Source organism: Anolis carolinensis, chromosome 4 (genome assembly GCF_035594765.1).
Source record: "Anolis carolinensis isolate JA03-04 chromosome 4, rAnoCar3.1.pri, whole genome shotgun sequence".
NCBI classification, from domain to species: Eukaryota; Metazoa; Chordata; class Lepidosauria; order Squamata; family Dactyloidae; genus Anolis; species Anolis carolinensis.
In genome coordinates, this window is record NC_085844.1 from 17986932 (window position 1) to 18131110 (window position 144179).

The 144179-nt window shown below is 39.8% G+C and overlaps 1 protein-coding gene across 2 annotated transcripts; it reads left to right on the plus strand.

The window, feature by feature from the left end:
- The first annotated feature begins 60654 nt into the window (after positions 1–60654).
- has2 (hyaluronan synthase 2) lies at positions 60655–106610 on the plus strand. Of its 2 annotated transcripts, none has more exons than XM_008116919.3 (4): positions 60655–61538; positions 88076–88702; positions 99780–99881; positions 100859–106610. In XM_008116919.3, exons 2-4 carry the CDS (start codon positions 88076–88078, stop codon positions 101786–101788), a joined length of 1659 nt encoding a protein of 552 aa, XP_008115126.1. In that variant the 5' UTR covers positions 60655–61538; the 3' UTR covers positions 101789–106610. The 2 variants fall into 2 exon arrangements, with proteins under 2 accessions (XP_008115126.1, XP_062836122.1); XM_062980052.1 differs by lacking the exon at positions 60655–61538 and adding an exon at positions 61652–61941.
- Positions 106611–144179: the final 37569 nt, after the last annotated feature.

The following is a 144179-nucleotide window of genomic DNA, read 5'->3' on the forward strand; positions in this document are numbered from 1 at the left end:
CCAACCCATAGCACAGGAAGAGAGAACAGTAGAAAGCATACAGAAAGTACAGGAAATCATAAAAAATAGTGTTCATAGAACAATTGCGTTTCATAAACTGAAACAGATTTTGTGGGTGATGACCTTCCTAGAAGTATAGTACTATTCACAACTGCAGGCTAATTATTAAAATAATGGATCCTTCCAGGCAACTTCAGTGGAGTATACAAAGTTGAAAGAGAGGTATATCACTATAGAAAATCAAGGCGATCACCATGACAAAAATTAATGATGATAGAGCATTCACTGGAAGTGAGCTACCTTGAAGCTATTATGAGTGCAAGTGTCATTGCTCAGCATTGTAGCAGCTGGCCAATACTATATTAGTAGGGCAGCAATGCATTCTGGGATTTGATCTAAAATTCAAATGTGTTAACCTAAAGGGCTAAACCCAATTCTTAGACATGGTGCAGCAACTGGGATAGCTCCCTTAAAATGTGAACTAAAACCTGGAGTGGATTCCCACCAGCTGCCATTGGCTCAGCTCTTGGTAGGCGATATTGTTGATTTATTGTTGTAAACCTGTGTTTTTTGTTTTGTTTTTATATTGTGATGTTTGGGCAAGGCCCCATGTGAGCCGCCCCGAGTCCCTTCGGGGAGATGGGGCGGGGTACAAGAATAAAATTATTATTATTATTATATAGGCATTGCTATGGATCTGTGCCTTCAAGTTACTTGTTGATTTATAGATATCCCAAGCATTTTCATAGGGCTTTCTTTGGCTAGGAGTACCCAGAGATGGTTTTACCAGTTCCTTCCTCTGAAATATAATCTACAGCAATTTGCTATTTGTACAGAGATTAACCTATATAATATTGCACCAATTGTACTACTCAGTAATCATTTTTAGGACAGCAGTTGGAAACTACTGTGAGAGGCTAGGGATAGCATTAGCTCCAAAGAGACCTTGGAGAGGTGACTGCCTTCTTCATTCCTCACAAATCAATGTTTTGATTCCAAATATCATCTGGGAACATGAGATTCCCCCCCCCCCCCCATATTTCCATCTGAGCCTAAAATGGAACATTGGGTAAAAACATGGCAAAATGCCCCCTACACTTTATGGAGCATTTTGTGACAAATGTTATTTTTTAATACTGGGGTTGACTGGTGGTTTGCATGTGACCTATAAGCCATACATTGTCCATCCCTTTTCAAGGATCTACTTGAGATACCTTGATGAATCTATAGACTCCACATATTGCTTGAAATAAGATATTCCCACTCACAGAGGTTATTCCAAAAATATAACACTAAAGGTTGCCACATTTGCAATTGCAGCCCAAAAGATCAGAGCTAAAGTAGCAAAATCCAGACTTGAGGACAGAAATGGAAATGGTGATGGTTTGGGATGATACAAATCAGACACTGTCATTGTTATGTTGCTGCTATCATAATTTTAAAGAGCTAGTTTTAAATTTTTTAACAAGTTTTAATGTTTATATTGGAAAGTGCTTATAAAGGTTGTACATTACTGATGTCATGGCCTATGGCTAGTACAATAAACTATTCATCACTCACAGAGGTCTGATAGGTAACCCCAAAATTTGTCTTGCTCCTTGTTGGTGTTTTACACATATGTAGGTTCTTTACACATGAGATTTTATTGGGAATGGGACATAGCATGAGAATTTTTGCTATATGAACACTTGGGTCGATGTCAGGACCCAGGCTGCAGAACACCAATAACCATGCGCAGAGGCCAGACTCTATCTAATATCTTTATTAATGAAATATATAAAAACAATAAAAACAAGTGAAGAATATAGTTCAGAAGCAGACCTTTCAGATAAGGCCAAATATAGTCCAGAAAAGTATTGTCCAATATAAGATATTAGAGTTCAAAGTTATAATCCACTTGACCGAAACACACACTTTGCCAAGCAATAGTGTGGGGAAATGACAAGGTCTTTATAGTCCATTGAAGCTTGACAACCAGGCTGGAAATAAACTTGATACTTGACTTGACCCAAGACTTAAACGAGGCAAACTTGAAGCATGAACAAAGTCCGTGGTAAAACGTGAGACAAGGCAAGACTTGAAACTTGATCCGGGAAGCAGGGAACAGGGATTACGAAGTCCACACACGATCTCTCTCCTCAAGCTGATCAATTGACTCCGCAAAGTTTCCCTTGCGACAAACACCTATATTGGGTCTCGTTTTCCTGCCAACAGAACTCTTTCCCTAGAGAACGAGAAGCGAAACCCAACTCTGTCCAGATGCATGACTCCTTAGAATTTCCCAAGGGAAGCAGACCTAATCAGTCAGTTGTTTGGCAGCGATTTTCAGACTCCGGCAATTAGCCTCTCTCACTCCCCTTTCCTTAGTATAATTGTCCCTTCGGGAAAACGGGGGGGGGGGAGTTCTGCCCAAGGCCTGTTTGGCTGAATTCTTGAGGGCAAACATCCTCCAGGTGGAGAGGCTCCGGCTCTGACTGAACCGGCAAAAATCCCATGTTTTCCTCTTCGTCTGTCACAATAGTACTAGGAACAGGACTACAAGGCCCATGAGTCATCACAGTCGAGCCATTTAGGCTCATACTCACAGTAGGATCAAACTTGAATCAGAGCATCATTGTTTGAAAACAGAACTCTTTGTAAGTATAAGCACAATATCTTTTCAATATATATTATTTGATTTTTAATTACACTGTGTTTAATGTATTAGAAAACAACTTGTTAGCCACTGTATGTTTCCTATAGGTTCCACATTATCTATGAAAGATTCCACAGATAACTGACCACATTCTTCAATTGTTTGAACTAAATTATAAGAGTAAGTGTCAAATAAATAATTTCATGTATGAGCTGGGGAGGATGAAACCCCTTAATTATTATGACCACAATATTATTATTTATTATTATTATTTATTGCATTTCTATACCACTTTTCTCCCCCCTGGGGGGGGGGGGACTCAAAGTGGTGTAAAACATAATAAGTGGCAAAATTCAATGCCTTACATCCATATAAATAACTACATGACAAGCATGCTTGCTGCAGATTCTGCAATGATTTGGGTTTTTTTTAATATGTATATAAATTGCCTGCTTGCAACATGATTTCAAACAAGTCTCTTCTGGACCCCAGAAGGATGGTGTTAATCACTAAGAATCTATATTTTGCATGACTAGCACGCTTGAAAGATCCAAGTATTATAGCAGGAAATTTTGGCTACAGGCCTCTGTTTCAAAACAGCTGAAGAAAGCAGATATTTGCCATAATATCTGAATATTCTGACTATGTTTGGTGGAAATTGAGAATGATTAGATTAAGGAGTTTCATGGCTGGAGCCCATCCATCCATCCCCCTATCTCCGAAGCTGGAACCCAAGGCAATTTGCAAAAAGTCAGAGAACAGTAAAGTACACATATAGTGGGGTTTTTTATTTGTAATTTTCTCACTTTCATAGGGCTCCTAACCCAAACAGATGTGGAGGGCCTCCCAATGTAAAAAAAAGCATACAAAATAAAGATTAAAACAGTATTACGTAACAACAACATTAAACCAATTAAAGTCGTACATTAAAACATATTAAAAACAGTACCACTCCATTAGATTCCTCCTCTTGTTACAATTTGTTTCCAAAAGCTAGCTGGAAAAGAGAGATCTGAATTTGCTACTGAAAAAAAGAGCCAAGAAGAACTCATTTTAACTTCCTTGGGTAAGCAAGTAAAAGCTGCATGAAAAATTACAATGAAATGTTTGACAAACATTTTTTCAGCTCTTATGCTCTGTCATTGTGATGATTTTTTATTAAGGTTTTTAATCCTCCTTGGCCCAGGCTATTGAAAGAAAGTCACTACCGTATGGTGGAAACTACATTTATTCAACAGTGTAGATTCACCATCTGTCTACTTCTGTATAAGGAAGAAAAAACAGGCAGTTCCCGAGTTACAAACATCCGATTTACAAATTACTTCTAGCTACAAATGGGGGTGAGACAACAGGAAGTGAGAGAAATCTGCTCCCAGGAAAGGAAATTCACTCCTGAAAGAGTTATCATAGGGAAAAGGTATCTCCACTGAAGATTTATCTCGAATCCTTGTTTCCACAAGCCCAATTTTTCAAAGCCAAATTACCACAGCGACAGAAAGTTTGATGAAACCTTCTGAATAGATGCACAGACAGAAAAACAAAAGCAAAAACACCACAGGTGTACCTGTTCCGACTTACATACAAATTCAACTTATGAGCAAGCTTACAGAACCTATCTTGTTCATAACTTGGGAACTGTCTGTATATGAAAATTGACTATAATACTCAATGCATCTGGGGAAAAGGATTATAATCCATTAAAGCACGTGCTAAAACAAATCTGAAAAATCATGCAACAAAAAACTGAAAAAGACTATATTGCTGTTGTTGTTCCAATTATATCTTGCCTTATTCTCAAAACTGGAACTTAATGCAGCTTACAAATATTCACTGATAATCTACACCCACGATTTGGTTACATCTGTATAATTTAGTAATGCCTCATAGCCTAATCTTTCCCAGCTCATCTTAAAAGCCAGCTGCTGCAATACCTAAAGGCAGTCTGTCCAGGTTCCGATGGGGAGGGATGTGAGTCAGACTTGCAATAGGGATCCTAATTCTGATCGTCAAATCTTTGCTTACTTGTCAGAATAAGGCAAATATGTCATCTTCCTTGAGCCCCTATTGGACTGACTGCTAGATGTTAAGGTAGGATGGGTTGGCATTTATATAGTTTTATTGTAGTAGCCTTACTGATTGGAGACCATTTATGGATCCATAAGTCTAGGCTAGCTGTCATAGTGAATGCCAGTTACTAAAACAAGTAATGATCAAAGTAAAATAATACCAAAAACCAGTGTGCTGGAGTAGTTTGAGCACTAGACTATGCATCTGGAGACCAGCATTCAAATCCCTGCACAGCCTTGATGTCCATTGGGTGACCTTGGTCAAGTTATACTCTCTCAGCACTTAGAGGATGAAATTTTGCCAAGAAAACCATAGTCATCCTCTAGTGCTGAGAGAGTATAACTTGACCAAGGTCACCCAATGGACATCAAGGCTGTGCAGGGATTTGAATGCTGGTCTCCAGATGCATAGTCTAGTGCTCAAACTACTCCAGCACACTGGTTTTTGGTATTATTTTACTTTGATCATTACTTGTTTTAGTAACTGGCATTCACTATGACAGCTAGCTGATGATTTTGGTCATCATAGATTAGAAATGACTTGAAGTCACATAATATCAACAAGATCATATTAAAAAGAAGTCATTGCATGTGATTAAATTATTCATAGAATTAAAACCATTTAAACTAGTACAACTATCTCTAATAATATCCTACTTATTCGAATCTAATGCGCCATTGAATCTAATGTGCACCTCAATTTTCAAAACCCTGAAACCAAAAAAAGTATTTACCATATTATGCAAATCTAATGTGCACCCTAATTTTAGGACGGTAATGTAGTCAAAAAAGGTGAGCATTAGATTCGAGTAAATATGGAATTTTACATAGTAACAGGAGGGGAAAGGGTGGGAATCAGTAAGGAAAAATGTGATAGATGAATAAGAAGGAAACCCCTATTCATGTTTATTTATTTCTATCATTTTGTCTTGGCTTTTGAGATTTATTCATTTTTTGATGGTGGGAGTCTTCCAACCTTTGTAAAAGCAGCAAAGCTAGAAGACTGGGCTTTCTGCATGTCAGGAAAAGGTTTATAATATCCCTGTGTGAAACATGTTTTCTGCTAAGGACATCTATCTTTGATACTTACTATGGTTTGATCTGGTGGTGAGGAGGCCAGTATCCCCTTTTTGGAAGAACCAGACAGGAAGTGAAATGGACATAAATCTGTGGTCACGGTGACAGAGGGTTTCCTTAGGAGGCTGTGCCATGTGAAAATGATCAGAAGAATGCCTTTTTCTTTTTCTTGTGAGCTCATAGAGAGCTGATTGTATTCACATACATAGATGCTTCACTCCTAAATTCATTTCTCTAACATTTTTCAGATAAAAAGAGGGCATGTGTAGCCAAACACATAAGAGTGCAGTCAAAATGTCAAAATGAGGGAGAATGCACAAGCTAGGAGAGTGTGAAACAATATGCCTTTGCCTGAGCCTACTGGGAAGGACAATATTCCACCACATCTTTCCTTTCCTTCTGCTAAGTTATTTTTAACTACTTTTAAATTTTGAACTCTGGGTGCATCTTCACCACAGTATTTACCATGGCTGAATGCTATGTAATCATGGGAGTTTTCCAAGGTCTTTAACCTTCTCTGCCAAAGACTACTGGTTCCTTACCAAACTACAAATCCCAGGATTCCATAGCATCAAGGCATGGCAGATAAATTGCTGTCAAACGGCATTGGATCAGGCATATATATTAAGGTTGTGCATTTGTACGAAATTACTTACTGTTTCTGGTTGTTCCATTTGTATGGCCCCATTTCCGTTTCTGTCTGCTGCTCATGGAAATGGGCGTCTATACAAATGGGCCAACCCCTCCCCAAAATATTTCAGGCCTTGGGTGGCAGAGCGCCAGCTGGGCCTGCGAGCCATCAAGTACTCAATGGCTCGTAGGACCTACCATCAAGCACTCGACTGTAGGCCCAGCAGCCAGGGCCGACATTCGAGTGCTTGATGCTCGTAGGCCTGGCTCGCAGGCTCGGCACTCAAGTGTAGGCCCTGTGAGCCGGGCCAACGAGCATTGAACACTCGATGTATCCTAGGTCTGGCTTGCAGGACCTACAGGTGAGCCGGGCCTATGAGCATCAAGCGTTCGGTGCTCGTCTGTAGGCCCTGAGCGCCTGGCACTTGGCTGAAGGCTCTGCGAGCCAGTGTCTAAAGCCAAGCAACAGAAATCAGCCAACCAAACGGCTACTGTTTTATAAATTTTGTTTCATTGTTTCTTTTGTTCACGTGGGGTTGTACCATTCCTTGTAATCTGAATGGACAAAACGGTACAAAACCATGAATGAAACAGATGAAACAGAATTTGATCCCAATATATATTCTATTTTATCTGAATGCTAGCATTGATCATGCTAACTACCATAGTTGTGTACCTTAAAGTCATTTCAGACCAGTGGAGACCCTAAGGTGACCCTATTACAGGTTCATGTTGGTATCTTCTATTTTATTGGAAAGACCAGAGCTGAGGAGTCATTAAAATATTGAGTGTCATTTAACAACTATGGCTCTCTGGTCGTAAAAGACCTTTTTGGTACCTTGACAGAATCTGAGGAAATTCTATGAGGAATGGGAGTGTTCTCTCTTTGGGTCCCTCCATCACCAGTCTTACGGCCATGAATCATTCATTGCTCATCCCTTCTACACTCAGTATGAAGCATTTCCCTGTCTTTCTTTCTTTCTGAAAATATCTACCCTCTGGCAGATAACGTCTATAATCAGGTGTCCGAGGAATGGAAAGACTTTGCAATACATCTCCTTTGTTACATTGACAACAACCAGGTTGCTGTGGAAACTGTTTGAGATCTGAAGATGTATATGCATACCTGGGCAGGGTTCCTATGACAAATCAATATTATTTCACTTGCCACAATTCCCTTCAGGACAGCAATATTCTTGACTAGGTTGCTCAGGTGGAGGAATTTGTGACTCATGGCTGTATCTGCACTATAGTTACTGGAGTTTGATATCATTTTAACCGCCATGGCTCTGGACTGTGGGATCCTGGGCTTTGAAACTTGGTGCTTGGTTACGTAGAATTACAGTCCAGGGGAGAATTCAAACTATCTCATCAACTATCTCAAAGTAATCTGTAGGACAGAGCCAAGACAACTGATGTGGCATTTACTGCTATAACCGGGTATAGTAGGTATACTCTTCATGGTTTCTTGTGGGTTATAGCATGATGATTCAATCCTATGGAATCCTGGAGTTTGTTGTTTAGAGAAGAGCATCTAGAATTACCAGCCATAGGATAATACTTCCTCATGAAACTATAAACCCAAACATTTCATAAGATGCCGCTGAAGTAATTGAAGTACAATCATAATGCTATAATTGTATAATGTGAAAGGCCCCCTAGATCTTCATGGTTATTTGGAGCTCCAACCACCATAGTACCTCACTATTTTTGGCTGTCTGGACTGCAGAAACAGAGCTTGAAAAAATGGTGGACTATGACTGAAACCCTGTTATCTACATATAGGGTTGCCATGTTAGTAGCATCGCAAGCCCCAGGATTTTGGGGTCAAAACCTCAGAGTTAAGGAGGGATCCCCACTGATTTCACACGATACATTAAGCACAGTTTCTCAGAGTATAACATTCAATTTTTTAAAAAAAATCCAAGAAGTTCAACGAAGCACAATAAACATATTTTAAGTCAGTCTCTCACTCTGATAATCCTTCTTCGTGTCCTGAAGACTGGAGGAGAAGAGCTGAACTCTGCATTTCAGGGCCAGGACTTGAAATCTGGCAACTATAGTTGACGCACAGGTTTGTACATATGGCTTAAATGTGTATATTCATTTTTGGATAAGGCACAAGGAGATATTTTGTAACTCTTTGTACTCTATCCCCCTGGCACCTTTTAAACTCTGGTGGAGTGCCTGCTAATGCTTATCAGTGGAAAAGGGATCAAGAGAGGATTTCATTCTGATAAAGAAGATTCAGATGGTCTGTTCTCTCATTGATGGTTTAGGAAAGGACATTTGATTTGTGAGCATGCATTGTTTATCTTTCTGACCAGAGATCGGACCAGATGCATTTTGGTCATCCAGATTGTTCCCATCTTTGTCCCCTCCCAATAGTAAGCTGCAGTTTTCAGAGCATTTGGGTGGCAACCCATTATCCTCCCCAGTTTGTGTTGGCCCAACAGTACACCTAGCAAGGTGGGTTTGGCAAATACTTAAGGCACAGGTGTTTGAGCCTTGCTTGTATCATACCAACAATGGGATCCACTGCCACAAAAGGTGTTGATGGCCACATGTTATTGTGCCTCCATATGGACATCTGCCAGTACTATATATAAAAGGCACGGCAAACTTTTTTTTCTTGGCAAATTTTGGCCATAAGCCTACGTCAGGGCTATGTAGCATAAGTCTTCATTTGTAAAGTAACATTAATTGTGCTATGCAACGTTTATATTGAAGATGCCAAACATACCAGAAAATACACAAGTAAATGTGTGTCCATACATGTGCTTGCATGCACAATGTGCATCTATGGGAAATGGCCATGCAAGAGCAATTCTGACTCCTCAACTTTGAAATGAATGTTACTATTCTGCCATGGGGCCTTTCCACACTGCCCCTCTATACCAGGATCTGATCCCAGATTATCTGTTTATCTCAGGTTATCTGGAAGTAGGAACTCATATATTCTAATTTAAAACAGATAATCTGAGATCAGATCCTGGGATAAAGGGCAGTGTGGAAGGGCCCTTGGACAAACAGGAAGGAGTAGCAATAGTTCATCTACTTTTGTTGGGGCATTTATGAATCTGTAATGCAACAACAGGATTCCAGTCTTCTTTTCCTCCTTTTTGTTTTATACATGGAGACAAAACAATGTGGAAATGCAGAGGCTTAGTAATGGTAGGTCATAGCATTTGAATCCTCTGGAATTTCTTGTTTCAGGCAAAGCAATTACACAACCATCCAGAAACACTCAGAGATGCATTAAATTATCATTAAACAAAATATTAGTGGATATGCTTGATAATGGCTGCTCATCATGATGGTCATATTGTCCAGGATCAGAGTTAGCTTGTTTCTGAACATCAATAGCTGGGAAGCAGGAGCAAATGGTTTCCTAGGACAAGAGGTTGAAATTGCCCGTATGTCCTGCTTGTAGGCATCTGCTTATAAAATCTGGTTTGATCCAGCAAGCAGCTCCTTATGTTCCTCATCAGACTGGTCAACATCAACAGATATCATGTGCATGCTGTCTGCATTTGTATGGGGTGTGGGAGTGGGAGTTTTCTTCCAAAGGTGAAGCTGAGCACCTAGCATCAAGGGGCACCAAAGCATTAGCTATAGCCTTGGGGCAGGGATCTGAAGGAGACTCTTCTCAAGGTGGTTGAGTCAGAAGGTATATTTCTTCAGACCAAGGACTTTATGACACGAGGCAGGCAAACTCGTATTGCAGTAGCTATCACACAACACCACGTGCATCCTGCTGCCAGTCTACATATCCCACCCCTATGATTCTTCCATCCCTAGTAATTAAATGGTAAAACTCATCAATGCCTCCCAATCCCACAATGTTCCCATCACTTATCTTACTGCAATAGGTCTCTTTCACTTCTGTGCCAGCATGCTGGCAGTAAAGCAACACCAGAGAGTGAAATTCTCCGTTTTTCACCCTGCCTGACTGTTTTCCTTTTATTTTATATTTTATTTTGCTTTTTTCAAAATAAAAAAATGCTAGAATTGCACAATTGTACTTAAAAAAAGGAACAGTAGTAGTGCAGGAAGGTGGGTTTACAGAAGTATAAACGTAGAACCACGAATTGGCAAATTGGTGCAATTGTTCTAATGAAGAAAAATGTGATATTGAGGGTGTTCATCACAGTATGCAATTATTATTAATGATAACACAACTGTAGTGGAATTAACAGGAGAGTGTCTCTTGTAGAAAACACAGCCAAGGCTAATGGCTCCCGGCTGGACTGCCAAGTGCCAACAAAAGAATGCTTGGGAATAAGGATGTCCACATGAGCCTTTTTCTGAGGTGGGCTTTTGACTACAGGTGAGCGTTAAGTGAATACCTGAGGGGTTTTCTTTATAAATCTCAGTTCTGTGCAAGGGACACTGTGGAAATTGGCCAATTGTATAAACACACACACACACACACACACACACACTATGCAGGACAGTACCCAATATAGTCCATAATATGAATTAAACAGATTACTGCAAAATACCAATATTTCTCCATTATTCTGTTTATTCATTGAATTTATTTTCTCCCAGGATGGAGCCAAGGGAACTTCAATTCAATTCAATTATTGGATTTTCTTCTCTCTGTTCCAAGGTGTCACCCCATTGCATGCCAATCAACCCCTGATTGTGTGAAGAAATCTGGAAAAGTTGAGTTTTAAAAGTAAACAAAAGTAAACAACATGCATAATATTTTCTAATGCTAGAACCCTAATTTTGGTCTCTGAAGCAAAATTCAGGGAATCAGTGGCATGTACTCCTAAAATGGTCAATGCATTAAATCTGAAAGGTATTAAGGTTAATGGAATACAATAGTCAAAGTCTTTGCAGGCTCTGATTGATCAAAATAGTTCAATGGCCTGATTAGATCTGGCATAGTAAGATGAAATGGGATACACTGTTTGTTAGAGGAAACAATGGAATCACTAATTACGTCAGGGTTGTTAAAGAGATAACAGTAAGAGCCAAAGGATTACTGTAAGGATTACTGGGATACTAATATGTAAATCCCAAAGTAAAATATCTTCTCCCTATCTCACCAGTGGGTGTTTCCTCTAGTTATTCTTTCCATGCAATAGCAGGGAGGGAGACCCGGAACAATTTGTTACAAAAAGAAGATAGAATGAGCTAGATTCACACAAAAAAAAAACCCAGAGCTCTGAGGCCGTAAAATCTGGAATTGATTCTTCAGTCCAGTTCAGGAAGTGGCAGATATTTTGAAGGACTAAAACACACACACACACACAAACAATCCTGGAGCTGATCTGCAATAGCCTATACTGCATTGGCTACTGGATTATACTAATTATCGTAATTATGAATTTAAGTAAACTAGCTTCATCTTCAATATGATATCCTTTCAAGTTTTTAAGCATGTTTATCATGTTCATTTTCAACCTTCTCTTCTCCAAGCTAAACATACCCAGCTCCCTAAGCCACTTCTCATAAGGCCTTTGATTATTTGGTCACCTTTCTTTGGACACGTTCCAGTGTAGGGTGTCCAGAACTGAGTGGAACTATAACTTCCCTCAATCTAGACACTATACTCCTATTGATGCAGTCTAGAATTGCATTTACTTTTTTAGCTGTTGCATCACACTGTTGACTATTCAGCTTGTGGTTTCCTGAGACTCCTTGATCCTTTTCACATATAGTGCTTTCAAGTCAGGTGTTATCCATGCTATGTCTGTGCATTTTGTTTTTTCTGCTAAAGTGGAGTACTGTACATTTTTCTCTGCTGAGGTATATTTTGTCAGTTTTTGCCTAGCTCTATAATCTGTTAATCTGTCATTTGATCCTGCCCTCTGGGGCATTAGTTATCCCTCCCAATTTGGTGCCATCTTTCTGAAGATTTGATAAGAGTGCCTTCTATGCTATCATCCATTGATAAAGATATTGAATAGCACTGAGCCCATGACAGATCCTTGTGGCACCCCACTGTTCATTTCTCTTCAGGATGAGCAGGAGCCATTGGTCAGCATCATGTGGGTTTGGCCAGTAAACCAATTCCCAATCCACCTAACAGCAGTATTGTCTAGCCCACATTTTATAACTTGTGGAAATGTCATGCGGAACCTGCCAAAGGCCTTACTGAAATCAAGATATATTATATCCACATTATTCCCTTCATCAACCAAGCTTGCAACTCTATAGGAAAAAAAGATAATATTAATCTGGCATAACTTGTTTTTGAGAAATACATGCTGATTGTTACTAAGCATGAGATTCCTTTTTGAGTGCTTACAGATGGTTTGTTTATTGATCTGCTCTAGAATCTTTCCTGGTATTGTGATCGAGGTGACCACCCTCCCCCCCAGGACTTTGTAAAAGATAGTTCAAAAATCAAGACTTTATGTTCTATATTCCATATATTTATAGTAGAAGGTGATTGAGACTTTTTACTGGAGTTTACTGTGGATTATCCCTGCACTCTGAGGCAAGAGATAACAACTTCATGAATTGTAAAATCATGCTGCTAAAACTCCACTTTTATGAATTTCCATATTGGGTTCCCCAGATGTTATGAACTTCGTTCTTATCAAATATTTTCAATTGTTTATATCATTCATGATTCCCCTTTATGCAATGTAACTCCCTTTTATGGATTCTCCCTTATTTCCATGAAATCTATCTGTCTGCTATATGTATTTGTACTCTTTGGGATCCCCAGAAAATATGTATTTTTCCCAGCAGGGTTTATATACCAACTTTATTTTATTTTTCATTTTATTTCATATAATTGTCAAGTCATGAAATCAAATAGGAAATGTTTTGAACTCAACCTGAACCCCAGAACCTATCCCATTTCCTATGACCCAGGCTTCCCTTCCCAAAAACAAAAGGATAATCTGCCACCGCTTAACCCAATCAAATTCAGATTGCATGGACAATATAGGGCTTGAGTCGCCGAATTCGGAGTGTTGTCCTAAAGGTGATTCGCCCCAAGGCAAACATTGTCATATCTCACCCAAAGGAAAATCCAGGACACCTCAGGAAGGCGCCCTGCAGAGCCTGTCAATATGGCTCATAATCACCCATCTTTACTTCCACCTCTGACACCCCAAGGCATATCTAAAATCTGTATACGTGACAGAAACCCGGACACCCATGATTGCTGCCATTAATCCCTTTAGAAATCGGTCTAGCAGGAATTAATCCGATATTTCCTGCCCTGTCACTTCATTGTTTCAGTAACTCCCGCCTTCTCCTTCCTGATTGGCTTGAGTGGGGACAAAAAGCAGCTCCCTATTGGGCCAACAGAGCAAGGCGGGAAATGAAAGCCCGCCTCGTTCAACCTTCTAGCCTATCAGCGATCAGATGGGCGGGGGAGCGGGGCGGGAAATTCAAAGGGCTGTCAGACTGAAATTTTGTATAAATATGGCTTTATTTTGATTATGTGGTACCCTAGTAGACTGAATGATCACTACTAGAGTCCTTTTCAGCTGAATCGCTCAATAAAGACTCCTTGGCGGATTTTCCTTCAACTTTGGCGGACCTTCTTCATTTCGGCTTCAGGTTGTATTGCGGCTCATATTTTCCTATTGGCTCCGCCAAGGTCCGTTCTCTCAGGACCGGATCGGCTCTCTCCTTAAGGGCCCGATCCCCTAAAACGCGGTCGACAACAGTATTGATGTCAGGCTGACTGGATGATAATTGTTTTTGAAGACAGGAACAATATTTGCACTCCTCCAGTCTGCTGGGACTTCTCCTGTACTCCATTGTCAAAGATGATTGCCAGTGGTTCTAAAATGGCTTCTGCCCGTTATTTTAATACCCTTGGATATACAGGCAGTCCCCAAGTTATGAACAAGATAAGCTTTGTAGGTTTGTTCTTAAGTTGAATTTGTATGCAAGTTGGAACAAGTACATTTTAAGTGTAACTCCAATCAGATATATATACACCCCACTTGCCTCACTAGCACAAGAACCTCTGAAGATGCCAGCCACAGATGCATGGGAAACATTTGGAGAGAATCCTACTGGAACATGGCCACACGGCCCAAGAAGCTCACAGCAATCCAGTGATTCTGGCCATGAAAGCCTTCAAAAATGCATTAAATAGGAATAGTTGGCCTAGACCAGAGTCTTTCTTTGACTATGCCAAAATTTGTATGGAAATGATGAGATGGGGTGTCACCATACTATTTTCATCTGGGAAGCCTTGTTGAAAAGTAAGGTGAATCACCAAAATACACAAGTAGTGTCCCTGAACAGGTTTAGGACACTGTTTATAATACTCCACAGCCCTTCATATGCCCAAAGGTTTCTTAAGAGTATCAAATTCATGTGCACATAGAAAGAGTCCGAAAGTAACTACAGATACATTTTCCCAGTAAAAAGGCATTTACAGGGACACTTGGTGGTTCCCACCTCCATGGTGTGGTGAATATGCTTTTGGATTTTGGTTTATACCTTAAAAGTAATATCCAAGATCAAGAACCTAGTGTGAAGAGCCAGTGGAGTTTAAAAAGTCTGCATAATGTATTTTATGCTTTGGAGTGCCTCCCCCCCAAGAATTATTGCTTGTAGATTTAGTATTTTGCTGTATTTTGCCCCATTGACAACATGGCTACTCCTGAATATTTTTATTCCCAATCCATACAGTACCCACTGGGTCCAGCAAACCAACACTATTGTCCTGAACAGAGTTTCTGTCAGTGCAATTTGAAAAGTGAAGCTTGTTGGCCATGAGCTCTATCATGTGAGGGTTTGACGGCAAATGTTTTTTTAAACATCTGGTAATAAATCATGGTTCCCTTCTGAAGAAGTCCCTGAGAGGTTAAAGGCTAATGATATCAAAAACCCAAGGCTGTCTGGTTTATTGTAAGCGTGTTTGCTTTAGATCAAGCTCATTGATATGAACAAAATGCCTACCCCTTTTGGGAAAGGAAATGTCTTCATTTGAAAGTGAATTAGCCATTTAAGGCTTCCAGAAACAATTGGGGAAGGGATACCACAGGGAGGTAAGGTTTCTGAGCTTTGCTATCTCACTTGCATGGTTTAGTGCATGTTGCCATTATTTTATCAGGCTCTTGGAAGTGAAGGTAGGATCCCATGAGATGTTTGGGTGAGATGGTTTGTAGAGGAAAAGAAAACATAGGAGAGGACATGAGAGAAAAGGCAGGATATAATACATTTAGTAAATAAAAATAAAAATAAATAAATAAATACACACAAGGTCAGATTCAGAGCTTAGGAAAGTTTGTTTATGGTCAGGAATTCTGGAACTAGTAGTCCCAAAAATAATATTTTGTGCTTTAAGGTCAAGTAATATGTAAATCAATGGTGGCAGGATCTGTAACCTCCAGGGCTTCCTTGTATTTTTGGTAGAACCCCAAGATCCAATAATCAGCTTGAAGGCTGAAGTTGTGGCACATTTCAACTCTAGGAATGTATTTTGCTTTGAGTACCAGACCTGAATGCAGCTCTCAGACCCTGTCTTAAAAATGGCAAAATTCATGGGTTGCTGTGAGTTTTCCAGGCTCTATGGCCATGTACAAGAAGCATTATCTCCTGATGTTTCACCCACATCTATAAAAGGCATCCTCAGAGGTTGTGAGGTCTGTTGGAAACTAGGCAATCAGAGTTTATATATCTGTGGAAGGTCCAGGGTGGGAGAAAGAACTTTTGTCTGTTTGAGGAAAATGTGAATGTTGCAACTGGCCACCTTGATTAGCACTGAATAGCCTTGCACCTTCAAGGTCTGGCTTCTTCCTGTCTGGGTGAATCCTTTGTTAGCTGGTGTTAGCTGGCCTTCATAGTTACATGCAAGGAATTCCCCTGTTTTCTGAGTGTTGTTTTTTTAATTTAATATTGCAAGCCAGATTGTATTCATTTTCATGGTTTCCTCCTTTCTTTTGAAATTGTCCACATGCTTGTGGATTTCTATGGCTTCTCTGTGTAGTCTGACATGGTGGTTGTTAGAGTGGACCAGCATTTCTGTGTTCTCAAATAATGTGCTGTGTCCTGGTTGGTTCATCAAGTGCTTAGCTATGGCTTATTTCTCTAGTTTAATTAGTCTGCAGTGTCATTCGTGTTCCTTGATTCGTGTTTGGGCAATGCTGCGTTTGGTGGTCCCTATGTAGACAGGAAGCAGCCAGGCTTTGAAACCGAAAGGCAATTCAATGCTAACCAAAGTGGCCAATTGCCTCAAACAGACAAGAGTTCTTTTTCCCACCCTGGACATTCCACAGATATATAAACCCCACTTGCCTAGTTTCCGACACCTCACACTTTGAGGAAGCCTGCTATAGATGTGGGTAAAATGTCAGGAGAGAATGCTTCTAGAACATGGCCATACAGCCCGGAAAACTCACAGCAACCAAGTGATTCCGGCCATGAATATCTTCACCAACACAGCAAAAGTAATGTTTGTGGTAAGGTAAAGGTAAAGGTTTTCCCCTGACATTAAGTCTAGTCGTGTCCAACTCTGGGGGTTGGTGCTCATCTCCATTTCTAAGTTGAAGAGCCGGCATTGTTCATAGACATCTCCAAAGTCATGGGCAAGAATGACTGCGTTCATTCTAGAATGAGTGCCGTTTCCTTCCTGCCAGAGCAGTACCTATTGATTTACTCACGTTTGCATGTTTTGGAACTGCTAGACTGGCAGAAGCTGAGGCTAACAGTGGTGGCCAAGATGTGGCCCTGAGGACAAAGGGGGGACACTTTAAAAGCAGTTGAAAAAGTGTCTCCCTAATGAAACAGCACAGTTGGAAGATGTGTGCAAGAACCACTTAACCCAATTTTCCTAGCATAGAGGAATTTATAATTATAGCATTCTGAAAGCAAACCAACCTTTAAAAAAGATCCCCAGAGAAAAAAATCTGCATACACTTGAAAGGGAGATGTTTATATTTTTTCATATATGATTAAAAATATCCCTTACAGAGGAATATAATGATTCCCACATAGCTTTTAGGGTGCAGCCAGAACTTCTACACACTTAATTAGGTCTGACACCTCATGAACTAACAGATGGGTTATAAAAGGTAATGATTCTGTTATCATGATTTAGATCTCTCTCACAAACACATGCACATACATACAGGTCAGGTACTGTCCACTACCTACTCTAATTGTCCAGAACAGATTAAACGGAGGTTGGATCAAAAAGGATTGTCCCCCTAGCATTTAATATCCCTGCACAGAGTGGAGAAACTTGAGAAAGAGAAGGGAAGACGAGAGCGGTGGGAAGAAAAACAGTCCCTCTGTTGTGCAATGGGCTGAGTCGCTCTAATGAATCCCCTTTGAAAACCACACTTAGTAATAAATGAGGACATAATATATTGCAGATGGATCAACAAGCGCATATAGGCAGCTCTCTGGATCCGACGCATGAGGGGTGGAATTGATATTTTCTTGAAGGTCAGGAGCTAAAGCGTGAGGTAAGTCCTGAGAACTTCCTGTAAGGTGCCTCAATGAACAGATGCATGGGGGTAAATGCTGGTACTATTTCATTCATTTCTTTTAAGGGTCTATTGTTGATTGCCAGAATCCTATATGACCTGTTATGCTATGTAACTCTATGTATATGGTTGACTCTCCATATCCATGGATTCTGCATCTAAAGATGCCACAATCCATGGCTTGAAAATATTTTTTTAATTCCCAAAAGAAACTTTGATTTTGCCACTTTATATAAGGAGCACCATTTTGCTACATCATAGTATGAATGGGGCAGTCATCCATGGATTTTCATATACATGGGAATCCCATGAATCCCAGTGGATACCATGGGCCCCATGTATCTAGTTAAGTAGCAGAAGTGCTAAAAAGCTCTATAACTGAATTGTGAAGATGCATAGAAGGACACTTGCAAGAGAGTTCAATGAACCTTGAGGATTATGTACGTGGAAACTGATGTGTTGCACATTCTGTTGCGCATCTGTTTCACTGTGCCATTGCAATGGGTCACCTTTGCCATTCTGCTACATAGTAATATAACAGAAAGGCCCAATTCTAAATCCTGCAGGCATAAATCAATGCATGAAGACAAAAGACCCCAATAAGACTTCCTTCTCCTTCTCCGCCATTGCCCACCTGATAAGACTTCCCAACCCCACCATGAAATTCTCAGATTCCAATTTTTTTCCATTGCAGTGACTTACAAATTCAGCTGAGCAACTAGAAATATATATGGCTTAGGCATCCAAAGTAAAGCAACAGACAAAGTGGCCAAGGGGATGCCAAAACTGCAAGTAGAGTTCCAGGTATGAATAATTTTGAGTGCCTCTCTGGCCCATATACACTAACCATTTAATGGAGTTGAAAGCTAGCTTCAAACTGCAGACAACAAACTCCCACAAAAGCATGGAAAGAAAGCCCCTAATGCATATCAGTACTCTGTGGTTTGTGTAATCATTCAGAGCTCACATTGGTTCCAGGATTTCCTATATAATCTGCACATTTTCTACAATACCTGTTTGAAACTGTGTTAAATGGCCAGTGTAGACAGGCCTTTATTCTCTGCAATGCTAGAAATTTGGGGGTTGAATGGAGAAGGCTTTCATGGCCGGGATCACAGGGTTGTTGTATGTTTTCCGGGCTGCATGGCCATGTTCCAGAAGTATTCTCTCCTGACGTTTCACCCACATTTGTGGCAGGCCTCCTCAGAGGTTGTACCTCACAACCTCTGAGGATGCCTGCCACAGATGTGTGTGAAACGTCAGGAGAGAATACTTCTGGAACATGGCCATACAGCCCGGAAAACATACAACAACCCGGTTGAATGGAGCTTTCATGGGGAAAGGAAATTCCTGTTTTGCACCCTTGTAGTTACACTGAGTAGGGGCTGATGGGAGTTGTTATCCAACAGTTATGGGGATGCTAATATAAAGGCTTGCAGCCTAAGTTACTTCCCCTCCCATATCTCAACTTAGTATGGGAGCTCTAAAACAGTTTCTACTATAACCATAACAGAACATAAGCTTTACTGAAAGAAAGAAAGAAAAGCAGAGGAAGTGGTTTACATCCTGCCACTTGGTACTGAAAGGGGAAAAGGAAGAAAGGGTCTGTTAAGAAGGGATAGAATATGAAACCAGAGGGTCACTACAGGTTAGTTTCCAGGAAAACTGACAGAGAAATTAATGCCTGCCCTGAAACAGTTCCACTAATATAAGCTTCCTTCGAGCCTTGTGCAAAATCAAGCAGATAGCCTAGTGTCTCATTTCTACTGAAATGTGTTTCTAATTTAACTGTTCTTTTCTTTTCTCTCCACCAGCCCCCTCCTCTCCTCCCCTCTACTTCGAAACATCCGAAAAGAGGCCAAACGTTATTCTGACAAAATGTCCCTACATAAGTTTGTGGGTAATGAAACACAGACTAAGAAAGATCTGTCCGTCGGGGAAGAGTAATATGGTTTAAAAAAAACCCAAACCCAACATGAACAAGGACAAGGAAGCCGAGGATTGAAAGGGACCACTTGGAAAAGCAAAACAAACCCCAGAGATAGCAGGGTGAAGATTGTGGGTGAATCAGGGTGGAACCGGTGCATGCCACTGCCAGGGCAACACCCATGTTGCCATTGCAATGCATGGGGGGAAGGTGCGTGCAGCACGCATGCTCATGCTTTCTCCCATCTGATCACCCTCAGCTGGAACTGGGTGATGCTGGACATGGGGCATCGGGTTCCCTATGTCCCTTTATGAAGAGAAACACATCTGGCAGCTGTCCAATGAGGTAGAAGGTTGCAAAGCCAGGTACAACAAAGTCTCAATTTACACCAGAAAGAGAAAGTAGAGGTACTATAGAATAATACTAGATAACACTAGTACCCACAGGGGACATGTTCCCAGACTTTGCATAGATATACAAAACCATAGATAGTAGCAAACCCTACTGAAATCCAGGCCCAGGAATACTACAGAGTAATGCTGAATGACCTAGAGAATGTCTAGAGATAATATATTTGTCAGATGTGGATAAACGAAACTGCAGGTACAGCTCTTGTTGATACAAGGTCGTACTGCATAGAGCAGAAAGAGTAGCAGATTGAGAACAGTAGTGTACAGAAGGGATTCAAGTTTTAGTCCAGAATGCTAGATGACCAGGGTTCAAATCCCACCCAGCCATGGAAATCCATTTGAGCCCCTTGGTGAGTCGAACATAACTTCCATTAGTTCATAAAAGAAAACTCAGACATGTGTCACCAAGCGCCATCTGAGTGTAGTCAGGATGGCAAACATTATTAATGAGGAAAAACATATAAAGCCAGGAGAATACTATAAGATAATAGGAGCCTCTGGTGGCCTAGGGGATAAAAGCCTCGTGACTTGAAGGTTGAAGACTTGAAGCTGCCAGGTTCGAATCCCACCCGGGGAGAGCGTGGATGAGCTCCCTCTATCAGCTCCAGCTCCATGCAGGGACATGAGAGAAGCCTCCCACAAGGATAGTAAAACATCAAAACATCCGGGCGTCCCCTGGCCAACGTCCTTGCAGACGGCCAATTCTCTCACTCCAGAAGCAACCCCGGTTGCTCCTGACACGAAAAAAAAAAACTTTTAAGATAAAGGATTTTGTGCAGTAAGTCTTCTGGCTGATTTTTCTCATATGTATTTACACATTTTGCTACACATGTTGTCAGTCGACATAAATAAGAGTATGATGAAACAAAAAGTTGTGAGGGTCATGGTTGTGCGCTATGCCACAACCTACCTAGGCTATTGACAGTTTTGCTCTCAATAGCAAAGGCTTTGTTGCATGGAGTTGGAAAACTGGCAATGTCTTTCTCATGGTGTCCTGCTTCTATGCCAGTTTGCCATTTCTGTGCAATAAAGTCTCAAGCACCTCGGAAATCAATAAGATTTTCCTCTATAACTACCTCACATGGATGCAAGATCATTTGTGACACCCAGGTCTACTTGAAGTGAGGATAACTTTTAAAAATCCCAATGGGTTTGGAAAATAAATTACTTCTTGGAATAAATTCCCTGTGATGCATCAGATTAAAATCAAAATTGAGGAAAGGGGAGAGCAAAATCCAAACAAATATATGGCCTCTTTTCTTCTTTGTGGCCCGTGGGAAACTTTGGTAATGTAGACTTTGAAAGGATACTTGGATCTGGCTGCTTATAGAAAGCCCCCATAGGCCCTACTAGTGCTGTGCCTGCCAAAAAGCCATGAGTGTGATGAAGTATTACTACTTGACACACCTAAAAGAAGCGCTGTATTATGACACCATTAAAATGCCATTACAGGCCAGCTGCCTTATATCGGACAGTGCCAAGAAACACAGACATGGCCTTGATGAATTATTCCCTTTAATGATACTCCCCAACTCCTTCTCTTTCTGTTTTTAATAAAAAAAGATTACCAAAACACACACTCACAATTTAATAGAAATTAGTAACAGTACCCAAATTCACTTGGGTTGAAATAACACTTCCTTTGAAACACTGGCATCTTCGAGCAAAGTTGCACAGCTGCCATAGTTGGAGAAAATTGTCAAAAATTTCCAATGGCTTTACATTAGAAGAACCAAGAGTTACTATATTCTGAAATTGTCCTCATTTGTCAGGGAACGATCTAATTAATCCTTTCTTGTTTCATTTCTTAATCTGCTTTTGGGACACCTGCATCTCTGTCTTCCTCCCACTTTCCAAGTCTATCTTCAAATGGCTTCTGTTAGTGAAAACTCAAAGCAAAAAAGGAGTTTGGACTTAATTTAACTCAGAGTACATCTACACTGTAGAATTAGTGCAGTTTGATTTCACTGTAACTGCCATGGCTCAATGCTGTGGAATTTTGGAGCTGAAGTTAGTTTGGTGAAGTACCAATACTTTTGAATGAACAGTAATAGGAATTTCTTGACAACAAGAGCTGTTTGGCATTGACACCAATTGCCTAGGTGATGGAGTCTCCTTCTTTAAAGTTTTTTCTCTGGACACTACCTGCTGAGGATGTTCAAACTGGAGACCCTGCACGGATTGGACTTGAGGGCCCACAGGGCCCCTTTCAACTCTACATTTCTAATTAAATATATGTCTGTTGTGTCCCCTTAGTACGTATGCCAATTTTCAGGTATCCAAGTTTTGTAGGGTGAACCTGAGAGCACTAGGAGGCCCAAGGCTGAAAGTTACTGAACTTTGGTGCCCATAGACGAACTCATGTTAGCAAGAGAGGAGTGGTAAGAAGTTTTGATAATGAGGCCTCAAGGGACTTGGCACTTTCACATGTGTCACACTAATATGGAATATGATTGCCTTGGCATCCGTCCAGTTGCTAACTAGCGTCGAGGTCATTTTTCATGTGGTTTCAGCTGCACCGTAGCAGGGAAGCCTCCTCACCTGTGCGGAAGGAAAGACTCTTTGATTGGCACCTCATGGATCACCATGGCTCAAGCCCTTAATTCATAAAAATGCTTCTCTTCAATTGCAGCCCATTAAGTCTTTACTAGGAAATAATTGAGCCTTGTTGCTGTTTTTGTCTGGAAGGAGTTTTCTTTGATCAGTAACTCGGCTCTGTGGCCTCCTTGATTTAAGCTTTTTTCATGGGTCTGAGGGATGGATAATGTGAGCTTCCTTGTTGCTGTCAGGAACATGTCCCAGGCAGTGAGTTGCGCCTGCAAGTTGTTAACCCTCCCGGTGATGACTCTCACTTTGTTGCAGGGACAGATCTTTGGCAGGTTGCCTGACAATGTTAGAGAGACTGCTGTTTCCAGGGAGTATGGAGATCAGCAATCGAAACAAGGGAGTCCATTGAGGGAACTACACCCAGCCTTTCTGCTGAGGAATGGAGGGAGGTTTTGGGGTCCCACAACAAATCAGCAAGGTAGGAAAGAGATGAGTTAGATGAGACTTATGACCTATGGATGAGCCTGGTTTCTGCTTTGGAGGCTTGCAGGCTCCAACAGTGTTCTTCCATCATTCTCCTTGCTGTGAGCAGAACTGGTCATGGACTACCAAACAGCAGAGAAAGTACGACTTTCTAAAGCAACTCCTGAAATGGCAGAATTAGACCACAAAAGCTCCTATGTAGCTAAGCCTCCTTGGGCATTATAATTCAGCCGTGTACTAAATGATCAAGGATAGAGAAATATTAAGACAATAGCTGTTATTAAGCCCTCCCAGGAGTAATAAAAGTTGCTTACAGATATTCCCTCCCACCCATGAATTAACCAGAGCTGGCCCTGCTTAGCTTCCAAGATCAAAGGAAATCTGAGGCCTTTAGGATTGCCTGCTGGTATACAATCATTTTTAATAAATTAAAACTGATATTGATTTTATATAGTACTTCGGTCCTCTACATGCTTACTTAGAAGTAAGGACACTAAGTTGAGTGGGACTTGACTCCAAGGTTAATATAAGATTGCAACATACATGTTCTTTATTAGGTGACAGACCAAATAATTCTGTTACCAAGGAAAGGTAAGATGTTAATAAATACAACAATTTAATTGTGGTGTTTTATTTGATTGGCCATTTCACCCATAGGGTTGGATCTAGTATTTATCACACTGAAACCATGCTCACTGAAATCAACAGGAGCTCAGTACTTAAGAGTAGTTTCATCCAAATCAATGGAATTTAAGTTAGTCAATAGGACTATACCTTCCATTTGATTTAAGTGGGCCTATCCTACTGTATTATGGGTGTGTCTACATCAGCAAGAGAAAGTTGATTGATTCAAATAAATTACTGGCTGTCACCATAACATTTTCTGACTTCTGGTGATTATTGTTATTATTGGATTTTCATGCTCTACTCCAGCTTTGCTCCATTTTTAGCAAAATTAGGGGATAATCGGCACTTGTTGGAAACTCTGCAGTATTCCAAAAATGGGCAGCAGATTGAACAGATAGATTGTCAATATGGACACTATGCCATCACACTTTTCTTATGCTGAATAGCACAGGGGAAGAAGATGGCTCTTCCCAAGTTGTCATCATTGTCTCACTCAGCCAGGGAGCTCTGTCCAAGCTCCTGGCCATGGCACCTCTTATTGTATCATGGCCAGCAAAAAGGAAAGTGAGATGATGATCCAATGCGGCCACTGCAGTCTCAGCCAGACAAGTCTGGATGCCAATGCAATGTTACAACTGGTTAATCTGGATGCACCTGGGGCCAGTCCAGAACACAAATGCTCTGGTCTCAACTCAGCAGTGTACACTTGCCCTGAGTCTAATGCAATCACCCATAGTGCATAGATGGAGAATGTGTTGACCTTCAAATATTGTTGGTCTGTAAATCCCATCATCTCTTGCCATTAGCAATACTGTATTGTCCAGGATAGATTGAAGCTGCAGTTGAACATATTCTTGAGGGCCACCTATGTGGATGATTGCTTTCAAGTTACCTATTGACATACAATGACTCCATGAAGTTCATCATGTTTTATTAGGCAAGGAATATTCAGTTGTAGTTTTGAAGTTCCTGCTTGTGAAAGACAGCTTACAGTACTATGTATTTGTTGATAATATCCTACCTAAGTATTAACTAGAGATGAAATCACATAGCTTCCAAGATCAGACAGGATCTGGTGCCATTTGGGTATTTAGGCCCATATAGCCATCCATTCCTCAGTCTTAATGTACTGAAAAGTTGAATGAAACTTACAGTTCCGCTGTTGTCATGTGCTTTAATGTACATCAGCCAGATGTGGCTACAGCCCTAGTGCTGATGTTGTCCAGACATCCGATTCCCATGGAAACAAAATGGCATTTGAATAAACACAACCTGCATTTACTCCAAGATGCAATCCGGATTTGAAATCCAATACAATAACAGGATAATTATGAATTTTGTAAAAACATAATTCCCCTAACCTTAAGGCATGCCACTTTATCTGGGATTTGTAGCATCAACTTGCCTAATATGTTGCAGAATGTGAAATGTATCCTTGTATTTCTTATGAAAAGCTTTCCCCCAACATTGAGCCTATCCCCCTGGTATCTTTGACAACAACTCTCATTAGCTCCATGCTGGCTGGGGATAATGAAGGTGGCAGTCCCAAAACATCTGGAGGACAACAGGTTATGAAAGGCAGATGAATTACATTTTTTCTCAATTTCTCTGCTATACGGTCCCCAAAGCAGTCTATAACCCATCAACTTTCCAGCAACAGCAGGGGTAGGAATTTTCTAGTCCTCCGGATATTGTTGGATTGGGATTCTCAGTTTCTCTCACCATTAGCTATGCTGTCCTGAAGTTTCAGTTCAACAATATCTGTATGGCTGCACATTCACAATTCCCTTCTCTTTTGACTATAGAAGACACAGCTGTACTGCAAACAAGATTTTTTTTCTGAGCATAATTCAAAATATTGATGCAGGTTGAGCATCCCTTATCTGAACATTCTGAAATTTGAAATACTTCAAAATTGTCGATATGAGTGGTTAAGATAGTGACATCCTTGTTTTCTGGTTGCTGATTGTACACAAACCTTTCATCATAGTACACAAAAAACTAGGCAATGCTCTTCCATGTAGGGTAAACAAAGTGAAGTAATGTCTAACATGTCAAATTCTCTAAAAAAAATTAAATCTTTAGGTCCTCGAGCATTTCTGGAGGAAGGTGATCATAGAGTCCAAATGGAGGACCTTGAAATTCCTAGAGAGAATATTTTATAATTAAATCCATGAATAATCAAATCCACAAAAGTCAAAACTGCAAATGTAGAGGAACCTCTGTACTTTAGTTTTATTTTAATTATGCTGCAGAGAGTTTAGCTACAAAGCAAGGTGCATAGAGGTGTTTCTCAGTTTTGCAATAGATTTCCGTCATATGACTTTTGCAACATATTCTGGTTTTCCCTAAGAGCAGGCAGACTTTCTTAGAAAGTAAATAAATAAAGGAAATGAAATGTTCATTTCAGTATAACAGAGTCGAGGTCTAGAGATTCTAACTACAATCTCTAGCTGTAACTAAACTGTCACAACAAGATTTCAATTCCTTGATTTCTTTTATCGTGTCAGAAGCGACTTGAGAACATACTGCAAATTGCTTTTGGTGTGAGAGAATTGGCTGTCTACAGAGATATTGCCCAGGTGACGCCTAGATGTGCTACTTTCCTGCTAGGAAGCTTCTCTCATATCCCCGCAAACTAGAACTGACAGATGGGAGCTCACCTTGTTTCACGGATTTCAGATGGCAACCTTCAGGTCAACAGTTCGGCTGCCACAAGGGTTTAACCGATTGCGCCACTGTGACTCATTCCCAGATGATCCTATCTACAAATCTTAATTGAATGCATGATTCCCAAAATCAGTTGCCTAAAGCACTCACCCTAGGCTGCGTACCGACAAGGATGACTCTGGTGAAGATTAGTCCCAGTGGACAGCCATGGTTCTCAATAGAATGAGAACAACAGTCACAGCCAAGTTTTGTGCCTCCTCTATTATTCCCAAATAAAAAGAACTGAGTGTGGTACAGAAAGTCATGTAATTTAGCCACATCAGCTCACCAACCCAGGTGGCTAGGGATGAACTTTGCCTTTCATACTTTGATTCAGTGCCAGGATTTCTAAAATAAGAGGCACTGGGGCTCATCTGCCTGGAAGTCAACCTGAAAAATACACATCTGTATTAACACAGCTGTGGAAGCAGTGAGGGACGTTATTCATTATTGGTGAAGTGGCTGTATTATTCTACAATTCTGTGCAAGAGCAGGGGGAAAACTCACCAAGGGAGGTACTGGGATCAGAAGTTAGCTTTCTGAGAACCCTAGCATTCATTTTGCAGCTATAGAGTAGAAAGTAGAATCCTAGAGCATGTTGACACAATGACCACTTAATGTGGATTGAAGACACTTCTAAAACGTGGTGTTTAAATGACACACAGCACAAATGGGCACAGAATGCAGATTAGAGGACTTAAACCAGGAAAAGCAAAATCGGGGATCTTCCAAAATAGGACCTGGAAACTGCATCAGCACACATAAGTTTAAACTACATTGTATGGTGAAATCAATTGACGGATGAGAGCTCCAGTATTCCACGTATGCACATTTGGTGCATTTGAAGCCTTTGGTGGCACAGAGGATTAAACCACTGAGCTGCTGAACTTGCTGACCAAAAGGTTGGCAGTTCGAATCTGGGGAGTGGGGTGAGCCAGCTTCTGCCAACCTAGCAGTTCGAAAACATGCAAATGTGAGTAGATCAATAGGTACCACTCTGGTGGGAAGGTAACAGTGCTCCATGCAGTTATACTGGCCACATGACTTTGGAGGTGTCTACGGACAACGCCGGATCTTTGGCTTAGAAATGGAGATAAGCACCAACCCCCAGAGTTGGACACGACTAGACTTAACATCAGGGGAAACCTTTACCTTTAACATTCGGTGGAAAAAAGCCCAAACCCTCTTTGGCAGTGAAACCAGAGATACTGTAGATTCTAGAACCAGGTCAGAACCAACCTGTTTAGAGAGTATAAGCACTGCCGAGACCCCAGCCTTGTTCCTGAGTTTGGTGTGTGGTCTGCTCAACCTTCAGATCACTTCCTCCTCTTCCACGTCCATTGTGCATTAAGTGGCTAGTGCAGATGTGCCTTTAGAGCTCTTTCAGACCAGTCCTTGCTGAATTTCAGAATACACAGAACAGAACTGACATCCCTGGCTGGTGGCTATATTTGTTATTTTGTTGTTACCCTTTATTTATGTATTTGTTTATCTATTTCTATCATTTCTACCCCACCCTTCTCACTTGAGGGGACTCAGGGCGGATTACAAAAATAGCAATTAATGACAATACACCAATATACAATAAAAATAACATTAAAACAGTTAAAACATTTAAATAGTATCATAATATACAATAAACAAAATTAAAACAGTGCAAAATGCTTGTGCCATTCATCCGCCAGACCTTGTACAAAAACCTTAATCCAGACCGCGTCGAAGCAACGAAAACTTATTCTTTAAACACTGTTTATTTATTTTCACATATTCATGTATACGTTTAAAAAATGTTAAAAAAATCAACCCAAACATCTGGGGTGACTTATCCACAGGTCAATGTAAGTACTGTATATTAACTCTTATCCAAAAAAGAACCATCCCCTTATATAAGTACAGCGGCCAAAGGCAAACGCACCCCAGGAGAACCTAAAAGAAGTACCAACCTTCTCTATTCCCTTTGCTGTGATGTTGCTTCTGAATTCTTTTGAATGACCAGGAAGGGAAATTATGGTGGTGGGGCTAGTCTCCCCTGAGTTTGCACTGGTGTTTTCCCAACTTATCCAGAGGTCATATCAAAATCCATAATTTTGGCCTCAAAACCTGTCCTGAGATTATACATGGGTATATATACTACCATTAGGAGTTTAGGTCTCTAAAGAAAATGGGGCAGGTGTTCTCACACAACACTGCTATAGCATTATTATTGCACTTCAACTGCCATAGCAACATTCTGTAGACTTCTGGGATTTGTAGTTTAGTGAGAAACAGTGGCTCTCTGGTTGAGAAATCTAAATGCCTTTCCCTTAACTGCAAATCCCAGGATTCCATATGACGTTGCAGTGACAGCAAAAGTGGACCAATAGTGCTGTAACAGTGTAGTGTAATAGGACTCCAAGGGAATGCAAACACAGCAAATAGAAGAGTTTTAGGAGTGAACGATTTTCAATGTTTCACTGCCCGTGATTCAATAGCTTGGGAGATGGAAAGAAAATTTCACAGGGGGAGGATTCTTACGGGGGTCGAAATGCTCTCACTTTGCTCATTTGTATCTTTAAGAACCAGTATTTCTAAATACTACTGGAACACTCTCAAGGGTTTCTGCTGGCTACCTTCCCTCCATTCTTTCTGATGCCAAAACCCACCTCAACCGCAGAGCAGCCAGTCAAATTACATTGTATTAAAATTCCGAGAACTTTAATACTGATGGAACATGATCATTATTCCTCCTTTGTTCCCCTTCCCCTTCCCCCCATTTTCTCACCTCACAGTCTGGGTTGACCTATCCCTTGGTGGATTCCCTTCTCGGAATATTGTTCCAGTTGTAAAACAGTGCTTGGCTTCCATGCGCTTTCCACATAGCTTCCTTCTTTCAGTGTCACTGTGATGTTTAGTTGCTTGGATGCTAAAGTTTCTTCTTCTAGCACTCTCCAGAGGATTCAGAACTCCAAAAAGTTGCTTTTGAGGATTACTTATTTTTATTTATTGGATAATTTATATCCCACATTTCTCTCAAAGTGAGATCCAAGACTATAGCTCTTAGGCTGGATCTACACTACAATGCAATTTGGAAATGCATTATATGGTCAGTGTAGACCCATATAATGCAGTTAAGTGTAGATCCATTCGCAGAATCCCCAAGTCAGTTTAACCATAGTAATCTTTGCTGGCTCCAAGAGAAAAAGCAAGTTGAGGATATAAGCTATACAGCTTGGTCCCTACACTTGCTGGGGTCAAGGGCACAAGTGGGTAAATGTTCATTAAAAGTATTATTTTTATTTGAAAGTATATCCCTCTAGAAGGAGCCCCGGTGGCAAAGTGTGTTAAAGCGCTGAGCTGCTGAACTTGCCCACTGAAAGGTCCCAGGTTCAAACCCCTTGAGCGGCCGCTGTTAGCTCAGCTCCTGCCAACCTAGCAGTTCGAAAACATGCCAATGTGAGTAGATCAATAGGTACCGCTCTGGCGGGAAGGTAACTGCGCTCCATGCAGTCATGCCGGCCACATGACCTTGGAGGTGTCTACGGACAACACCGGTTCTTCGGCTTAGAAATGGAAATAAGCACCAACCCCCAGAATCAGACATGACTGGACTTAACTTCAGGGGAAACCTTTAGCTTTACCTTTACTTATATCCCTCTAGGTTCTCTAGTGAGATTCTGTGGTCAGCGTCCACTTGGTCATAAAGTCACACTTAAGGACCTAGAGATGCCAAGATAGACCATATTAAGTAAAACTGTGAATAATCAAATCATAAAAATAAATGTGGAGGGCCGAATCCTATATGACCTGTTATGTTATGTGACTTTATGTATATCTATCTAGGTAGCAAAGGGTTCAACAAACCAATTTACTGAATTCCAAAAATAACAGGATGCCAGCTATCAGAGGGTGATGTGTACAAATGTGCAGTATACATTGACATGTATCATGCACTGATTTTTTTCACGTCAGGAGTGACTTGAGAAACTGCAAGTCACTTCTGGTGTGAGAGAATTGACCGTCTGCAATGACGTTGCCCAAGAGATGCCCAGATGCCCTATGGGAGGCTTCTCTCATGTCCCCGCATGAGGAGCTAGAGCTGACAGAGGGAGCTTAACCTGCTCATCTTGGATTCGAACTACTGACCTGTTAGTCAGCAATCCTGCCGGCACAAGAGCTTAACCCATTGCACCACCAGGAGCTCCATGCACTGATCTGTATTGCATACTTTGCATTTAATTATTTCCATCCCAGTATAGAGAACTGATTAAATTAGAACCAATTTGGGAAGGTAAAGAGCTATATGGATTAATTTTCCAATTGGTGGCCATACTGCCAAGTTGAAGAAAGAATAAGGAAGAGTTTTCCAACGAGTTCACACTGGAGGACTTAGAGATTCCAAGAGAGAATGTATCCATCACATTTGTGAATAATCAAATCTACAAAAGTAAAACGTGCAAATATGGAGGGCAAACTATCTGATAACAGGAACTAAATAATTACATAAATCCAGTTTTAAAAGTTCTGATCAAAATGGCAACTTATACAAATTCAAAAGGGCAGCTTAAATGAATTCTTTATTACAATTGATTGAATTAAATTAGACTAAGTTAAGCATTAACTTAATTTCAGGATCTTTAAATGGAAAGATCCAACAGTTTTCATATTTACCAGCTGGTTCTCATCCAAATTGCAATTCATTTGGGGTTTGTTTTGTTTTCACAAAACTGGTTCCTTTTGGTTAGTTCCTGAAGCTTGGGGGAAATGCGATGTTTACATCACATGAGTCAAACTCCTCCAAACACAAATGGAGAGAGAGGGAAATTTGTTTATTTTTGTTTGTCAGCAGAGCACAATTTGTTGCCTTTATTTGCCCTTAAATGGACTTCAACATATGGCAATGCTGTGAATTTCAAACTGTCCTATTCAAGTAAAGGATTGTGCCACAGGAAAGGGTTTTTACCAACAAGCAGTGAAAACAGCTGGGAAGAAGGGTGGTCTTCTGGGCACTGAAGTCTTATTTTACACCAGACACATCCATGCTTATACTCGAGTATAAGCCAACCCGAATATAAGCCGAGTCACCTAATTTTACCACAAAAAATGGGACAACTTATTAAATCGAGTATAAGATGAGGGTGGGGAGAAAATTAAAACTACATTCATTGAGGCATCAGTAGATTAAATGTCTTTGAATATTTACATAAACCTGTAATTTAAGATAATAATAAGACTCTAATAAGAAAAGACTGCCCAACTCTGATTACCTATATACTCAAGTATAAGCCAGGACCCTCAGTCGGGTATAAGCCAAGTGGGGCTTTTTCAGCACTGAAAACTCAGGGCTGAAAACTCAACTTATACTTGAGTATATACAGTATATACGGTATTTGGTCTGACACGTATAAATGAAACTGTGGATACTGCTCCAGTAGATAAAGGGCTGAAAACTCATCTTATATTAGAGTATATTGGTAATCAGAGTTGGGGAGTCAAGTATTTGGTCTGACATGTATAAATGAAACTGTGGATACTCCTCCAGTAGATTCAGGAGTCATACTATAAATTGTAAATTGCTTTGATTGTTTAATTGCTTTTTAAAAGTAACTGTTACATATCTTTTTACTGGCACTCTTGAATGTTTTTAATCTGACCTGATTCTGCAAGCCACCTCAACTGCCCATATTGGAGAAATCTAGAATATTAATTAATAAAATGATAATACTGTAATATAAAGATTCATAGATCTTTGCAAAAATGATTTCCTGCAGTTGGGAAAACCAGGAGCACACCCCCTTTTTTTTAAAAAAAAGCAGCCAAGTGTTTTAAACAAAGGATGGGGATATCCTCATATTGTCCTTATTTATAATGCCTTGTTTCCTGAAAAGCCATTTTCCAATTAGCATGAAAGCCTTTTTTTAATATTCAAAAGGTTACTGTGTGTGTGTGTGTGTGTGTGTGTGTGTGTGTGTGTGAGAGAGAGAGAGAGAGAGAGAGAGAGAGAGAGAGAGAGAGAGAGAGAGAGAGAGAGAGAGATTTTTGGACTAATGCCCTTTTGCACTGCTGGTTTTGTGCAATCTGTGTGTGCGTGTGCGTGCACGCACGAAAGTGAAATTAATATCCTCTGTTTAGTCTGTGTGCATTTGGCCTGTTGCCTAAACTGACAAAAGAAAGAAAACTGCAGCTTTTAAGGCATAGAAAACTTCACAAACCTTGGCAAAAGGAACAACATGAAAGGCGGAAAAGAGGGAAGCTGAAAAGCTGAGAGTCAAAAGGGACAAATAGCAGGAGGAAATGAAACTAAACTACAGCAATCCCATTACACTTATTGGGGAATACTTTCCATTGAACTTAAAGCCAAATTAGACATTACATATCGACTCTCGGTGACTTTCTTTTACAGTATTTAATGGACCGCTCAGTTGAAATTAATTTGGTTTGCTGAAGATTTTCATGTTTCATCCTGGTTGGTTTTAGTCTAGTGGCTGGTTCTTTCAGAGTTGTCAATATAACTTTACATTATGTTTCACTGGTGTTTTAGTGTTTTTGCAAACATAGAGTCATATAATCAATGATTTATAAATATATAAGGCATAGTGTGGACTGCTACAGTATCTCTTATTAGCTGTAGCATCCCTAGAGCAAAATCAGGTCCGAACTCTCCCTAGAAGCCACAATGAGTAAACTCGGGCCATTGTATCATGGCCAACTCTTGACATGACTCACTAGAAAAGACAATAACGCTTGTGAAATAGAAGGCAGCAGGAAAAGAGGAAGACCACTTTGCAGATGGATAGATTCAATCAAAGAAACCATTATCCTGGGTCCACAAGACCTGAGCAGGGCTGTTGAGGATAAAAAAAGTTGGGGACCTCCCATTCATAGATCACTTTAAATCAAAGTCAACTTGAAGACAGTTAACATACAATGAAGAGATGATGTGCTTATTCTGCTGTAGCTGCAGAACAGGGACAATCCAAAACAGGAGAAAAATATGATCAAGTCCCCTTGTTTGGATCCAGATATTCACTTCCTTTTTCAGCTACAATTCTCTACAAGAGGAGGAAAAATACTATTTTAAATAAAGGAAAAAGACAATCAAAAATACAGTTTGCATCCAAGGTTCATCCAGAGCTCCAAAGCTCAGAATAGCCCAAAAATGACTTTGTGACAATACCTTGCATGAGCTAGGCCCTTGATAACAGAAGGCCAACTTATCCAGCTTCTGCAAGTCATCTAAGTAGAAAACATAATCTCAGTGTCTAAAAATTTCCCTTTACATATTGGATAGGAAGATATCTTCGGATGTTCTTGATCTTCCTTGAGGTGTTTGCTGAGCAACCATTGCACCTAGGAGGCTATTGAATGGTGCTGGACTTCCCTTCAACTCCTGTACCATAAGCATTGGTTGTTGGTGAAGGTATGATATGTAGCAGTACCACAGGTGATTGTGGTTTGATCCAAATTTCAAAGGAGCAATTCATGTTGTTGGTCCCCAAATAGAGTTCCATACCTTGAATAGAACCTTTAAAGTATGGATTATAAACTTAGACTGCATTAACCAGTCCATTGATCTGAGATCCACCGATTACTACTGACATGCATCAAAACAATTTTAAATGAAAAGACCTCTTCCAAAAAAGACATCCAAATATAATTTGAGTTAGGCTGGTGGTAGTGAGAAGATGATACAACCAAACAAGTGATGTGTTTGGACTCCAGGGTGGGCAGAGTTTGGCTTTTGAAGCTGTCTTGGTCTCCATGAAGTTTGTTTATCCTCAGCTTTCATCTACTTTCCTTTATTTAAGAAGGCAGCACAGAGCAAAAACAAACAGTAATTATGTTCAGGTATCATTAAGGGCCTGCTTTGAATCCACAAACACCAACCAGTCTCTCTCTCTTTCTTCCCTTTTCTTTTTTCCCCTAAAACGTTGTCCTTAAGTTATTTGTTTGAGGAACGTGACAAACATAGTTTGCTGAAAATCATCTCCATTGCCCAGAAGACAAATCATTACACGTAAAACTATTTCATTTTAACAACTGCCAATGCAAACAGTTGCATTTGTGAAATGCATAAGAAGCCACTAAGTTTGAACTTCAGCAAGCTTTTCCCGATGCCCCTGTGGATTTCAAACCAAATCACTCTTTTGCTTTGCAGTTAATACCTTGGGAGATTTCTAAGAAGCGGATAATAAAAGCATCTTCCAGATAAACAGTCTTAATTCTTCAGTTCTAAAGCCAGATAAGGAGCTGTTCTCCCAGGTGTTAGCAGTTCAAAGGAAAGAGGCTTAGGTGAGTTTATGTTAACTAAATAAGTGCAATTTGCATAGGTACAATAGAGGGAGCAAGCATTACTTCTTTTCTTTCTTTTTTTTTGGCTTCACAGGAAGTCAAGGGGATTACATCAAAGGGTGCTAAAAGGTGCCTGGTAAGTTCACAAAGTAAAAGAGACTTTTAGACCAACTATCTGGGCAAGAAATCTCCTGGGAAAAGTGCTTTCTCACAGCATTTCCCGTAATTTCTTAATTCCATTTGGATCAGAAACACACAAGGGCCATGTTATTTCAGTTCCGCCGGTCAAACTCAGGCTGTAATTGCATGACCATTTTAATCCAGAGATATTTTTTAAACAAAATGCTGTTGTTTGCAACACACTGATCCCGGAAATCTGCAGATTTCCAATTCAGAACACAGCATAACTGCTCTTTTTCTGAGTTCAGTGGTGGATCAGGAATCCAGTGCTTGTCAAGACAGCCTCAGAGCAGCTTTTTCCTTCTCTTTGGGCAGCAAGTGAATACAGAATCTGTGGTTATGAAAGGCAGATTGTATGTTGTCGTTGATCACAGATTTGCAGATGAACAATCGGAAAAGTCACACATTACGTGAATAGCAAGTGGCTAGGACAAAGTCTGAAATGTCTAAAGAAATCCAAAAGAAACAAAGGAGAGAAGGTGGTAGCCAATTCTCTGTACTCAACATATAATTATTATAAACAAGAGCTGAAGATTCAAAAATAAATAGCTAGACTTACGCTGGTGCCTATTTCTGTCAACAAAGCTGTAATAATGGCCCATGGTGAGGGAACGTCTAAATCTTCCAAAGAACGTCTTTCTAACCTAATCAAGACTTGCATGACATAAACCCATTGTTTTAGGCTAACATCTCTGTGCCATTCTGACTCTGAACTATTATCCACTCTCACATAACCTACGATCCTAGGTTACATTCAATCAAGTATATTTTTAAACAATTGAGGAAGGACTTTCTTCTGTTCTCAAGACAATAGTGAGTTTAATTGCAATTGACAGACCAATCAACATAGTATGGATATGCTTTTGCTACTTCCCTCTCCCTCACAGTTAAATTAGGGTTAAATAAGAATTATTTACTTCTATAACAATGAAACAAGGAAGGGAGAAAGGAGGAATCTAGGAGAAATGTTCATACTGATTTATTTCAGTATCAATTTCGGTAGATATCAATCCACTTCTGAAAAAGAACTGTATTTAAATCCAAAAAAATCATACTAAAATAAATCAGTTACCTCTTCCTCCACCTTCTTTTTTATACCCTCCACCTGCAATCCAAATGACAGGATCCAAAAACAGGTGTCCCACCTTAACAGCTATTGGTGGTTTTTCCTGAGCTTTGATTCCAAGGCTGGCATATGGCAATGTTTAGCTGCCAGGTTAATTTTTTAAAAAACAGAAAGTTAACAAATAGATATAGAAGTGACACAAAAACTGGAATGCAGAGCCTCAAGATACTCTTCTTGCAACCTGTAATGTATGTTAACAGATCATAGGGATAATTTTAGTCACATGTCTGCCCTGAAGCTGAATTAATCTCTGTTTAGAAAACATTATACATTCTTCAAATTATGATCCAGCAAAAATGTGTTGAGGAGAGAATGTATCTGGGAAACCCAAACAGGAACAATTCGTAACACTGGTAAAATGCCTCATTGCTTAAATCCATAAATAAGCTATTTATGAACCCAGACCTGATGAAAGGTTTCTCTTTGCAAAGAAATGTTTCATTGTTTGATCATAATAAAGATCTCTTTGGGGAAGAGAGGCAACTCTGTATCCAACATGATGAAAACTGTTACTCCCTCTTTTCCCAATGACATCAAACATACTGAAAGACATTTGATATCACCTTGATACCACACCTTCCTTTATTTATACATGCAAACATATTCATTTATACATACATACAAAAACATATATCATTCATTTCTAGTGTTTACATACCACTCTGAACAGTTAATGGTCAAGTTTTATTGATGGTAAATGATGGAGCAGATGATTCACAGTAGAGGAGCATTCCAGCCAATTCACCTATAAGGTCCCACATTTACCAATAGCAAATGGTAGTATTGGCCCTCCAAACTAATTCTACTGACATATCCTTCAGCTGGCAATCAAATCAAATTCCCATCACTTGAACCTTTGTTGGGATGCCCTCCCTTTCCTCAGCCAAGGCTAATAGGTTCCCCAAGGGCTATGCAGTAAAGAAATAAAGAAAATCCTAATGTGTAAGCATGACCCATTTCCTCCTTCCTTAGTTATTACTAATATGTGCAAACAGGTTAAGGACAGAGAAAATTTCACTCCCCTGCTTTTAGCCTTCATATCTGTTTTCAGCATCAAGCTGCAAAGTGAATGCAAAAATTACCCAGCAACAAGAGGTGCATCTACAGTGTAGAATTATAGCACTCTGATGCCACTTTAGCTGCCATGACTCAATGCTATGTAATCCTGGGATTTGTAGTTTGGTGAAGCACCAGCACTCTTTAGGAAAGAAGGGTACAGATCTTTAACACTACAACTTCCGACTCAATGCCAGGGCAGTTAAAATGGTGTCAAGCTGTATTAATTCTACAATGTAGATACATCCAAGTTCAGTAATACAAGATATATGAACCACTCTTATAAGGGTTGGAAGGAATCTGGTGCATCTTCTCCATCCCTTGCAATTTCTTTTCATGATAGTTTTGGTAGCAGAGAGTCGACCAAATAGAAAGGTAGACACTGGCACTGTGCAGAACAACACATGGACTTTAGTGTAACATGAGTAAAGTAAAGGTAAAGGTTTCCCCTGATGTTAAGTCCAGTCGTGACCGACTCTGGGGGTTGGTGCTCATCTCCATTTCTAAGCCGAAGAACCAGCATTGTCCATAGACATCTCCAAGGTCATGTGGCCGGCGTGACTGCATGAAGCGCGGTTACCTTCCCGCCAGAGCGGTACCTATTGATTTACTCACATTTGCATGTTTTCGAACTTCTAGGTTGGCAGGAGCTGGGGCTAACAGCGGTCGCTTACTCCGCTCCTGGGATTTGAACCTGGGACCTTTTGGTCCGCAAGTTCAGCAGCTCAGCGCTTTAACACACTGTGCCACCAGGGGCCCCACGTAACGTGAGTAGAATCTATTAAAGTTAAAATACACTACATCTTAAAAGTTCAGCGAGTATTATGCTGGAACAGACCAACATTTCTCAGAAGTGTATTTGTGTATCCCTTCAAGTTGCCTGTCCATTCATGGTGAACTCATGAATTACATAGGATTTTCTTAGGCAATGAAGATAGCTTATATGCTAAAAGATATGATGTCAATGATGGGGGCCCTTGGCTGATGTGTTGAGGAGGAAGGTGTGGAGTGGGGAGTAAGCCTTCATTTTAATTCCTGTATCCTCACTGTTGCCTCTCCTTCGATGCTTTTAAGAGAATTTGTGCAGACATTTGCCTTTACATCATTTGGAGATTTTAAGGAAGAAAAGAAAGAGCAGTCAAGAGCAACCCCATGATGTGTGTGTGGGTTGTAGAGAGTAGGAAAGCTATGAGTTGGGAAGTAAGCCTAAATACCCTCAAGGCACGAGATCCTGTCTGATCTTGGAAGTTAAGCAGGGTCAGTTCTGTAGTTACATGGGAGGCCACCAATGAATACCAGGTGTTGCGGGCTGTATTTCAGAGGAAGGAAATAGCAAAACCACATCTGAGTATTCCTTGCTTAAGAAAACCCTATGAAACTCATAGGGGTGTCATAAGTCAACAGGCAACTTGAAGACATGCATATAGTTCCCCATCCAAGTACTGACAAGGGATTACCCTTCTTACTTTCCAAGAGCAAATGGCATCTGGTGCCCTCAAATGCTTTCTTATGAAGGAGAGAAAAATAAAAGGCCCAAGAGAAATGAATGAATAAATCTTTAAAAATTAACATCCATGTTCAACACTCTAGCATCTCCACATGTGCAGTCTTTTAAAAGCTTTTTTCCAATGCAGATGTGTTAGACTACAAACCCCAACATCCCGTGCAAGCATAAACATATCTGCAGTGTGACTCATCATGAAGAATAGATGTGTTGGAATAATTACTTTTCCTTCAGAATTTATTGTCTACACAAAGGGTAATTTGCTAGACTGGAAGGTTACCAATTGCACAAACATGTTGTTGGTCAATAAATCTACATTTCACAATAGAACCCTAAGCAAACATGAACCATACTGATCACTTCCTGGCAGAACTCTAATGTTTGCCTAGAGCATTTTATGAATGATAATGTCTCCACTTCCACCTATAAGTTTTATCTTTAAAAAAAATACTGCTTTAATCAGTGATTAATCAAGGCAGCCATTTGGTTCATCAACCAGCTTCACTTCAGACTCCAGAAGGAACTCAGTCTCCACCAATGGCAATGGGGTCAAAGTGTATCAATCTCACCGTCTGGGATGGACCTATGAATTATGCAAGCTAGCTCTTTGAAAGTAATGGGAAGACATGTGGGAGTCTGGTTGCACAATGGTGATTTGAGGATTTTGGAATTAAAGGGTCATAAGAAAAGGAAGCATATTGCATGCAATAAGCAGTGATGCAAAGTTTGGGAAACTTTGGGGTAGGGTGGGGAGACAACTGACTTCCGAACTCCCAGACAGTGAAGTGATGTGATAATTATCAGCACCATCTTTGACAAATTCCAGCAGCTGGGATTAAGATAATGATATAATGAAGGGGGAAAGTCTGTAACTTCCTGCAGAGAATCGTGAAGGGTGTGTACCTATGAAAGAATGTAAATTGCCAATATATTTTGAAGGAATAAAATGGTCTATCAAGTTGTCACCTAATCAGCTGAATTCCCAGAAGCCTGGTCTGGCAAAGACACGAGAGTCTTTGGAGGGGTCTGGCAAAGACCCCTCCAGTTTAGTTAAAATAAGGACTACAACTGCCTGCCCTTGGTTTATTGCAGTGGTTCCCAACCTGTGGTCCACAAGAACTGAAATATGGTCCAAGGCCTCATCTTTACTACTATGGATATGACGCAGCCAACCCCCAAAAAATTTCTTGTTGTCTTCGTTTTTAGGCCTGTTCCTGGGGTTATTTGGGGTACTGACTCAGAAAATTGCATTGGATAGACCACATAAGCTCTAGATTATTAAATATGGATATCTGTGGGTGAGCAGATGGTGACTACTGGATGGCATATGTCCTGTATCAGAAACTAGAGTTGATGCGGTCTATATAATGCAATTTTCTGAATCACCACCCAAATAACCAAACTGAATCTAAAGTTGACCAAAACCTTATTCATAACCCTTGTCAAAGTGATCCCTGGTCAAAAAAAGTTGGGAACCACTGGTTTATATAAATTCTGCCTTAAAGCAAGGGATAGGTATATACTGTGCAAACCGAGGTTCCCCAGTCTGTCTATGAAAGAGAAGGTTGAATAGGGTCCAGAAGGGAGGATTAGAACCATATACCCCCCCCCCCCCACACACACACAAAGTTTCACAGATGAGAAAGAGGTGGACAACATCAAAGTGTCTCTCCATCTCAATTGCCACTGCCCTGGCTTTGGAGAGAGAGAAGAAGAGGTATGCACAACTTGATTATGGCTAAGCTCAGAAGCAGATCATATTGTCCTCTATCCATCCCAGCTGCCACTGCTTTGTCCTTATCAATCAATCAATCAATCAATCAATCAATCAATCAATATAGCTTTATTTAAATACAACTTCTCCTTGAAAGGAGAAGGAAAGGTACAGTCACGGCTGCATCATGCCTAAGCCCTGAAACAGTACTTGGATGGTGGATACCCAGTGAATACCAGGGACTGTGAGTTATATTTTAGCAGAAATAGCTCAACAGCCACTCTTCTGGCATTGGAGGGAGAGAAGAGAAGGAAATACCTGCTGGACTTCATTCCCTCCCATATTGCCATTCCCTCTCCCTCTTGTATCATGTCTTAATTAGTCTGCAAACTCAAGAGCAGGGAATTGTTTTGCGGTTCTTTTACTTGCAAAGTGCCATGTATAGTGATGGTGCTATAATGATGCTGATGCTGTTTGACTTATGGCAACCCTATCAATTTCATGGGGTTTTCTTAGGCAAGGAATACTCACAGGGTTTTCCCAGTTCTTTCTGCTTAAATCTAACTCACAGTCCCTGGTTTACATTGGGAATCCACCATCCAAGTACTAGACAGGGCTGACTCTGCTTAGTTTCCTAGATCAAAGCAGGTAATTCTTTCAGTTGCTTAAAGTGAACTTTGTGAGGTCCATGAGTGCATCCAGCTGTAATTTAGCTGAGGAAAAAAGAATCTTGGGAAATTCTGCTTCTCAGAAACCACTTTGTTTCCTGGTCATTGACTCAGAATATTCAAGGAATCGTACCAGGTATTGTGTCCTTTCTAATTCCTGTCTATCAGTTTCTTGCTCTGTGTGGGAAATGTAAGACAGTGCGTTCCAGATTCAACACAGTGAAAGTGAACATTGGTCTTTATGGCACAAAACCTCACACCCTGAAAGTAGAAGAAGGGAAGGGAGGGAATGATATAAGATATATTAACACACGTCCAGAAAAAACTACTTTCTCTCCTTTAAAAAATAACAATTTTGATTAAAATATTTTGCTTGGATTTTTTTTAAAGAGGAAGGTATAATTTTCTTTGACCACTGGCCACAGCTGCAACCCACATGAAACAATTTGAAGGAGATGTTTAAGAGCTGGAACTGCTGATCGCAGTTTTGTTAAGTCATTTTAGACGATACAACCCACAGATTTGGATGTGGTCTCAGAAAGCAAGTCCACAACCCTGTTAAGCTGAAATGTTTGAATCTTAGTTAACCCCCTTTTTGTTGAATTTAACAGAGATATAGAAGCTTAAACACATTTCCACCAGCTTAAATGGGTCATGGATCAGGTGGCTTGTATTAAGCCGAATTCACATCTTGGAAAACCGAGACTGCCATTTTTGGGAGGGAGGCTGTTTCAGATGTGGCCCGCTTATTGCTTTTATAACTCAGCTCCATTTATTTACTAGACTTGTGTGAACGGAAATTGGAGGTTTGCTGAATAAATCGCAGTCATTTGAGGTTATAAAATGGGTCATCTAATCTGGTATTATTCCGTAAATACACCAAAGTGGCATACACACAGACGGATTTGTGGTCCCACTCAGATAGCTTGTGTTCTCTCCTCAGTATGTTTAATACGATTAGCAATTGTACAAATTACATATTTCTACTTGAAAATCTTTGGTTTACCAGAAACTGCAGCAATTATTGTAAAAAAAAAAACCTGGACACATTTTAGGGACCAATGCATAGTCTGTGTGTTTGTGGGTCTTGGTGCCAGTAAAATAGGCTGAAGTTGTCTTGTTTTCCCGGTTAGGTTTAGCATTATATTAAATATGCCACACAGTAGAGCCCTTGCCAAATGGTTTCTGTTCTGTTTCTGTCATCGGGTAGTTGTGTGGCATCTATCCCATTTCCTCTCAGCTCTGACCTTCTTTCAAATTTGCCAGCAATACAGAAAATGTTGGTTGTTCCCATTGGCAGGTTGTTGATCTGTTGGAAAAATTACAACTCTGACCAGGAGGTATATGCTATTGTGAGAAATGCATGATCAGGGAGGGGGAAACATCCATATTTAGAACAGCATGGGAAAATTGGATTGACTCATAACACAGGAGAAAGAACAGAAAATAGCTATTAAAATGATCAGCAGAAAGGAACATCATCTTGGTAAAGGGCATGATTCAGCTAAAAGTAAACTCTGTTAAGTCCATTTTATTTCATTGGGTGTCATTTAAGCTTTTCTTAATTGCTTTTTAAAAAACTGGATAAAAATAAAAAAAAGGTTCATGCAATAGGAAAAGTGCCCTAAATGCAAATTCTTCTAGATATAAAGCATTGTGCAAAATCAGACAAAAGTTTAAGGGAGTGATCCTATATGACTACATAAATTTGGGAAAAAAACTAAATTAGTGAATCATCATAGTTTCATACGCTAATGTTTCCGTTGTGAACACATATTATAAAATATGGGCATCATTCTAGAGTTCTAGAAAGGTATTTCTCCACCCAGCAATAATATTTCTAAAACCACAAGAGCTAGAAACCTAAGACATGATGCAGCTGAGTTCATATAAAGTTCCAGTTGAGATTTTAAACTAGATTTAAAACCCACCAACTGAAGCCAGATTGATTTTAAATTACTTCACTTTAGTTGTATTGTGCCTTTGATTTGCTTTGTTTTGGAAATTTAAAACCTGTACTTGGAATTAGGCAAACATGATTTTTTTATGACAATGAATAACTTCTGCTTGCTACATCTGTAGAGAACTATGGAGTAGACAATTCGTCTCTAGATCCAAAACTTCTGGCATAGTCGAATCAATAAGGAAGGAGTTTTGGGCACAACAGAAGGAGAGACCACTGGGCTAAGGTTCATTAAAACATTCCAGTAATTTGAACTGAGCAAATTGTTTGTTATGACACAATACCCTAATTAGTAACTACTATAGGTTTAGTTTGAAATAAAGTGGACCAACAGTATTCAGTAGGTCTAGTCTTTATCACAAAAGGCCACTAAAGCATAAATACAGCAGGATAAAAGCACCTATTGATAGGCTGTGTTTGCACAATGTCATGGTTGTCCTGTAATCACATTTCCCTGGATTTGTGATTGGTTCATCTCCTTTCATTGACAGGGAAAAACCGTGAACAAACCTAATGTTACTGTTGTTCTGTCACTCTTCCTTGTGCAGCCATTTTCTTCTGTTACGGTCTCAGTGTTGTACAAGAAAACTCTCACAAGCACGCTGAATGCACAATTGCACAATTGTAGCAAAAGCAGGCAACATGAAGAAAATCAGGGGAAGTGTGCATTTGCTGGTAGGGCAAACATAGATAGAAAGTAAGGCGTTTCAGAAATTCACATCAACAACATTCCAGTATCAAACAATTGTGCCAAGATGTGAGAGAGATTTTGCTAATAATGGTTTTCATTTACATAAGAACATGATTGTGATGTTCTGGTGTGATAGGCAGGTGTGATAAAGTTCTAACTGGAAGTACAGTAGAGTCTCACTTATCCAACATAAACGGGCCGGCAGAATGTTGGATAGGCAAATACGTTGGATAATAAGGAGGCATTAAGGAAAAGCCTATTAAACATCAAATCAGGTTATGATTTTACAAATTAAGCACCAAAACATCAGGTTATACAACAAATTTGACAGAAAAAGTAGTTCAATATGCAGTAATGTTATGTTGTAATTACTATATTTACGAATTTAGCACCAAAATATCACAATGTATTGAAAACATTGACTACAAAAATGCATTGGATAATCCAGAACGTTGGATAAGCGAGTGTTGGATAAATGAGACTCTACTATAATTCATTCATTGGTTTTTACTCACATTGGGCTTGATTTGCTCTAACACCTATTCATTTTTCTTTTTAGATGTTCATGTCATCACAATTTGCAGTTGTTTATATTCTTTCTTTCAGTGGTCTTCACGGTCTGTCTTTCACAACTCTAATAAAAATGTATACACACCACATACATAGAAACTGCTCTTCTAGAAGTCAACTGTTCATTTGTGACTGCCTTTTAAGCATGCCCAATCATGTACTTTTCAATTGTCACCTTTGACTTTTTGATAAGACAATCCAAAATGTATGTGACTGAGAGTGCATCTACACTATAGAGAATGAATGCAGTTTGACACCACTTTAACTGCTATGGAGTCATGGGAGTTGTAGTTTTACATGGTCTTCTCAACCAAAGAATGCTGCTACTTCACCAAACTACACAGTCCTATAGAACTGACCCATGGCAGTTAAAGTAGTGTCACTCTACAGTGTAGATGCACCTGGGTATGCTTAAAGTACAGCCAGAAATAAACAATTGGACTTAAAAGAGCTTTCCCCATTTGTCTGACTTGACAGTCCTTACCAACACTATTACTTAAAACGAAAGCAGGAAGTGCATTTTGCCTTTATCAGAATGCAATATTCTTTTATCCCTGGTAGCGGTATGCTATAGCATGTTGTGGCATGCAGACTCTTACTTGGCAGAATAGGATTTGGCTTTTGCATACATTTGCAAGGGATTGCACTGCATACAAGCAGTGTGTTTATGTTGAATGTGTAAGGCACTGGAAAGGGGGGAGGGGAGGACAAGCGGAAACCATCATCTTTCAGAGGCTCCGGAGGGATCTTCTCTACCTCCCAAGTGGACTTTTAAATCAAAGGGGACATTGTGATTAGATTAAGGCCTCCGAGTGACACAAGCTCTCCTTGGGTTTTGCTTTGAACTTTGGAGAGCTCCCAGGCTGAAGTGCTGTTCAAAGACACTTCCTTCAGATGAATAAATATGGGGGAGGGTCACATTACCAGCTCATCTCGCCTGCATCCTCCTCTTCGCCATCTAGCCCCACGGCTCAGGTTTCAGCCATTTCTCCTTTCCCCTGCAACAAAGGGGATGGGAAAATGACAAGAATCAACAACCTGCAAAGACTGAAGAGGAGAGGCCTTTTTTCCTAAAAGAAGAGAAAAAAAGGAACCCAATAAACATTTACCCAACATTACGTATTTGCCATTAATTGTCCCACCAAAAGTGGCACAAGTTAATCAAAACTAATTACAAGCCCCGTTGCCGTCTCCTATAGCTTGTTTTAGAACCAGTATCTAATAGAATCATAAAATCACGGGGTGCATGAATGCAGTTTGGGAGCTGTACTTTGACATAGTCTTTAGCCTTCTCTGCCAAAGAGTGGTGGTGCTGAAAGGACACAAGATCTGAGCCTCAACAGTGCTTCACTAAATTACAAAATCCATGATTCCACAGCAAAGTCATGTTGAACTGAATTAATTCTACAGTGTAGTTCAGACATGGGAAAACTTGGGCCCTCCTACCAGCTGTTAGGAATTGTGGAAGTTGAAATCCAAAACACCTGGAGGGCCCAAGTTTGCTCGTGCCTGGTGTAGATGCAGCTCTATAGAGTTGGACGGGAACTAAAAGATAATGTAGTCCAGCCCCTTGCCTAACTAAAACATTCCTGAATTGTTATTTACCACTCTGTAATGCAGTGAGAAAATCTTAAATTGCTCATTTATTCATTTTAATATTAGCCCTTTATAACGGTTGCCAGTAACAAATGCATTAAAAGAAGCATTCAAACCTGTGTAAAAGAGATAGTAAGTGCCCCTTTGGAACAATGTTATCAATATGCAAAGTACTAGAAAAAAAAGATCCCAAATATTGTAGAGTCAATCAAAAAAATCTGTTTGGCTGAATCAGATAAATTGACAAAACTAACACTAAAGAAAACACTATGCAATCTTATCTTAAAATCTGGCAACCCATTACAAACTATGTGCAGAAAGAAAAAAAGGGTCATTGTAAGTATAAAGAAGAAAAATCTTTTCTTTATTTGAAGGAAAGATAGTAAGCAGATGTCGTTTAGACAGGAGATATGTTGTGTGTAAGTTAGCATATTGCAGTTAGGCAAGAGCGGAAAGTCAATTTTAATAGGTGGTGAGAAGTGGAGCAAAGTACTGTTTATTCTCTTGTGCGTGTAATACATCTGTATTATCTGTCTTTTGTTTCTTATAACTTAAGTTTTGTGATATTAAAATGTATTAATATTTGTTTATAAAAAGCATTGACCTCAGTAGGGTTGGTGTAGCCCAATGCAGTAACTCATGGGCTGATCCTCCCATACCAGACCATACTGCAATAGCTACAGCAGAGAAAATGTCAGAAAACTTTATACAATCAGTGACTATATAAAAAAACTAGCAGCAAACAAAACAGTAGCATGTGTTTATGCATGTGCAAACAAAAACGAACGATTTGAGGCATTATTTTAATTTATTTACTTATCATGTCAGAAGCGAACTGAGGGTACATTTATAAGGTATTACAAAACACAAAGTCAAAAAGTTGACATTATACAAGATTTCCTTTGACCAGAAGCTGGGCACTTGGAGTGCCTCCGGTGTCACTGTGAGAAGGTCCTCCATTGTGCATGTGGCAGGGCTCAGGCCTGTAGCAAGTGGTCTGTGGTCTGCTCCTCTCCACACTTGCATGTTGTGGACTCCACTTTGTTGCCCCATTTATTAAGTTTAGATCTGTATATTTGTGGTGCCAGAACACAGTCTGCTCAACGCCTTCCAAGTTGTCCAGTCTTCTGTGTGCCCAGGAGGGAGTTTCTCATCTGGTATCAGCCACTGATTGAGGTTCTGGGTTTTAACCTGCCACTTTTGGACTCTCGCTTGCTGAAGTGTCCTGTGAGTGTCTCTGTAGATCTTAGGAAGCTATGACTTGATTTAAGGCACTGGCTTGCTTGGCTGATATTCGAACAGAGGATGGGCCGGAAATGTCAATGCCTTGGTCCTTTCATTACAGGCTGCTACTTCTTGGTGGATGTCAGGTGGTGCAATACCAGCTAAACAGTATAATTTCTCCAGCAGTGTAGGGTGTAGACATCCTGTGATAATGCAGCATGTCTCATTAAGAGCCACATTCACTGTTTTAACGTGGTGAGATGTATTCCACACTGGGCATGCGTATTCAGCAGCAGAGTAGCAAGGCGCAAGGGCAGATGTCTTCACTGTGTCTGGTAGTAACCCCCAGGTTGTGTCAGGCAGCTTTTGTATGATATTATTTCTAGTACCCACTTATTGCTTCATATTCAATTATTTTTATTGGGAAATTATTTTAATTGGGAAATAATGACGGCTGTGATTGGGGTGCATAATTAGAAAGTTAAAAAGGTGAATTAACACTGAGTTTTAGCTTTGTACCTATACTTGTAAGCTGGACCCTTGTGCTTATATCTAACTACAAGCAGAATATATATATATATACACACACACACACACACACACACACACATACATACACACACACATACATACACACACACATACATAAACACACACACACACACACACACACTCTCAGACACACAAATTATGCTGAAACTGCACAATGTCTTTTGATAAATGACCAGGAGATATGACTACGATCAATAAAACTAGACAATTGAGTAAAGGATAATTGATCGGTAAGGTAAGGGTATTGATAGGGAAGTAGTTTGTAAACTTGGAGAGAGGGGGATAGATGAGATAAAAGCAAGATTTTAAATTATGATTTATTGCTAGACTGTAAAATTGTATACAATGTGAAAAATTAATAAAAATCAAATTAGAAGAAAAAACTGCATGACATTTTATAGAAAGTTCTTTTGGTGTCGCCTGGCTTCTTTGCATCCCCTACACTTTCCTAATGATGCCACTGCTTTTAAGATGAGCTTGCTATGATTTCTGACAAAGCTTGGAATATCATCATCATTCCAGTTTTGATTGACATTCAAAGTATATCACAACATTTAAAAACAATGGAAGAGTTACTCTTTTGAAGGAGGAAGAGAATTGTTCACCAGTATTCTCCGTCAGCTGTATGATAACATCTCCAGGCACTAATGGTTGTTTTACAGATTTCTAACACATTCCTCAGTGGGAACTATAATGTTTAAAATTAATTCCCAGGAACTCCTCTCAACCTCAGAAAAGAAATAAATTGCTTATTTAAAAAACTGTAGGGATTTGCAGGTAGTTTATATGAGGTAATTTCCTCTATTGTGATTACAGTGATATTCTAATGCTTTTCAGTCCATAAGCAAAAGCTTTCTTTGGCTTGGCTTGCTTGAGCCTGTCTGGAGTGCCTTGAGCCCATCACATTCATTTAGGACCAGCCACATAGTTGCAGAACAAAGTGCACCATTCAGATAAAAAACATCAGGTCTCACATATGAAGGAAATAGGTTTGCGCATATCTTTCAAGACAGTGCTCTTACTCTGAGATTCCTCCCTATCTCCCTGAAAACAGGAGTCTCAGACTCACTTTCTGACATCTAGGAATATTATGGAAAGCTCCTTCGAAGTTCAGACTAAAATTTGAAGGAGTTCCACTGCCCTATTCGAATAACAGTTTTAAAAAGTGCATAATAACACAATCTGTAAATAGGCAATTGACCTCTATTGCGTATACACATTGTAAGTAATTGATTATTTCTACATTATCGAGTCATCTCTTTTACAAAGTTATTCTTTTCACGTTTTTCCTATCCGCCCCTTCTCTCCCCCCCATACCCCTACCATATTTTCATCTATATCTTTATCTTTAATCATGAACACCATTTTCTTAATCTTTGTACAATAGCTATATTGGCTTCACCATTTTCTATCCATATTAGAATAATAGAGTTGGAAGAAACCACAAAGCCATCTAGTCTAACATCAAAGCCACAGGAACTAATTTGCTAATTTCTTTTGTTGGTGTGTTGAAGTGGTAATGAGGATTTTCTTTCTTCCTGCTCCCAGTCTAAACATAGATGCAGTGCTATAATGCAGTATCCAATATGCCAATGATAACGTAGTCTGTGCGCATTCAGAAGAAGACCTACAAGCCACTCTAAACACCTTTGCAGAAGCATACGAGAAGCTCAGCCTGTCATTGAACTTTGAGAAAACCAAAGTGCTCTTCTAGCAGTCACCAGCCAATCCATCTGCAATGCCAGAAATACAGCTTAATGGTGTAATGTTCGTCTGAATGAAACAGAGAGTTTGAGGATTTGGACATCTGTAGGGATACCAAGGTGCTTGTTTATAAAGCTATTGTCCTCCCAACCTTGTTATACACCAGCAAAATGTGGACTGTCTACAGACATCACATTTAACTCCTGGAATGATTCCACCAGTGTTGCCTCCAAAAAATCCTGCAAATCTCTTGGGAAGACAGGCGGACAAATATCAGCGTGCTGGAAGAAGCAAAGACCACCAGCATTGAATCAATGCTCCTACATCATCAACTCCGCTGGACTGGCCACGTTGTCCAAATGCCCGATCACCATCTCCCAAAGCAGCTACTCTACTCCGAACTCAAGAACGGGAAACGTAATGTTGGTGGGCAGGAAAAGTGAGGACTTAAAGCCAACCTTTAAAACTGTTGCATAGCTACCAAGAACTGGGAAACCCTGGCCCTGAGCACTCTAGCTGGAGGTCAGCTGTGACCAGCAGTGCTGTGGAATTTGAAGAGGCACGAATGGAGGGTGACAGGGAGAAACATGCCAAGAGGAAGGTGTGTCAAGCCAATCCTAACCAGGACCACCTGGAAACCGATGTCCTCACTGTGGAAGAACATGTGGTTCAACAACAGGGCTCTGCAGTCACCTATGGACCCACTGCTGAGACACTACACTTGAAAGGCCATCATAGCTGGACAACGAGGGATCACCTAAGTAAGTAAGCAAGCAAGCTATAATGTATCAGTATATCAGTGAAATGGAATATTTGCAGTATAAGCTCACGGCCTCTTATATTTCCTAGAAAAGAAAGGGACATATAAGACCAACGAATATTAGTATATGACCAAGATGACCTAGGTCATTGATGCGAAAAAACAGGTAAACCAGGAAATATTGCAGCAGTTTGCTTTTTCCTATGTTTATGGAGAAAGGCAATTTTCTGTGCCTTTGACTCCTCTCTCTATTTCTAAATTAATAAGATTGAGGGCAAACTAGTTTTGTACTTTGAACACAGTGAGCAGCAATTGAAATAAGCTGAAAATAAAGGAAGAAGTTGGAAGAGAAGCAGGAAAGTGGAGTGACAGAGAACTAATTGGAACTTGCTAGGACAGTTGAAGGATATGTCACTTAAAAGCCTCCAAAGAAGAAGCCGCCGCCGCCACACTCCAGGGCAGAGAGTTCCACTGCTCAACAGCTCGCAGAGTTAGGAAGTTCTTCTTAATGTTCAAGTGGAATCTCCTTTCTCCTGCTTAAAAATCAGGAGAAAAAATGCTTTTCAAACCACAGGATCACCTCAACAAACCAGGCTCCTGTTTTTGTGTTGTTGTTTTGTTGTTTTTAAAGGAAAACAAACATCCATCCAGAAGATTGGAATGAGGATATGCAGAGGCAAAAAGAGTTGGCAAACCCAACAAATCCAAATGGCTTTTGTCTCAAGGACTTATATATTTTTAAGAACAATTTGCAAAAGCCCACGATAAATTTTCAAACTCCTACAGCTCTTGGAGACGACTGCTATCCCTACCGCTAGTATCCCTCTGATATCCGACTGCACATTAACACTGTGTATAGGATTTCCATTTGGTTTGCAAGGTTAATAGGTAATCCTTTATTGTTTTGAGATACTATTCTTTTCCCTCCAACCCGTGATCAGGAACTAACAGAAAGAGATAGTGCTTGGGTATAATCAATATCCTTGCCAAGGAATGTGATGATTGTGGTTTGATTTGCATCTCCTTTGGATGGCTTCCAACTATTTGTAAGTTAATTCTCCTGTGTTTACTCACTGATTCTTCTTCTTCTTCCTTTCTGCAGGAAATCCATCAAAGAGGAACAGATAAAGGATGGGATGCAAAGTATCCTCTAATAGTCCAAGTGTTGAACCCTCATTCACAATGCTGCTGCTTCAATCAGTTTCACGACTTTATAGGCATTTTACATTTTGTAAAACTAATTGAAAAGTTAGGAGAGGCTGTAGAAGCTTGCTATCTCAGCCCACTAGAAAGAACAAGATTTCTCCCTCAGCCCTCTGCTGAGTTAAATTAATGCAGGCTACTTTTGCATTTCCAGCTCAGTTTGCAGCAATTAAAGGAAGCTGTGAAAGGGTGAAGGAGGAGAGCGGAGCAGTGGCATTTTAAAGATAGTTGAAAGAGTGAGATGGTGGAGGATTAATGGGGATTGCCCCTGCCAGATTGATACATCTAGATAATATGGGATTTTTGGAGTTGTTGTCCAAAGAAGATTTTCTCCTGTTTGTCTTAGAAAAACGAAACAGAAGCCAAACTCTGTCCCATATTAACAAACTCTGCTCCAAACTGACCAAGTCAAATTGCCTGGAATGTTATACTAGGAGAAAGATAAGGTATAAATTAGGAAGGTGTTCAGAGAAAGGCAACTAAAATGATCAAGGGTCTGGAGAACAAGCCCTATGAGGAGCGGCTCAAAGAGCTGGGCATTTTTAGCTTGCAGAAGAGAAGGCTGAGAGGAGACATGATAGCCATGTATAAATACGTGAGAGGAAATCATAGGGAGGAGGGAGCAGGCTTGTTTTCTGCTGCCCTGCAGACTAGGACGTGGAGCAATGGCTTCAAACTACAGCAAAGGAGATTCCACCTGAACATTAGGAAGAACTTCCTCACTGTGTGAGCTGTTTAGCAGTGGAACTCTCTGCCCTGGAGTGTGCTGGAGACTCCTTCTTTGGAGGCTTTAAAGCAGAGCCTGGATGGCCATCTGTCGGGGGTGCTTTGAATGTGATTTTCCTGCTTCTTGGCAGGGGGTTGGACTGGATAGCCCACGAGGTCTCTTCCAACTCTATGATTCTATAATTAGATAAAGACATAGATGGGGGGGGGGAGTAATAAATTCTATCTATCTATCTATCTATCTATCTATCTATCTATCTATCTATATATATATATATAAAATATTCTGCTCCAAATTAGTTTTTCCGGAAAATCCCCCCTCTGAAATGCCCACTTGGTCAAATTTTGTTCAAGTAATTTTCTTTTCCAACTGTAACCGAGTGGTATTTACAGATCAATTAGCAACTCCTTTACAGTTTTACCTCTCTCAGTCCATCGAGGGACAAATAACAAAGTGACTAAAAAAATCAAGGGCAATTTCCAGGGAACTGATAAGGCTGAAAAGGCTTCTTGGCAGAGATGCATCTTTCCCCTCCCCTGGCCAGCTCCAGAGGCCCACACTGAAATCTAAGGAAGAAGAGAAACTCTTTTGAGGGTGGGCTGAGGAGGAAAGGACAACATCAATCAAAACTTATGTCTGGAGAGACTTGGTGGGTCAGGACCTAGGGTCCAAAAAGGGGGGGAATTATCTGGAAAAGTAACTTCTATTGTAAAATCACATCCTTTCCTTGCAAAGGATGGGTCAGTTTTAGACACCGTGGAGAGCCAAGAATTGAAGCCACTCCTCATTGGCTCTGACAACGTCACCAGCTATAGTTTATTTTTATAAGTTCTGCCAGTTATAACTTTTATGGTATGGGGTAACATAAAACAAGATAAAGAAATACATTTGGAAGTGTATTTTTGGGCCAATTGGAAAAATGCATATGTAACTATTGTAATAATTAGGCTTGGATTTGCTATGTGATCATGCAACACCATTCTGCACTAAGGAATAAGAATGACTGCTGTGTTTCTGGTACATGACCTGACCAATGCTAAATCTTTTTGAAAATCAAAAATACTGCTGTTCAGACAGTTTGGATTTGTGATTAAGAAGCATTGTGATTAAGAAGCACAAGCCCCCCCCCCCCATGAGTCTACACTGCAGAAACAATGCAGTTCGATCCCACTTTAACTACCATAGCTCAATGTTATGGAATCTTGGGAGTTGTGGTTAGGAGAGGGCAAAGAACGCTAAAGACCTAGTAACATTATAGCTTCCATGATTCCATACCATGGAGTCATGGCCAGCCAATTGGTGTCCAATTGGGTTTTTTCCCTCCTCTACTGAAACAGCTGGTGATTCTACTTCAGCCAGAAGGCTTTTTTGGTCCCAGTTTTTTTTAAAAAAAAAATATCCAAGGTCCTAAATGTATTCCAAAAAGATTTGACAACTTGGATAGCTTCTTTGCAGTTCAGGCTGGACTTTGGAGTGGATTCACCGACCCATGGATATGGAGGTGACCAACCATCACAGCTCATCTCTTCAATGCAAGGAACAGATTTGTATTGTGGAATCTGGGCATCTTTATGATAAATTGCTGTAAAGATAATACTTCCCTAAGGTAGGTAAAGGTTTTCCTCTGACATTAAGTCTAATAGTGTCCAATTGTGGGGGTTGGTGCATTTATTTATTTCCAACATTTATATCTCGCCCTTTTCGAAGGGACTCAGGGTGGCTTACAACAATGGCAGTAATTCGATGCCGACACAAAATCAAAATTACACAGTACATAAAATCAATTAAAACTATTAAATACAATATTAAAAACTATTATATTATATTATATATTATATTATAAAAACTATTAAATACAATATAAATACAATATAAAAATACAGGGCGGATCACAATGTACATATACATGGAAAACATTTAATGCTGTTAGACATACAGAGACAGAGACACAAAGGCAATTTAACATTTTCCAGCTTTCTGCTTCATGAGGGTATGCTCGATTCTGGCCACAGGGGGAGCTGCTGCTTCATCATCCACTGTGACACCGAGTCCTTGATGGATTACTTCCTCATTCCTATCCGCACGCTGCTGGATGATTTTTATGGTGTTGTAAATTAGTTAAATTAATAAGCAGTACCTAAATTTCCTACTTGGGAGATGCAACTATCTTTCGGGTTGCTTAGGTCATCAACAAGCTGGACTATTTTAATGGTCAGAAGTTTGAAATATAATTAAAATATCAATGAAATCAAGAGTAGTTAAAAGCACATTAAAAGCATGGTCATTATATTGCTATTGTATTTTAATCTTTGTACCATGTATTTCAATATGTGCATTTTATTGTGTGTATTTTATGGTGATATGTTTTAACTGTATTGTGCCCACTTTGAGTTGTGAAGAGAGATAGATAACAAAAGGAAATGATTATTTTGATTTTTTTTGTGTGTGTGTCAGGAGCAACCAGAGTTGCTTCTGGAGTGAGAGAATTGGCCGTCTGCCCAGGGGACGCCCGGATGTTTTTAATGTTTTTAATTAAAAAGAAGACATCAAACATAAGAAGCACCATACATTCTGAAGAGCCAGTGTGGTATAGTGGTTTGAGTGCTGTTTAGGGCTCAGGAAGCAGGGTTCAAATCCCCACTCAGCCATAGAAACCCACAGGGTGACCTTGGACAAGTCACCCTGTCTCCGTCTCAGAGGAGAGTGTGGGCAGCCTCCCTCTGAACAAAGCAGGCCAAGCAAACACTGTGATAGTTTCACATTACAGTTGCCATAAGTAAAAAAAATGACTTAGAGGCACAAGACAACAATATATTGTATATCCATAAATCTACAACTGTAATATTTTTCCATGAGCCCAAGATCTCCTAGAGATCTCCTGGGTACTTTTAAGTTTTCTGAACTTTAGCCATTTCCAACAAATCTCAAACTAGCCAATTAAGTCTGGTTAGCGAGATTAAATCCACTGTTTGGAGGGCTGTTGACTGCAGCTGTTGGAAAGAGCCTGACCTTTCCCAATCTCTTTCTGGCTATCTCCTTTCCTCTTGGCACCTTGGATGGCCTTAATCGATTTAACAGCATTTTAAATAGCTTAGCTTGTCACTTCCTGAGCAACTTAACTAAACTGGTCCCAGAAGGTGAGATAAGACCCATGCATGCAATAACTGCTCCAGTATCTAAAGCAGAACAGAGCAGTGGGCTGACCATTGGTAACAACTAGGTGTTCAGTGTGGCACAAAACTCTTGGGCGAAAGTACAGCCTGGGTGCATCTACCCAGAATGGATGCAGTTTGACACCATGGCTCAATACAATCTGAAATACTCCAAAATCATCCATTGGAAGAGTGACACCTTTGCTTTCCGGGGGTTCAAAGACTGGCATGGTGGTGTCTCCTTCTCTAGAGATATTGCAGGGATTGAATGGTCATCTGTTGGGAGAACTTTAATTGTGTTTTCTTGCATGGCAGAATTTGGTTGGACTGGGTGGCCCTCGTGGTCTCTCCCAGCTCTATAATTCTATGACAAACTTTGTTTCATGCACAAAAATATGTATAACATTGTGTATAAAATTGCCTTCAGGCAATGTGCATTAGGTGCAGACAAATCATACATGATTTTTGTATACACAAATAAAGGTATTCCAAAAATCAGGGGGGAAAAACCCCAAATTTAAAATACTTCTCATCCCAATTATTTTGAGTAAGGAATACACAAGTTGTACTAACTTTTGTATGAGGATCAACACAGTTGCCTTTGGAGGCATGGCTAGGAAGTTAAAAAAATTACTATTACATCACTGGGTACAAAATCCATGCACTATGTTCTGTCTTACCGGAGATGTCAGGGAATGAACACACAAGTTTGTGTACAGAAGACATATATTCTACAACCTGCTTGTGGCCCTTCTATCTAGCAGATGGAAATTGCACTGTTGTGCCCCTTATTGGTCGTTCCTGTCCCTTCTGCCAAGAGTAGTTGAAAATTCCTCTGTGAATGTTTCCACTGTCTAAACCCAGAAAAACTGTACCAATGTGATTTTCTGACGAGTGATGGCATCCTGTCACGTATACAAGCCCAAATGGCAGCACTAAAAACTTCCTGTGAAAAGGCCAAGATAAAGCAGTTGTAATGGCTTTTACAGAAAGGAGAAAGGCAACAAGCAAACAAGGAAGTAAAGCTACAGTATTGTTCTTTTCTGCTCCTCTGGAGAAGAAAACATCCTCTTCTTTCAAATGCTGGCATTTGGGATTAAAAGACATAGCAGAGCCAGGGGAAATTTAATATTTCAGCTACAGATTCTCTTAGCAAGCAGGGCCAGTGGGGATTCTGGTAGGTTGTGGCCCAAAAAGAAATTTCCTCTGATTTTGGCCCCATCTACACTGACCATCTAATGCACTGACTATACTGTTTAGTGAGGCACCAGCAATATTTGGCAGAGAAAGCTAAATAACTTATTAAACTGAAACTCCCAAGATTATATAGCATTTAACCTTGGCAGTTAAAGTGGCATCAAACTGCAATAATTCTACAGTGTAGATGCACCCTAGGATTCTGGAAGACCCACACCCAAATCCTTGTTCAGCCATGGAAACTCATTTGGTCAAGATGACTCTGATTCATGGCGCATTTGTTATAGAGTATATTTGACAACATGTATACAAAAGAGGCTTACCATTGCCTTCCTTCTCAACCCAAGAGGAAGGCAATGGTAAGCCTCTTTTGAATAAATGTTGTCAAATATACTCTATAACAGGTGAGTCAACTTGACAGAAACAAATAGAAGGGATAGAATTTTTACAACAGCTTCTACCTTAGGTGAGGAAGACATCACCTCCAAATGTTTTAGACCAAAACTCCCATCATCAGCTGCAGCCCAGTTGAGGTGAAGATGGGAATTGCAGTCCAAAAGCTCACGCGGGGCCATACACTCTTTTTTCCCCCTACTGTCACAATTTGATCATGATCTTGCAGCCTTCAAAGGACAATTGGAGACTTGGAAATGAATTTTGCATACTGCTTCCATTCTTTGAAGATGTCTGGTAGCCCTCATTTGACTTATCTTTCTGGATATCCAGCAGATGTCCAGGGAACAAGCATACGGCTTGCTCCGGAGTCTTTCTCAAGCAGATTGTGAAGAGTTTGCCCATTTTACTAATAAGAGGAAATGTCAGGGAAGAGATTCACGCATACTGGAGAGAGATCCAGATGCTAAATAAATGTGAACAACTGTTAGGAGAAGGAATGATGACGCACTGCAGGCAGTTGGAATTTTTTGCCATGGATCAGGCTCAAGGGAGGCCGATTGATACAGGCTTTTCGCTCAGGATTTCCATGTGCATATATTAGCAAGAATATCAGAAGCTGTATATAATCTTCGGCTAGACTGGAACGTCATGTTTCATTATTTTCTAAACAGTGCCACCTCGTGGGGAGTTTTCTTCAAAATGGTTGGGCCTCTCCCCAGTGTGAAAAAAGTACCATGGAGGAGAAGGTGTTTCACAATAGTTCTTTGGAGATAAAAGGGATAACAAAATTGACAACAATGGGTTCAGATTCTTATGGTTAATGTTATAGCCACATAAAGCAAAATCCTGCACAGGTACATTTATCTGATTTTCTATACATTTTATATACTGCTTTAGGCAGCCTTGTGTGGAAAATCAGGATATAAATGTAAACAATGGCCAATTGAAATATTCACATCCGCCTCAAACAGACAAGAGTTCTTTCTCCCACTCTGAAGTTTCCACAGATATATGAACCCCAATTGCTCTATTTCCAACATACCTCAAAACTTCTGAGGATGCCTGCCACAGATGCAGGTGAAACATCAGGAGAAAATGCCTCTGGAACATGGCCAGAAAACTCACAGAGCATTTATAGGTTGAGGTGTTGTAATGCTGGAGAGCAGAAAGGAATGCTAAGTCCAATGCCAATGATGCCAGTCAGTGAAGGCAGCCTGAATTCAGGCTGGGAAAATGATGAGAAAGATATCAGCTGCATCTCTCTTTCTCTCCCCATCCTCATTCCTTTTCTTCCTTTTGTATCAAGTCCATGAGATTGGGAGCCTGCCAGCAGAAAGGCTGGCTGCCAGCTCAAAAGGCTGGCTGGCTGGCTGGCTTTCTTTTCCTCAGTTCCCTTTTTGCATCCTGTCTAATATTGTATCAGATCATGCATCAGGCTGTGAGTTTGCAGGAAGGGATGGAATCTTAATATCCCTATTAATGAAAAAAAAACATGAAAAAATGTAAGGTAAAGGTTTCCCCTGACGTTAAGTCCAGTTGTGTCCGACTCTGGGGGTTGGTGCTCATCTCCATTTCTAAGCCGAAGAGCTGGCGTTGTCCGTAGACACCTCTAAGGTCATGTGGTTGGCATGACTGCATGGAGTGCCGTTACCTTCCCGCCGGGGAGGTACCTATTGATCTACTCACATTTGCATATTTTTGAACTGCTAGGTTGGCAGCAGCTGGAGCTAACAGCGGGCGCGCACTCAGCTCCCCAGATTCGAACCTGTGACCTTTCGGTCTGCAAGTTCAGAAGCTCAGCGCTTTAACATGATGTTTGGCTGGAACTGGGGAGTGTCCAGACACAAGTGTGTATGCTTTACTGATTACATCAGTTTAGTTCTGTTCTGCTGTCTGCTGAGAAGTCAAGTCCTGTGTCCATTGTCTGCAAGTCTGTTTGTATTGTACAGTAAAACTTTGTATATAGTTTTACCATCATCTCTGATGTCTCTTCGTTCTTCATTCCACTGACTCCATTCAACTGCTGCTGTGCTGCGTAATTACTCTGACATAACACACAATATTGACAATAATGATGATGACAAACTTTTGGGCTTGATTTTCTTCCGCATAGGTGATCAAGTGCCAGAACTAATAGGTTCAGATGGATATATATACCACTGATCTTTTTAAAGATGTCTGTATGTTAATGAGACTGCAGGTATGGATGGATGTGTTGGAAAATCTGAGTTGTTAGGCTCAAAAAGAACCCTCTGTTGGGGCAACTCCCCCCAAAATATAGCACAGTACCAGGAGTAAACTCCATAACCAGTGGAAACTTATGTGTGGTGCAAAGAGATAGGCTTCTATTCCTTAGGATGGCTCAGGATTGTAGAGTCAGAAATTTGGTTCAAAAATATTTATTGAAGGAAAAGAAATACATTTTTGATAGAAAAGGTCTTGGAGCTAACTAGGTTACTAAGTCTCATCTTCTAAAGAAGGTAAAAGGTAAACATATCCATGCAGTTACATTTTGCCTAGAGAGAGGCAAAATGTGCATCCTCACAGGGAGAAAGGAAAAATAGAAAGTATCCTAAATTGGTGGAGACTGCATGGTCAACCCAGGGGAATTTAAACTTAAGAGGAAGTTTCCTCACAGAATTCTATTACTATGTCATCAAAGGGGGAAGAGACAGTGGCTAGCAGTAAAGAGGAAAGACAAAGCCCTTTTTGGGAAATATGCATAGGAATGTGGGGGAAAAAAATCCCACAGCTCGGCTCTGTGTCTAGTCTAGTTATTCATTGAGGTGGCGAAGAGCCGGGATGGCGCAATGGGTTAAACCCTTGTGCCGGCTGAACTACTGTCCTGAAGGTTGCTGGTTCAAATCCATGAGACATGGTGAACTCCCATCTGTCAGCTCTAGCTTGTGGGGATATGAGAGAAGCCTCCCAGCAGGATGGCAACACATCTGGACGTCCCCTGGGCAATGTTTCTGTAGATGGCCAATTCTCTCACATCAGAAGCAACTTGCAGTATGTTCTCAAGTCGCTTCTGACACGATTTTCTAAAAACTCATTGAGGACTAGAAACTTGTTGACATAAAAACTTGTGCGGTCCAGGGATGAAACCCAACAATATGGCAAAATATGTGTAGTCCCCATATTTGTTGTTGTTTATTCATTCAGTTGCTTCCGACTCTTTGTGACCCCATGGACCAGCCCGCGCCAGAGCTCCCTGTTGGCCGTGGCCACCCTCAGCTCCATACCAGATGAGACAAGTGTATTCATAGGCTTTTTTAACACACATGTGTAGAAGCAAAAATGTTTTTGCAGAGCACTCTCTTTTGCTGGACCCTCAGAACCAAGAGCGTTCAGCACGTCTGAAAAGGGAAATTCTTGACTTCCAGAATGTTTATTTCTGCTTTCCTTTCTCTTCTCAATACACACTGATCACCCAGCTGCTCCCTCCAAATCAGGCTTGGAAGTCCTTTCTCTTTCCCAACTGCCTGGAACCCAGATCCCTTGAACATTATCTTTAAAGCTCTTGTGGATCAAGTGAGCAAAGCCAACCTGATGTAAAGTGATTCTGATAAATTAAGAAATCACCAGCCCCCGGCTCCCAACCCCAAATCCCTTTTTCCTTAGGAGAGAGAACATGAAACCTACTGGATTTTCCAAGAAGTATAAAATCCTTAAATAGGCAAATCTACACTATAATTGTGTGTGTATGGAGGGGGGGGGGTGTTCAAAAGCCAGGCTCCCCCCACCCTTACAGGCCCGTTTTCCTCTACATAAAGAGGAAATCAGGTGGTTTTAACATGTGTGTATTGCCTTTCTCTCCAAATGTTTGCAATTAAACTTAATTGAATTCACTCGAGTTTGAACTGGTCCTGGAGCCAAGCGCACACTGAATGGGGCAGTTCTACCTCTCTCTCTCCATCTCTCTCTCTCTCTCTCTCTTATTCTCGCCTTTCCCCTCCCTTTTACAGGAGTTGCCTCCTCCCTTCCCTCCTTCCCCCTTTCTCCTTCTCCCCCCTTCCTTCTCCACCCTATTAAAACAACCTCCAAGTCTCACTTGTTAAAAAGCCCCCACAGAGGCAGAGAAACCCAAGAGCCCAGGGAGGAGGAAGGGGAAAAAAAGAGAGAGGGAGACAGAAGAAGGATTCCCAAGAAGAAAGACAAGGAGGAGAGAAGAAGACAATTTCTTTCAGAGAGATTAATAGCAATCAAAGAAGGAGGCAAGAGGCGCCTGGAAAATATTCCCCAGCCAGCCAGCCAGCCACCGCTGCTGCTGCAACTGCTGAAGCTGGAAAGCTCCAGATAGAAGCTCCATTCAGCTCGGACCAAAGAGAGAGCTCAGTCTTTCCCTTGACGGATGCTGCTCCTGTTGCTGCCTCCTGCTCAACTTTCTTCCAACTTCGATGCCCGGCGCCTGGAAGACTCTGCGGGCGGCAGGAAGGGGCCCGACACTGAAGAAGCCCCTTTGGGGCGGGAAAGCCCCTTGTTTTAAGGCGAGGAAAAGGAGGAGAGGAAGAGCCAAGGGACCCTGAAACCCACCGGGGACCCAGGTGGAGGCAGAGAGGAAGGAGGCGCGCCAAGGCAGCCGAGCACCCCAACCGCGCGTCTTCTTCGCCCGACTTTCCTTTTTTCCCATGCTTTGGAGGCGAGGGGTCCCCAAACCTCTCCGAAAGCTCTCCCGCCCCCTCCCCACCGAAGCCCCCTCGGGTTGGTGGTAGACCGTGGATGCGCTCGAGGCGAGCAAGGCGGCAAGGTGAGTGGAGGGAAGGCGAGGCAATGAATGAAATGCCATTGACGGCTCTCTCTCTCTCTCTCCATATTGGGTGGTTTGTCTTCCTTTCTGAGGACAGGCAAGGGCGCGCGTCTGGTGGGCTGGCAGGAGGGGATTGGCAAGAAAGATCTGCCCCGTGGAAGGAAGCAAAGCCAGGGCTAGGGCGACCCAAAGGGTTAAAGTTCTGGAAGCCAAGCTCAATGAGGAGCTGGGTAGGAGGAGGAGGACAGAAGGTACAGAGGGGACATTAGAGCCATGTTTCAGCATTTTGAAAGGATGTCTTGTTGAGGAGGGAGAGAGCTTGTTTCCTTCTGCTCCAGAGACAAGGACAAGGGGAAATGGGTTCAAGTTGCAGGAGAAGAGCATTAGGAAGCACTTCCTGATGGTAAGCATTGGATGGAATCTCCTTCTGGGGAGGTTTTGCATGCAGGGGCTGGATGGCCATCTGTGGGGAGTGGTGATGGTATATTCATGCGTGGCAGAAAGAGGTTGGACTGGATGGCCCTTGGGATCTCTTCCAGGATTCTATGATGGGGAGGATCTCTACTAAGGAGGCATGATTTTTTTGGTTCCTGATTCCTGTGGTTGCATTAAAGCTGTGGTTCTCAACCTTTTTTTGACTAGGGATTTGACCAGGGACCACTTGACCGGGGACTCCATGAATAGCTATAACTTTGACCAGGGACAACTTGACCAAGAACCACTTTGACCAGGGACCACTCTCCACCAACATTAGTTCCAAAGGGGTCACAAATCGGTTTTTGGTCAATTTTAGATTCAGTTTGGTTATTTGAGGTGCTGATCCAGAAAATTGCATTGGATAGACTACATCGGCTCTAGTTTCTGATACAGAACCTATGCCATCCAGTAGTTGACATCTGCTCACTCACAGAAAACCATATTTAGTCATCTAGAGCTGACATGGTCTATCCAATGCAATTTTCTGAATCAGCACTTCAAATAATCCCAGGAACAGGCCTAAAAATGAAGACATCAAGAATTTTATCTTTTTTTGAAGTTGGGCTGTGTTATTATCTGCAGTAGTAACAGTGAGGGCATGAACCATATTTTAGTTCTTGTGGACCACTGGTGGTCCATGAACCATAGGTTGAGAACCACTGCATTAAAGAAAAGGTGGGATGGAGGCAGATCTTGAGGATTCCCTTCCTAAACCTTCTACCTGTATAACCTTTCCGGGTTAAAGGGCCAGGGAATTCGCACCCCCACATTACCGAAGGCTGAGATCCTGTGTGTTTTTACACACAAGTAAGTTTACCCCTGGGGAGCATCTCCACTGAAGCCTGAATGCAGTTTGACCCCACCTTCACTGCCATGGCTCAGTGCTATCCAATCATGGGATTGGAAGTTGCACAAGGCCTTCTCTGCCAAAGGGAATGGTGCCAACTCCCAGGATTTCATAGCACTTGAGCCATGGCAGCTAAAGTTTTATGAAACTGCATTCAATCTATACTGTAGACGTGCCTTGAGCAAGCATGGCATTGGATGCCTTCTGCTACCTTTCTGGTACAGTGAAAAGGCACTTAATGCAAAGGGGGATGCTCTTTTTGGGCAGATCGTGCCCATTTTTCTCTCTTTTCCCATCTGTGTTCAGCCCCATCAGGCTCCAGGGAGAGAGACCTTTGCAAGAAGCCATGCAACCCAGGGCGTGCCTCCTTCCTTCTTGTGAACCCACTGGGACCCTTAGAGAAGCATATTGCGTGGGAACTTGAGGGGGAGTCCATTTCCCTCTCCTGCCTCCTTCTGATTTGACTGAGAGATATACAGTATATGATCTATTTTTTAGAGTTCGTAAGTGTTTGAGTCCTGCATGGTAGGGAGTTGGACTAGTTGACCCATGTGATCTCTTCCAACTCTATGGATATTTCTTTTAGGCAATTAATTTTTAAAGCTTTTTTGCAATTTTTTTTTTTTGAAAAAAGAGCTCTTGATTAGATTGTGTAACTCTTGATTAAATGGGTTGCTGTGAGTTTTCCAGGCTGTATGGCCATATTCCAGAAGAATTCTCTCCTGACATTTCATCCACATCTATGGCAGGCATCCTTAAGAAGTTGTGAGGTATATTGGAAGCTAGGTCAGTGAGGTTTATATATCTGTGAAATGTCCAGGGTGGGAGAAAGAACTATTGTCTGTTGGAGGCAAGTGTGAATGTTGCAATTGGTCGCTTTGATTAGCATTGCAGTTTCAAAGCCTGGCTGCTTCCTGCCTGGGGGAGTCCTTTGTTGGGAGGTGTTAGTTGGCTCTGATTGTTTCCTGTCTGGAATTCCTCTGTTTTCAGAGTGTTATTTACTTATTGTTTTCAAGATTGGGTTGTTGAGAGTTTTCCAGGCTGTATGGCTATGTTCCAGAAGCATTCTCTCCTGATGTTTTGCCCGCATCTATGGCAGGCATCCTCAGAGGTTGTGATGTATATTACTGTTTTCATGATTTTCATGAATTCTAGACATAAACAGTTAACGCATCCCAATAAAGGATTCCCCTCCCAGGCAGGAATCAGCCAGACCCTGAAGCTGCAAGGCTTTTTCACTGCTAATCAAGGTGATTAATTGCAAAATTCACACTTGCTTCCAATAGACAAGAGTTCTTTCTCCTACAATGGACCTTCCATTGGTATATAAACCCCACTTGCCTAGTTTCCAACAGATCTCACAAACTCTGAGGATGCCTGCCATAGATGTAGGTGAAACGTCAGGAGAGAATACTTCTGGAACTTGGCCACACAGCTTGGAAAACTCACAGCAACCCATTGATTCTGGCCATGAAAGCCTTCGACAACACTCTCGATAAAATCGTGATGAGCACATTCATCCTGCAATCAAAATGCCTTGGCTTAGCCTTCCAATACTCACCAGAGCTGCTACTAAACTATGAAAGGATGCATACAATTTTGGGAGGACGTCCTGAACACATACATGAATACATATATGAAAAGCCTGTGTGTGTGTGTGTATATATATATATATATGAGTATGTGTGTGTATATATATATGTGTGTGTATATAAATGTGTGTATGTATATATATGTGGGTATGTGTATATATAAATGTGTGTGTATATATAAATATATATGAGTATGTGTGTGTATATATATGTGGGTGTGCGTGTATATATATATGTGTATGTATATATATGTTTGTGTGCATATATATGTGGGTATGTGTGTATATATATGTGGGTGTGCGTGTATATATATGTGTGGGTGTATATATATCTGGATATGTGTGTGAGTATGTGTATGTGTATAAATAAATGTGTGTGTATATATGTGGGTGTGCATATATATGCATATATATGGGTATGTGGAGTCCTGTACACACACACATATATGAAAAGCCTGTGTGTATACACAAACACACATACCTCTATATATATATATATATATATATATATATATATATATATATATACACACACACACACACACACACACACACACATACACATTTATATATACATGCACATACATATTTATTTATTTATTTGGGGGGAGTCCTGTACACACACACACAAGCACATATATATGAAAAGCCTGTGTGTGTGTGTGTATATATATATATATATAGGCAGACAGACAGACAGGCTTTTCATATATATGTGTGTACAGGACGTCCTCCCAAAAGTGTATGCATCCTTTCATAGATACGTAGCAGCTTTGGTGATGCAGGCATCCTCCCAGGTCATGAAGGCGCCTTAGAGAGATGAAGGCATTGATCTGTTTCCAAATTTGAGGCGGGAGGAGGATCCCGGAAGCCGGGGAGAAGGAAGGAGAAGGGCTGCGAACACTGCCGCTATTAAGGCTCCTGGAGGGACATGAAACGTGACTGTACACTACTCCACCCGCCTCCCTTCTTGCCCATTGCAGGGGGAGGAGTCGGGGGCGTGGCCGGGGGCGTGGCCAAGGAGCCAGCGTTCCATATATACCGAGTCAGGCGCGGGAAAGAGATGGCTCAGTCAAAGTTGGCTTTTTTTTCCCCCTCCATTCGACGCATGCGCAGTACCGCTGTCTCCCCTCCTGGCCTCTATGAATGGAGCTTCCATGCGCCTGGCAGTGTAGCAGCGCTGGATATTCATTCTTCGGGGGAACGGGATCGGAGCCCCAGTCAATGTCTTACAGGGTTTCCAAACCCACGTGGCAGGGAATGCCGCCGATGAGGTCATCCCTCCCTCCCACAAGGGCCCGCCCCCTTTTCGTGACGTGGCGCCGCACCCGCTCCGGATTGGCTCCCACGCCTCGGCAAGGGCTTCCCCGGCAAAAACGGCACCAAGAGCCTGGGAGAAGCAGAGTCGCTTGGACGGGGGCTTCTTTTTGCGCATGCGCGAAGTCTGGCTCAAGAGGAAAGGGGGAGATCAGGGGAAAGGTGCATCTACATTGCAGTTTGAGACCACTTTATTTACTTATTTGCTACATTTATATGCCGCCTTTCTCACGCCGAAGGGGACTCAGAGCGGCTTACTAATTAAATTTACATGCAATATTATATTATTATCATAGTACAATACTGGTAATAAATTACTATATTGTACTGTATCAATATATTGTAATATTATTAGTAATTTTACATGTAAAATATAATATATAATTAATATTATTATATTGTATTATTAGTATTATATTGTATTACAATATAATATTTTGAATATTAACTGCCGTGGCTCAATAATGTGGAACTGTGGGACTTGTAACCTTATAGTCTCCTCAGAGGACAACTCCCAGGATTCTATAGCATTAAACCAGGGAAGTTAAACTGCATTAATTCAACAGTGTAGATGCTGCTGGAAGCATCCTCAGAGGATTTGTGCATCCAGACTGTAGAAACCACTTTAATCACTATGGAATCCTGGGAGTTGTAGTTTCACAAGGTCTTTGGGCTTTTCTGCCAAGAGTCTGAAAGTACGAAACACAGATCCAGCCAAGATACAGTAGACATAAGATAAACGGGCTGGCAGAATGTTGGATAAGCAAATATGTTGGATAATAAGGAGGGATTAAGGAAAAGCCTATTAAACATCAAATTAGGTTATGATTTTACAAATTAAGCACCAAAACATCATGTTATACAACAAATTTGATGGAAAAGGTAGTTCAATACGCAGTAATGCTATGTAGTAATCACTGTATTTACGAATTTACCACCAAAATATCATGATGTATTGAAAACATTGACTACAAAAATGTGTTGGATAATCCAGAACGTTGAATAGGTGGGTGTTGGATAAATGAGATTCTACTGCATAACATATTTTTAAATCTAATTGGTTCCTGCTCCCATTTGGGTAAAAGGCCTTCCTGGGCTCCTTCCACACAGCTGAATAAAATCCCACATTATCTGCTTTGAACTGCGATATATGGCAATGTGGACTCAGATAACCCAAAGTAGATATTTCTGCATTGATATTCTGGGTTACATGGCTGTGTGGAAGGGCCCTGAACATCTCAGGGTTAAATCTCATTGAATTCCACTAGACTTGCTGCTGAACGAAGTTGCTCAGGTTTGTCCTTGGTTTACAAATTCAAGGTTTATATTCTGAGATTTCAGGATTTATTTTCCTTTAAAAACCCATTTGCTGAAAACTGACTGACTAAAGGTAACCTCAGACTGATTAATGAGACTAATGAGAAGTGCTGCGTCCACAGTGCAGAATTAATGCAGTTTGATACCACTTTAACTGCCATGGTTAAATGCTATAGAATCCTAGTGAGGCACCCGCACTCTTTGACAGGGAAGGTTAGAGGCTTTCTAAAAACTACAACTCCCATGATTCTATAGCATTGAGCCATGACAATTAAAGTGGAGCCAAACTGCATCAATTCTACAGTGCAGGTACTCCCTAGGACATGGTGTATCCACAGTTCCGATTACAGATTGAAGAATCAGAAGAAACTGTTTGAGCACAAATAATATGGGCACAGCATATTATTTGAGAATACAGAAATGACCACTCTAACAACTACCATATATCAGACTACACAGAGAAGCCACTGAAATGCTCTAGCATGTAGGCAATTTCCAGCAAAGGAGGAAAACATGAAAATAAACAAAATCTGGCTACCAATATTTTAAAAACCTCTAAAATCTGGACAGTAAACAAAGATCAACACTCTGAAAACAGGGGAATTCGAGACATGAAACAATCAGGGCCAGCTAACACCTCCTAACAAAGGATTTCCCCCAGGAAGGAATCTGCCGGGCCTTGAAGCTACAAGGCTTTTCAATGATAATCAAGGTGATTAATTGCAATGTTCACACTTGCCTCCAACAGACAAGAGTTCTTTCTCCCATCCTGGACCTTCCACAGATATATAAACCCCATTTGCCTAGCTTCCAACAAATCTCACAACCTCTGAGGATGCCTGCCATAGATGTGAGTGAAACATCAGGAGAGAATGATTCTGGAACATAGCCATACAGCCTGGAAAACTCACAGCAACCTTGTGATTCCAGCTATGAAAGCCTTTGATAACATAAGGATACTTATAGTTGAGCAGTCAGCTCACAACAAGCAGAGTGTGAAGTGTTGTGGCTGAAAAAGAATTCGGAGTTTAGGAAGCAAAGATGCAGAGTTCAATCTTAAAAGTTAGGTTTTATTTACAAAAATAGTAACTATATTTCCGAATAGTAAAGAACTGGGTCTGAGATAGTCTAACTCCATCTCTTCTAGGGTTCAAAAGAGAGAGGGAAAAATCTCCCAAGCACTACATCTCTCTTGAAACATACAAGCAGAGAGAGCTCTCAGTACACTAAGGTAAAGAGCAGAAGTCTGAAACAAAGTATCAGTTCTATATAAACAATCAGGATGAGAGCAGACAGAAATAAGAGAGCAAATAGATACATTCCTACTGTCATTCAGGAGTCAGGGGGTAAGGGATTCCCTCAGCCTGTTCCTAAGATAACTAACGGTTCCTCATTGAGGACTGCAGACTTGAGCAGTGTGGGGTTGAATTCCAACAATGGTAACCTCGAGGTGATTTTAAATAATTTATTCATTTATGTATTTACTCTGCGGGCTGTGGCGCAGGTGGGAGAGCAAGCCAGCTGCAATTAACTGCAATGAATCACTCTGACCAGGAGGTCATGAGTTCGAGGCCGGCTCAGAGCCTATATTTGTTTGTCTTTGTTCTATGTTAAAAGGCATTTAATGTTTGCCTATATATGTAATGTGATCCGCCCTGAGTCCCCTTCGGGGTGAGAAGGGCGGAATATAATTGCTGTAAATAAATAAATAAATACTTATACTCCACCCTTTTCACCCCTGAAGGGGGACTCAGGGCAGCTTACAAACTGTAGCAATAATTCAATGCTAGATTCAGACAACAATATTAGTTTTAAAAATTATAAAACTGTAAAAAATATACATCTCAATTAAAATAGTATTTTTAAAACGATTAAAACAGAGCAAACATATCAAAAGTATCAAAGGTCTAGCACCATCTGAGTTTTGTAAACATTGAACCAATTGGGTTTCCATGGCTGAGGTGGGATTTGAACTGTGGTCTCCAGAGTCATCTATAGAAGGCGTGGGCAAACTCTGGTCCTCCAGGAGGTTTGGATTTCAACTCCCACTATTTCTAACAGCCTCAGATCCCATCCTTTTCCCCCTCAGCCACTTAAGTGACTGAGGGGGAAAAGGATGGGGCCTGAGGCTGTTAGAAATTGTGGGAGTTGAAGTCCAAAACTCCTGGAGAGCCAGAGTTTGCCCATGCCTGATCTATAGTCACAATATAGATATACTCCTATTAAACTTTTATTATATGAACTACCCAGAGACCCCCTAATAGACCTTCCTTACAATATGTGAATGTGCAGATGGTTTCATGTTTATAATGGCCTGCTTTCTTTTTGTAAAGTTTTGAGCTGTTATTAAAGGCTGGGTTCTCCTGTTCTTTAATTTGCACTTAAAACAGAGACCTGACGTTGGCTCTGTCAGGACCCTGCAGTGAAGATCAATGGCTTCTACAATCTGGAAATGATAAATAGCAGGAGATGAAGGCAACCGTGCTGCAGCGGTTAAAGCCCTACAGATGTAACATAACTGCTCAGTTTCCCTTCCATTGGCTGTGAAACGGGAAAGGGAGGGAATGCTGACAGCGATTTTATGTTCGTAATGAACCAATGCTGGGAATCATTTGTACTTCAAAGATGGTTTTACTTACTCTCCTGCCAAACTTACTCTCTGTCAGCTTCCCAGAAATGGGGGTTGGTTGTGAATTTTTAAAGCGATTTGCTAACAGTTCATCTGTAGTGTAAGTGTAATACAATCAATGAGAAAATCAATATCCATCTTTAAGAGCTAGAGCTCAGAATTGTAACTTTTATAACTCTCAAGAGGAGTATGGGAGCTGTAGTCCAAAATGTTTCTTTCCCAAACTTTCCCTGAAACCCAACATAGAACAACCAAGACTAAATCTGTGTAAAGCAAGCAGATTGCATTCTAGGAAGAATACAATCTGTATACAAATAGCAAAATATATAAAACAAGTCCTGCTGGGTCAACTCAAAGAACGAAGGGCATACTAACCAGCCCTTTGGGCAATCCACAAGCAGAGCATATGTGAAATAGTTCTTCCCCTCTTGTGTTCCCTAGCAACTGGTATTTGGAAGCATACTTCCTCTGACACTGGATTTAATAAATAGATATCCTGACTAGCAGCTACTGATAGCCTTATCCTCTGTTTCCCAAGTGTGGGTCCTGATTTAGCCAAAAATAGCAGCAAACTTTAAATAACCCCAAGAGTGGTCGGATTGTGTCAGGGACAAAACCTTAATCACAAATGCTTAACGAGGACCCAGCGTGTTCTGGAAAATGGTAGTAGGAGAGGAGTAATTCAGAATGGAATATTATTGAAAATTGCACTGATGTCTGGCTGAAATCCTTAACAGGTGACATGCACTTCACATTGCAGTACAGGTTGAACATCCCTTCCCCGGAAATATTCCAAATTCCAACATTGTCCACATGAATGGCTGACACATTGGCACCATTGCTTTCTGTTAGTTCAATGTACCACTTGATTCATGCACAAAATTATTACAAATATTGGATGAAAATTTTTAGACTATTCTATCTATCTATCTATCTATCTATCTATCTATCTATCTATCTATCTATCTATCTATATCAAATGCTATGTTTGGACTCAGGCCCCATCTCCAAAATATCTCATTATGTATCTACATGGAGATGTAGCAACATGGAAAAAAATCCAACATGCTGAATACTTATTCCAAGATATCTCAGAAAAGGGATCATTAACCTGTATTTTGCTGCAGGGCATATTTTCCTCAACACAACAGCAGTTGGTGTCCTCAGTATTAGTAGGTCAGTGAATCCACTCTGGATCTTAGCACCTTTGATAAACTTTAGGTTGGAGTTTATCCAAGGTGTGGTGCCAGGTTTGGGGATAGGGTGTAGCTAGCTACTGTTATATGCCTTAAATTCATTTGTGTTTTATGGCGACTCAAAGGTGACCCTGTTAAAGGGTTTTCTTGGCAAGATTTGTTCAGAGGGAGTTTGCCTTTGTCCCCTTTGGAACTGAGAGCATGGCTTGTCAAAGTCATGTGGGGGATTTTCCATGGTCAAGTGGGGATTTGCACCTTGATCTGGAGTCCTAATCCAACATTAAGCCATTATGTCCCATTGGTTCTTGGAGGTGCTGCTCCCTTAAAGTTCAGACTAAATGCCACTGACATTACAGCCAACGGCAACCATTAGCCTTAGCAATAACTTAAGCAGATAAGAAGAAGGCAAGGGAAGAACAAAAGAGTCAAGTCTAATGCAGGGAAGAAGGTATGCATGGTTATATAAAAATATGGAAGCAGATTGTAGCATCTTTGAGACTAACTGAAACATAGTGGCAGATCAAATCTGATGCAATATACTGAGTCCACAAAATCTTGTGTCACAGACTTCTGCCAGTCTCAAAGATGTAACAGACATTGCAAAACAAGGAGATATGCTGATTTTCACCTGGAAAACAGCATTTTTGCATTAAAAATACATACCTGTGGGGGAGTGTGAATTATTTTTATTATTGTCAAAATTCCACAGTTCCCATGCAAAAACATCCATATATTTCTAAGCATGATATTTTTTGTGTGAGTGCTAGCGAATATTCTTTCAGTTCCTAGTTTAGACAAATGTTTCTCAAACTCTGCTCCTTCGGATGTTTTGGACTCCAGCTCTCAGAAATCCCAGCCAGCTTATCAGATGTTTTGTGGGAGCTGAAGTCCAAAACATCTGGAGGAGCACAGTTTGAGAAACTCTGGTTTAGACTATGTAATAGTTCTCATCAGGTCTTCTCAGCTAGACTTCCCAATAGTCATAGGGTTGGGACTGATGGGAATTATAAACCTGTGTATTTGGAAGGAACATCTATTTCAGTGCTTCTTAAACTTTTTCTACTCATGCCCCCTTTTCACCTGAGAAATATTTACACGGCCCCAGGTATATAGGAATATAAAATAGATATAACAACCAAACATTTTCTGATAATAAATTTGCAAGTCTTGCTAAACAGACTGATTATCCTTTTTGTGGATTACAGCAGAAGCATTTTCTTCAGAGCCCACCTTGAAGTGCTGTACATTGTTGCTAACAGATTTGTGTAAATGGGTGGCACTCAGAAACATATTACTGTTACTACCAAATACTCTATTTGGGGTCAGGACCCACAGTATAAGAAGCAGTGCTCGAGTTGAAGAAAACTGGTGTATAAGAACTGTATTTTATTTTATTACTAAATCCAGATTATTGTTCTTTCATCTGCTCAAGGACTTCTCCATTCTTTTCTCCATATTCCCTTCCACTATTCTTACTTTGCATACTGTGAAACACTTTTGAAACAGGAAAAGGCCAGAACGTATTACTGATATTGGATCAGAGAACTACAACTCCCGGGATGCCATAGCCAACATAACTGTGGAACTGTAGTCCCAGAAAGTCACTCCAGTTATGCCCTCCAACTGTCTCGATTTGCCAGGGACAGTCAGAATCAACCCTCTGCCATCCTATTTTTTCAGCTGCTTTTAAAACATCCCAGTTTTCTTAATTCAGTTGCTGCAAACTAGTTCCAAGTACAGTTGTAGTTTGTACAGAACTCAGCATGGAGGACAGGAGAGTTAAGGTTGGAACCTTTCTACTTCCAATAGGCTTAGGCAAATGCAAACTGCTCTAGCCTCTCCTAGCTTGTGTCCTTTCTTCTCATGAATAACTTTTGCCATTTTATACACACTCTGATTATGCTTGGCCACACGTGTCCCATTCTGTTTCTATGAAATGTTGGGTCAAACAAAACCACCCCAGAATCTTCTGGTTGCCAGTTTGTTGGCGTTTCGATCTTTAATTGGCTAGACTAGTGAATAAGGAATTCCCTGGCTGAGTCTATTTTTGACCTCCACTGCTATTTCTTTGCTGCTTGGACCTGTTCCAGCTATTGGGGCTTTTCCTTTTGTGGGCTTATCAAATTTGTAACACGCAGATTGGGAGCTGGAAAAGTGCCCAGCAGCAGCAACTCTGCACTGGTGGTTAAGTACCAAACTCTGGTATCACATAGCAAATGCCAGCTGCCCATTTACTATGTGTCTGGTGATGTCAGTCTTCACTTCTTTCATTCTCACATGCAAGAATAGAAAAGTCTTCAGAGGTTTTCTCACGACTCGCAAAGTCACATTTTTGCACAGTTTTGGTATGATTTTCATTCAGCATTTGGGGTTGTTTTTCACCAGAAATTCAATGGGGATACACAAAAGTATTGCTTTTAGCTGACAATAATAGTTTGTAGCAGAACCCACTGCAGTTGTGGAAGTATAATTTTTGCATAGATGCAATATTCTCTCCATTAGAAAAAACATTGTGAACATGTTGCCAAAAAGTCCCAAAATAAAATCAATAAACAAATGATCTTATAGTAGCTGATTTCTCTCTGCAGTAGATTATTTCAATGTATTGAAAAACCCTTCTTGTTAAAAAATGAGAAAGTTTGACAACATTTTTACACATTCACTTACTTATTTTTACATGATTCACATATTAAGGCAAACTTTTTGTATGTGTTAAGTTCAAGGTATATGTTATCACAACCCAGTTTGATAAAGGTGGTAATTCTTTATCAACCATGCAACAACCAAAATCTTCCCAATCCCACCTTTTAAACAATGCAGACCCCCAACATGGCTGTTTCTTGAGTGGTACCTTAAGAGACCTCTCTAGTATTTCTAGGTCCTCCAGCTCAGCTCTGTGGTCAACCTCTGGTTCAAGCATTTGTGTATTTGGGTATTTGTGCCAAATTCGGTCCAGTGAATGAAAATAAATCTTGCATAGCAGATATTTACATTATGATTCATAATAGTAGCAAAATTACAATTATGAAGTAGCCACAGAAATATTTTTATGGTTGGGAGGTCACTACAACATAAGGAACTGTATTAAGGGGTCACGGCATTAGGAAGATTGAGAACTATTGACCTAGAGAGAACTTGTGGGTATGTGAAATCACAGATACTGGGCCCATAGATAAGGGGGTCATATGGTAGTTTATTTTTGCACTTTGAGTTCAGTTTGCAGCCATTGAAGGAGGCTGAGGACAAAGGGAGAAAGAAGAGAAAAAACTGGGACATTTTAAAAATATCTGAAAACATTGGATGATCAAAAATTATTCAGAACTGAGTCAAACTGAGATGGTTGGAGTGTATGTAATCTTACTATTGGTGGGGCAGGCTGTGGTTGGTAGGAACTCACAACGTGGAGAGCCACAGACTCCCAACTCCTAGGATAGATACAAAGAACTCAGCTATACTAGCAAAGCTTGGAAGAGTTCCTTGTTTCACTGCAATTCTTCAAATCTCCCAAGAGATTGTATATAATAATCCAAAAAGTAACATTCCAAGGTCTTCATCAGTTTCTTCATCAGTTTAACCCAATCTGACATTGGGTTAAGTTAAAGCACGATCAAATGGAGGAACATGAGAATGCTTTTTGAAAATTAATTTGTATTAGCAACCTAAATGTATCATTTTCCCCACAGACCTTTATGCGCCTTACATTTAAAATGTTCTACAAGATGGTTACAACACAACCAGCCACAAGCAGAAAGAATGTCTTAATTATCACATAGTTGAGAAGTCTACCGGCTTTGGCTCACTCTATGCACATATCACATCCCAGGCTTCGAAGTGCTTGATGGAAAAATGACTGAAGTCAAAAAATTCCCACAGACGGCTGCTCTGCTTTAAGTAAGTGGCAAAGCTCCCACTGAGTTCAAGGCAGCCAAAATTACATCTGTCAGGCTGGTTTGATTCATTTGAGACTATGGGCTTAATCGGCTACACCCAAGGCCTTTTTCACATGGCCATTTGGCTCGGGCTAATAAACTTTTAGCTCACACAGTCTTTGAATGCCACTCCTCCCTTGTTGCTCTCATATGCAGCCTCCAACATTTACTATGCTCTGAAAGATTAAATAACATACCTTCATGCGAATAGCGCTGCACTGAAAACAAATGGGTTAAGGCTGGAATAAAGGAAAAGCTAGGGAATTGTCTTGTTGCTTGGTCATATTGCTGGAACAGGCCTTAAAGGGAAAGGAAAGCCCTTCAGATATTGTTGGAGAATTCTTTGCTTTTGTGATAATTGTGAATGGGAGTTGCAATTCCAGAGCATCCAGAATTGCAGACAATATCTTAATCTTAATCCAAAACATTTTTTCCCACTCCAACTCCAGGTTTGTCCTGTTTATTCTTGGATGCAAATTAATTTCCACATTCTGTTTCTAGTAACTACCCTTTGCTTATAGGGATTGAATTGGAGAAGGCTATTGCTTGCCTTCCCTGCCATTTGGAAAAGTGAGGCAGGCTCCTTAGGCAGCCAATTCGGGATGCTCTAGCAAGTTGTTGTTGTTATTATGTTTTTACAGTCATGAAAGGAAATAGGAAAGGGAGAGGGACTTAAGGGGTGTTCTGTCTTATTCCCAAATAATTTAACTATGGTGCCGATTTAGGTGGATAGATGTGTTGTGGAATTTGCTGTTCCTTCCTTGGACAGTAAAATTTCTTTACTTGGCCAAGAATAGCACCCAATGGAATACATCAGCATTGTTTTCTGAGGCTGAATGAGCTCCAGAAAAGTGCCCTCAGATTGTAAAGATCTAATAGCCATTCATAATCTTTTCCACATAATCCTATTTGCTCACAGATACAAATTATTATTTCCTGAGGCTGGCATGATGCAGTTTATCTGGAACAACAGATCCCATATTTTGGGGTGTGGTCCCATATAAAGACAGAAAATGTGTACATCATTTAATTAAAAATGCGGACAATATGTTAATTTTACAAAGAAACATGTGGTTAACTTAACTGAAATAGGGGGGATGCTGCGCATGCGTCAGATAAGATAGACGTGCCTAAGAGAGCTCCCTAACTGCAAAAGAAATAAAGCTTATTTTTAAAGCCCAGGAAGATCATAAATCTCTCTCTCCAACCTGGACCCGGTCGTGAAAAAAGAGGAAGCAAAGCAGATCGCAGTTTGAGCGTCTGAAACTTGAAACCTCAGAAAATAAATCAGAAGACCGGGTGAAGGAAAGAACTGAACGTGAGTGCCATAATGGCGGAGGGAGTGGAATGGGGGCGGAAGCTGGACCAAATATTACAAACATTGAATGAACTAAAGATAAGCTCTGATAGCTTAAAGAAGGGGAATGATGAATTAAAAGAACAAGTTGAAATGATTAACACCCGGCTGGGATCAATGGAGTCAAAGGTGCAACAGTATGAAGGTAAATTTATGGAGATGCAAGAGGAGACTAGAAAACAGAAAGAGGAAATAGCCAACTTAAAAAAACATTTAGAAAGTGCAAACCAAAAACTCCTAAACAAGATTGCTGACCAGGAAGATCGGTCACGAAGAGCAAATATACGCCTGAGAACAGCAGGGCAGGATTTTCAGATGAGTGACAATTTAAAACAAAATATTGTCAGTTGGCTACAGACTTTGATGGAAATCTCACCGGACGATATAGAACGATCGCATTGGGCTTATAGAGGTAGAAAAAAACCCAGAGACATTTTGATCCGTTTTTCAAGGGAGGCAACGAAGGAAAAGGTGTATAATCAGCTTCGGAAAATAAAAGACCTTACCTTGGCAGGTAAAAAGGTCTGGCCTCTCCTGGATCTTTCATCAGAGACACTGGATAAAAGAGCACAGATGAAAGAAATTACAAAAGTCCTGGAGGGGAAGAACCAGCGATATACTTGGGCTTTTCCTGCCACCCTGATCGTCTATAGAGATGGTAAATTATATAAAGCTACTGATTTGGCTAGTGGAAAGACCATGCTTAGACTTCTGAGATTTTGTACAGAAGGGGGAGTATCGGATGAGACGGAGGAGTCAGATAATGAAGAGGTCCATAGAAGCTTCAAAAGAAAGAAGGGGAGTAAGAAGGCCAAGGACACTCTTCAGGCAGCTGGACAGATAAGATCAACAGAGCTGGAAGCTGCAGACAGAGGCGGGCAAATAGAATCATGCTCGACTCAGAGTATATCTGTTATTGGAGACTTGATGAATAGGGAAGGAGAGCATGGTCAAGATTTACAAGAGACTATAGACTTAAGAAATTTGAAGCAAATGGACTTAGACCAAATACGAACTTTGGAAAAACAATTGAGAGAACTAAAAAAGCAAAAGCTGAAAGAGGAAACAAGGAGAATGGAAACAAGATCCAAGATGTAAAAAACCACTTTGATAAACTGGGTTAAAATAATTTGCAGGTGTGGGAACTGGCGAAGGGCAATGCAGCCGCCAAGTGGAGTCTGGGAAGGGAAGAGAATAGAACTCTTTCGAGTCCTTCTCTGATGGGAGAAGGGAAAGGACTGGACTCTGAGGGGAAAGGGGCACAATGGGGATCCAGGGAGGGGGGCAAAAAGGGGGAGAGGAGAAGAAAAGAAACTGAAGAGACAAGGGGGAGAGATAAAAATGGAATTATACAAAACAAATGGGTGATTTAACTATATTGGCACTGAATATAAATGGAATGGCAGATCTTAAGATTTATAGGATGTTGAAAATGGCAAAGGAATGTAGGATAAATGTGATAATGTTATCGGAAACTCATAAAAAGAGGGGGAGGGATAAATTGATTAAAGATAAAACATGGAATAGAATTTATGAATCTCGAGGGACAGGGAACTCACGAGGGGTAGCAATTCTAATCAATGAAAATGTTCCATTTCAGGAGCTTGATGTTCAAAGAGATAGGGAAGGAAGAACAGTTTTTGTGAAAGGCAAGATAAATCAGGTTAAAATAACATTAGCTGTGATATATGCACCGAACAGAAACACAAAACAGTATATATTGAATACTAAAAAGAAGCTGGATAATTATGCGGAAGGGACATTGATTTGGGCAGGCGATTTCAATTTGGACTTAACTAAAAAAAATAAAAAAGCAATAAATGTAAATAAGCTTAATATGGTGGATGCACACGCAAATCAAAGTATTAGGGATACTTTTTATTCAGCAAGACACAATAAATTTAGCTGTATAGATTATATCTTACTAAATAAAGCAAGCAAAGCCCAAATAAAGAAGGTAGAAAGGAAACCAATATTTTTGTCAGACCACAGTCCTCTGATTGCAACCTTGGGATTGAGTAATGAGATTAGTCAAAGAATTTGGAGATATAATTCGGTGGTAACAGAAAAAGATGAATATAAATTGAAGCTTCAGGAGGAGATAAAAGAATATTATAGAATAAATGATAATGGAGAGTTATCTAAAACTGTGGTGTGGGACTCATTTAAAAGTGTATTAAGAGGTCAGTGTTTTAGTATTGAGTCCTACATAAGGAAAAGTTGGAGAGAGAAAAGAGAAAAATGTATAAAAGAAATTGAATCAATACAAGAACAATTGAGAATAACGAGGAGAAGAAATATAAATAGTATATTAAGGCAGAAAAAGAAAGAATTGGAATTAATGGATGAGGTGCAATGGAACAAAATGAGACAGAGTGTGAGGCAACGAATTAATGGATGGGGTACAAAATCAATGAAACAAATGGTGAGATATTTAAAGAGGAGAAAGGAAAAGTCATGTATAACAAAACTTAAAGATAAAAATGGATTGGTGAAAGATGGAAGAAAGGAACTCGAAGAAATAATGAGAGATTTTTACAGGGAGTTGTACCAAAAAGAACAGGTGAATAATGAAGAAATAAAAATTGGGAATAAAGTAAATGAGGAGGATAAAATTATGCTAAATGATGAAATAACACAGGAAGAAGTAATTCAGGTAATTAAAGGACTGAAACAATATAAGGCACCTGGTATAGATGGATATACAGCAGAATTTTATAAGACCTTTATGCATGAGTTGGTACCATATATGGCTGAAATGTTTAATGAGGTATATATGAGAGGTATTGTCCCGGAAACATGGAAACTTTCTGAAATTATTCCAGTTCTGAAGCCAGATAGACAACCGGAGCTCCCAGAATCATATCGTCCGATCAGTTTAGTAAACCAAGATTATAAGATATTCATGAAAATCATAGCAAATAGATTGGAAATTATTCTACCAAAGATTATAGGAGAAGACCAATATGGATTTGTTAAAGGGCGGAGTATCAGTGAACCAATAAGAAATGTTGTTAATGTGATTTGTCATGCGACAAAAACAAAAAGAAAATTGTCAATTCTAAAGTTAGATGTGTATAAAGCTTTCGACAAAGTAAACCATGAATATCTGTATAGATTATGTAAAGAACTAAATTTGGGGAATAATTTCTGTGAAATGATTAAAAATGTATATAGGGAGAATACGGCTTGTATTAGAGTGAATGGACAAAGAACGGAAAACATTCAAATTGAGAACGGGACCAAACAAGGTTGTCCATTATCCCCAATGTTATTTGCTCTGGTAATAGAACCCCTAGCATATAAAATAAGGATGGATGAAACATGGGAAGGGTATAAGATTGGGAGGAAGGAGGAGTTGAGATTGAACCTGTATGCGGACGATGCAATAATTTTAACACAGAGACCAAGGGAAATGATTAAATCAATGAAAATAATATTGAGGGAGTTTAAAAAAGTATCAGGGCTATCAGTAAATATGGAGAAATCAGAGATATTATTTATTAATACGCCACCGAAGGAACAATTAGAGATAAGGAAGGAATCAGGTTTAAAATTGGGTATTAAAAAGATGAAGTATTTGGGAATTTGGATATTTAAGACACTTGATAAAATAATAGATGGAAATTATAGAATGGCATGGAAGAGAATGTTAAAACAAATGAGTAGGTGGAAGAATAAAAATTTGAGACAGATGTCTAGGATAAGGGCATTGAAAATATTGATAATTCCAAAAATGATGTATTTATTTCAGGCTCTCCCAGGAATTCCTCCCATGGCAAAATTAAAGGAATGGGATAGGAAACTAAATTATTGGGTTGAAGGAGGGAAAAGACCAAGAGTAAGGAAAAAATTGATAATTGCAAAAGAAATGAAAGGGGGATGGGGCTGTCCATGCCTAGAGCTATATAGTGATGCCTTCCAAATTGAAAGAGCAATAGAATTACAAGTGACAAATAAAAAATGGGTGAGATTTGAAAAGGAAATGAATGGAGTTAATTGTGAAGAAATAATCTTTAGAAAATGGGATAAGAGAAATATAGATAAATTAATAGGACCAATGAAAGGAACAATGCAAGTGTGGAAGAAATGGCAAGGGAGAATAAGTAGCTTAAAATCTAAAATGTCAACAGTATGGATAATCAATAAGGATAAGGAATCAAATATGAATAGAAATATTCAAACATTGAAGGAAAAAGGAATAGAGAGACTAGAACAACTATATGACAGAGAGGGAACGGTAAGAGAAAATAAAATTAAACAATGGCTTGGAGAAGAAAATTGGTTACAGATAAGAGCAATCTGTGCATATTGCAAAATAAAAGAAAATATTAATATGGTTAAGAGAGAAGATAACGCCTTTGAAAAGATAATAAGAGAAAAGGGGGAAGGAAAGAAGGCACAGGCCAGCAAAATATATACAATGCTCATAGAGGCTGATGGATGTATAATACGGGATCTGAAAAGTATGTGGGAAACGGAGCTGCAAATCACAGAACAAGAGATGAGAAATGTGGTAGAGACAATAGGGATGAAAAGGAATACCAGAGTACGAGAAATGAGGAGGAAAATATTGCACAAATGGTATCGTACACCCTGCCAATTAGCATACTACTATAAAAAGGGGAGTAGTCACTGCTGGCATGGATGTCATCAGAAAGGGCGGTTTATGCACATGATGTGGGAATGTGAACATGTACAATATTTTTGGCAGACTATACAAAATGAGTCAAATCAAATACTAGGAAATGAGTGGGTCATAACAAAGGAAATAGCGGTATTAGGGAAAAGAGAGGAAATGGGAAATAAAAGGGAAATAAAAGAAGCAATAATTGAATGTGCACAAGCAGTAATAGTATTAGGGTGGAAAGATAAATCAAAATGGACAGTAAATAAATGGTACCAATATATGGTGGAGCAAATGGAATTTGAAATTATGAATGTGAAACTAAATGTTGTAAAAACTAATGAAAATAGAACAAGAGAAATGGAAGAAAGATGGACAATGGTAAAGAACTATATCATGAATCAATCTGGAGATCAAGCCATAAGAAATAAGATACAAATGTTATATAGTATATAGGTTGGAAATGGATTAAGATAAAGATATAAAAATTGTCTCATAAAGAAATGAATATGTAAAAAGAAAACAATCCTCGTGTTGGTGGTGGGAATTGTAAATGTTTTGTATGTCTACGGTATGTATTTTTTGTGTTTTAAAAAATAAAAATTTATTAAAAAAAAAAACTTAACTGAAATAAATGCTTTCATTTGATATCTAGATAGGACATGAATTTGTTAACAACTAGGTCCTGATGTCATGAATTTGACTCTCACATTTCTGTTTTGAAAACCTGGCAACGCTAAGTGTTACTCAACAATCTCTTGTGGTTTTATAGCCTATTCAGGTCACATAAAGTCTGAAGGCATCTTCTCCCCAGGTTCTCATTGACACAACCAACAGCTCTCCATAACGTGGCAGTAGCACCAATAGTATATACTTTCTCAGTCATGTAAATACTTGCAGAAGGAAAAATTCTCTAAAATTACAGAGATTACCTAGGGCCAAGCTAGACAGGATGGTGACAAATGTGTGTGCAGAATCACAGCTGCCGCTAAATCTGTATAAAACAGTGAGCTAACCGGGTGATGTAAAGGAAAATGTTTGGAGAAGACAGTAGTGGATTCAGGCCTTCTTTTAAACATGTTCGTGACAATTACTGCCAAAGGCATGTTCATATATATATATATATATATATATATATATATATATACTCCCAGTAGAACTATTTGGCCAGACATAACTTCTACAAAGAGAAAAAAGAAATGGTTTTAGCAAGAGTGGAGTGGGGGAACATGGGTGGATTTCAGCTTTATCTGTCTGTCAGATTGTCTATCCCTTCATCTATTCATTTAGAAACTGTGGTTGATACTAAGGACTTCAACATATTGATGAGCCCTAGCATTGCAATTCTCCAGCCTCTGTGGCGAATCGGTGATATCACCAAGGGCCATTTCTACGTCTCCGGTTATGGCCTAAAACCTCAGGACCTGTGACAATTCCGAACTGGCAACTCTGATTTGGACTGAATTCTGCAGTCCGTTCTTAATGAGAGCTTGAAAAAAAAAATCATATTTGTACACTACATCCACCAAATCCCCCAGATCTCATGGACATGACTATGTGGAGTAGAATATTTTGTGAACTTTTCTAAATTCCAGTAACAATCAGCATTAAGATAATACAAAGGAATTCTTGAACCTACACTTCTGTGTGGATTGCAATGTGTGAATTAACTATCGCAGATCACATAACACCCAAAGAAAACTTTAATTATCACTTTAGCTCAGACGGCTGCTTTTCATTGTATGTAGTTGACACATTCAGTTTAAGGTTCCCAGCAGCAAACACAAATGGATAAGGAACAGCATTAATACTGCAAACTCTTGGCTGAAATGTAGGGTGTGACCCTGTTGATCTTGCCAGACGTACACTCAGACATCTCCAATATTTTTTCCATTGCAGATTTTGGAATAAGTCCCCTCAGTATATATGCACAGCCATACATTTTCAAAAGTTTACATGTCCTGGTTTTACATTATCTGAAAACTGTCTCCCTTTTAAGAATTCTATGATCTTCTGGATGACTATTTCCCTACATGGGTGGGCAGAGTTAGATTTTTCCCCTGTTTATTTCCAATTTTATTTTTTAAAAAACTGTGCCTCCCCTTGAAGAACACTAGTTTCCAGACAGAAATGTAAACAGACTGATGTGATCTGTATGGTCATAAGTAGCAACTCCCCCCTGCCCTTGCTGGACTTTCAAAGGGATGGTCTTCAACCATGTATGATGTCAGAGGGTGTAGTTCCAAAATCAGACGTGGCCAACAGATGCTTGCACCGACTTTCAGGCAATGATAAATGTAAGTAAAATATGGATAACAAAAACAGGAGTTGAGAAACAAAGACAGGCAGAATGAAACCAATTTGGCTGTACTACCAAGGAAGTCCCTACTATATTTTGATATTATGTACTGTGTCCACAGATCATCAAAGCATGGGATATCCATCATATAAATCACAATACAAAATATAAACAGAGAACCTCCTGTCATCATAACGGAACAACCAATCAAAGCACCCCCGATAGATAGCCATCTAGCCACAGCATAAAACAGTGGTTCTCAACCTGGAGTCACCAGATGTTTTGGCCTACAACTCCCAGAAATCCTAGCCAGTTTACCAGCTGTTAGAAAACATCTGGAGACCCCAGGTTGAGAACCACGGCTTAAAAGCCTCTAGAGAAGGAGACTCCACCATGCTCTGATGCAACGTATTGCACTACTGAACAACTCTGACTGCCAGGAAATTCCTCCTACTATTCAGGTAGAATTTCTTTTCTAGTCTCTAGAGCATCAGAAAACAAACTTGCTCCCTCCTCAATGTCACGTCATTTCAAGTATTTAAACATGGCTATCATGTCCCCTCTCAGCCTTCTTTTCTCCAAGCTAAATATACCCAGTTCTCTAAGCTGCATGGTGTCCAAATATTTGATCATTTTGGTCACCCTTCTCTGGGTACTCTCTAGCTTGTCGATATCCTTGCATTGTGGTGCCCAGAACTGGACCGTATGAGCAAACAACATCAGAGTGACATTAAGATGGCAGAAGATATTAATGATGAAGCACACACAAGTTAGCAGAAACTGCAGCAGTATGCTTTGGCCAGCGCTTACTGGGAAAGGCAAGATCACACTCTTTCTTCTCCCTGCACTGGAGTTAATTGAGTGCAAACATGTTTTTCACTTTGAATTCAGTTAGGTAAAGTGAGGTGGCTGTTTTGTAGCTGTTATGAAAGGACATTCAATTGTTAATGTATTCATGATTGTACTTTCACTCCTATGGTGAAGGCCTTCTTGGATTTCCTAGCTAACACGTCAAAATAAAATTGACCATTTATGGGTACTATGTTCCTGTGGTGATGGATAGTTACTTCCATATCATAAGGCCAGTGAATCAGTTCCAGATTTTAGTTTGAACTTTGAAGAACCTTACCCTCATTAGTTGAGCACCTTGGATAACTCAAAGTCAGACTAAAACTTGGAATAGATTAATCACTGAGACTAAAACTTGGAGCAGCCACTATTGCCTGTACTTCTGCAAGATGGTGTTGGGAGAGGCACTATTCGTTGTTTAGTTTCAAGGAGAAAAATATCTTGATCATGGTTGTAACTATCAATGATGTCTGCTCAGGAATACATTTAAGGCTTGCAATTGTTTGTTTGACGAATGTCCCCAAGTTCTATGCTTAGCATATCCTAAAACGTGTGGCTGTATTCTTTTAACTTAATCTGCATTTTTAAATTCTGATATTAGAGAGCAAGAGTGTATATGCTGCAAATATTCATCTCTGACATTTGTTTACATACACACATAGTTACACAGTATGGTGCCATATCTCATTCACTTGTTAGATCTTGCATTTTTCTTAGATCATGAATAATGCAGAGTTTAGCATTATGGAGACTCTGATGACAGGCAACCTAAGAATGCCAAAAGTTGTCTGATTGTGACTATACATAGTCTGCCATTAAAAAAACCCTCAAAATTAAAGACTTTCTAATATTGGCCAAAGCAACACAGAGTAACATGACTGATGAAGTTGCTCTACCCATCAAGCTTTCTCCAGCAAGTTCAGGCTTGAGGTTGGAACCAGCTGTATATTTCCCTCTAGTTTGTACAAGAACAAGGGGGAATAAGGAAGAAATGGCATTTGAGGGTTTCTGCTCATATTGTTCACACAATATAAGGTCACTTTTGTGCGGTGTGGGGATTTATAACATAATGCAAAAATTTTAATACATAAAAATAAAGGCTTTAATTGCAAATGTAGTTCTGGTAGTATCTAATATAACATCTATCTGGTGTTTTTCTATTTAGAGGGCTGAGAGCAACATCTACAGCAACATATGGAAGACAGTTTTGCATACCATTCAATTCTACTTATTTAGCAGGGACAGTCCTGATTCATTCTGTGTCATTGAAGTATTTTAACAGTTTTAAAAATATCCCCATTTCTCTGTCACCTTACTTTTCCCCTTTATCCTCTGCTTACTTCAGTCACTAAAAACTGAATTCAAAGTGCAAAAGTACAGAACTGGTATCTACAATCCTTTCATGTTTAACTGAGGCACCTTCTACACTGCTTTATAATCCAGATTATCAAATCAGATAATCCACATTGTCTGCTTTGAACTGGATTATCTGAGTCTACACTGCCTCATAATTCAGTTCAAAACAAATAATCTGGATTTTATACAGCTGTGTAGAAGGGGCCAAAATATGTCTTCTCTCTTCAAGTCCTCCACTTCAACTATGGTATTCTTGGGGCAGAAATCCTTCATTTCAATACGGTTCACTGTTATTCTTAGTTATGTATATCCATGCAAAATCTGGGATCATATCCTCTGTGGATATGGGGATCACGTTGTAGTTTGCATTCAACAAGCTCCACATGGGTTGGAATCTTTCCTTTCCCAGTAGGTTCAGGCAAGAGGAAAGTGCCACAGATTCTTCTAGTTTGTGTGCTCCTATTCGTTACTAATTCTGGCCATCTTGAAGTCATTCTTGTCCACATGTGTTTCATTTTTCATTTGTAAAGTATTGGAGGGCATGAATGTGGAAATTGGCAAATATTACCTTCTTACCCCATTTGTGTGGTGAAGAATCTCCACTGGATATAAGTGCTTTTTGACTTTCTGCCTATGCATGCAAAAGCAACTATGAATGCTTCCTGGGCACAGCTCGGTCATACTGATTGTAAGGTTGTACTTTATGGAGGTCCCTAGGTAGTGGGAGAAGGAACAGTCTCTGCTCTCAGCATAATATTATTTTTCTCCCCTGGTGATCAAGGACAATTGAATGTCCTGGTGGGTCTATACAACTGGTCGGTGCGTCAGGAAGAGGAAGGTACATCTGGGAATGTTGCAGCAGCTGCTGCTGCATACCTGGGAGAAAGAAGCTTTTTCAGAAGAAAGTACTAATTCTTTCGAAATTCCCCCAAAAGTGGTGCCAGTAGATGTACCAATAGGATTCTAGCTTTCATAGACAGCTGAATTACTTGTGACTAGGTACTTTCAAGCAATGTTTCCACATTCAGTGTCTGAAAGCTCCTTATCAGAGTGGGGGTGAAGAGCACTGAGGTGTTCAGGGCTCACAATTCTGGCACCAAATTTTCTTCAGTAGGAATATTATTATGGGCAGATGTTTGGGGAGTAGAGTAGGTCACAACGCAGACTTCAAAAGCAGGCAATGCCATTATAGCGAATTGAGATACATGAGATATTATGCTATTGTTATTTTTGAAACATCAGTTGTGTCATCGCATGACAGGTCTATTGTTTATATACAAAATATAGAGGCACAACTTATCTCTATCCTGAACAAACGTCAGTATTCATATAGATTCCAAATGGGAGACATCAATCTCATCTAAATAAACACAACAGTCCAATACATTGACGGAATATCTCTGATGATTTTAAAAGTCACTTATAGATATCTTGAAGTGGCATCCGAGATTGTGGTTGTGCCAGAGAAGATATAGAGATAAGTTGTACCTCTCTATTTTGTATATAAACAATAGACCTGTCGTGTGATAACACAATTGATGTTTCAAAAATAACAATAACATAATACCTCATGTATCTTAGTTATAGATATCTGTGTTCCAAATATATTATAACAAATTGAAACATTGCCATTATTATTGTTCTTGTTCTTCTTGTTCTTGTTCTTCTTCTTCTTCTAATTATTATTATTATTATTATTATTATTATTATTATTATGTTTCTGAGATTTTGGATTTTGATTTGTGAAAAGCAAAATGTATTTCTCAAATGGAATTTTAACATATAACCACCCTGAAGAAACCAAGCAGCATCAAGCTTAGTTTGCTAGAGTCATCTCTGCAACTGCTTTTAATTGTCAAGCAACTACTTGACTCGGGCTATGCTGACCCAAGAAAACAATGCAGTGCAGGGATGATCAGTTGGAACATCTAGCACACATTCTGTTTATACCTGTAAAGTATTTTAGGGACATATTACTGGGACCTGGGCTTGCAATGGTCTCTTCTTATATGTTTGCATACAGACTTGTATAGAGGTGTAGCCATATTGTTGTTATATGCCTTCAAGTCATTTCTAACTTATGGTGACCCTATGGCAAAGATTTTCTTGGAAAGTTTTATTCAGAGGAGAGTTTTCTTTGCCTTCCTTTGAGGCAGAGAGATTGTGACTTGCATAAGTTCACCCAGTGGGCTTTCATGGTGGAGCAGGGATTCAAACCCTGATATCTAGAGCCGTAGTCCAATGCTCAAACCACTATGCCATGTTGATTCTATTTAGTTTTACATATTCCAAGTACTTAATGATTTGCGTGCTTGGTCTTGTGCCTGTTTCACAAACAGAATGTGCTTACAGACATCATACTGAAAGATTTGTTTTGCATGAAACCCCATGATAGGGTTGCCATAAGTCAGAAATATATTGAAGGCACGCTTTTTTGTTGTGTGCCTTCAAGGCATTTTTTACTTACGGCAATGCTATCATGGGGTTTCATGTAAAACTTGTCTTCCTCACTGTTTTCCAGTCATATATCCTTTCAACTCCCTTGACCACAGTTTCAAAGCTATAGTTTGTAACTTGCAGTCAGCCAAATGTTAGTTAGCAGCCACTCCCACATCTTGGTCAGCATCCCCAATGATGAGGATTGATGGGAGTTGTGTTGTCAGATCCTTCCTTATTCCAACCAGATTACCCTTCTACCCTGAAGCAGTGTGTAAATTGACCATGATCTTTCTTGATCTGTTTGCAGATGCATTGCGAGAGGTTTATATGTATCTTGAGAATACTTGGAACCACGCTGTTTGGAGTATCTCTCCTCCTTGGAATCTCAGCTGCTTACATTGTGGGCTACCAGTTTATCCAAACAGACAACTATTATTTTTCCTTTGGACTCTACGGTGCTATTCTGGCATCTCACCTCATCATCCAAAGCCTGTTTGCCTTTCTTGAACACAGGAAAATGAAGCGATCTCTTGAGACCCCCATCAAGCTTAACAAAACTGTTGCCCTTTGCATTGCTGCCTACCAAGAGGATCCTGACTACTTAAGGAAATGTTTACTTTCAGTGAAAAGACTCACCTACCCCGGAATTAAAGTGATTATGGTAATCGATGGGAATTCGGAAGATGATGTTTACATGATGGACATTTTTACTGAGATCATGGGCAGGGATAGATCTGCAACTTACATCTGGCGGAATAATTTTCATCAGAGAGGCCCCGACGAGAGTGACGAGTCCCATAAAGAGAGCATGCAACACGTTACACAGCTGGTCCTGTCCAACAAAAGTGTCTGCATCATGCAGAAATGGGGCGGGAAAAGAGAAGTAATGTACACAGCATTCAAAGCGCTGGGGCGAAGTGTGGATTATGTACAGGTAGGTATGGCAAGCCTTGCCAAGTAAAACATGCCTCCCAAAGAAAGCTGGTCTTGTACATTTTGTGCCGGAAGCAGCATGGCCCATCCTAGTCCTTCTGCGAACACTGTGCTCCTTTCAGTCTCTTTTGGAAAGAGTAGGTTTGCCGGCAAAGGTCGAGCTTCCTAAATAGGGAAGACGGTTAGAGAGGCTTTGTGAATTCCTGGTCCAGTCAGTAATGAATATTGTGAATGAAATCTACAATGGCTTAGATTTTAGTGCATTTCTAACTTTCTGATGACATATAGAAAAGATCTTGTCAATTAGATATTGGGTTTAACCCACCCTATGCTTTCCTCTGAAGGAGCGATGAGAGATCTGGACAGAGTTTTTTTGTTTGCCTTGTCTAATTGCGTCAGAAGTATAGCAGTTTGACCTCACATTGAGTGCCATGGCTTATTGCTATGGAATCGTGCGATGTAGTTTTGTGAGATATTTGCCCTTCTTTGTCATAGAGCTCTGGTGCCATAGGTTAGAGCCATGGTTGTTAAAGTGGTGTCAGTTTATCATTCTGCAGTGTGGATGGCCTGGCTGTCAAAAGAGAATGTTTGCAGTGTCCTTTTGGAGAAGTGGTGGGATAAAAATGAAGTCAATTAAATTCTGAGCATGGATTCCAATTTAATGTGGTAGATTACAACTCCTGTGGCTTATGAGTTGATGGAAGCTATAATCCAACACCCCGATATTTGTGGGATCAATACCTAAAGATTCACCTATTCCTCTCTAGGAATTTGCTAAGTCTTCCAATGTGACCGTGATAATCTCTGATGAAAGCATACTGCAGAATCATCTGGAGTATCTAGAAAATTCATAGAGGGGTTATATTTTTTCGAATGTAGGTAAGTGAAAATGTGGGTTCTGCTGCTGCAGATATAGGGATTGTTCTGCATTGTAAAACATCCTCTACTGCTGTGTGGGCAGTTGTGCCAACCTCCAGATATTACTGAATTGTAATTCCTTACCGCTGGTTGCAGAGAGTTGCACAGCAAGAGTAGAGAACGACTCTATTCCTTCCACTGGATATCCAAATTTCATAATCAAAAGATAAGAATAACAAAAAGTTAAAAGTAAGAGCCTTGCATCAATTAATTTCTGGTGAGCAGAGTGAAATGCCTTTTGGACTGAACATAAGTCCCCTGGTTTTGGGGTGTTGTGTGGTTTCCAGGCTGTATGGCTGTACTCTAGCAGCATTTTCTCCTGACATTTTGCCTGCATCTGTGGTTGGCGTCTTCAGAGAATTCCCTGGTTTATTTTTATTTCTCTAAGCTTTCAGTCATTTGCTTACTTACACTGCCAACACAGCTCCCCCTTCAACCCAAGCCAAGGGATAGTAGAATTGCTGTTTTGCTTCATTCATGTCACATTTGAGTAAAAAAAAAAATCAAATTATTTTTGACAAATTTATGAATGAAGTTCCACATTTTTAAAAAGTTATCAAACTTGAATTTTAAAAAAATCCAATTACTGATAACCTGACAAAATCGAGCAGTGGAACTAAACCCCAGCAGTTACCAAGGGCTCCCAATATATAGACCGGCTAAGGAGCATTTGTAAGTCTAAACAAGAAATCACAATGCCATGTAAATTATTAAAAGCTAGCGCTTTTAAACTAAAGACCCCCAAAACTGGAGGCTCAGCATCCTCATCTCCCACTCCGCAATGACCCACGAGAAATGGAGATTTGGAAGCAGGCAACCCTAAAGTGGCAGCAAGCAGATTGCAGAAAGAATTTAGCAGTAATTGACTTGTCTCCCCATGTTTATGGCCACATTTATGTAGGATTAGATGCCACTGTATTCCCAACCATTTAACCCTGAACTTGCGGACCGAATGGTTGCAGGTTCAAATCCCGGGAGCGGAGTGAGCGACCGCTGTTAGCTCCAGCTTCTTCCAACCTAGCAGTTTGAAAACATGCCAATGTGAGTAGATCAATAGGTACTGCTCCGGTGGGAAGGTAACGGCGCTCCATGCAGTCATGCTGGCCACATGACCTTGGAGGTGTCTACGGACAACGCCGGTTCTTCGGCTTAGAAATGAAGATGAGCACCAACCCCCAGAGTCAGACATGACTGGACTTAACGTCAGGGGAAACCTTTACCTTTTACTTATCACTTTCTATTTATTTTTTTAAAACTGTCTTTTTTGTCCTTACTTTTTAAAAATCCCCTAAAAGCTTCCCAATTTGCCGGATGTATGATGGGATTCAAGGCCATGATTCATCCAGCGAGGAACTGGGAGGCCCCGTAAGGCCATAATGCAAACATATGCTCCTGCTGCTCAGAAGAGTATCTCAGAGGATTGGCAGAGTTCACAAAAATAGAGAGATTTTAAAGCTCTATAAAAACTTGTTAAGAAGCAGGGGAGGGAAAGGGGTCTGGGTGGAGAGGAGAGAAGGGAGGAGGGCAGGGGGAGTTTAGAAATACAAACAAGAGCGATCCCTCAGCCAAGCAGTGTTGGCTTCAGCATATACAGCTGCATTACCTCACTCAAGGCAAAAGCTTGGCCTTTAAAGCCGCTGTGACACCGTTCACTTAAAAACGAATTAGGCAGGGCCCATTCCCCTATTTCCAAAGTACAAGCTGCAGGCAGGGATTATTCACCAGCTGTGATGTATCTGGCAGAAATTTTTTCACCCTCTCCCTTCTACTGAAAAACGAAGCGCTTACACAAAGAACCACTATTCACTCCAGCAAGCTACTTAAATTAATCACATTTTGTACCCCAACTTTCCTTCTATCAGTTTTGTGTATCTATACAGGTTGAGTATCCTTTATCCAAAATGCTTGGGACTTGAAATGTTTTGGATTTCAAATTTTGAAATTCCTTTATTTGCATATATGTACATAATATTGGAGATGAGTACAAGTCGAAACATGAAATTAATTTGTGTTTCATAGGTAAAGGTAAAGGTTTTCCCTTGACATTAAGTCTAGTTATGTCCCACTCTGAGGGGTGTTGCTCATCTCCATTTCTAAGCCGAAGAGCCGGCATTGTCCATAGATGCCTCCAAGGCCATGTGGTTGGCATGACTGCATGGAACACTGTTACCTTCCCACTAAAGCAGTACCTATTGATCTACTCACATTTGCATGTTTTTGAACTGCTAGTTTGGCAGAGGGGCCCCTGGTGGCACAGTGTGTTAAAGCGCTAAGCTGCTGAACTTGTGGACCAAAAGGTGCCAGGTTCAAATCCCGGGAGCGGAATGAGCGCCCGCTGTTAGCCCCGGCTCCTGCCAACCTAGCAGTTCGAAAACATGCAAATGTGAGTAGATCAATAGGTACCGCTCCAGCAGGAAGGTAACGGTGCTCCATGCAGTCATGCCAGCCACATGACCTTGGAGGTGTCTACGGACAACGCCGGCTCTTCAGCTTAGAAATGGAGATGAGCACCAACCCCCAGAGTCGGTCACGACTGGACTTAACGTCAGGGGAAAACCTTTACCTTACTAGTTTGGCAGAAGCTGGGGCTAACAGTGGGAGCTCATCCCACTCCCCTGATTCAAACCGCCGGCCCTTCGGTCAATAAGTTCAGCAGCTCAGCAGTTTAATCCGCTGCGTCACCAAGGGCATATATGCTTTATATACGCTTTATATGGATAACATAAAGGTAATTGCATATAAGATTTGTAATAATTTTATGCATGTAATCAAGGTTGTGGGCACCAAACAATTAAAAAGCAATAATGTCCCTATCTCAGCCACCCATGTGGATAATTTCAGATGTTTTTGGATAATGGATGTTCAACCTGTACATAACTATGGTTCTTATATCTCAAAGCTTGGCTTTGAGTCTTGTTTTCATGGATTATCTCCAAATTCTCCAGTTTTGATGAGTTCACCTTTCAACAAGAGGAAAGGGCTGCATGTTAATCTCCAATTCAGTTAGTAGAGAAGCAGTTTGATACATGTTTCGAGACTTAATTGATGTATTGCTTTAACTTGCAAAGGATTTATAGGGCTCTTTGTATTTACTCTCTCAGCGTTCTCCTTCCCTCCCAGCCATTGTAGTGCCAGGGCTTCTCTTCCACTGTGCTCTGCATCCACATTCTGGCTAAATTAGCACGTAGGCTAGGTTCAAATGTCAAGAAAAGTGATTTCACCTAAACATTAGGAAAAATTTCCTGGTGGTAAAAGCTGTTTGACAAGTGGAATACATTACCTTAGTGTGTGGTGGAATCTCTTTCTCTGGAGGTTTATAAAAGTTTTAGAGCACAAACATTAATTAATGCCCAAGTAGCACATCTACAAAACATATCTATGATTGATTTGTGGAATATATATTTTCTTTATTACTACAAAAATGGGCTGGAATCTTGTTGGGTGGTGAGTCAACATGCAAGTAAACACAAGAAATGGAAAAATCATAGGTTTCAGGTCACTGTTCCCCTACCTACCTGCAAGTTCTCTTCATAAGCTTGTGAAAAGGGTTATTAGATAGTGGTTCTCAGCTTTTGCCTTTCCAGATTTTTATGGACTTCATTTTCCAGAAACCCTGGTCATTGGCCGTCCTGGTTGGGGCTTCTGGATGTTGAAGTCCAAAACATCTCAAGAACGTAAAGTTAGGAACCACTGGAAGAAGAAACCAAAATTAATCAAAAGTCAATCAGTGAGCTCTATGGCTGAAAATAACTTTCATCCCAAGCCTCCCTTATTTAAATCCAAAGTATTCCAAAAATGGTATATATATATATATATATATATATATATATATATATATATATATATATATTCCTGAATGTCGAGAAGCCCAGTTGAGAAGAATTCTGGCCTAGTAGGAAAATTCATTTTGGCACTTATTTGGCATAAAATTCACATGTGGTCATTTGTGCAGAAAATAACATACATATATAGGGAATATATATATATTCTCTGCATATAAAATACTGGTTTCTGCACAGAAAATGTGTGTAAAAAACCACGTGTGAATTTTGCACAGGATGAGTGCAAAAAATCATTGAAAGCTGCTTGGTTCTTGAAGACTTTCTCACAGCTTCCTTTGGGAAAAAAAGTATTAAATGGGAATTACATCCGAAAGAACTACATCCCTAAAATCTAGTGGCCAGATTTTCACACTGGCTCTGTTATCATGTTTCAGTTAATAAAAAAGCCTTGTCCAATTTATCCTTCTGGCCTCTCTTGATTTCCCACACTCTTGGCAGGGATGGAGTTTCTCTCATGTATGGATTCTCATGATATTTAATGCTCTAGACATTTTCCCATACCTCTGGAGTGAGCAAATGAGTCTTCCTACCTACTTATTACAAATGTATCTTTTCTCTGATGCTCGTCCCATTTCTACAGCCATTTATCAATTAACTTTTGGTAGGGATTTTATGGTGTGTGTGTGTGTGTGTGTGTGTGTGTGTATTCTAAAAGCACCAGATCCCATCTGATCTGGAAAGCTATGCAGGGTAAGCTGTTGTTAGTACCTGGATGGGAGAACACCAACAAATACCAGGTGCTGTAGATGTATTTCAGAGGAAGAATCTGGCAAAACCACCTCTTGAGTGTTTCTTAACTTAGAAACCTGTGAAATTAATGGGGCCTTCATAAGTCAACTGGCAACATAGCAAAGGGTTGTATGACAAAGCCCACCAGTGGCACTTTCCCACATCAGACAAAATATGTCTTATCTAGGAATTTTCTGTGTCCTTCCGCCATCTTTATGATATGCTTCCACAGGAAACCCGCTCAGAATTTGGTAGGTTCTCCAGAATGACTCTATGGTACCTTCTGGTGGAAACTGTTCATTTCAGTAAAGTTCATTGTTACATTTTCCTGTTTCCACAGCAAGTTCATAAGATACAGGGACTGTACTGTATTTAAAAGATATGGTCTAATGTTCTTAGTTAAAGAAAAAAGGATATGTTTCCTCACCTTTTGAGGACTTAACTTATTTTAGCTGAGTTCAAAGAAATCAAGCCCAAGACCAGATGTCTCAATGTAGGCATGATAAGCTGGCAAGAATGTCATGCCTCTGTGAGAAATCTCATCTCCAGATGAAGTGTGAGATGCCAAGGAGTTTTCTCTCTATTATGTCCTCTGCAATTTGAGCAAAAATGTCTTTTTTCCTTTGTAAAACTAACAACAGTATACGTCACACACCACGTCAGAAGGGAAAGGTTGATTGCTCACAAAAATACTATTAGCCCATCCATTACATTTATTTTTCTAAAGGCAATACAACAAGGCAGCAGTTATCGTAGTTTCAAACTTTGCACATTTGCAAAAATGCACAAAAATGGGACTCGTAAAGGAGCAAATATCCTCAGAGGCCAACAGCAACTGTTAAAATCTTGCCATCGCACAGCAAAGAGAAACAAAAATATTTGCACTTTCTTATTTAGATCTAAGCACAAACTGGGCTGCAATTTACATTGCTAATTTTAGCACGCTTATATGTACGTATGTGTGCATGCATGGAACTTAAGAATGGCCACTGTACTTGCTTTTTGAAGGGAACACTTTCCGATTTGACCTTTTAAAATGTTTTATTTATTATAATGCTTTTCTTTATTAGTTATTCTTAATGGCATTTTTTGCCATTCAGAGTACAATGTAGAAGTAGGACTAGATCTGATGGTTTGACATTCAAGGAGAGGAGATTTTGATTGAAGGAACTTCCTGACATATTAGGAAGTGGAACCGATTGCCTAGAGAGGTTGTTGGGTCTCCTTCAATTGTACTATTGGAACGCCTTCTTCATGGGGCTACCCTCTAAAATATTTAGAGGTTAAACAAAATGCAAAGAGTGCTTGCCACACTGTTCTGCTCTCCGGCATGCTCTTCAGAGACCACATATTCATACCCTTCAACTGTCCCCATTTGGCATGTTCAGTCTCAGTTATTTATTCCTTTTTCTTCAGCTTCTTTAAAAAGTCTCAGGGTGCATAATGCAATCTGACACCAATTTTACTACCGTGGCTCAATGCTATGGAATCATGGGAGTTGTAGTTTTACAAGATCTGTAGGCTTTTCTGCCAAAGAGTGTTGGTGCCTCACCGAATGATAACTCCCAGGATCTCATAGCATTGTGACATGGTAACTAAAGTGGTTTCAAACTGCATTCATTCTACAGCATGGACACACCCTCAGTTTCTTTCCTCCTCTAACTTTCAATATACAGTAGAGTCTCACTTATCCAACATAAACGGGCCGGCAGAACGTTGGATAAGTGAATACGTTGGATAATAAGGAGGAATTAAAGAAAAGCCTATTAAACTTCAAATTAGGTTATGATTTTACAAATTAAGCACCAAAACATCATGTCATACAACAAATTTGACAGAAAAAGTAGTTCAATACGCAGTAATGCTATGTAGTAATTACTGTATTTATGAATTTAGCACCAAAATATCACAATGTTTTAAAAACATTGACTACAAAAATGCGTTGGATAATCCAGAACGTTGGATAAGTGAGACTCTACTGTACTTCCATTCTCACAAAGTGAGTTCAAAGAACAAAAATAACTTGCCCTCAATTATCCCAGAAGAGAGGAGAGGAGGGGGAGTAATCCCAACAGACTTAGGCAAAAGCAAGCTAGTGCAGCATTTTCCTATTTGAGTATTCTTCAACATTGACAACATTTGCAATTTGAGCTGCACATCTGTTCATCTACGAAATGTTGTAAGATGTGTTATACCTTGTAGTCAGCTAACCTTAGGGCTTGGAAGGGTCTTGAACCCTGATCTGATTCCAACACTTGCTCTTAAAGTGAGACAGTAAGTTTTTGCCTTTAGGGACTTTATCCCACGGGTTTATGGTTCTATTTCCACATAATTCAGAAATAGAGTCCCATGGGAGTCCCACAGAGGCCAGCATATGATGTAAGGGCCCTTTCGATGGGAGTATGTGGGACTCCATTTCCACAGCACATGAAAAGGAAATCCTAAACAAATCTTCAGGGGTCAGGTAATACCCAACTCCAAATGAAGAAAAGTGGGAGAAAGTGGGGGAAAGATGGGCATCAACACGGTAAGGACATAGGCCATCCCAGAAGACAGGGAAAGATGGGAGGGAATGGGTTAAGATGGTTCCCATTCCTTTTCTCCTGCTCATGGGATGAAGTCCTAGGTCACACTCAGCCTACCTCTACCCCTACCCTCAATGCCACACATGTAATCTCTAGATCCACTCCAACCCCATTTTTTTTAGTCCCCAAATGGAGAATCACATGTCCTTAAATTCCAAGGGACTGTGAGTCTATTAAGCTTATTTCCCTCATGAACTTTTTTTTAAAGAAAAGGCTTTTTTAACATGCTTTACCTGTTTTGAAAAAATGGATATGTCTGTCCTCTAAAGACAGGAAATGGAAGCCCTGACCTGTCTTCAGCTGCCCACCTTTGAGAAAGTGGTAACTCCAGGTAATATCCATTGAGCATTTTCTCTCACCTAAATGAGAAACCCTCCTCTTATGCCTCACTAAACATGCATAGCTTCCCTTGGGTTGTCTTCAAGACTACAGCTGCTCATTAACACTTGACTCATATTTACAATAATTATTGGAAGTTTTTCCCCCAAAAAAGAAGAAAGCAAGTGCCAACACAGTCCTTTAAAACAATATGAGCATATAACACAGCATATGTAATAACAGACTGAACAAAATTAAATGCTAAGAAAAGGAGTAAGTGATTATGAGAAACAGTTCTGGATGAGTGCTTTTGATCACAGAAATTCATGAAAAACAAGTTCAAAGGGATCCGGATGGCAGAATAAACTTGGGATCTAATCTCACTGTCTTGCATGAATGGGTATACCTTCTTGGAGTAATAAAGTACTATCATATTTCTTCCTAGGTCCTCTGCCAAGTTGTATATGTGTCTGTAGGTTTGCTCCCCTCCCTGTTAGGATAGAAGAAAATGTTTGAACTGGGGACATAACATATCCATCCATTTTTCTTTTGTCATGCGGATGAAGGGAAAGAGTAGAACATCATAATTTTCAATTTATGGCAATGCTAAGGTGAACCTATAATGGGGCTTTCTGGGGTTGGGAGTGTGCGGCTTGCCCAAACTTACTGGGTTTCCATGACTAAGCGGGAAATTGAACCTTGGGCTCCTGGGTCCAATTCTCAAACCACTACCCCATGCTGGCTCATTTCTCCCCATACATATACTCTATGCCCCATTTTTCTTAATTAAAACAAAATAAATATTCCTGATTCTGGGATCAAATGTTTTTCCAATTATTTAAATAAATAAGATGAAACCATAGTCAAGCATCTTGTAGCCTGTCATATATTGCTGAAATGCAATTCCCATTAAACCTACCCAGCAAAGCCAAATGTGAGGATTAGGGGAGTCAACACCTAACAATATTTGGAAGTCACACCTTGCCCAATCTTTCTTTGTAACCATGGTAGCTACTTTACTATTTCATTAACATGAAATTACACTTCTTTGGTTCAATTATGGTTCAGTTAGGAAAGAGTTTCTGGGGCCACTTCTACACTGATTGACCATTTAATGGAGTTTGAAGCTAGCTGCTAACTGGGGTGGCCAGGCAACAAACGTCTACCAAGACACATGAAAGAAAGACCTCAATCTGCCATTCGGATCCCTTTGAATTTGCATTTCATGAATCTCTGTGATCAAAGACTGATTCCATCTGTGATCTGCGGTTTATGTAATCACAACTTGGGCCTCAAGCTGGTTCCAGGATTTCCTGTGTAAACAATTTTCTTCAATACCAGTTTGAAACTGCATTATATAGTCAATGTAGATGGGACTTAGGAGGTAACTTTGCTAGTTACTTTAAAAGTACTAATACAGTAGAGTCTAGTAATACAGTAGAGTACTAATACAGTAGAGATTAAGGAAAAGCCTATTAAACATCAAATTAGGTTATGATTTTAAAATTAAGCACCAAAACATCATGTTTAACAACAAATTTGACAGAAAATGTAGTTTAATACGCAGTAATGCTATGTAGTAATTACTGTATTTACGAATTTAGAACCAAAATATCACGATGTATTGAAAACATTGACTACAAAAATGTGTTGGATAATCCAGAACGTTGGATAAGTGAGACTCTACTGTATCAAAATTTCACAGATAGTGTTTTTTACAATAAGTTGACTAAAATGTGGGATAGTGACAGAACTCTGAAAGAGTGGGTTTGACTCCTATGAAAATGTGTGTCTTTTGAATTCTTGTCATTTGGAATTCAAGTACAGTAGAGTCTCACTTATCCAAGCCTCACTTATCCAAGCCTCTGGATAATCCAAGCCATTTTTGTAGTCAATGTTTTCAATATATCATGATATTTTGGTGCTAAATTAATAAATATAGTAATTACAACACAACATTACTGCGTATTGAACAACTTTTTCTGTCAAATTTGTTGTATAACATGAAGTTTTGGTGCTTAATTTGTAAAATCATAACCTAATTTGATGTTTAATAGGCTTTTCCTTAATCCCTCCTTATTATCCAAGATATTCGATTATCCAAGCTTCTGTCGGTCCGTTTAGCTTGAATAAGTGAGACTCTACTGTATTGCCATGCACAGGGTTTCTATGAAGTGTTCCATCCTTGGGAGCTTGAAATCCAATTCCTTCTTTGGACCACACAGAATTTTTCAGATCCCATATTATTTGATTTGTTGATCAACCCTTGAGTGTTTGGTAAGCAGCAAAACAGTTTTACAACCTCATCATATGTGGCAAATTTTGGCAGCAATTCCAGTTGTGCTGCAGCTTTGCCATGGAGCCCGCAGGTGCCCACTATATATGGGAGAAATACTTCCGGGGCGCCTCCAGGGCAAAACTCTGGCAGATCTGCTACAATTCCAGTGGCTCATGTATAAGGTAGTTATTTACCAAGTTTTGTTTATCTGTCTGCTGGGAACATGGTTTGCAAATATGGGGGGCAGCTGTATTTTTATATAGTTGGCCTTCCACATTGTGGGAGTGGAGGGTGAAACTTTGCTTTTGAAAAATCAGCAGTAGACCATATTCAGTTGCTTCTAGATTTTCTTGTAACAGACCTAAGACTGATATCTATATTAACTCTATGTTTCTTTCTTGTGGACAGGTATGCGATTCTGATACGATGCTTGATCCAGCTTCATCAGTGGAAATGGTAAAGGTTTTAGAAGAAGATCCAATGGTTGGAGGTGTTGGGGGAGATGTTCAGGTGAATACAAACAACTTTTCTGATGTCTCAAACTTTGCATCATTTCTTCCATTTATGGACACTTTTCAACTTTTGCAAAGGTTTATCTCCATGTGGGGAAGTGGCCCATTTTATTTACTTGTTTAACTGGATTTCTATTCCACAAACAGAAGCTGGGGCATCTTACAATAAGGGAACACCATAAAGTGAATAAAAACACATACAACTTAAAAGAAGGACAAATAAAAGAAACATATGTATTTCTATTTATTAATATATTAATTCGTACACAAGAGTTTTTTCTTATTTTTCCCTGCCTTTGAAACCTATCCAGTGTCAGGCACATAGGTATGTAAACCAGTTGGAGAAACTCTTTAAAGCATAATATATCTAGTTTCTTAAATATGGGCATCATGATTTTCTATGGCGAGAAGATGAAGACTGATACATGGCATATGTTCTGTATCTCAAAAACTAGAGCTGATAGGAAAAACTGCTGCTATTTTTGGAATCAGCTTAATTTGCAGTTCTCAGTATCTCTGTGGATGCCTTATTGTAGAAGGGAAACATGTTGAGTACAAAGAATAGATGTAGGTTGATGCACAATTTCTGAATTACTGCTGCATATGAACAATTTCACAAATATATGTGATATTAAAAGGCAAAGGTTTCCCCCTGACATTAAGTCCAGTTGTGTCCAACTCTGGGGGTTGTGCTCATCTCCATTTCTAAGCTGAAGAGCCAGTGTTGTCCGTAGACACCTCCAAGGTCATGTGGCCGGCATCACTTCATGGATAGCTGTGATATTATTATTACACATATGCAAAGCAAAATAAAGTACATGAAAATATATGGAGAATAAGAGGACAAACTATTTAAAATAATATCATTGGCATTGTTTTTGTCATGTTGACATTATGACCTTCAAAAAGCCTATCCTACATTCTTTTTCTGAGGAATTAATTTTCAAACTTCCTTTCCATTTTGGCTTCTTGCAGATTTTGAACAAATACGATTCATGGATCTCCTTCCTCAGCAGCGTCAGATACTGGATGGCGTTTAATATCGAAAGAGCTTGCCAATCCTACTTTGGCTGTGTCCAGTGCATCAGCGGACCTTTGGGGATGTACAGGAACTCCTTGCTCCATGAATTTGTGGAGGATTGGTACAATCAAGAATTCATGGGCTCTCAGTGTAGTTTTGGAGATGATAGACATCTCACCAACCGAGTCCTGAGCCTTGGCTATGCAACAAAATACACCGCTCGATCCAAGTGCCTTACCGAAACACCTATAGAATATCTTAGGTGGTTGAACCAACAGACCCGTTGGAGTAAATCCTATTTCCGAGAGTGGCTATACAATGCAATGTGGTTCCACAAGCATCATTTGTGGATGACTTACGAAGCGGTCATCACTGGGTTCTTCCCATTTTTTCTCATTGCCACCGTCATCCAGCTTTTCTACCGAGGGAAGCTATGGAACATCCTCCTTTTCCTGTTAACTGTTCAGCTTGTGGGCCTTATCAAGTCTTCCTTCGCCAGCTGCCTTAGAGGAAACATTGTCATGGTGTTCATGTCCCTTTACTCAGTGTTGTACATGTCAAGTTTACTTCCAGCCAAGATGTTCGCCATTGCCACAATAAACAAGGCGGGATGGGGCACATCGGGGAGGAAAACCATTGTGGTCAACTTCATTGGACTCATCCCTGTGTCCGTATGGTTTACAATCCTCTTAGGTGGTGTTATTTTCACTGTATACAAGGAATCCAAAAAGCCATTTTCTGAATCAAAACAGACAGTGCTGATTATTGGTACGATACTTTACGCCTGTTACTGGGTGATGCTTTTGACTTTGTACTTGGTTCTTATCACCAAATGTGGACGGCGGAAGAAAGAACAACAGTATGACATGGTGCTCGACGTATGATTTGACCACTGTGTCTTTATTATTTTTTAATATTCTTTTTTTTTCTGGCTGCCCATGGGAAAGTTTTTCGAATGACCCGGTCAGGTTTCAGATGGCCTGAGGATGAACTTTCTAGTGTTTGTGGCACTGAATTTGATATCATCAAGGGAAAAAAAGATCACTGCTGCTTGGAAACGAACATGAACAAATTCATGACCATGCCAAAGCAAAATAATAATAATAACAATAATAATAATAAATGTGATTGTGCCTTTTGGGGGAGGGGGGAGGGGGAAAATCACATAGATTCAACCCATCCCTATGGGTGGTCTTTGATGATGCACTTTCTTCTGTTTTGCGTATGCCCAAAAGTGTTAACGTCCTCTATATACCTCATTGGTCACGCTCATGATGTGGATGGACGAGGAAGAAAGGGAGTTTAGGAGACACAAGCAAAGGATCTGATAACCGCTTGCAACCTAATTTATGAACTTCTTGTTGTTCTGTGATTTTTCTAGGAAGGCCTTTTTGTGAGTTTGGGTGTGTATGTGTGTGTGTGTAAGTCTGTGTGTGTTAGGCTGCCAATTGTTAATTCCAAAGTCAATTTTTTTATAAAGTTTGATGACCAAGTTGTATTTTTATATAATTGTAATTATTTGTCTCTGTTTACTTTTTACACCAGTTTTTTTTAAAAAAAGAATCTCATATTTTATATTTCTGCCAAAAAGTACACTTCTTCCCTCCTCCATCAACTTCTCAGTCTTTTCTTTTTTTCTAAACAAGTTTTGAGTAATCCCTCCTTTAAAACGAAACAAAGCAAAAACTCTGGCCTACAATGTGAAAATGGATACAGGTTTTTTTTCACAATTGAAAGAATAAAATGTTTCGCTGTACTTTTAAAAATGATGAATGGCTATTTCTGTGAAAGTATTTAAATGTGTGCTTTTATTTTCATTTGGGATGAAAAATTCCAAGTTAGGTTTCGAAGGCAAAAATCTTTTTGTACAAACATGAGCCCAGTCTTCCAGGAAGTTCTTCTGCATAGACTGCCATTGAAATGAATGGGAATATTAGTGAGACTTGCAATGAAACATTGCAATGTGAAGTGCTTTTTGGCAAGGCTCTGACCCGTGTGCCCTTTACCAATATACTCCACACCCTGTCCTGTTTTATAACTTCCCCATATTTCTCCAGAATAATTTCATTGCTACTGGGCATGTATTGTGCTCTTTGACCACTTGGCTTTCCAGTTTCCAAATGTTAATGTGAGCGTGTAAAAATGTGCAAAATAGCTTCCTGGGGAATTGAGCCCATTAAGGCCAACGGGATGGATGTGTGCAATCTCTTTCCCCAGAAATGTTGTATGAGGGAATATGACTTCTGTCAGATGGTGCACATTTAGGGATTTAACCCATGCCTTAATAGTTCTTTCAATCCATAAAGAATATGGGGCCCAATGCAATGTCTCCCACATTTTATGAATTCCTCCTTGCCCCAACCTGGTATTGATCACTTTACTTGCTAATCCTTCTTTCCCATCACTTGAACAGTGTTGCTATTGAGTGAATTTCTTGTTTTTTTGTTTGTTTTAGAGCCCTTTCTCACTATATAACTATATGCTATTTTTCTGCTGTAAGTGTCATGGCTGCATCTTACAGAACCCTGAGGACTATAAATTTATGAGAGCCTATGAAAATGAAAAATCGTGAATAACTGAATTGTTGGGGGTTTTTTTTACCTGAGGAACATCTTCTTAGGAATGTATAGGTCCCCCAGCATGATTCTATGGCCACCTTTTGTTGGAAGCTGTCCATAGAATTGCATTGGATGACCTAGAAATTCCGAAGGATGTCATCTCTAGGGATCCCTAGATCCTCCAACATGACTGGAGAAAGTTGACTGGAGTCACACTGGAAGACCTAGAGATTACTAGACAGATTGTTTTCATCGAATCCATTTATGATGAAATCTTCAAAAGTCAAACCTGCCAATATGCAGGTAAAGCTGTAATCCACCCTAATGAACCCCCCCCCCCCCCAAGGACTTCATAGGAAGTTGTCATGGCAGTTGAAGCAGAATCGCCATGCTATAATTGTGTACGTTGGAAGGATCTCCCATGACTTGGTGAAATTTGTATTTGGAGCAAGTTGGAAAGTCCTTCATGTAAATGATTTCAGCTTCAGGATTATTTCCCAGGCCTGGTCAGATGCAGGCTACAGGTTGCAGAATAGATTGCCTCACTTCAAAATACAGGACCCCCCCCCCCCCCACATCTCAATAATCTCTTATGTAAAAAGGACACTGCAATCTTAACTTTGTCCATAGGGTTAAGGTTATTGCACAGCTGTGGAACTTATCTTGCCTTCCAGATGTTGCTGGTCTGCAAAACTCAGCAGCCCTGGTCAGCAGAGTCAATGGTGAGGTATACCAACACGATCTGAACCCCATAGTGATATGCTGTTTGATCATATTAATTTTTAAAACCAGTACATTTTTAATAAATTGGGAAGCATTTAAAAATGGCATCTCCCAAATTGTACATTCTAATATTCTCTTGTCCAAAATCAACCATCTTATTTTATATTATTTAAAAGAGTAAAATTATCAGGAACGCAGACCTTCTGAACTGGAAACCATACATCTGTAGTTAATTGTGAAAAGAACAGCATAAGCTCAAAGGCACAGGTTTAGGTTGGGGGTTAAATTCAGTGCTAACTAAAGGACAGAGCCCTTCAAGTCAATGAGGCTTGTATTCATCATGACCCATTCATATTCTGTTTATTCCACTGGATCAATGCTAAGTCTGGACCTAACCTCTTTGTATTATTTCCTATTTCTCTCTTGTCCACTTATGATGATTTCTCCCATTTATTCCAATGTATGGAGCAGCTCCTGTTATTCACAGAAGTGAATGCTAAAACTCTATAGGTAGAAAAGAATCCCATTGACATTCAATGAACTCCTGCACCAGTAAAGGACTGAATTATCGGGGAAAGTTATTTACAAATAATCCTATGGCACCACAAAGATCTGAACCATTTACATCATATAACTTTCTTGCATCTATCCATCTTTCCAAACACTCACTTCACTCATAAGAGTTCCTCTATATTTTGCAGACAAAAGTAGCCCCACATTCTTAGATCTCTGGGTTGCAGATATATGAGCTCTTGAGTGATGCTGTAATATTGTTAACAAAGATCTCAAATTACAAAATGTTCATATTTCTCAACCCAATATTTTACTTATAGTAGTGTATGCTTCTGAATGTTTAAAACTGGAATTAAGCCACCTGACTAGTCAACTGAGTGACAACAGTCCCTTCCAAGGGAAAACAAGGATCAAAAAAGTATGAAAAGATAAAGAGTCTGGGGGCAATTCCCTTCCCAAGTGGTTTACTTGATGGCAAATCCAAACACTAGCTGGAATCCTGCACCAGGAGATGTATGTCTGTGTAGCTATGTCTCCACAGCTTACATATCCTGTTACTACCCATCCAAAGCCCCACAATTTAAGTGACACTGTCTCCCTCTTGTCATTTCAATGCCATTGGAGAGCAGGGCATGTCTCCAGCCATTTCCCTGTAGGTGGATCCATTACAACAGGTATCTGCAAGAACTTCAGGGGATCCTTGGAAGGTTTCTCTAGATGGCCCTTGCAGCACAGCCAGCTACAGGAAATTATTTGGACATCTCTTATCTTCTTGGTCTCTGGTAACATGAAAATGCGTCACTTAAAAGGTGAATTTTAGGTGGGGGTACTTGGTCATTGTATAAGACTAAGCAATACAGAATTCTAGTCTCTACAATGACCAAAATGGTTGCAATAGCCAAAGCTGGACTTATGCTGTTGTAACTCACTAACAGGATCCCTGTCATAATAACACTTTAATCCCATTGAAATTAATGGGGCAAGGCAGTCATGATTGATACTATTATTAATCCTATTGATTTATATAGGATGACAGTTAATCAGGACTAGCTGGCCCCATTCTTTTTGATGAAACTTGAATGCTGCTGGCTTCTAGGACAATCCTATATGTGTCTACTCAGAAACAAACCCCAATGAGTTCATAGAGTTTAATTTCACAGCCACGGTCTGGATTTAACACAACAGTAGGTAGGAATGACTTTGTTGTAGAAACTCCCTGTGTCTGCTTCTCTCATTGATGCAATTGGTAGGCAGATGAGTTCGTTTTTATACACCACTCATATTCCCCTCTTTTCCTCTGCCAACAAATAGACGTCTGGTTTTGGAAAAGGAAAAGCTGGGTCCCAGTTCCTGCATAGGAAAAGTGAGATAATATTAATTCCTAAGAAAATTTGTGAAGAAATGAAAGAATGTCAATAAGGTTACAAATCCATATTCTTTAGGATCTGTGCATGGAGAAAACACTGTGGTAAAATCTTTGTTCTCCATGGAATGCAGCTATGAAATTGACTTTTTCCTCTGCTGTGGAATTTGTAGCACACTTGCTACCTTCTGCCTGACTGAGGAAAGTGTTTGCTTGAAAATTTGCCTTAAAGGATGCTCACAATTGGGATGAGAGGGGAGTGGAGATGGAGCCTTTTTGGTGACCTGGCGAATCAGTATTAAACGTTTTAAGAACAAAAAGAAGCAAAGGACAAAAATGGGGAAAAAAAGAAACTTGACTTTTGCCTTTCTAACTATTTATATTGTATAAGTTATAGCTTTGGGGTTAACGCCGTTCAAGTGTCAGATAAAACTCATTCTATAAAAGATTGAATTAATTGCCTATATTTATTTTAGCAATTATTCAATGCATTTCAAGTATAGGTTGTTTAGTACAATTGTTACTTTAATAAAGAAAATATTTTTGATATGACTGTGAGCATTTTTTGTTCTTGGCAGAGCTGAGTATATAAGCTGCAATATCTGGAGAAATATTATCATAAGGTATTGGTTTGCCTAGTCTAACATGTTCTAACTTCAGTTTGGCTTAAAGGACCTTATCACACACACACACCCCTCAGAAAATGCATTTTTAAGTAGATATCCCATAATTTAAGAATGCTAGATGAGAACTGGATACCTACTCACTTCATCTCACACACTTATTTTCTTTCTGTATCTAATAAAATAATACTCGTTGGACATATCACACAGCTGAGAGATGACTTTTTCCCAATTTCTACCTTTTTTAAAAAAATGAACGATAATGGGAAAGTGAAAAACATCTGTGGTTTTACTCACAGTCTTTCTCTGACTGCCACCAGAAGTGTACTGCCAGCCCTTTTGGCAAAGGAGAATTGAGCGGGATGAAAAGATCCCCAAAACACACCTCAAAAGACATGTCACTGGTGCAAAAAACAAAATGCAGATGGGTCTATCCATCACACATTAAAAATTATGCTTCTGACATCTGTGGCAAAACATCTATGACATCTGTGAGATGATTGAAGTTGATTGTTTACCATTTTTCAAGAAGTACAGTAGATTATATGCCTACAAGTGCCTATGAGTGTCCGATGAAATGGATCTTGCATCTTGTGATAGGGCTCATAGGCACCAGTAGGTAAAGAGAACCAGAGACCGGATATAAGTGCATGTGATCTGGTCCTACGTCTTTCATCATTCCCAGCCCTGAGGTCCATTCCCCTCCTCCCAACATTCCTCTTTCATATATTTATATCTCACCCTACATCGAAGACCTCAAGTTTTTTTAAAAACAATATCTGTAGTTGAATTTTCAGCAACTGAATCTGAGATTTCAAGCAAGAACAGTTAAGCTTGGTATTCCACAGTAAGCAGAGAACGGGTCGACAAATTTGGACTACACAAAATTCCAAAACATTACCTTTTTATGTATTAACTATTGATGTATTGTAACCAGAGCTTGGGAAGGTTGCTTTTTTGGATTACAACTCTCAGAGTGCATCTACAATGTAGAATGAATGCAGTTTCACATCACTTTAACTGTCATGGCTCAATGCTATGAAATCTTGGGAGTTTAGTGAGGCACCGTCGCTCTTTGACAAAGATGGGGCACAATAATTTGGCATAATATGGGGCGCAATACAGGGCTAGATGATATGATATGGTAAGCTATTTTCATATGCCTAGAATTGTGCTAAAATATACTTGGTGCTAATGACCTTATATATTTTAAGCTCAGAGTATAATGGATATAGCAGAGATGGGGGAGAAAAAGTCCTTTCATTCCCCTTTTCAGTGTGTGCCTTAATTTAGCTGCATTTCAGGCTGATAAAAAACACCCCTTGAAAAAAGAACATCTCTTTTCCGCAGTCATTTTAAATAGGAGGGCAAATAAGCCATCATTCATTGGCTGCCAAAATGTTTCCAATTTATAATCATTTATGTGTGTTTCTTGCAAACCTCTCCAAAAGGAGGAGGGAATGTCAGCAGAGTATGCAAATCAGGATTACGTAAAAGACACTATTAAAAGGCAGTGCTTTCTAATTTTATAGAGATGTTTTAAATGCAAGGCTCATCATCATTTAACAACACCTGGCAATCTAAATTCAGTAGCGCAAAGAAGCAAAATATCCCCATCTGTGTTTTATATGGTATCTATGTCCGGAATCCTCGATGGCAGTTGTGAATGCATAATTTACATTGACACACTTGTGACTGTTGCATATTCATGATCTCTATCTCTCGTGACTGTTATGTATTCATGATCTCTATATAGCTTCTACTTTAGAAGCTACATAGGGCCATGAAAATCCCCAAGTCCTCACTTATTGGGACACAGCTGCTCTGAACAAAAGGAGCCTATTCCAATGTCAATCAGAAAGCAGCTGATTGACATTCCCACTTCCTCTTGTGTGACTAATCTCTAGTTTAAGCAGTAATTGTGACGGGGAATTCTAGCAGGAGGGGGAATTGTGACAGGTCCTGCTTTTGCCTATCACACTGGAGATCTCTCGTGGGAGGTAGTAGAAACAGCAATCAGCTGCTTCTTAAGTGATGGGGGATAGAGCTCTGTCAATTGCATTGGCTGCTGGCTGGTAAGCAGAGATTACAATGGGTAGAGCTAAGACTCACTGAGTAACACCACAATTACAGTGCTTAAATATACATATCTCCCATACAGGAATCTGGCTATTATGGTCAACTTTGCAAATGACACTTGTTTGTTTACTGGGTCTACACCTATGCCCCCCAGATTTTGCTGAACTGCCTCTCCCAACATTCTTCAATATTGACCAAGCCGACTAAGGCTGCTGGGAGTTATAGCCCCTCAACATTCTGAGGGGCTGCAATATACCCACCCAATCTAAAATTTTGGTCTACTAGATCTTATTGGCTCATAGTTCCCAGAATCTTGGATAGAAGCTTCCAAATGTTGAAGACAAAAACACCAGGAGGGACAAAGATTGAGAGCAATGGTTCTATTTAAAAGGCTATACAGTCCAAGTCTATTTAAGAGATAAAGGTCTAAAAAAACCAACTGAACAGGGACCTTGATGTTACTTATCACTATTTAGTCACTCCAGAGAGCAAATCGAACAAGCACATAGGTGTCTGGAGTCAACTGTGTGCTTATTATCTCACCTATAGTGGGATATATTATATTTCTATAATACATTTCTATTAAATTTCTCAGTTGCCCCACCGGTAGTACGATATATTTCATTTCTAACTGCAGGACTGAAAAAGCATCTGGCTTTCACAATAATGCTTGGTAAGGTAGAAGGCAATAGGAAAAGAGGAAGCCCACATTCCAGTGGATAGATTCAATCAGGAAGCCACAACCCAGAATATGCAATGCATGAACAGGGCATTGATGACAGGATGATTTGGAGGTCTCTTATTCACGGGATTGTTATAGGTCAAAGTGTTGTAAAGCAATGTCCTTTATATAAAATGGCAAAATCCTGGTTTTCCTTTTGAACATTTTCTAACTATTTTCATGCCTTGTGCAATCTGTGGATGCAGAATCTCTGGATATTATCATTCTGTACTTGGCTATGAGGATATGTCCAGAATCTACTTTGAGGTTTTTTTCCTGGCTATCCACCAGTGTTGAGCTATCTACTGGACTGTAGTAGTTAAATGGTACCTCAATGGGAGATTTCTTGCTTTTACTGAACTACAAACAAAGGCCTGATATCCAGTCAGAAGGAAGCCAGGTTTTGATATCAGCAAGAAGTGTTGTCAGCAGCAAGAGATAATGCAAGTGTTCTACAATCCAAGGTCAAAAAAGTCATTCCACAGAGCCAGAATTCCAGTGGTTATCCATGGTCAAGACATTAAGCAATGCAGGAATCACAGATCTGTCAAGAACAAGGTGACCAAGCCAAGAGCTGAGAGCCAGAAGTGGTGTAGCTTTCAACAAAGAACTGGCATTCTTATTTGCCTTTAAGGGATGTCCAGCCAACAGATATCCAGATTCCAGCTTTATATAATAACGAAGTTCTTCAGATATGTTCTTCCCAAAACTTTGATTGCAATCTCATACGATGTTTAAACAGATGCCAAACTGTTTGAGGACTTAATTGTTCCAAAGGCAGAGCTTAATTTGATTTTCCAACATGAAATGCTACAGAAGAAAGAATAAAGCCATCCGCCATTTTGTTTCTAGAGAAGGTGAAGAAAGAAGAAAGAAGGCCTGTATTGCTTGGCTATGTCTGATTCATTTTGAGTAGAGACTCTGTATCAGACATCCTTTCAGGCCTGAAAGTAAATAAACCTCTGTTCCTATTGCCTTCAACCTGATTTGCATGTTTTGTCTGGCTGGCAAAGTAGCAGGGTGCGCCAGGCACCGGATCCTTATCCCATTCCTTGGTGGGGAGCTGAATTTCAGATTCAGCTGATTGATACTGAAAGAGTAGTTTCAGTTCAGCATAAGCAAATGTACTTTTGGACTACAACTTCCAGAATCATCCATCCAACATGGTCTCCATGGGGGGATTTTAGGAGTTCTAATCTCAAAAAGTATTTTCTCCAAGATCTAAACTATGCAAACCCACTCCTATCACCATTACCTTGCTCACACAAGCAGATCACCTAGACTAACATGTTTAAAAGCACATCAAATTAGTGCAAATATTTTTTTTCCAGGAGACTTTAAGCCTATTCCTGCATATTTGGCAAACTTCTAGGCATGTTGGGTCTGTGCATGGAGAAACATCTTTTGACAGAAATGGATTTATTATACCAATACCATTCTACTTGCACCTGGATTTTCTCTTATGAAATCAGCTTGGTTAAATAAACAGGGTTTAAACTACTCCATGGTTAAGCTCAATTAAGCACCATATATTTAACAGAGTTTTAAATATCTTTAATTATTTCAGAGGATTGTAGTCATGTGTTTTATTCTGGGTCATGTGTTATTATAGTGTCTGAAAGTGTGTATTTTAAAGAGTTTTTAAAAACACTTCACACTGATTGCTTTAAGGTATTGCAACGACTTCAGGTCCAAATTTAAATGGCAGAATACTGACTTGCATAACATATAGCTTGGGTAATCATTCGATTAGATAAACATAAACCTCTTAGGTAGATGGCAGGGAATGATAGATAGGAATGAAATTTTTCACCAATTTTCTCCTTGAAAGAAGCAATAAGTAATTTTTGCACTTTTCTCTCAGTGTGTTACACTGGATGACCTAGCTTATTCCTAGTAGTAACTTCTTTTTAGGATATTTCTAGGTCCTCTAGGGTGACTCTATAGTAACTTCTGTTGGACACATACCAGAGAATCACTTGGAGGACCTATACAATCCTAGAGAGGACATATGTGGTTAGATGCAGAAAGGTAAAACCATGTTCATTAATCCTTCAGGTACAGCCATTATACTGTAGGCAGTTTCTGAAGACTATTTTCAAGTAGAGACTTATTCTTGCAAAACTCACACATGCCATTATTTATTTATTTATTTATTTATTTATGCCCCACTTTATCTCTCCCGAATGAGGCTCAAAGATATGCAAAGAGATGCACCACCAAAAAGATGACATGTGGGAAACTTGAGTTTGATCATTTTTGTTTGGAATATTTTTGAATATTCTGTTCATCTCAATTATGGCTAATAAGTAAAAACAGACATTCTTGCACACTATTTTCCCAGCTGGTCTACTATAATACTACATCTTTGACTCTAAATAATCCACTTGATTTTCCAGATCGTCAGATACAGATAAATATTCTCTCTCATTTTCTAAAACATCAGATTTCCATCTTCAAGCAGATTCTTCCCCTGGACTGAAAGAAAGAGTGGGGAACTTCAAGAGCTGGTGACTACAACCATTCCCATCTCAGAGTTTGAAGGCATCTCTGCCCCTCTTTGATGTGGCTGACCCCTGTTGAACCGAAGAAGGCTTCTGCTTGTGAACTCAGATTCCCCCAGGGGCAATGAATTATTTTGACAAGAGACTACTTACAAACTATCCAGGCACACTGGGCAGTGGGGTGAGGGAGAGAAAAAGGAAGATAACCCCCCCCCCCCAAAAAAAAAGAGAGGTTAATTTAAAAGGAAACTTCAGATCTGAAACTATGAATGAATCTAAATTTTGGCCCATGCTTATCACTGTTGAGTCAAATATCTTTATCTGACTACTTCAACCACATATATGGATGAGCCAACATATATTCTACTCACAAGTACAAAATAAACCCAACATGTTGGAAATGATTGGTTTTATGTTTATCCATGCTATACAATTATTGCAGTTTGATCCCATTTTTGCTATCAGTGCTCCTTATTATAGAATTGTAGGCTTTTTCATTTGTTGAATGACTTAAAATTCTTTGTTGCATTTTTCTTACCTATAGAATTAGGGCCCCTAGACAGAGAGTAATAAGTACCTCACCAAACTATGAATTCCAGAATTCCCCAGCATATATCGTGTGGGCCCTTAAAACAAAATAGCAGATTTTCTTTGGGTGGGACCCTCAAGTTCAGCCTGGGTTCCTGAAGATATCATTTTACAACAACTTACATCCATTCTAACCACACACACAGAATTCAAAGAAGATGGGATGTAGCCCAAACTTTTTGAAGAGATGCAGGATGGTGAAAGCTAAAGAATATCATCTTTTTGGCGGTGCCAAAGTCCAACAGAAAGCCAGTATTCCTCTACTGACAAAGTAAAGCCAGAAGATTGGCTTTATTATACACAATCATAATAATGTGGTTCCATTTGAACTACCATGACAACATCTTGGAAAAGATCACGATGCTGGGGAAAATGGAAGGAAAAAGGAAGAGAGGCCGACCAAGGGCAAGATGGATGGACGGTATCCTTGAAGTGACTGGGTTGACCTTGAAGGAACTGGGGGCGGTGACGACTGACAGGGAGCTCTGGCATGGACTGGTCCATGAGGTCACGAAGAGTCGGAGAGGACTAAACGACTGAGCAGAAGCAGACAACATCCTAAAAATTTTGAGATGTTTAGTTTAGAGAGTGATGTAATTATTCCTAACCAGAGAGTGCAGAGAGAACCTCAGCAAACTACAAACTCTAGGATTCCCTAAGATGTTGACATGTCAATTATTAAATGGGAATCAGAGTGCTATAGTTGTGTGGATTCCTCATATTTATGGCAGAACTGTTCACTCCCCAGACTTCATATGGCGTGTAAATTGTAGAGTCTAATGTAGCACACCAATTTTCAGTCTCTGACAGAAAGGGTTCAGCACCCACTCAGCTTTGGAAGATTTGTTACGCTCAGTCCTAGATTCAAGACACGAATTCCTGTGTCCAAGAATTTTAACAGATGTCTTCTTTGCTAACTCTCATTGACAAAAGCTGTTCCTTTGCATCAGACCAAGAAATGGAAGGAACACATACTTCTTCTTTTCTCTTTCTAGCCTTCAGAATACTGCCTTTGCTAAACCAACATGATGCCTAACAGCACTACATCAAAATGATGCCCAGCCTTTGGCCATTGCAAAATTATTTCCAGTCAAGTGACACAGAGGTAGTTTTCCTAAGACATACTTGTGGGTGAGCAACGTGAAAAGTCCAAAGAACATCACAGAGCAAACTGTCAAAACAATTAAGCCCTTGTATGGCTACCTCTCCCTAACACTTTCCCCCCTTTCCTTTTTTCTGGTGTGGCTTCAAATTCAGGAAAATTATGGCTCCTTTTCTAACAACTGTCGGTCAGTGTTTTAGAAACAGCTATCCGAGAATAACACACCAATGTTTGCTTGCACAGGAAAGCTGGAGAAAACCTTACTGGAAATACAAACAGATGCATCATTAAGTGATGTCATGAGAACATTTGTCCTTCATTTCACAGGAACGGTATATATTTGTGTGTGTGAATGTATGTGAGTAAGAAATAGAGACATGTTGGGCAACTAACTTTTTAAAAAAGTGTGTGTGTTTTTCAGTTGATTAGAAATATGAGTAAATGGCAGATTACCTTAGGCATAACCTCCAAGCTTTGGCTAGACAAATCCACCTACAACCCAGTAGCCAAAGCAACTGTATTTATATTCCTTTTACTACTGACATGTCCTGAAATGAACCACAAAACAAACACTGCACTGATACACACATACTAATTCAACGCCTTTGCCACCATGGCACTAGGACTTCAATGCAAAAACTGGTCTTGTTTACAGTTTCTTTTCTGTTCTAGAGTAGTTCTAGGATTGCCCATCCAAGTAAGGCAAAATCCATGGGCGTAAGGCAAACTTTGATCAAGGAATTAGATACAGATGGCAAGCAAGCAAGCCTTTAATTAGACAGGACTAGAACTGGAGTACATTCTTGTGAATTTTAGGGAGTGTTTTATGCTGATATTTGCATTCTTGAGAGTGGGTCTGAACACATAGAAATGAACAAAACACTCATGAGTACTGAAATCTGCTAGGCATGGTAGAAAGCAGCCTTGAGCAGCAAGTCTCAATGGGCAGCCCCTTCCTTATGCAAGTTGATGAAGACAACATAAGAATTGTCCTCCAACCCAAAGTCTTGCAAGCACATCGTGCTTATAGAACAAGAAAGAATAAGGTCATCATCATCAGATTAATCTTAACATTGTACATTGGCAACTTAGTTATATATATGTAAGTGCAGTCTCCTGGCTCAATCCCTCTCACAAGCCACGTAAGAGCCAGCAGCTGGATTGGATCAAGGAGGTCTATTCACTTCTAATATGGGACAAGTGATGACATTTCCACTTTCCTCCCATTTTAATTGTTGCAGCCTTATTCACTGGCAGGAGGAAATCCATCTTATACCTAAATTGGAAATTGAAGATATGTCAATCATCTGATCCAGCTGCTGGCTCTTAAGGTGGGTTGAACTGGCATTTGCATAGTCTTGCAGTAAGACTACATAGACTTACTGAATATAGAGCATTTACAGATCTGTAACACTTAAGTTATGTATCGGTAACTACTGTACTTAGTGCCACTATTTATATAAGTCACTGTTTTTTAACAAGTTCTGCATTGTGAAGTACGTTATCCTAAGACAACCCCTCTTCTTGTGATGTTGCTGGCTAGCATCAGCAGTGTGTGCGAAGAAGACCTTGGAGTCCTTGTGGACAACAAGTTAAACATGAGCCAACAATGTGATGCGGTTGCTAAAAAAGCCAATGGGATTCTGGCCTGCATCAATAGGGGAATAGCGTCTAGATCCAGGGAAGTTATGCTCCCCCTCTATTCTGCCTTGGTCAGACCACACCTGGAATACTGTGTCCAATTTTGGGCACCGCAGATGAAGGGAGATGTTGACAAGCTGGAAAGCGTCCAGAGGAGGGCGACTAAAATGATTAAGGGTCTGGAGAACAAGCCCTATGAGGAGCGGCTTAAAGAGCTGGGCATGTTTAGCCTGCAGAAGAGAAGGCTGAGAGGAGACATGATAGCCATGTACAAATACGTGAAGGGAAGTCATAGGGAGGAGGGAGCAAGCTTGTTTTCTGCTGCCCTGCAGACTAGGACACGGAACAATGGCTTCAAACTACAGGAAAGGAGATTCCACCTGAACATCAGGAAGAACTTCCTCACTGTGAGAGCTGTTCGACAGTGGAACTCTCTCCCCGGGGCCGTGGTGGAGGCTCCTTCTTTGGAGGCTTTTAAGCAGAGGCTGGATGGCCATCTGTCGGGGGTGCTTTGAATGCGATTTCCTGCTTCTTAGCAGGGGGTTGGACTGGATGGCCCATGTGGTCTCTTCCAACTCTACTATTCTATGATTCTATGATTCTAGTGTGGTACTTTAAAAAGCAACACTGGTGTTTGTGTTGTGAAAACTAATTTCAAGTCTCTGTGGAATATTTACCAAAGAGATTCAACAGCTGGATATAATATCTCAGATTAAACAACACAAAATATCAGTCTTTTCAGGAAAGCTTATCCAGGTGATTTTCAATTTAGAAGTCTTTAGCTTATGAATTTATTGTTTTAATATGTACATTCTTAATTGACTATGTATTGTGATTGATCTGTTATTATATTTTAATATTTTATTTCCTACCTCGATTCATAGGGAGAGGTGGGTAAGAAAGAAATACTAGTCTGACACTTAAACCCGACACCACAGCAGCTCTCCCTCTGTAAAATCCCAACCCATTACTCATGGAAAAATCCCCATAGTCTGTTTTGAAGAGTTTTGCAGGTAGTGCAGAAACATTTCAAAGATCAAACACTATTGAGTCCTATGCAGGCCTTCCAATATTTCATATCTTAATGCAAATGCTTGCCCACAGGATTTTATGAATGGAATTTAGGAACTCAGTGGCATGGCTTTGTCACAAAATTAGAATCAACAAAATTCATTTGCAAAGGCCTGAACCTCAATGGTTAATCCTAACTAGAAAAGTCTATTGAATTAAAGATTGACCTGTGAGTCAGAATGTAAGTAAATCCCATGTTTAACCACACAAGTACAATATTCTGTGCCAAACCTTGTGCTTGTCCAAAATCGGAGTTTGTTCAAAAAACCTAACATTTCAATAATTTTTCTGAAAATATTAAAAATGTAAATGTTATAAAAATGTGCAAGAACGTGTCCAGAGAAGTTGGCATGAGTGACTCTTATGGTCTCTTTCAATGCTATGATTTCCCAACCACCCCACATTAGATAGGAGACTTCTGAATCTTTTCATCTTAGTGTGAAAACAAAATATGCAGAGATCCATATGTATAAAGCCTAATGATGGTGGAAAAAGTCATTTTGTGAATGCTTAATAATTTCTTAAAAACTGCCTCACTCTAATTTAAGCAGCACCCATGGGGATTGGTAGATGCTGTACAAATATAGTTTCTGGTTGCTTGAGTGTTGTTATTAAAATAAGCCTAACTGTTATATCCCATACAACAATGGTTCTCAACCTGTGGGTCCCCAGGTGTTTTGGCCTACAACTCCCAGAAATCCCAGCCAGTTTACTAGCTGTTAGGATTTCTGGGAGTTGAATGCCAAAACATCTGGGGACCCACAGGTTTAGAACACTGCCATACAATATCATAAACTCTGTATTGACTTGATAATAATATTGAAATACAGTAATTAAAAGCAAATAAAGACAAACTTAATGCAATACAGTTTTACTGTATTATAAAAACAACTTTGTAAATTCTGCATACATTTTTTTTGGGTTTTTTGCCAGTTGCTTGAAAGTTCCAGTTAACTGAAAATCTACTGTATATATATTAGAGGGGAAACCGCACATAAGGAGTCACGTGTATTTGAGAAACAGGTATGGCAAATTTTGTAATGCATACAGAATGCTCACACTAAAGGAAATTGTGTATATAAACACTAGCTATGCACATTTGCATGAGTACATCTTTTATGATAGTACAAATTTATTGAAAATGAAACAGACATATTCCTAGTAGATCCACACTGAAAACTCAGGTTCATGTTGGCTCAAGTAAATGGCCAGCTCTGTTTATGCTCACCTGCATGGTTTTTAAAAGCTGCAGGATATATCATTCAATAAACATGGGTGAATGGGAGACAATTTGGAAGAAAAAATTAAAATACACTTCTGCTTGGGACTTAAAGGAAAATTGGATGAAGATGTTCCACAGGTGGTATATCACACCTAAAAAACTGGGGGAAACGTAAAAGGGAACCCAAAACACATGTTGGAAATGTAAAAATCATATTGGATCGTATTACCATGTATGGTGGACATGCCCCGAAACAAATAAATACTGGCAAATGATACATTTGGAATCCCAAAAAATATTACAAAAAAGATTTCCTATGAAACCAGAATATTATTTATTGGGACTGACAGATTTAGAAACAAATTTCAATCTAAATGAAGATAAACTATTTACTTATATTAATACAGCAGCAAGGACCATATTTGCGAAATATTGGAAGTCACAAATAATTCCTTTGAAAGAACAATGGCACGAAAAAATGGAAGAGATTCGAGACATGGATGAACTAACTTTTTTATTAAAAATACATAGAGGTCAACCAATAAAAAATACAGACTGGACTTTATTTAGAAACTATATGAACAGTTCGTAAGGAATATGCCTTGGAATTGAGGATTTAACAGGACAATATGAGCGCAACCAGATCGATAAAAATCAAAACAAATATACATCAAGGTCCCGCAGAGGAAGGATGGAAGAGCGAATAGTGTTTACCCCTACCTTTTGTTTCATTGTAAAAAAAATATTCTTTTTTCTTTTTGTTTATTTCTTGTACTATACCTACCTAAAACCTGAACACTTCTATTTTATGTAAATATGGTTTGTACAATGTTTTGTTTTGTGAAAATTTTAATAAAAATTATTGCAAAAAAAAAAGCTGCAGGATATATCAAGCTTAATGCAACACATGGAGGCTCATTGTCTAATAGGCAAGCAATAACAGAGGAGGCTGGCCAGTTGAAATTTCCCTTTGAAACACCTGCTGGTAGTTGCTTCTTCCTTTGCTGTTCAGGGACATGCTGATTCTCTTAAATACAGCACTTGCAGCTGCTGGAACTACACTTCAGTTCCAAGACAACCTAGATATCTTTTTTTTAAAATGGATTTCCGCAATAACTTATTTATTTTTCTTGGGTTTCTTACAAAAAACATAATTTGATTGAATATCTTTCTCCCCTTTTCCAGCAATATTAGTTCTGTTGTGCGACTACTGTTTGGATTTTTAAAAACAATATATTATAGAGCTACATTTGCTTCCAATTTATGACTTGGCCTAGGAAGAACGTCTCCCCTCAGATGGCTTTCTCTAACCTATTGTATTCCATCAAAAGCCTGCCCGACCCATGCAATCCACTTACATTGGTACAAAAGGGATGCTGCCTTGGTGCCCTTATGATTGCTGGGACTGATTAGGTTTCAGGATGGGAAGTTTTAGCAGATCCGTGGTGATATTAGCCGTAAGAAGAATCCAGGTTGGAATTGCTCTCGAGATAGTTTAAGGCTGCAATGATTAATCAAGCATCTGGGGAAGACAGCATTAATCATTTGTCTCAGCAAGCAGCTGGGATGTTCTGAAAATTTCTCTATTTGGCTTCTTTTCTTCTGTCAGTATAAAAAGAGGAATGTCAAAATAAAGTCTGTAATGACCTCATTATGCAAGGAAGCCTTGCAGTTAGGGGGTAGCTTTCCAATGGGTTCCCTGTAACAACAGAACAGGCATGGGCAAACTTCGACCCTTCAAATATTTTGGAATATTTATCCCTCAATACCGGCTGTTAGGAATTATAGGAGTTGAAGTCCAAAACACCTGGAGGAGCTGAAGTTTGCCCATGCCTGAAGGAAGGAAGTACTGATATAGGGAAGATTCAGAGCATTTGCCTATGGATAATCCGTTCCACAACTTGGACAACCTGTTTTGTCCCTAGGCGCCGCATGACCCTCATACCAGTGGGACCAGTATCTGTAATCTCCTCTATTTGCGTCACACAAAATATGACCTGTATGATTTTTCTAGCTCCTCCAGATAATTTAATTGTATCTTTTTTTGTCAGAACTTAACAAAAAATCTCACTGAAGGATCTAACAGATTTCTACAGAGGCTACCTCTCTAGGAAATTTCTAGGTCTTCCAGCAATTTATTTATTTATTTACATCATTTATATTTCGCCCTTCTCACCCCGAAGGGGACTCAGGGCGGATCACATTACACATATTAGGCAAACATTCAATGCCTTTTTAACACAGGACAAAGACGAACAACATAGCTCCGAGCGGGCCTCGAACTTATGACCTCCTGGTCAGTGACTCATTGCTCTCCCGTCTGCGCCACACCTTTTGGCAGGAGATGTTCATTTTGATAGCATTCACTATTATCCACAGTTTACTTTTTCATTGTAAGTTTAGGAATTTATCTCCCATGGATATGGGGATTGTATTGTACTTGAAAAACCACTCTTCCAGTTGACTTATCTCATATATACCAGATGTATGAGTTCAGCAGAGGGGATTTGGGGACTACAAAACTAGGGCTCAGGGACTACATGTGGTCCACAGGGTATAATTCCTCACCCTTTATGAATACAGTTAATGCCATTTTAGGGTGGCAGGTTTCACAAGGTCCCATCCTGTTTCCTTCATGAAGACAGGATTCAAGAAACATTTCCTTCCTCAAATCTCTCTGTATCTGGAAACATGCAGAGAAAGAATAAGGGCAACTTGTTGGGTCTTGTTTCACCTCCTGTGTCTAGGAAAGTTATAATTCTTGGTTTGTTAGCAGCAGCCAGATGCTAGCAATTTATCAAAGACTTCTGTCTCTCTTACTCTTACCTCATCCTAGGACTGCCAGTGCAGGATCCTCCCTGGCTCTGATATTTATGGGCCAAAACCTAGAAATGACCCCCTGTCTTCTGGTAACTCAAGGTCAGGCCCTGAGGTCTGACAATCCTTTAGATGTGTCCTCTTGTCAGAAATTAGACAACCTCATTTTACACAAAAGGGGAGGCTGCATTGCCAATTTTCTTTGTATTATTTAAAAATTATGGGATTCTATTCTATTTTCACATGAAACTAGTGTATGTCAGAGATAGAATTATATTTCTGCAATTTTATTTGCAACAGCTAGCCAGATTTGTGGACCATATTATTGCATCAGATTAATTTATCGTAGTATGATGAACTTATAGATAATGATTTGTTTTGTTCGCTCTCCAGACAGATTTCCAGTTGCTGGGGGAGTGAATCTCTTTGGAAGTGAATCTGTTAGACTTGGAAGATATTGTTTTCCTCTTCTTGTTTCACAGAGTTCCCTTTCTCTGGCAGGAATGAAACTGTCAATTCCCAGTGACGAGAATCAGCCAGACAATGGGTTTCCTTGAACAGCAAAAACATCTGGTTACATTAATTAGCCAACAATATGTTTACACTTAGCCAAAAGGCCTAAGCAAAATGTTTCCCAGGAATAAGCTGATGTCGCTAATCCAGCCCTTAAATGCTCTTTCAGGAGCATTGGCCAAATTCATTTTATTCCTATAAACTTTCATATTAATTGGGTGGGACCCAGTGGATTATACAGACTGCCCTCTCAGGAGACCGTTGGATCTCATTTGTTGCAGTAACCACCCTTTTCTCAATGTTGGGTGGGCTGAGTATTGGAGATCACAAATCCATAACCAAAGGTTAGCCAAACAATGAAGTCAGCTAATCTACTGGGTCAGTGAAATCTCCATCACCTGACATTCATAAAGCAGAAGCTCCCATAAAACAATATTCTGTTTCTAGGCAAAATTTAAAGTATGAGCCTTGACCTTTCAAAGTAGGAATTGAGAAATTGACTGTAGCTCCTGGACTTCATGTGGGCTTAAACACTTTTTTTGCAGACTTACTTATCAACCTGCAAGATTTCAGGAAAGTTAATGGTGTTTCTGGAGTTCTCCTTGAAACCTGTACCAGATATGTGCTGAAATTAACACAGCAACAAAATCTTCCTCTACTGCAGATGTTTGCATCCTTTTTTTAAAAAAATGTTTTGTAACAACTGAGGATCTGAAGAGCACTCATATGAACCTGTCCAGATTTTTAACATTTTTTTTACAGCTGAAGGGTGTATTCAGAAGGGTGGATTCAGAAGCTGGTTGAGAGATGCCTGTCCAACTCCCTGGCCACTATTCCATGATGTTCTTCAGGGTTCAGTTCTGTTCCCCATATTGTCCAATATTTACTAGAAACTGCTGGGGGAGCTCCAGAGTTTTGGGGTTCCATGTCACACAACTCCCTCTCTCCCTTCCATCTGATCCAAAGAAAGTTGTGAACTAAACTAATATATGCCATTAGTAATGGACTGGATAAGGGTGAACAAGTTGAAACTTAATCCGGATGAGACTGAGGGTGTATCTTTCATTGTACTAGAGGCAGTGATGGATTTAGGACAAATGATGCCCTCTGATAGTTGAGTTATGAGATCCCTTATGTGTGCCCTGTAGGAGGCCCTGCCTGCTCTAAGTCACACTCCCAACAGATCATTGATAAATCAATGATATCAATGATTTATCAATGATAAATCTGGCATTGACTGAAGGACCTGCACATGCAAGGAGAAGAGTTCTCTGGGATAAAAAAAAATTAAATCAGCATTCATGATTTTAATTTATATTTGTGATTTTCCTACTTTAACAGGGACACTAAGCCCCAAGCCTTCTAAATATGGAAAGACCACTGTATGATTAAGTTCCTTCCTTCTTTTGTTTTTAGGTGTATTGCAATGTATGTTTTAAATAGCCATCTTCTTAAGAAACCTGTAAATGGGTGTATATATGACGTTAAAAAGTTATTGCTGCACACTCACATATATACCAGTATATGGACTGGAAAGAGATGGTTGTGTTTGCATTTCCTGCTGGAAGCTTTGTTTGTTTGTTTGAGTTCCAAACTTGATCAAAAAAAGGAAAGCAAGCCAAAGACATAAAGAAGGTTTATTTATTTGTTTATTTCCCATTTTCATTTATATGCTCCCTTTCAAGAAGACCACCAAAGTGGCATGCAGCAGGCAGTGAACAAAGTTTAAACATATTAAAATCAACAAAATCATAAAAAACATTTTCCAATAAAGAAACCACAGTAAAAACAATTTAGAAACAATTTAGAAGACCATATTTAAAAGATGTGCCTTCTTATTTTCCAGAAACAGTGAAAGTAGGGGAGTGGTGATAATCATAATTTGCAAAGGAGATCATTCCACGATCTCATAATGATATAGGATGAATTCTTCTCCCAAACATTCACCACTAGTCTGCAGGTCATGTTATCCTCAGGAGAGATTGTCTTATAGATTTTAATGACCCACGCAGTCATAATCATTAAAAAAAATGGTCTGGGCCCCTCAAAAGCCTACGCTGAAATAAAGTAGTTCATCTCAAAATGGTTCACAAAGTTCCTTTCCTTCTTTTCTTTAAATAATGATATAGACAGAACCTTAGCTCAGACACTTTATAGGCTAGACATTATAGCCACAAAGTCTGAATTTCCTAAGCATGTTATTAAGAAGAGTTTGCATGGATATTGCCTTCCACTTTTCTCTTAAAAGCTGAAATTTCCACATCAGCTGGAGAAGCATAAAGGCAAAAGATAATCATAACTGATTGGTTGAAATTGTGAAAGTTGACAGTCCTGGCCACGGCTCCTCTGGATCTTGCCAAATACTGATGATGGCCATTGCAAAGAAATTGTGATGTTCTTTTTCAGATGAAATGTACATTGACAATTAAGGTTGTCTGAGCCAATACGGAAAATGATACTTATGGTACCTTTTTTTTTCTTTTTAGCTACAAATGATGGAATAGTTTTCTAAAATTTTCTTCTAGATGAGATGAGCTTATATCCTTCAGGAAAACATGATGTTCCCTTTCAAATCATTTGTAGGGCTTGATGACTAATATTTCTTGTTGTTTGGCGATGAATACCTAGTGTTATTTTGTTTCTGTTGTGGTGTGGTTCAAAACAGTGTGTCTGTGTGCCATGCTCACATATAGACCTGCCAGTGGAAAAAATTATGTATTTATTTTACAGTATTTATATGCCACCCTTCTCACCTGAAAGAGGACTCAGGGCAGATCACAATGTACATATACATGGCAAACGTTCAATGCCATTAGACATACGACATACAGACAGAGACAGAGACACAGAGGCAATTTAACATTTTCCAGCTTCCGGCTTCATGAGCATATGTTCAATTCCAGCCACAGCGGGAGCTGCTGCTTCATCATCCACTGTGACACTGAGTCCTTGATGGAGTACTTCCTCATTCTTCCCCACTCTGCTGGAAATTTTTGTGGTGTCGTAACTTAGGCTTAGCAAAAGGTCCTTTTTTAAAGAGGTTTTGTAACTGAGTATGGACCATTCAGTGTAGCGAATGGACTCTGTAAATTCCCTATAAAGTCAATCCACTAGTCCTCCCTTTTAGATTAAGGAACAATTTGCTGCAGGTTTTGATTAGAAGGGATTAAAATAAACCCTAAAAATAAACAAATTAGCTCATCAGCTCCTATATGGAGGGTGATTCAAAAGTCAAAATTCAGCAGCTACAAACCAAGCATGAGAGGCATGAATGAAGTTAATAATTTTATTTTCATCTCTTTCTTAGTAGGAACAACATGAGACGTTTTTCCAAACTGTCTCAGTTTGAGTAATTGATATCTCATTTATATGGAAAGACTCCTCCTTTTGCTGCTACTAAGGATATTTGGACCATGCAATGCAAGTTTGGAAGATAATGATAAGTGATGACACAGTATTCTATCAAGTGATCCATGCATGGTGGGCCCTGTCCACTTGGCAAAGTCAAAAGTGTAGATGGACATCCCTGTTTGTAGTATTTATGGGGAAAGGAAACATTGCCTTATTTGTCTAGTTGAGCAAGACTATATAGAGTAGTTCTCAGCAGGACACCAAAGAAGATAAATCAGTCACAATATTTGGAAATAACAAGAAAGGACCTTTATAACATTGTGCACAATGGACATTTTCCAACCCAAGGATGCACAATGGACTATTTGTTACTTTTCTAAAATATGATTTGGAATCCCTGAATAAATTTCTTTCTCCTAGGCAATAAACAAAAAGAAAGAAGCACATGGAATTGATTAGATCTCTCTCCCATCCCAAGCTTGTGGATTCTTGACTTGGCCGCTGCCTGGCAACATTCGTTGCAACTGTGCCAGCGAGGGCCCAGCTGGGCTGGCAATAGCCACCATGTTGGGCCTGGGTTGGCATATGAACAACGGGCTCCCTTGCAGAGTTTGGACTTGTGCTTTTTGCTGCTGTCATCACCAGTTTTTGAGGAGGCAGAAATGGGGAGCAATGGCCAGTTTTCCTATATTTGCAGCAGAGGAGAGAAACGTCTGTGAGAGACCCCTCCCCAAAAAGTCAAAAGGGGTAAGATAAATGTAGGAAGATTAAGACATGGTTCATAAAAAGAAATATCACTAAAAGCAGAGACTCAGGAGATGGTGATAAATGTTCAGCATATTATTATACCCATCAAGATATTTTGCTGTTTGAGATGAGAAAGATGATGATGAGGGATATAAATGCACATTTTTTTCATCCATGCATATAGCTGCTAATAATTAAAGTACTTTTCTCCCAACTATGAGAGAAAGCATAGACCCCCAGGTATGCCTTCTCAGTATTATACTTAGCACTTTAACGACTATGTCAGCTTGGTAACTACCCCTCCCTGATGACTTCGACATATTTTGCACCTTGGCCCAGATCCATGAATTCAACCCATGATTTTAACATTTTATTTTGTATGTTGATCTTTTATGACTGTTTTTATCGATGTTGATGCTTTATTGTTGATTGATTTGCTTATTGTTTTGCATTTGCTTTTATACTGTTGTGTCTGGGCATGGCCCCATGTAAGCTGTCCCGAGTCCCTTCGGGGAGATGGGGCGGGGTATAAGAATAAAGTTATTATTATTATTATTATTATTATTATTATTATTATTATTATTATTATTAAGCATCCCTTTACAGTATTCTCCTCTTATTAGAATTGATGAGTGATTTTAGTTAACTGTGAAATGCGGGTCCAGAGTCCAGCACGCTTCAGTACTTCCAATAGGCCAGTTTCAAGACACAAACCGGGTCAACAAACATAGGCTTATTCAATTTGGCCAGATGGGGCAGGCAGTACATTCGGCACTAAAAAAGAGCCAACATAAAACTTACAGATAAGTACAGAGCATTTTATCCACTTTGACAGCAATTTGAAATACCTCCCCTGATTGGTGGAAAATCCAGCCCATGGGGGGTGTGAGCTCAAGAATATGTTGATGTCAAGTGGAAGTAATCCCATGATTGACTTAATGTCCAGTTCAGGTAAACACAAAAAGATAGTACAGAAAACACAAAAAGGGTAAATGAGATTTCTTGATGAAACAAAGGCTGGTCTCGCCTGCAGCGGGTATACTCCGATCTCATCAATGGAAATTAGGAAGTTTCTTAGCACATGTAAGTGGATTTATGAATGAAGAAGTTTTTCAATGGGGGGGGGGGAGCTGTGGTTTACATACACAAAATAATTATCCCATCAATGAGACTCAGGGTCCAGATTTGCATACATAAGCCATCTTAACCCATTTTCTGTTTCAAGGCATGAGATTAAACGAAACAATGTTATTCATTTGAGTTCCAATCACAATTTAGGGATTTGATTTCATTAGATATAAGTTATACAATTTCATAAAAATGTATTTCATACCCAAAAGGAGATATAGGTGGCCGGATCTTTCCACACTTGAGGTGGAGCGGCATTTTGAAATTGCAAAATTGAAGAAAAGGAAAAAAAAATAAAATCTTATTTAACTCACCTCTGTTCACTTGTGTTTAATCAATGCACAGGACCATTTTTGGTAACAGAATCATAGAATTGATAGAGATCACAGGTGCCATCCAATCCAACACCATTCTGCCATGCAGGAATGCACAATAAAAGTACTTCTGACAGATGGTGAGAAAAGCTCTGTTTAAAAGCCTGGGTTTAATTATATTTACTATTTGATAAGTTTGCCTTGGTTGCTGTTGTATGCCTTCAAGTTATTTCTGATTTAGGCAGATCCTAAGGCAAATCTGTTATGGAGTTTTCTGAGGCTGAGAGAGAGTGGCTTGACCAAGGCCACCCAATGCTTCATGGCCTGAGGATTCAAACTCTGTTCTTCAGAGTCATATTCCAATGCTCAAAACACTATGCTGTCTCTGAGATTTGACTTAGAGTCAATATAACTTGGAAAGTGACTTGAAGGCACCCAACAACAACAAAATTTGTTCACATGCTAATTTAGCTTGCCTGCTTTGTTATTGGACTCTTGAGCATTATCAGAAGTATTTGAGAGAATGTATGTACTCTCTGGATTACTCAAACCAAGTATCAACACCAGGGAGCTGGCCTTCTTCCCTTGCCTGACCAAAAATGTTGTATCTTCTTTCTCCTGCTGCTCTTCAACTCACAGCTCCAGCAGCTGATTTCAGGGGCTTTCAGTTGGAGAAGGAACTCTTCGTCTGTAGCCGAATACTGGCGCCAACACTCCAGTTTGGCCCTGTTGCTGCCTTCCCTTGAGTAACTCTATCCTACTGGCACATTTTCTTCCATAGCAATTGAAAATGAAAACAAAACCCATCCATGATGATGATTCTGGCCAGTTTCTCCAGTAATGTACCATGTTATGTCAAAGTTCACAATTCCTCAACTCTCCGACTTCTCATTAGCACCTATAATTAAACACACGAGCAATTACAGTAAACCAATTTCTATGTAAAAAAGATATTGACTTTTTTCCAACCCTGTACCCAAACATAATAGCAGACACACACTCAATTGTTTTTGCCAAAGTATACTCCATATCTTCCAATTTTTTTAAATTTTAACTGGAGGTTTTCACAGTGTTCATGCTAATATGCAAAGGCTTCTGCCCAGTGATATTCCTGACTGCCAGAAAACAAGAACTATGCAAAAAGACCCAATTACAGTGCAAAAAATCCTTGGGATGAAAATCAACATATGAGCTCACCCTCCATTTGCAAAACAGCAGGGCTGCTCTCCTCATTACCCCCACGTCCTTCTCTAAACTGTTCTGCTCTAATTTATGTCTTTCACATTCAAACCCTATTTTCAGCAGGAGAGGGCATGTCATATTGGGTATTTAGGATTTCAACCATCCCTCAATGAAGGGGTTTTTGCACCACTGAGATTTACAGGTTGTTATCTCAATGTTTGTGACACAAGAGCCAATTCTACCACAGACAAACAATAAAGAACAAAATCACATCCAACTGCAGGTATTTACAGCCATCAGCTGCTCAGCCACATCTCCCTGAATGTCTTGCTTATTCAGGTAAAGGACCTGATGGCAGTGATGATACTGGGATGGTTAATTGGTTTTAGTTTGGACTTCAAAGAAGCTATCCAAGATGCTGAACTTATTTTGAGGGTAGGATGTGGCTCTATATGTTGGAACTCAAGCACATCCTGCACAGGTTTATAGTTCTCAACAAGGAGATAGGCAGATTAGTTAGCTGATAAGAAAAGCCCTTCTTCATCTCTCTCCTTCTTCCTCTGCTGCTGTCTTCTGTTTGTAAGACTGACACTTCTCAGGGATATGCCTCTTTTTGTTCAAAGTATCTCCATTTTATTCTTCTCCTGTGAGCATGGAGAGAGATAAGATATCTTAAGAGCAGGCATCGGCAAATTTCAGCCCTCCATGTGTTTCGAACTTCAATTCCCAGAAATCCCAAACAGCTTACTGGTTATTAGGAATTGTGGGAGTTGAAGTCCAAATCACATGGAGGGGCAAACTTTGCCCATGCCTGCTCTAAAGAGAAAGAGAGAAATCTAGGTCCTTACTTTCCTATATATACAGTAAATGTAGTTCCTTGAATAAAGTCTTCTGTAACTTTTAAAGCTTGACTCTGCTTCTGCAATTGCTGAAGCTATGCTCAATAGGCTTGTGCAATTCGGCTGGAGGGTGATCTGTTTTTGGTATCCAAATTTCGTTAGGTATCCAGATCTGTTTTTGGCTAGATAGACCAATTGGTGGCAATGGGGAACTTAGAAAGCTCCCCTTTCTGTTCTTGGGATCCCTTCCTTTCTTCCTTTCAAGGGGGCCTGGGTTTGAGCGAGAGGGTTAAGGAAGCATGAGCCACGTACTCCTGTATAGAAGAGAAGAAGCCACACCTGGCAGTCACATGGGGCGTTTCGGGCGAAAAAGCATGGCAGCTGCGTCCTTGCCATTATGGCCATCTAATCTTTGGAGAAGCCAAAGAAGCTGAAGAAGCCAAAGAGAAATGGCTAAAACAGATCTATGCACAAGTCTCATGCTCAGTAAGCTTCTGATCTGCTAAAACTGCTGTTATAGCTGCTTTACTTCCTAAAGGCTTTTTCCTTTTTGAAATTACCCAGCACTATAGCCCAATAAAATCCCCTCTATTGTTCTGCTCAGAAATCTTCAGTTTAATAGCAAGTCAAATATACAGAAATAACTGACTCAACAAAATATGTAGATCAGATCTTTTTGCAAAGCTCTCAAATCTAGCTGCCAGGCAACACAGATGGAAAGGGGAGTGGTATTCATTGCTCCATTCCGCCTGGATTTTCTTTCTTTTTTAAAATAAAAAAATCCCTCTTCCATTCAAGAAAGAAATAGGTTTCAAATCTGTTTTTGTACTAAAAACAGGCACCAAAAATGAAAAAAATAACAATGAGAATATAATGCAATGGGGGTCTTCTTTCATTACTTGTTTCCTCTTCTGTTTGTAGACAAGTTTGTACAATCGTATTGGTTGCATTCTGAATCTCTGCCAGGAAAGAGAGAGATTTCATTTTGCTTGAAGTATCATCATTGTCCATTTTATAACTGAGAAACCAAACCAACAAGGAAGCAATTTGTAAATGCAGTTGGCAATGTGGGACTTTCTCTGATTGTATTGTGTTTGTGTTATTGAATGCTTTTATTGGACCTTTCAATTTTTAGACTTGGGACTGGGAGAAAGTCTTATTCTTGAGTTTATTGCATTTTCTCAAACTTCATTTCTTTTCTTTCCCTACCCTTTGTTCATGGTAGGTTCTGGGGCTTTCCTCTAGTCTGCCCTCATTGAAATGTGTATGCATAATTTATGCATTTTTCTTATTTTCCCCGTCACTGGCTAAAGGGTATTCGTGCATATTTTTCAATTGTATGCATTTGCATGCATCCAACAATGTGCATTTTTTTAGCCATTCACAATTGTTAATGCACAGTAGGCAGTCTAATTCTCCCAAAACAATTTGCAAATCTTTTCATGGTGAGTTGTGTTTTGGATGGTGGCTCCTTTCAGATTGGACACACATTTTGGAGATTGGCAGAGATGGAAAACCACAGAGAGAAACATAGGAAGGCACAGATGGAGAAAACTGTGAAATGAGTGGATTAGAAAAGAAGAACATATATGACAGAGAAAGAAACAAGAAAGCAAAGAAGAACACAAAGTTATTTATTATAGAATAAGCTTTGTGGCTTAAATCCACTAAGAATTAAAGGCAGAAGTGTGCAAAGTCCAGCTTGCAAGCTTGTCCTTTAGTGGGCTTGTGAAGCATTTTGCCATGATTTTAGCCCCCAGGACAGTTTAGGCTGAGAAAAAGGCTTTGTTTAAAATAAGTAATCAATCTGAAGTCACTAAAGTCACCTTTTCTTCAAAAAAAGTAGTCTCTCTCAGGGCTTAATGGCTGTGTGATGAAGGTGTGGATGCAGCCATCCAACATGTCCAATATATCTATTCTTAATGTAAGGAAATTGGGGCTATTGTTTAGAATCATAGATAGCTCCTTCAAAGTCTATAATAAAATTCCTAGATTCCTAGATTCCTCACACTCCTGATATGGAAACTATGGATTACTCTCATGTAGATGCTGGTTTGGATCTTAGGACTTTCTTTGTTTCTCTAATGAGCTCAAGACACCACAACACAGGTTTGTTCTCCTCACAACAAACCTATGAGATGGATCAGAGTGAGTCAATTGAGCTGAACCCAGGTTCATCATACAATGATTTTAGTGCAAATGGGGACTGGAACCTTATTAATATCTTCACGCCAGCATTTTAAACACACATCAACCCTCAAAATAATAATACCTGCTTGTATGCCCATAATAACTGGAATCCATCCAAACTAAGCCCTGGAGGTAGGTTGTCCTTTGGGACTCTTCATGTTGACCCAGACTGTGTGGGTTCTACTGGAATCCTTTGTCCTTTGTTTGAACATCTTGTGTTTGCAAAATTGCTGAAAGAACTGCTGAAAGGTTTCATGCTTGGCAAGCAGGCTGGCTTGGCTGCTCTAGGCAATGGCCCAACTGATGGGAATTGAGGCTGAGATCGTGTCCAGAATGAGGTAAGATGACTGTCCAGCTATTCTGGTTGTTGTTTTGTATCATGGATGGGAAGAGGGGAGTATGCCTGGGCATTAGTCAGCATTTAAGTCATCTTCTTGCCCTATATAACTGCTTGCATAAGAAGACAGTGGATACCTCCTTAACCAGGCATGTTAAATTGTACAGCCAGATATGAAACTTGGGGGCACCTCACAATACACAATAATATCATGATAATTCTACTGGGGCTGCATCCTATGGAAATCCTGGGATATGTAATTAGGTAAATCACGGAGTTCTCTGACTGAGAATTCTAATTATTCCTCCCTAAATAATAAATCTTAGGATTTCAGAGAATAGAATCATGACATTTACAGTGGAATCAAAGTGCTGCAATTGTGTAGGTTGCAAAGGGCTACAAAGCTGAAATACTTTAATAACTGAAACATCACTATATGTATGTGTCTATGTGCCTTTATATCGTCTGTTGACCTATGGCAATCCCATGAATTTCACAGTGTTTTCTTAGGCAAGAAATCCTGAGAGGTAGTTTTGCTGATTTCTTTCTCTGAAATATAGCCTGTAGACTTACTTTACTTACTTACTTAGGTGATCCCTCGTAGTTCGAGGATGATGGTCCTCCGTCTTCGCCATCTTGGGGATGGGCCCGTAGATGGCTGAAGAGACCTATTCTTGATCTGCATGATCTCCCACAGTGAGGACATTGGTTTCCAGGTGGAAGGCGGTCCCGGTCAGGGTTGGCTTGACAGGCCTTCCTCTTGGCAAGTTTCTCCCTTAAGCCCTCCATTTGTGCCTCTTCGAACTCCACAGCACTGCTGGTCACAGCTGACCTCCAATTAGAGCGCTCAAGGGCCAGGGTTTCCCAGTTCTCAGTGTCTATGCCACAGTTTTTAAGGTTGGCTTTAATCCCATCTTTAAATCTCTTTTAAAACTCGGTATTTGTTTGTACTTTCCACCCACATACTTATCAGGACTGCTCCTGCTTAGCTTCCAAGATCATTTAGGAGCTGGTTTTTATGCTTTTCTGCTATGCTTTTACCCCACTTTTTACTTTAAAGAAAGAGAGAAGACCCAATATTGGGATTTGGGAATGATAATAAGCAGGGACAAGGGCTTTAAAGTGATCCAAACACTGCCAAAAACTGTTTCATCAAAACAAATGGCTCCTTGACAATATAAAATGCAGATTGCTTGGGGGATGAGACCACAGTGGGTGGCAAAGGATTAAAGGAGAACTGTAGCAGCTGGCCAGCCCTTTCTGATCCAACACCCTTCACTTGGGTGTGGTGGACAATGCTGTCTTATCAGCAGCAACATCAAACGAAGATGAAAGTCCCATTTGGACTTTTGCCTCTGGCAGGAAAGTGTCATGGGCCAGCTCTGATCCACTCGATTAGAACAGAGCCATGCTGGAAAGGAGAGGCTTTCAACCCACTCCTGCAAAATTGGGGCCTCAGAGAGAGAGAGAACTGAGGGATGAGAAACTGCTTGTCTCTTACTCCAGTAAAGGGATTAATTCCAAGGTCTCAGGATTTGCAACCCTTTCTGTGGGAATGCCATATTGTCCTTCCTGTTATCTTGAAAATCAAGAATTGTGTGTCTGAAAAATAATATATTTTTTCTATTTAATATACAATTCATTAACTTTGTATAGCTTTACTTGTATTTCTTTAACTCACGCTGACACAAAGATACCATCATTGTATTGCTCATAAATGAAAGCTGGGACAAGTGTGCCTAAGCAACAAGATGGCAAAAGGTATTACTGAGCAATTTGATCCTTCTTTCATATTCCCTTTGAGCGCTTTACTGAAATGGCCTTTGTGGTGTCTTTCAGCTCTACGCTTCTATGACTATATTATTTGAACAAGATGGGAATACATTCCCATCCTGTATTCAACCTGGTGATCCTAATGCTCTTTGATTCTACCTGGGGTTCCTTTTTTAAAAAAAAGATTTTTTAGATTTAGCTTTTCTTGAAGTCCAGAAGGTTACAAGGGCAGAAAATGAGCTTTCAGACTTGTTAGGGTTGCCTCCATTAAATAATATACTTTTTGAGTCTTGTTATACCTCTTCGTTTTCATGACTTTTCAGTTCAATACTTCTGGATTCCTTCTCTATTCATGCATCTGAAAGTTGGCCTTAACCTAAGTCCTGAAAATATCAAACCACTTAAAGAAAAAACATTGCTCATTTTAGCCTTGATCAGACAGGCCTGCATTTTTAAATTTTTACTTTTTTTGTAATACAGGAGCCCTCATATTAAAACCACCATGCTGTGATTTTTATTAAATGCAGTTATGTGACATTTTCATTTCTGTACAGAGACCCAGAAAAAAACTATGAAAGTATCATGTAACTTAATCAATTTGTATAATACAGGAGCGTAAAGAATAGTAATTCTGTTTATGTGCCACAGCCTTCTGGAATTGGTCTCAACATTTCTTCATGCATTTGAAATATTTAGGAAGACATTTGACTTGTATTTTAACATTTATCTGTGAATAAACCTGCAGTATCTAGAGGCTTGTAAAAAAAATTAAAGTCACAGGAAGAAGTCATCAGAATGAAAATATCAAATCACTCCAACTAGGTTGTGGGGCTTTGGGGCTACAAAAGTAGGATTTAGATGTTGTCTGTGGATTCTGGGCCTCATTGTCCATACCTGGCCTATTCCTGTCATGCACAGACGACCATAATTGGCTGCAATACTATCTATACTTACTTGGGATCGAATCTAGTTTAAATCCACAGACAAATTTAGGAATATATCTGTTTAGGAATGAACTAAGTTTAGGATTATTAGATTTCAGGGTCTGGTCATTTCCAGGCAGAAGATAAGTGTGAAAACTCTCCAGTTTAGAGTGTCTGAGATCCAGGCAAGAAGAAAGAGCTGTGCTCAAATCTTCAGCTCAGATAGCAGAGAAACCTTTTTTCAGTGGCGGCGGTGACAACAGGCTTTTTTTGTTCAGCCTAGGCGTCCAATGGCCCCCATCACTTCAGAGAACTACCTCTGGGGCAGCTCCATGGCTAAACTGGAGCAAACCCCTTGCCACCACCAAAAAAATGCCGCTGTCGTGTGGAATCCTGTCTTCCCATAAGGAAAGATGGGTGAGCTGCCATAAAAAGGATTCCCCACCTGTGATGAGGCAGGGGAGAAGCCGTGATGGAGTGGGGCATGGAATGACATGTCCCCACATCCCCTGTGAGAGCAGGATGCATGTAACAAGGTGGTCAACCATTCCACCTTTCTGGGGCACTGTGACAAAGTGGTTAATAGTCCACTGCCGTCCTTTCCAGTTTTGAAGTAAAAGTCAGTAGTATTCAAAACTTCTAATTTTTTAACAATAATATTGAGGAAATTAAATTTTTAATCAAGAACAAATGAAAATCATTGGTATGCTTGCTTTCCCTCCTGAAATCTACATGTATGTATATGTATAAAACATATACTTCAGAACAGTGCCTTCAATAACTGTTCCCATTACACTATTTCCCTCCCATTGCAGTGACCTCCTTTCCTTTCGGTTGAAGACATTCATATGCAGCCTTACACTTCCTTCCCAGTAAAACATAATTATTGCAAAAAGTTTGTTTTTAAAAATAAAAAGTTTTGGAATAATGAAGGAAGAGTCAGTGGCTAGATCCTCTAGCATATAACAAGGTGAACACCATCTTGCTTTTTGTCTCAAATAGCACAATATCTTGGGCTGGGCCTAAGGAGACATTTTAGGATCTTAGTGTTCAAAGGGAGCCAAGGACCATCTAGTCCCACTCCCAACTATGCAAAAAGACACAACAAAAGCCCCCTTGAAAGAGGTCCATTCAGCCTCTGTTTAAAGACTTCCAAAGGAGAATCCATCACTCTCTGAGACAATCTATTCCTCTGTTGAACACGTCGTACAGCATCATCATCATCATCATCATCTATATCTCACCTTTCTCCTCAAGGGAACTCAAGGCATCTAACAGCCACACATTTTGATCAATTTACAACAAAGCAAAACCAAAATTTTTTTAAAAATGAAATAGTGCTGTGTATGTTAAGTTAAAATACAATTAAAATACAATAAATATAATTAAAATTCAATTTGAAACACACAATCCCCCACTCCAAACCCCACCCACAACATCCCCAGCAGTGTGCCTCTTCAAAAGGCCCTGTCTCCCATGTTCCTACCAAAGACACTTAAACGGGTGATGGGACAGAGAGAAGGCCCTCCCCAATCAAATGTAAATGTCTACCAGGTTCATAGAAAGAGATACAGTCCTTCAGATAACCGGGATCATTGCTTTGTAGGTCAAAACCAGCATTTTGAATTGTTCCTGGAAATGTCATGGCAGCCAGTGGAGCTGTTGCACCAGACAGTTGTCCACTCCCTGTAGCCAGCCCCAGTTAGCAGTCAGGCTGCTGCCTTTTGGACCAACTAAAGTTTCTAACCACTTTTCAAAGGCAGTAACTGGTTTCTTCCCAGTGTTTAGAAATACCACTTAAACATTATGATTTTTTTTACTGTAAAAGTTGTAGAATCTCTTTTATTGTAGTTTGAGATCTTTGGTTTATGTTCTATTGTCTGGAGCAGTGGAAACAAGCTTGCTACTTCTTGTACATGATACCCTTCAGACATTGAAATATGATTTTCTTCTCCAAACTCATTGGGATAAAAGACATGATGAAAATAAATATGGCTGTGCATCCTGTAAAACATAAGTACCAAAGAATAAAGGAGATGTTTCCATTTTTGGAGAGCTAGACAGGGAATGATGATGTGTAGTGTATTTTGGGCCAGTTTCAAGACTACCTTCTAGAGCTAACAGCCTGTCTGAATACTGTCTCCAGTCTAATTTTCACTTTAAATTCACAGCAACGTCAGTGGCTCATTCTAATTAGGTTGTTGGGTTTAGTCTGCTCAAAAATGGGCTGTACTGAAATGAGCAGCATCATATATCTTCTTACATAGCAGCTATGATTTTGAACTGGAGACATTCTCTTGTCTGTGTTAGTAATTATTGCTATTCATTAAGGCTGTTGGTAGTACACATATTGGTATAACTGGGGATTACATATAAGTACTTCTGGGGGCATTGCATAGGGATGCCAACAGCCTGGGCCAAAATTTGCAAACACAGGGACCATGCCTTATTTGATTTAGTACAGTTTTCTCTGTAATCCATCTTAATATGACTACAGAAACTGATGTGGCATCATCTCCAATTATCATTTTGAGAGGGATGGCAGAGAAAAATGGAAATATGGCTTGCTATGTAGGAAGAATTGGCTTCTGCTTCCCAAGCAGAAGCCAATGCAAGTTTAGCCTGCAGAAGAGAAGGCTGAGGGGAGACATGATAGCCACACATAAATATGTGAGGGGAAGTCATAGGGAGGAGGGAACAAGCTTGTTTTCTGCTGCCCTGGAGACTAGGACATGGAACAATGGCTTTAAGCTACACAAAAGGAGATTCCACCTGAACATTAGAAGAACCTCCCAACTGTGAGAGCTGTTCAGCAGTGGAACTCTCTGCTGCGGAGTGTGGTGGAGGATACTTCTTTGGAGGCTTTTAAACAGAGGCTGGATGGCCATCTGTTGGGGGTGCTTTGAATGCGATTTTCCTGCTTCTCAGGAGGGGGTTGGACTGAATGACCCACAGAGTCTCTTCCAACTCTATGATTCTATGCCCATCCATAATGTTTCATTATTTATTCAGATATAGAGTCTTTTGTTTCTCAAGTGGGTCTAAGCTTAAATGCATTTGATATAAGAAATGTGATCCCCACAGTTATCTTAATTGCTATTGGGAATGAACATCTTGATAAGAAAATGCCGTGTTCTGAAAAATCGCCCTTATCCAGAACAAAGCAGAAACAAAAGAATGCCCAAAGCACAAAAAACTGGCTTGCAATAATATGGAAAATTTTAGCAATGGGAAAATGAAAAGATCCCAGAATGATGAGCTGAGAAGTATCCATGTGATGTGATTATCTTTCCTCACTCTTGTGAAAAGGAGGTGCCAAGCCTCAATCAGCGTAGTTTCAATTGTGTGTGTGTGTTTTGAAAAAGAGAATGAAGGAATGCTTCACAAGCAGGACACTGATGCAACTTTTATTATTTATACTGATTGTTTTGTTTTGGGAACTCTGACCATAATTATGATAGCACAATCCTCCTGGAACACAAACATGTGAAATAGACCATGACTGTGGAATAAAATAATGTGCGAGGTCTCCCCAAAATGACCTTTCTGTGGGAAGTGGAAACCCGTTCTGCACTTTCCTCTGGAGAGCTTCTGTTTCCTTCCTTCCTCATTAAGGCATATGATTTAATTTCTCTTACTAGCTGCATCTTTCAAACACAGGTGTCTATACTGGAATATTTTAGAATGTTTTTATGAGTGTTGATGTAAGTTAATAATTTTTAATCTGATTTATAGTGTATTGTATAATTTCTTTATGTGTGTTTATTGTAAGGTGCCCTGAGTCCCCTCTCGGGTGAGAAGGGCGGGATATAAATGTTGTAATAAATAAATAAATAAATACAGGGCTCATCTGCAACAAAGGCCATGCAATATTTCTGTACTTCAACTATGTGTTAGTGTTGCGCATTTGTATGGAATTGGTGTTCGTTTTGTGTAGTTTCATTTGTGTCATCTCATTTTCTTATTTATGTCCCACTAACGAAAATTGGCTGCCTATACAACACGAATTTTCATCCCGCTAACGAAAAACACAAAAATTTCCGTGCCAAGGAGAGGGAAGAAGGACTAAGGCAGAGTAAAAGAGGCGGATAGAAGGAAAGTTAACCCAAGCAGAAGTTATTTATTTCCTTTTGAATTTTTTATTTTTAAACAAATAAAAATAAATAACCAATTGGGGGGGAGGAAGAAGGGGGTTTTGAACTACACACACAAGTTCCCCAGTCAAAACAAACTTGATATTGTTATTAAAGTATTTTTAAAACAAGCTCGCTCTGCAGTCAGCCACTGCCAGGCAGGCAGAACTGTTTGTTCCCCAATCCCCAGCAAGGAAAAGCAGAGAGCAGTGCTTTTTGGGGTGGGGGGATTACAATGAAACCCTAAAAAAGTATTTGCTTAAAAATGTTAAATAAAAATAAAACACCCAAGGGAATGGAAGGAGGACCGAGGCAGCCAGGCAGGCAGACAAATGGAGAAAGGAAAGGATGGAAAGAAAGAACTCAATGAAAAATAATTTTTTTAAAAATGAGGTGAGCAGCAGCCACCCACCAGCCAGTCCAACCCCCCCCCCCAAAAAAAAACCCAAAACGCCAAATTCACCAGTATTCCCAACTTAGTGCCCTCACCAGAGGCAAAAAGGCATAAAGAAGGCCATCCAAGCAAGCCAAGGCAAGCCCCAGCCCAAGCAGAGACTGCATAGCAGCAAAACCCAACCAGCCCACAGCCCAGCAAGAGCAGCAAATGGCGCTTTTGGGTGCAGTCCTCCCCTTATATACACTCCCTGCCCTCCTTGCCCAGCCCACTTCAGTGATTCCTTGGCCTCTGATTGGCCAAGGATCACCTCCTCGCCTCCTTCTCTGACGCATGAGGAAGGGAATTGCAGCCATGGAGCCCAAGTGGCAGAAAACAAAAGCCAGCACGATGACTGGCACGGCTTTCCTTATCATGTTGCCCATGGCATCTGCCATTTCGTGTAAATGATCGGTCAACATGAAATGACAGCATGAAGGAAGCAAACAAAAATTTTTCGCACACATCTCTACTATGTATAGCTAGTGTTGTTTATTCAAAGTTGAATTCCAGGACATTTTAGTTTACACAAAGATCAAATTATTGCTGCACAGATCCAGTGTTCAACCTAATTACAAATATTATAAACACTACAGCCTTCCATCCACGTTTGCTGGGTTTCAGGAATATGGTCACTTTCTCCTGAATTTGACCATAGACCACTGGAGGACCTACAAATGCCTAGAGAAATGTTCTCCTAGGAATCTAGGTGGAACCTTCTGGTAGGCATGGACTATGGAGTCACACTGGAAGACCTAGACATTCATAGAAATAACGTATTAATCAAATTCACAAAAGTCAGATCCATCCAGTTCAACCATCAGTCCAACCAACATGAAAACACATGAAATGCCCAGGCATTTACTACTTTATTATATTAAATGGATTGAAATACAGTTGGCTCTCCACATTTTCTGTCTTGACTTTTGCACATTTTATTATTCACCAGTTTAATTGAATTGTTCTCTCTAGGGATCTCTTAGTCTTCCAGTGTGATTCATGCTGGAAGACATGGAAATTTCGGGAAAGAACACCTCTCTTGGACTCTCTGCATCTTCCAAAGCGATTCTATCGCCAGCTTCCAGTGAAAGTCATACTGGAGGACCAAGAGATGTAGGATGTGTTTAGTAGGGTTGTGTGGGATAGTAGTGGCTAGAATGATTGTTTGTTAGTTACTTTAGGTTTTATATTCAGAAAAAAAGTCTGCTTTATTTTTGAAAGGGGGATATTGTCCTTTTGTTTTGTGAAATTTGTCTTTCTATATATGTCTTTAATTGTTGGTTTGTTTCTTTGAATAAAAATCAGTTTTAAAAGTGGGGTTTTTATTCAGTTTCCCCATTTTAATGGGGTCTTGTGCCACTAACCTCGGTGAACATGGAGAGCTGACTGTAATGCTGAAACATTATCTTCCTCCTCCTCCTCCTCCTTCTATTCACTTTTATCTCACCTTTCACCCAATACTAATCAATAGAAAACATGAGTAAAAGTATACATATAAGTTTTTTTTAAAAAAGGTTCATGAGGTAAATACATTAAACATTAAAATATTAAAATGCATTAAAATTTTATACCAAACTTAAAAACAGAACTGAACACAACCATTTCAAAAAGGTGGATGACACAGAATTTTTTTCCTACCATTGGAAGGAGAATAAAGACAGGGACATCCTGGCCTCTATACCAGTGGTTCTTAACCTGTGGGTCCCCAGGTGTTTTGGCCTATATCTCCCAGGAATCCCAGCCAGTTTACCAGCTGTTAGGATTTCTGGAAGTTAAAGGCCAAAACATCTGGGGACTTACAGGTTGAGAACCTCTGCCCTATACTATAGCAGAAAGAGTTCCAAACTCTGGGGGCAGCCACTGGGAAGACCCTGTCCCTTGTTCTCACCAAAGAAGATTGAGAAAGTGATGGGATAGAGAGAAAGGCATTTCCGGATTATTTCAGAGCTCTAATGGGCTCATAAAGGGAAATATTATCCTTCAAAGCTCCTATGGATTTAATGGGTGTACCTTGCTGGGTATATCAATAGGATAAAGGTGACAATATTATTTGCAAAATTAGTGCGAAGGACAGTCTTCTTTAATGACATGTGAGTGGTAATTTTCATATAATATTCCTAATCATTTTTATAACAGGGCATCTGTTGTTTCCACTTAGTTACTGCAAAGATGCTCTATTTGTCCAATTATCTGAGAAACAGGAAAGATTTTTTTTCTGCTGTAGGTTGCAATAAATCCAGATGGTTGGAATTGAAGCAGACTTCCTCTGGCATTAAGTGACAGTTATTAGCACAGCTGTATACAAACTGTTGTTTTGACTCAGAAATTGTCTGTGGGATATTGAAAACTGCTGAGCAAATGGAGTTATTGATATCCGCCTAAAGAACTGCACTTCTGTGCTGCACCTGGACAATTTCTCCATACATTTCCAGAATCTTGGAGTCTAAATAGATGTTTAATTTAATACGATACCATCTGGTTTGTTACATTGGTAGTTTGCAAACTGTGTTCTTGTGAGAACATGGCAATATAGGCCATTTGCCAGGACATTTGCACATAATGTCATTCTTGAAAACCCCTCTGAACCAATCATTTGGGCCCTGGCAAGCATTTGAAATACAGTAGAGTCTCACTAATCCAAGCCTTGCTTATCCAAGCCTCTGGATAATCCAAGCCATTTTTGTAGTCAATGTTTTCAATATATCGTGATATTTTGGTGCTAAATTTGTAAATACAGTAATTACAACATAACATTACTGCGTATTGAACTACTTTTTCTGTCAAATTTGTTGTATAAACATGAAGTTTTGGTGCTTAATTTGTAAAATCATAACCTAATTTGATGTTTAATCGGCTTTTCCTTAATCCCTCCTTATTATCCAAGTTATTCGCTTATCCAAGCTTCTGCCGGCCCGTTTAGCTTGGATTAGTGAGACTCTACTGTAGTTGCCTATTTCATCTTCACATTCAAGGATGAATAATTTCCATCATTTTCTGCTTCTTGTGGAAGAAAACTAACACTTAGGTGCAGTTTTCACCAAGAACACTAAGAACCTCATCATATGATGGAAATTCAGTGTCCTAGGATGCTACTCCACTAGTTGACCCACAGAGCCCCACGCTGCCTATCACATGATGTAGCCCCACTTCTAGCAGTGCTTCATGGGTAAACTAGGGCAGAAGCATTGTAGGATGCTGCGCTGCCAACACAGGAGCCTCCCCGTGTTCGATTTGTAACAACAGAGCTAGTACCGGGGGGGGGGGGGGGAAGCTACACTACAAAGCCTCTCCTCATGTGATAGGGAAGCATCACCCAGCAGTGAGGCAGGGCAAGAGGCACCAAGATTGCACCGCTACCCCCCCAATTCACCATGGAGGCTGGCAAATCAGAATGCTGTTAACTTATGTAACCGTAGAACCCATATCTGTGGTTTCACTTGCTCATGACCACAGAGGATTGTCTTTGCAATAATTTTCTAGGTCCTCCGGTGAGATCCTATGGTATGCTTCTCCTGGAAGTTACCATGGAGTCATACTGGAGGACTTAGCAAACTCCTAGAGAGGTTCTCTCTCAGTCTTCTAGCAAAACTATGGTATGCTTGGACCAGAATTTAGGTAATTTAATATTATTCATTCATATTCATATTTTCAGGTAACCACAGTCTAACTTTTGCACCCCAAGGCCGCGTGAGCACTGGAAACCAGACAGAGACCAATAATCATATATCTTTATTAAAACAATTATAAATTCAGGAATGAAAAGATGGAAAGGTTGAGCATATAATAGTCCTTTAAGGAAAGGTATGAATTAGTCCAAAGAACTGAAGGAAAATGTCCAATATTATTGTCCAAAGTCCAGAAACAGAAACACACTCAAAACTGTTTGAAAGTTCTTGAGCGGGGAATAATAAGGAAGCAAGACTGAATAATAAAGTCCAAAGTCACTAAAAAGTTCTTGATATCGAAGCAGGAATGAGATGAAGCTGAGCGCAAACTTGGTTCAGGAACAAGGCAAAGAAGTAGACTTACTCCGGGTTTACTCGGGAGTCACAGCTCGGCTTGGCCGCCAAGATCTGGAAACTTGGCTTGGAAGAAGCAGGAGCTAGAGTTGGTGAACCTTTCTCAGGAAATAGCAACGTTGACACTGCAAAGTGTCCACGGTGTAAAACACTTTTATGGAACCCAAATTGATCACAAACAAGGGAAGCCAAACTCCCTAAAGGTTCTCAAGGGAAAACCTTCTATCCATTATCCTCTCGAGATGCCAAGCGGTTACTCCTGCAGAGTCCATGTTTTTCAGATCTCTGGCGATGCAGAAACTCCCTTCTGTTGAAGGACACATTCTCTGGGGAACTAAGAACATCTGGTTCAACCATGGGAGTAATATTTTCGCTTTTTCTCCCAATTAAGGAATCACTCAAGCTATCAACAGCCGGCAGCTGTAATTGAAAAGAGCTCTGTGGACTGGGTAAAAAGTCAGAATAAGCTTCATCCTGGTCAAAGTTCATTTCTGGATCAGGTTCAGAAACCAAAGGTGGCTGGGGTATGACACTAACTGGGAGCATATCAAGGAGTCTTACTGCATTCACATATATTGAACTGTTTGGAGAAGCTATTCTATCATACCTTCCAACATTTCATGGGTAAAAACAGGGACATGCATGCCTAAGCAACATCAGAGCATGATCAATATGGTAAAAGTTCTACTCTTTGCTCTCTCTGGTGCATTTTGCAACTTGAACACAGTTTGCTGCAATTGAAGTAAGCATAAGTTAATGGGGGGGAGGAGAGTAAAAGTAGGACATTTTAAAAGCAACTGAAAAAGTGGGAAGGTGAAGGATTATTTGGGACTGTCCCTGTCATATTGGAGCAGTTGGAGGGTATGTTTTGTAGATAAGTTCATATGGGATTTGGGCTTGGAGGCAGGACAAAATAGTGGTGATGGGGTTTGCAGAAAATACACATTTTTGTGCAAAAAAGGCAGTTTTCTATTATGCAAAATGCAACTGTTCAGATACTGTTCTGGGACCTCATCGCACTAGAGCATGGATTCACTTCAAATCCAGTTTTTGCCTCCTGCAGAATTTTTGGGCTTATACTTTAAGGAGGGCCCTTTAAACTGCTCAACCAGAGAGGTCCTGGGCCTCACTAAACTACAAACCCCAGTATTCTGCAGGAGGCAGAAACCTGATTTAAAGTGGATCCGTGTTCTAGTGTGATGACACTGCTGTGCGCAGGAATCAGGAAAGAGTGTCAAAGTTCTACATATCATGGCTTTGTGGACAATATACAGGAAAATTCACTAGCTCTTGTTTGTTAGAATTTTTTAAGTTAAATAGTTTTTCTAGTCAAGGAATAGTTCCTATTAATTAATAATTTAATTATTAATTAAATTGAGTTCATGAGGACTCAAGCCACCTTGAGTCCCAATGGAGAGAAAGGCAGAGTCTAAATAAAGATGATATTATTATTATTATTATTATTATTATTATTGTTGTTGTTGTTGTTGTTGTTGTTGTTGTTATTATCATCTATAATAATAATAATAATTTGATTAATAATAATTAGCAGTCAATTAAAAGTTATAATTAATAATCACAAGTCAGTGTATGTAATTAATAGGGTTGTTTACTTAGAAGCACAGTCCAATTAAAACTTCTTTCTTGTTTTTATTTGCCCGTGATCTCAGCCCGCATTCCCCTACCTTAGAGCCTCATAAATATTGTAGCCAGAGTTGATGTTGCAGGGTGGTGCCTGAGCTAATATCTGTGGCTCATAAATCAGTCTCTTTGGACAGAAAACTGCATCCATCCCATACTTAACAAAGAAGCATTTCTGTTTATTAAGGGCCAAAAATTAAATCTCATAGGTGTCCATGGGAGGCCTG

Bases quoted from the DNA above. Each gene is read 5' to 3' on its own strand.
- has2 (XM_062980052.1), top strand. The intron at 88,703-99,779 runs GTAGGTATGGCA...TCTTGTGGACAG, and splicing joins GAAGTGTGGATTATGTACAG to GTATGCGATTCTGATACGAT. The intron at 99,882-100,858 runs GTGAATACAAAC...GGCTTCTTGCAG, and splicing joins GTGTTGGGGGAGATGTTCAG to ATTTTGAACAAATACGATTC.